The 121896-nt window shown below is 39.1% G+C and overlaps 1 protein-coding gene and 1 long non-coding RNA gene across 7 annotated transcripts; one reads left to right on the forward strand and one right to left on the reverse strand.

The window, feature by feature from the left end:
• Positions 1–31344: 31344 nt before the first annotated feature.
• Positions 31345–119395, reverse strand: LOC5574475. Of its 6 annotated transcripts, none has more exons than XM_021843929.1 (9): positions 119165–119395; positions 118533–118924; positions 54138–57386; positions 53955–54080; positions 53502–53899; positions 53254–53445; positions 49830–51027; positions 42828–43979; positions 31345–32095 (listed from the first exon to the last, which is right to left on the reverse strand). In XM_021843929.1, the coding sequence occupies exons 3-8, from the start codon at positions 57268–57270 to the stop codon at positions 42877–42879; spliced, it is 6150 nt and encodes a 2049-aa protein (XP_021699621.1). In that variant the 5' UTR covers positions 57271–57386; positions 118533–118924; positions 119165–119395; the 3' UTR covers positions 31345–32095; positions 42828–42876. The 6 variants fall into 6 exon arrangements, with proteins under 6 accessions (XP_021699621.1, XP_021699624.1, XP_021699622.1 ...); XM_021843932.1 differs by lacking the exons at positions 118533–118924; positions 119165–119395 and adding exons at positions 70938–71180; positions 71272–71445; XM_021843930.1 differs by lacking the exon at positions 118533–118924.
• On the forward strand, positions 96174–97932 carry LOC110676369. Its single transcript, XR_002500313.1, has 4 exons — positions 96174–96552; positions 96620–96838; positions 96898–96970; positions 97030–97932. It is a non-coding gene; the product is annotated as an uncharacterized LOC110676369 (long non-coding RNA).
• Positions 119396–121896: the final 2501 nt, after the last annotated feature.

A 121896-nucleotide genomic window follows, 5' to 3' on the forward strand; every position in this document is an offset into this window, starting at 1 on the left:
CTCCTTCAATCGGCTCCGAGTTGCGCTTAATTGCTGCGTTCGTAATGTTTACGGATTGAATCGCTGTGATCATGTAAGTCACTTGCAACGAAACCTTCTTGGTTGTTCCTTACAAGCATTCTATGCGCATCGCTCCTGCCTGTTTTTGAGGAATCTGATGGTAAATCAGACGTGAAAATCGTTGGTGCAGTTCTTAATTTTACCATGGATTCAGTAGTTTCTACAATAAAATTCATTTCAGTGATGGTAAAACTGAATGCACAAAATATTTGAAATAAATGCGAATTTATTCTGCACAAATCAAGTGGCGTTGTGTATTTAATTTAACCCTCTGATATAGTATTTTCAATCGCAACGCTGTTCTCAGTGAACAGTAAAAGTGCACCCTTAAAATACTTCACACAAATCTTCAACATTTCGGTGTAGGCAATTAACCCAATAAATATACCAAATCAGAAAGTTGCTAGCCGTATGTTAGTTAGAAAAATATTTTAGAAAAGTTGTAAAATACTCATGCATAATTTAGACCAAATACAACTTTTCCTGATAGTTGGTGGCAAGGATGGAAATCTAGTGATCATGACAAAATCCATGATGCCTCGCTTGTTCTTTATCCTGCGATCATAGCAACAATGATTAACTTTTTGTCGTCAAGTTATCACAACAAACTACGCTCTGCGAATATTGCATCGTGTTGCACGTGCGCAAGCGATTACCGTGATGAATCAAAATCCGGACGGGACCAATATCCGGACACTCTGGTGAAATTCAATAATTTCAATGTTAAATATCCTTTAAACATGTAAGAATATTATTCCTACGAATAATGTTAACTACTGTTGACCATTGTAACGTGAATTGACATCAAGTTAGCCTTGTAAAACAACGGTAATGACTAAAGTCAGTTTCACTCGCGTCCGTTTATTTTCAAAATTAAAGAAAACCGAAGGAATTCTACTCAATGCGCCATCGTAATTCGACAATTAATCACGCGTTTTTTATGTGCTTATTATTTGTGATACACATTCTGCAGTGATTTGTTTGTGTCTTTTTCTTGATAAATTCAATAGTTTTGATGAATTTACTGGAAATACACATAATTTAGTGCTAGAAGAAGACTGTCCGGATACTTATACGTGCGGTTTTGAATCCGGACATTGTGTTTTAAAATCAATTTCCCTAGGTTGAACAAGAAAATATTACATTATAATTGTTCCTGGAAACCTGGAAAAAGGGGTAAAAGGTTACATCACTGTGATTTTGAACAACATAAACGGAAAATGAGTGTAAATTATGTGTAAGCACTATGAGGAATAATGCACACATCACAGTATTTTTGAAGACTTCAAAAACAACGTTTTATGATGTTCCATGACCATCCAACAGAGAAAAAATATTATGTTTACAAATCTATCAATCTGTGTATCGTGATATGAAGGTATGTTTAATATTTTTTAAGTTTAATGTGAAAAACAGCTGTGATTATTTGAATGTCCGGAATTTGATGCATCGATGTCCGGATTTTGATTCATGTGTCCGGATTTGTGGACACGACATGATGTAGAATTAACTTAATTTTTACGGTATTTTCAATAAATTCATTGCAAATTACGTGAAAATTATCAAGTTCTATCCTAATAGTTATCGTCTAAAAGCAATACATAATAAAATAACGATTACCCAATTATATACAAGCATTTGATTACGCGTATCACCTTAGGCGTCCGGGTATTGATGCATCACGGTAACTGTTCGCGAATAAAAGTTTAATGATTTTGAGGATTTTTCCACTTTTACCTAATGATCTACCTCCATATATGCTGTTTGTGATTCCAGGGTGGCCACCAAATATTCATTTTGAAATTCCCGCTTTTTTCCCGGTTTTCCCGGTACAAATTTCAATATTTTCCCGTTTTTTATTGATGGGCCCAAACGTAAACAGGTGCCCCTTTGGTCGGTTTTTGAGGTGAATGTACTGAAAAAAATCGACTTCAAGCTTTTCAATGGCGTTTCAAGGAAATTTTTACAACCACTCGGAAAATAATATTATTCGTAGAAGATTGGCTTGTTTTTGGCTTTACACAATTAGTATAGACTGAAAAATTACTGAAAAGCTTAAAAGTCTATTTCCAAAACTAAGTTTCTTTCACTTATACCCTCATTTAGCTAGCCCACTGTAGACCGTGGAGTCCGAATGTATCTACGCCAGTACATGCGGGAGTGTATGGATTGGGGGAAAGGCATGGCAGAGAGGTTTGCTTTTGTGGTTAGCAGATTGCCTATGTATCAGGCGTAAGGAAAGACGTGTTATATAATGATGGACGAATGGAAGCGTTAGGGAAACGGTTTCAATTGTGTTATTCTATTCTTGGCACTTTAGATTCCGTGCAGGCCGTGCAGGCGTTAAAAAAACTCTAAATTTGTGTCAAATTTATATTATTCGTTTTCTCAACTTTTTCGGAGGAGTTTGAGAAATATTGTTCTGCACAAACACGTCGGAGCCCTTGATGAAATCAAAAGTGAAGGAATTGTTCAAATCTATCGTCTTGTTCTCAACCCAACTCGTGACATAAAAACACCATTCCATTTTTATTTATATAGATATGCCCATTTTGTGCATCTTACTACAATATTTAAAAGTATTTCAATTTATAATACAAGTTTTCAAGAACATTTGGATTTATCGATTTATTTAAAGCAACTAAACAACATTTTGAGTGCTAAAACTGTCTGCAAGAAGTTTTGAAACTCTGATTCAAAACTTCGAGTTAGATAAAAAATCAAGTCAATAGTAAGAGGAAAAAAATCATAAAATATTTCGAAACATTGCTAACCAATGAGTGAAGTGAAACAGTTCTAAGAAGTATAGTGTAGCAAAGTAGATTATTCCTACAAGAAATTGAATCATTATTGTTTAAAAGTTATTTGTGCATAGTTACACATGCACTATCATCAACCGTAACAACTTTCTACGACTAATTTTGGTGATTTTGTAGATTTAGAGCTTAAAGATCTTCATTCGAAATTATTTTCCCGGTGATCATCTTAAATTCCCGGTTTTTCCCGTCTTTTTCCCGATAGATTCAAATTCCCGTCTTTTTCCCGCTTTTCCCGTTTTTCCCGGTTCGGTGGCCACCCTTCTTCTTCTTTCTGGCATTACGTCCCCACTGGGACAGAGCCTGCTTCTCAGCTTAGTGTTCTTATGAGCACTTCCACAGTTATTAACTGAGAGCTTACTATGCCAATGACCATTTTTGCATGCGTATATCGTGTGGCAGGTACGAAGATACTCTATGCCCTGGGAAGTCGAGAAAATTTCCAACCCGAAAAGATCCTCGACCGGTGGGATTCGAACCCACGACCCTCAGCTTGGTCATGCTGAATAGCTGCGCGTTTACCGCTACGGCTATCTGGCCACCCTGCTGATTCTAAAACGATTCGGACATAGGTTGAGAGATCAATAAAAGCGCGAATGAGGCATGATTCAAGTTGATCGCTACTTGTAACAATATCTGATAAACCCTTTGTCCCATGACAAACAGTGCATCGGATACTCCATATATCTGCTCTATGCGTGCGTAATGAGGTGTTGAAATCATGCTGCTGCGAGAGTAACGGCCCTTTTGGATTATTCCAATACTGTATTGTTGATCGCGAGAGACGATTTTTTTCCATCCTTGGTTGGTGGACTTTGTGCTATATAAATTACATAACATTTTTTAGCGTGACGAAATCATGACCGTACATTTCTAGGCACACTCAGATCATTTTTTCGAAAATTTAAGGCTTGTTGATATCCAATTCGCATCCCCCAGTTCCCAACTAGCTTTCAAAAACGTCTACTTGCTAATTTCGACACCCTTAGAAGTAAACATGAAGGCTCCATCATCACATGACCAAACAAACAAAACTAAATACTGACAATGCTTTCGAAACTTTACCAAATGCCATTGTTGAAGCAAGGTGCAATACCAAAATGTAAAGTAAAATTCAAATTCGTGATTATAGACAACGATCTTTTGAACCGTCTTAATAACGTGAAGAGAAGGCAAATTCAACGCACTCGCGATCCTGCTATGAAAATTATATGGCAGAATCTGCAAAAAGCTATCAGAAAACGTTTCCCTCAAATAAAGCATAGCATAGCATAGCATAGCATAGACTGACTGTACATGTCAATGGTTGCTACTCCGTGATTGATCGGAACTGGTAATAATTGCACTGCGATCCAAATGAATAAGGGATGGGAGTTTCCGCTTACTCTCGGAGTGCAATTTTAGCAGATCTAATATTATTGATCAATAACGGCGCCGGCCAAGTCCTTACAGTCAGTTGGGATGGGGAAGGAATGTTAGGGTGTAATGATTGTTGCTTCTAGAGACCGAGAATACCTCTGCATCTCCACAATCACCACGGGAAGGGTGTTTATTAGTGAAGAAGAAAAAGATCTGGGAGTCACCTTTGGTCGGTGATGCGATCCATGGATAAGGAGGAAAAATACGATTTATACTTAAAGCTAGTTTTTAGTTTTGTCTCAAAAAGTTTTCGGTAGAAGATTTAAAATAAACGTCAACATCTATAATGTCGAACCATTCAAAAGAAGTTTTTATTAATGGCGAAAAGAGAAAAATATATGCGTACATCTTAAATTATATGGAACAGGAATAATGCCGACTCATGTAGTGACGAACCATACATAGTTTTTTTTGAAAATTACAACATTTATGCCTCAAAAAGAAATGTCTTTGGTAGAAGTTTTAAAATAAACGTCGACATTCATAATGCCAAACAATTCAAAACATATTTTAAGAAATGTCAAAAATTGTATGTTTATTAGAATTGTATAAAACAGGCATAATGCCGACACTTATTGTGACGAATTATACAAAGTTTGATTGCATATTACAAAAAAAGTAACGCTTTCATGAAAAAATGTGTTATCATAAGCATGAAACGAGCTCACCAGTTGGTAATCCATCCTCGACTGAACACGAATATCTTTTCGCACTCACACAGCGCGAACAGTAAAACTTCTCGGCGCCCCGAAAACGAACCGTCTTGCTTGGGCTTTCCAAAACACTGCCCAGCACAACACGCAAACCGAAAACCAAACTCCCGGCCTCCCGGAAACGAAGCTTCTTGTTTGGGCTTTCCAAAACACTGCCCAGCACAACACGCGAAACGAAAACCAAACTCCCGGCGTCCCGAAAACGAATCGTCTTGCTTGGGCTTTCCAAAACACTGCCCAGCACCCAGAACACGTTTCCCTCAAATAAAAAACAAAAATTTTGAATATAAAATTTCTCAATTGGACCTTGGCTCTAAGCCCTTTTGGAAATTATCCGCCAATTCCGGCGTTGGAAGATAAAAACTAATTAGGGTAAATCGGGATAATGCACCCCAACCGGGCAATATGCCCCAATTCATTTTTAAGGGATCAAGGTTTCTTTAACCCGTAAATATGATTACATATCTTAAATATCCGCGAAAAAAATATGTTCTGCATATTAGATCTTTGAGAAGTATAAACAATTACAGTGGGATTCCGTTTTTGGCAACAAAGTCGTAATTTTCAGTTGCCAAAAACGGAACCGTGCCAAAATCGGAACCCATATTTTAGATTTTATTTTTCAACTATTGGTTTTGAAAACACCATTTCATGATCCTTATGGAATCATATGGCATCGAGACTTCGGAACGGTTCACTTCGAAGCAGTTTTCCGTAGGGTTGTACTATGCTATGAATCTATAGCTCCGTTATGTTAATTGTGACAATCGTTTTACATACTTTTTTCGCCTAAAAATCATCAGTAGTTTTTTTGGAAGCTTTTTGTACACTATTAGTATAAGTGGGCCTCAAAAATCGTATAAGTGACCTGTATTCAAAAACTAGACATTTTCTTAAAACTGTGTAAGAATACGAAAAAAAAAAAATAAATGTATTACTGCGTTCTTACAAAGACGTATTTACAAAACAAAAACGCTGAGTATTGCAAAACGGCATATATTTTTCTTTAATTTTATGAACATTGAAAATCAGTGTAACTTTTAGACTTCAGCAGAAAATTTTACAAAAGTCAATAAGTTTAGAATTGGTCCTTTAATATTTGTTTTTCGATAAAGTAAAGCATTTAATAATGAATGATTGACTGTCGTCAAAAGGGCAAACATAAAAAAACTTAAACATGAGGTGATCCATAAATGTGGCTTGTAATTTTGTAGAATATAATTTTTACTTTATATGAGTTATAATTGAGCTTGATATATGTTTAACATTTACCTAATGAGATCAACAAAAATTTACAGGACCCCGCTATGAACCCTCAATAGCCTGATAGAAATATTCAGGTGCACGTAAGGAATCTATAGGAAAACGCTAGGATTCTGAAGCATCTTGCTAGGAATTCGTAGGGTTCGTAGCTGCGGTGTTGCTGAAAATTCTCAAGTCTCCGATGAAAATTTTCAAACTTTATTATTATTGGGCTACCACTAGCACTCCTCAAATTCCAGAAATACTCAAAATATCACTAGTAATCCACATTATCCCGCTAGAAAATTAGAGGACGCCCTAGCAACCTTAAGAGTTCATTAGACATCTCCAGATTCTAGACACAATCCCCAATTACCAATTATACATTCTCAGGATCCCCCCAGAAACTCTCAGTGTCCACTATGAGTCTACAGATATCCTCAAAAATCCGTTAAAAATTTCTAAGAAGTCCATTAAGAACCGAGAATCCCCAAAGGATTCTCATAAACTCAGCTCGTAAAACATATTTGGATTATATTCAAATCCGTATCCTTGATTAAAAATCTTGTATAATATTCTGGATCGTCTCTTAACAAATCTAGCGTCTTACAGAATCTCTAACAAAGAAGGAACGCAGCTATAAAAACTTGACGCAGAGAGATCAATATACCTACCAATATCACAGACAAAAAGTTAAACACTGTCAATCGTTTTTGTCGCACGCTTCAATGTAATATCAATGAGAATAATGTATAGTTTGGACTGTGCTCGTATTTGTCATGGCGCCGGTGGAATTCTTGAAAACATAATAAAGAATGTAGTAAAATATGCATTCTTTTCATGGATTATATATTTATACTTCTTCAATTCTCTAGAATAACGCAATTTATTTGATGAATTTTCTTAAGAGTTATGATATACGACATTTTTCTGTATTTATATCTATTAGCGCGGCATGTTTGTACATACGCAATATATGTAAATCCATAATAACAAAAAACATTGAGACACAATTTATGATTGTAACTCTGTGTGAGTCATAGAATTTTTGTTCCTCTTATGTCGGTGCTTGTGCTCAAACAAGCTGTTCCAAATAAAAGTGTATTTTAGAGTATCGCCTACTGGCAGACCCAAGTGGGCTGGTCACTCAGTATTAATGCCTAAGAAAAAAAATTGGTCTCCAGTTGCGATACTAGTGGAGATTTTTATCCTTATGAAACGTTACAAATGCATGACCAATGACCAACCCGAAGTTGTTATTCAAATGACTAAACCAACAGACACGAAAATATCTACAAAAATTTACAAATTTTAATGGTATTCAAAAATGTTGCCAAAAACGGATCCATTTTGTTGCCAAAATCGGGGGGTGCCAAAAATGGAGCATGCCAAAAACGGAGCATGCCAAAAACGGAATCCCACTGTAATAGAAATTCCAAAAATATCGAAAATCAGCTTTTTGACATAAAATTTTGCATATGATAAGCAAGCATCGTTGTAAATGAAGCCCATTGAGGGACACAAAAGTGAAAGAATTGTTCAAAACGATCGTTTCGCTCTTTTTTTTCTAACTCGTGACATACAAACACCATTTCTTTTTCATTTATATGTATAGATAGAGAGCCGGATCCTATTCTTAGTACTTTTAATTCACTTCGGCAGTGGGGTTTTTTGAAAGCGACTGAGCCAATTTTTGGCCACAATATGCGTCGTATTGATATGCTTCTTATTGCAAAGTTTCAGACAATTCCGCCTAGAAAAACCCCTATGCCAAAGTGAATCATGGATGTGCCCAAGAAGCTCTGCACCTCATGCCCCTTTTGAGCATCTTACATTCTTATTTAAAAGTATTTCAGTTCCTAATCTATCGATATTAAAAAAAAGAAGTTCACTAAAGCAAATAGCTTTAAGGTATGAATGAAAGCCACATATGTTGAAGCATGTATCTCATCTTACTTATTCAATTTTTAGTTGATTAGATAATTTGTGATACATTTAAATAAAGTATTGTTGTCAAGAATATTAATTTATTACTCACTAACTAAATAAATTATGAATCTAATGTGTATGAGTGCTTAAACATTCTGCGAGAATTTGTGAAACTTTGATTCAAAACTTTGAGTCAGATAACTTAGGGAAAAATTCAAGCCCTGATAATAAAAGAAAAAAAAATCATAACATCCCAAGTAACCATGGAGCATTATATCATTGCTGATATATAGCAGCTGCATTGCCGTAAGCCTACCATTAAAGTAGTTTATATTATATCTTTAGTTAAGACTTTCGGTATTTACGAGCAATCTAAAACACGTTAAGTTTAGTCTTCAGTCTGACAACGAATGATCATTTATTTCACCTATTCCTTTATACAGAGTTAACCTCAGCCCAATCCTACAATTCACTCTCGTCATTCTCTCAACTCTCACACCCTATAATAATCTCTTCGCCTGATTGGTGTTGTCCGATTTTACCTCTTATCCGTTGGTCGCTACAACTCCTTATCTCTTCAAGAGAACTGTATCTCATATTGAAATCTAATTAACTATTTCAGAACGTATAATTCATTAATTTTTATAACAATAGTAAGTCCTTCAGAACGCATTAAATGCAATGTTTATCACATATTATAATTCACTACTTGTATAATAATTCATTTAAAATTAAATTAACTCGAACAATTATTTCAATTGATAACTGTGTATACATTCTTTTCTGAAATCATCATGCTTTCTCTTCTTTGATTTTCTTTTCGATTTTCTAATTCCAATATTTTCTCTTTCATAAACATCTCCGATCGCGTGGGATCCTTCCTCCCCCGCAAAAATGAATGAATCGGCAGCGAAACCGTAAAAATCAGAACTTGAATCTGAATCAACGTCCTCAATATCGTCTCGTTTCCGTTTGTTGCCTTGTAAAACATTGTTGCTATTGGATCGCATACACTGTCTATTACTGCTACTGCTGTTATTGTCACACGATGACCATAAAATGCTGATGCTTTGCTGTGGTTGATACACATGATCTTCGTTTTCCTCTCCTTGAAAAACCAAAAGTTTGGAGGTTTTTCGGCGAGAAACAGGCAAAGTTTTAAACTGGCGTTTGTGCGCCAAAACAACTTTACTGCCAATAGTCACCTGCAAAATATTTGAAGAAAGTCGTTTTAGAAATGTGGCAGGTATCCAACTTTTAGCATCGGATTTGTTAATATTTTTATAATATATCAGGTCTCCTTTTTTAAGGTTGGTGAAATTGTCAGGTGATTCATCCTGACTTTTGTTTTTACGTTCTTGTATATCATCATTTGATTTCGTCAAGTTATGTTTAAAACCGTGTTTTGGGTTTAACAAGTCCAATAATATTTTGGGTTTGTACGAGAGTAACCGCTCAGATGGAAATTTGTTGTTTTCTCCGAGGCAAGTATTCCTGTAGTTAATAAGGAAAAGCGAAATTTGTTCTTCTATATTTAAACACTTAACTTCAGGATCTATCAAAAATTTCTTGAATACTGCCTTCACAAGACGAACAATTCTCTCCGCATGCCCATTACTTTCCGGATGGTATGGTGGGCTTTTTAAAACTTTTACTCCTTGCTTTTCAAAGAAATTGATAAAAATACCTGAATTAAAAGATGGACCACCATCAGTTACCATCACGTCAGGCAGTCCATAACGCGCAAAAATGCCAAGGAAGACTCTTATCACTTTTTCATGATCTGTACCTTGTCTCATGTAATCAATTTCGATCCATTTTGTGAAACTGTCTACCACAACCAAAAATGTTTTTCTATCAAAATGGAAAAAATCGGCGGAAAGCGACTGAACGGTTTGGTGGTTGGGAACCACTCAGAGTACGGAGGTTTCTTTGAAAGGGGAGTGGTTTCATTACATATTCTACAAAATTTAACAAAATCTTCCAGATCTCTGTTCATTTCGAACCAATACACTGTTCTTCGGGCCAATTGTTTAATTTTACTTATTCCTGCATGATTCATGTGTAGCATCTTCATTACCTGCTGTTTCATGGAGTCCGGAATAACAACCCGATCTTGAAATAAAATACACCCATCAATTTCTTCCAGATCTTGATGATGGGAATACACGTCAATACAACAAATTTCTTTCAATTCGTTCCGGCCATCCATTATGTAAATACTGCAAATGTTTCACTAGGAGTTCATCTCGTTCTGTTTAACTAGCCACCTCCTTGTAATTTATAGGAAATTCCCCAGTGAAATTCAGGCAATAGCCTTATTGTCTCTCTCGATTTTCACTCACTATCGTCGAAAATCTCGACCACTCACTCTGCTCTTGAATTGCCACAATAGGCTTGTCTTCACTTATTTGTACTATATGACGCTGCTGGTAATAAATAAAAGATCGTCGAAGTCGATGAAAAAAAACTTTCTCCACACAAAAGACGCTTGAACAAAAGGTGCTTTCAAAATGGCGTCGACAGCACTCTTCTTTTCTCTATACGTTTAAACACAATTTTAGGCCAAAATCAATGTGCCACAAACCTTGCAATACAAAATTTGCATAAAAAAAACTGGCCCACTAGAATATTCAATTAAACAACTTCAAAAACTGAAAATTTGCTTAACACACCAATATTCCAAAAGGCAAGCCAAAATCTTTTGTTCTTCGCCGGCTTACCACGAGGTATTTGGTAAAATATGAATTTGCTCAAACAATTCACACCGAAATATTTTTTTTATCCACTATATCCACTGCACGCTTTCACGGTATTTTCACTAAATCATTTATTAGTTAACTTGCTTTATTTTATCCTCGCCGACAGTTATTATATCTTTAGTTAAGACTTTCGGTATTTACGAGCAATCTAAAACACGTTAAGTTTAGTCTTCAGTCTGACAACGAATGATCATTTATTTCACCTATTCCTTTATACAGAGTTAACCTCAGCCCAATCCTACAACTCACTCTCGTCATTCTCTCAACTCTCACACCCTATAATAATCTCTTCGCCTGATTGGTGTTGTCCGATTTTACCTCTTATCCGTTGGTCGCTACAGTTTAAACGCGGAAAAAGGCCCTGATATAGTCGAAATAATGCAAGAATGATTAAAAAGCAACCAAGCAATTCATAAAGTAATATTAGTGCATTGATACATTTGTAATGTAGTTTTAATGCTCTTTTGCTTGACAGCTCTTGTAATTTGTCGAAAAAGCAATGTCGCATCAATTTCAGTGTTGATAGACTCACACTCAAAATATCAATCAATACGCTCTCCCGTGAGAGCAAACTCATTAGAGATCTCCCAAGTAACCACAAGCATTATAACATTGCACGTATTCTACTGCATATCAACAACATTGATGTAACATTGCTTTTATTCGACATATTTCAAGAGTTGTCAAGCAATAAAGCATTAACTCTACATTAGAAATGTATCAATGCACTAATATCACCTTATAAATTGCACTGCTGCACTAATGTTACTTTATAAATTGCATCATTGCTTTATCGTCGTTTTTGCATTAGTGCAACTGTAAAACGGCCCTTTTCCACTTTTAAACTACTTTAATGGTAGGCTTACGGCAATGCAGCTGCTTTATATATGCAATAATATAATGCTCCATGGTTACTTGGGCTGCTTTGCAAATCTCACGCTTGAGATTTTGATGCAAAATCAACTCAATCAACTCAAACCGTAAAAAATGATCCAGTCGCAAAAACTCGTGAAACCCGAATGTTGTTGTTTACGTTAAAAAGGATTAACATAATTTTACCCGACTAACAAAAAATTATTGCCGTATGTGAGTAAACTGTGGAAATACGAGACAATGAGTTGAAAAGGTTAGCCAACTCATCCATGATTTATTGACTGCTGAGTTGCATGATTTAAAACTCACGCATGATAAATCTCAAGCGTGAGTTGTGAGAAAGAGTGATTCAGTATTGTGGATATGCAGTAGAATACGTGTAATGTTATAATGCTTGGTGTTACTTGGGATATTTCAAAACATTGTCAACCAATGAGAAAAGGGAAACATTTCTAAAAAGTATAGTGTAGCAAGGCTATACAAGAAGTTAAATAATTAATGTTTACATGTTATGTGTCCAAGTTTACAGATGCTTAATGACAATATCATCAATCATATCAACTTTCCACAACCTATTCTTGGTGGTTTGTTAACCCACCGTCGGTCGCCCTAGTGTACTGAGTACACGCACTTTGCGAAAACTCGAAAAACACGATGAAAACCCCTTCAAATTGATCCGGGTGTTGGTCCTATTCCAAGATCTACTCTTCTTCTTGCTTGTAGGGAAGAAATTTTTCGAAAAAATCAACGAAAAGTATTCGAAAACTTCGTGTTTCTAACCTAAGTTTTTACGCGTGTACTCAGTACACCAGTGCGACCGCTCGTGTAACTTTTTTTACCGGGCCCGTCACACGAGCGGTCGCATCGTGTACTGAGTACACGCGGAGCATTTTGATTATAAATCTAAAACTAGGCAAAATAGAATATTGATGTCTTCGGCAAATTTCTTCAGTTCAACTGTACCAATCGGTCAGTGGACAAATGAAACTTTGAAAACATCCTCACCTGTCACCAGTTGGCGCTAGTGAGCATGTAATTTTTCAAACTCGGATATCTCAGGATCCAGATTACCTAGAAAGATGCGGTCTTCGACAAAGTTGTTTAGTTTATTTATTTATTTATTTGACGTCAAGCATTTTGTAGACCATTCTAAATTACATTGTGTTCTTAATATCTAATATTTAGTAGGTCAAGGACTATCATATCATAGGCCATCTAACTTTAAATTCTGCCATCAGATGGCGCTAGTAAGCATGCAATATTTCAATCACGACTATCTCATGATCCCGATTTTTTAGAAATATGGTGTATTCGGCAAAGTTGTTCGATAGTTCAAGGAGTAATATGTGATGATCTATTTAATTCGGAATTCTTTCACCAGATGACACTAGTGAGTATGCCATATTTTGAACACAGATATCTCAGGATCCCGATTACTTAGAAAGTTGACGTCTTAAACAAAAGTGTTTAGTAGGTGATATGCCATGTGATAGGCCACCCAACTTGAAATTCTACTATCAGATGGCGCTTGTGAGCATGCTGTATTTTGATCGGGCAAGCTGTAAAGTAGATCAAGGACTAAACATGTGATGTGACGTTTGATTCGCAATTTTTCCACAACACGGTGTTAATGATTATTAGAGCGGTTCATAATATAAACAAGTTTGAGAATCCAATATCGCATATGTTCGTTACTATTATAGTACCATAAATTTAATGTTCTGTGGAATTTTCAGTTTTTTATGTGGTTATTAAAACGTGGCCCAAAGACGATGTTGGTTTATATGCAAATTACTATGGAGAAATTTTAAAAAATGTTCCAAACACTTCAATACTACATTGTAAGTACAAACTTATCATCACATAGTAAAAACTCATTCTTCAAACTATAATAAAGTAATTTTCTGAAGAGATAAATTCATTCCAACGGATAGGAGAAGAGATATTGATGAGTTTGTTTGCTTTTATTTAGCTTCATACGGGGTTATAGCCCTGCAAACATTAAAAAGAAATTCCCAAACAATTTAGCTCAAAAGGGATTTGTTTTTTCAGCAACATGCTTCATTAGGGTTTGAAGAATGAGTTTTCACTATGACATGATAAATTTGTACTTACAATACAGTACTAACGAGTCTGGAACATTTCTCAAAAAATTTCCATAGTAATTTCCACATAAACCTACATTGTCTTTGGGCCACCTTTAAATCACCACCGAAAAAGCTAAAAATTTTACAGAACACTATTTTTATGGTAAGGATGATAAGGAAGATGCAGGAGATTGGATTTTCAAACATATTAATATTTCTCATTTTGAAAATAAAATTAGATTAGAAAGATGGCGGCTTTGATCAAGTTATTCTGTATATCACGGGCCAACGTGTAAGGTGTAAAATGTACTCAAAATTCTTCCTCATTCAATTTAAAATACAGTGGGATGCTAGATGTACTTCCATCAGGCTACGCTAGAGGTCTCAATTCAAAGTTTTCTAATGCAGAATCTCGAGTTTCCGATCATTTGGGCTTTCTGCCGCCCATTAGACAGGCCTTTTCATGAGACAGGTCCGTGTTTCCATTCGTTTCTATCGGTGGAGGTCTGGTGTATACATCGTCATTTCCATACAAGACTGTCAAAAACCTTCCGAATTAGTTTATTTGAAACATCTCGTGAAAAGACCTTTTGCTCGATTGGAACCGCGTTTGACAGTTCTTTGATTCCAGTATTCGCGCTTCTCTATATAAACAAATTCTGTGGATAAACCCTACTTTCTTGATAATCTTAAATTTCAAGTAATGTAGTACAATACCTTGAAGTGAATGAAAGCTGAATTTAGTACTGTATCGTTTAATTCCACTAGAGTGTGTATCCTTGGACAGATACGCGTACTTTGGTTTCCATTGTAAGCCCGTCTTCAATATCATGTACGAGACTCAACGAAGACTCAACTCGGAAAGTGATTCTATAAAAAAAAATATGTTAAAATGAAAAGGAGGACGAATTTTATAAAAATTTGTTTCAAGAAAAATCTAACACAATTTGTAAAGAGAACAGAAAACGCCATATTTCTAAATACTGTCAAACCTCCATGAATCGATGTTCCATAGCTCGATATCGACTCATGAAACCACACTTGAAACAAAAACAAAAAACATGGTTACTATGATGCACCCTTCAATCAGCTTTCCAAAGAATATCTGTTCCATGACTCAATATTTCCATTAGTCGATGATCCCTTAAATATCTACTGGAAATTTGAATGTAGTTAAGATTCTGAAGTATTTACTTATGGAATTTTCATGCTGAATAGCGCCGTTTGGTAGCATAGTTTCGAATCAAACGGATTATAACATGTTAAACATACTTTAGCCTTGGACAGAATAAACAACTTTGTTGAAGACATCATTTTCATGATTATCCAATCGCGATCCTAGATATTTGGGTTGGAAATACAGTCTACTCAGTATCACCATCTAGAGGAAGAATTCCGAACCAAGTGAGGCCCATCACAAATTTGTACTTGATTTAGCGAACCGTTTATCCGAAAACTTTATTTTTTTATGTAATCGGGATCTTCAGATATAATTATTCATAAATATGCGTACTCACTAGCGCCACCTGTTGGATGATTTTTAAAACTTGAGGTCTTTCCCATTTAGGCTTCTATCTAATGAACAACTTTGCCGAATATGTAATACTTCTGAGTAATGAGGATATCCCAGGATCATTTTTTTAGGAATCAGGATCCAAAGATATCTGCGTCCTTGATCTACTAAACAGCTTTGCTGAAGACACCATCTTGCTATAATATCGCTATCCTGAGAATTTGTTTAAAATAGGGAAATCTGCAAACAGACGCCTGAGAAGGTAACTCAGGCAGTATGGGGTTGCCGCACCAACGACGACCCACTAAAACCAGCCGATGCACTGTACTTGAGCAATTCTTGTTGAATTGCTCAAGTGGTGTACAGTGCATCGATATTACCCTTGGTCTCAGACCCTTATCTCCCCGGACCCTCCTTACGGTATTTCGGTATGGTACTGCTATCCTGAGATAACCGCGATCAATATACAGCATGCTCACTAGCGCACATGCTAGACCTTGACGTACTCAATACTTTTGCCGAAGACGTCAACTTTCTAGGTAATCGGGATCCTGAGATATCTGTGTTCAAAAAATGTCATACTCACTAGCGTCATCTGGTGAAAGAATTCCGAATTAAATAGATCATCACATATTACTCCTTGAACTATCGAACAACATTGCCAAAACCACAATATTTCTAAAAAAATGGGATCATGAGATATTCGTGATTGAAATATTGCATGCTCACTAGCGCCATCTGATGGCAGAATTTAAAGTTAGATGGCCTATGATATGATAGTCCATGACCTACTAAACAACTTTGTCGAAGACCGCATCTTTCTAGGTAATCTGGATCCTGAGATATCCGAGTTTGAAAAATTTCATGCTCACTAGCGCCAACTGGTGACAGAATTCCGAAACAAACAGCCTATCACATGTTAGCCTTTGATTTACTGAACAACTTTGTCGAAGACACCATCTTGCTAAAAAATCTAGATCCTGAGATATTTGTGATCGAGATGTTGCATTGCGAAATGTCCACTTCATCGGTTCCCCCGGGACACATTCCGATGGCCACTGAAAGGTGAGGATGTTTTCAAAGTTTCATTTGTCCACTGACCGATTGGTACAGTTGAACTGAAGAAATTTGTCGAAGACATCAATATTCTATCTTGCCTAGTTTTAGATTTATAATCAAAATGCTCCGCGTGTACTCAGTACACGATGCGACCGCTCGTGTAACTTTTTTTTGAGCGACTGACGGAAGGTTAATTGTTTTTAACGTTTTGGCTGACGTGCTGTTTCGTACAACAGTTGTGATTTAGATGCACAGATATCTATCGACCACAATGTATTCCCCAAGAATCTTCTTAAAAACCACACTCGAAAGTTTTAGTTTACAGTATGGCCCTTAATAATGCGATAAAATTCACAAATGAACATAGAAGCCGCTTAATAATGAACGCACTATATCCGGTATATCTCAAAATCCAGATAATTCCGGAACTTGGAGTCTTTAGTAAAGTAGTTGTGGAGGTGGAGCGCAATCTAATGATACTGCATTTGATTCAGAATTTGACCGCTAGGAACATGAACCTTTTACTGTTGTTTTTGGTCTGGTTAATAAGATATCTGCATAACAAAAGCTTTATGCTCACTAGCGCCACCTGGTGACAAAATTTCTAACTTCATAGCTCAAATAAAGATAGCCCTTGACTTATTGAACAACTTTGCCGAAGACAGCATATTTCCAAGTGGTCAGGCTCGTGAAATATTAACAGAACAAAAGATTCATGCACACTAGCGCCGCCTGGTGGCGGAATTCCAAATCTGCAACTAAGATTACTGTTTCGCGCAACAGCAGAAAGGTTAAAAGATTAAAAATGCACGCATAAATAAACTGAATTTCCACAACAACATTTTTTTTACACGGTAAAAAATCAGCACGTTCGATTGAATAGATTGATCACTTGACTCAATTCAAAACACAAATCACCATGATTTGAAGAGTTTCTACTTTGGATTTGCTCTACTGTCTCTAGAACTAGACTCTGAAGTGAAAAGTCGTTGATTTTGAACATTATGTCTTTTGTATGAGAGCAATCATTGACAGCTTGTTGTAGAAAGTGATTGAGATCAATTCAATCCGTTTCAACAGATGCAAGTTAGTGTTGAGGTAAGACACTGGACTTGCACTCCGAAGGTTGGTGGTTCAAATCTGGGTCAGGCGGAAATGTTTATTTTAACTTTTTTTTATTTCAAATCAAAACATGCAACGTTGAATTCAAGTGCTGTTACCTTGATTTTGTAAAGATTCAACAGTAGTGCAAATCCAAGTGCGGAACTATTGATAGCATGGTGCCTATTTTTTACCGTGTAGTTTAACAGTATAGGGTAACGGTCGTATTTTGGACCCCCTAAGGATGTGATTTTAGTTTTGTGTCCCAATTAATTAACTGTCACGCTACTGTGAGAAAAAAACACCCGTAGACTACGGTGACCCCAAAACAGCGTTACACGGACTTTTCAAAAAATCATAACTTCACATATATTTGTCCAAATGCTGAAAGTTTTTCACTAACGAAAACATTGTAGTCAAACGCATATAGAAAAATAACACACATGTTCGTAGCAAGGTAGACGGTCCGTAAGGGGCTGGGCAAAGATGGTCAACCTGAGATGAAACAGCGTTACAATGGTTCAGGGCTCATATCTCAGCCATCACACAAATCAATTTTAGTTTTATTTCACCGTTAGAAACATTCAGGACCAGCACTGCATGGAAAAATAACAAACAGCGTCGTAGCAAGGTAAATGGAGAATGGGGGGCTCCCATTTGGAATGTTTACCAAACCTATAAAAAAAACATTTCTGTTCCGTTATGCAATCAATTTTTGATTTTATTTCACGATTCGATACTTCTAGTGTAGATTTTCAAAAGAAAAATACTAAACATGGTCGCAGCTAGGAAATATAGAAGTAAGGGGCTTCCATTAAAAAATTGCCATAAAACTTCAAAAAATCATAACTGTATAATGAACTAATCGATTTTTGATTTTCTTTCACCATTTGAATGCTTAAAGTTATGTCTTTCAAAGAAAAATAATATTATACATAGTCGTAGTAAGATATTAGGTTTTTGAGGGGCATTCTTTGTTTATTGTTTTTTTTTGCCTGGAAATTAAAAAATAAGGGATGACGTAGTTTTATCTCGATAAGATTGATTATAAAAGTCTTGTTAACAAATTGGTATAGAGGTTCACATTTTTGAAAACACTCTAAACTGATTTTACCCTAAAACTACAAAAAAACTTATTTTAAATCTGTTTGCCTATGGCTGAAAATTCAAAGCAATGGCATGTATTTTTTTCGATATACAATTGATTGAAGAAGACAAGTTTAGATGTTAAGTGTATAAATAGCAGTTTTTAATAACACTCAAAATTCATTTTACCTGAAAAGCTACGTAAAGTCCTGTTTCATAAACATGTTTATTTATTTATTTACATACACCGTCTTCGTTTACAACGCACAGACTGAAAAATTATATACTAACATTAATCTAAAGCTCTATTAATCTATTACTAAAAACAGTTTTAGACAAATTAAAATCAAATAACTCTGCAACATCATTGAATGAACGAAGACACACATAAAATGGATTGTTACTACCGTGGTTGGTTCTGTTGTACGGAATGACCAAAAACGGTGAGTAACGAAATCGCCGAGGAGGAACGTTTATAGGAATCTGTTCCAGTAGCTCGGGACAGTCGATATTTCCGGTCAGCAGGTCGAAAATCAGCATCCTTTGTTGATGCGTGCGCCTTGTGGATAGCGCTTCCAGCTTGATTAGTTGGCACCGGTCTGAATAGTGAGGTAGATTTACTGGATCCCTCCAAGGAAGATCCAGCAGTGCAAAACGCAAGAACTTTTTCTGTACTCGCTCGATCGTAAGTATGTGCGTAACATATTGTGGACACCAGACTGGAGCAGCGTATTCGAGAATGCTTCGCACCATTGAGCAAAACAGGGTTTTCAAAGCATAAATGTCGGTAAAGCTGTTGGCATGGCGCCGAATGAACCCGAGTGTTGAGAAGGCTTTTGCCGTTATAATGCCTATATGCTCAGTGAAACGTAGCTTGGAATCTATTGTCACGCCCAAATCGAAAATTGAATGCACTCGATCTACAGCTGTTGCACCCATTGTGTAGTTATGCTGAAATAAATTCTCGCGTCTACAGAATGAAATGATTTTGCATTTCTTACTGTTCACGTTCATGCCGTTGTTATCGCACCATATTAGCACGTTGTTGATGTCCTCCTGTAAGGCTTCGCAGTCGGCTTCGGAGAGAATGACACGAAATAATTTAAGATCATCCGCAAAAGAGAGTTTGGATGACGAAATCAAATTGCCCAAGTCGTTCACGAAGATGTTGAATAGTAGTGGTCCTAACACACTGCCTTGAGGAACACCAGATGTTATAGCGAAGGTCCGCGAGCGTACGTTGTTGACAACCACAAAAGCTTCACGATCCGTGAGATAGGAAAAAATCCATTGTGCAATCCAGGCTGGAAATCCGATGTATTTCATTTTTTCGACTATTAGAACGTGCGGAACGGTGTCGAAAGCTTTAGCAAAATCGATATAGATGGAGTCTACCTGCCGTCTTGCCGCCAGTTCCGTAGACAATCTGGTAGTGTAGCACATCAGATTCGAGGTTGTAGACCGGTGCTTCATGAAACCGTGCTGAGTGTCAGTTATGAAAGGTCGTGCTACATTGTACAAAACGTTATGCATCATTTTTTCTAAAACTTTGCTGAGACTACAAAGTATGGAAATGCCTCTGTAGTTGCTTACATTGCTACATGTTCCTGATTTGAAAATCGGAACGATGCAAGCCGTTTTCCACACAGACGGAAAGGCTCTCTCACGAATGGTACAGTTGAAGATTTTAGTAATCGGTTTGGCTAGAGATGCAGCGCAGTTCTTCAGAAGAAGAGGCGGAATGCCATCCGTGCCCGCACCCTTTTCGGGGTCAAGCTCACCTAGTGCCTCGCGTGTTTCATCAGGTACGAATTCGGTAGCTGTTAAGGTGATGTCGCAAACGTCAACGTGTGCGAAGGAGTTGTGACGTTGTACTGGCGCTACCTTATTGTATACGCTTTCAAAAAATGTAGCAAAGAGATAAGCTGCTTCTAAGTTGGAATGAGCAAAAACACCGTTGTAGTTGACGGTTGACGGAATTCCATTGCAAGTTTTTTGGTGGTTGACGAAATTCCAAAAACGTCTAGGATCTTCCTTAACGTTTGCCTGAATCCTCGAAATATAATTGCAGTATGTAGATGAAAGGAGAACTTTGTACGATGTTTCCATTTCACGAAGCGTGCTTCTGTCGTTCTCGGATCTTGTACGGAAAAATGCTTCCTTGATTTTCTAAGGCTGTTGCGAAGGTTACGGAGTTCGAGAGTCCACCACGGTTTGTTAAAAGACGAGCTTGACCTTCTTAAACGTTTTGGTACATGATCGTTGATAACGGCGTTGAGTCGGTCGTAAAACAACGGTAAAATTTCCTCCAATGGTCTATTGTCGAATTCGGAGTCCCAGTCGATGTCTGCTAGAACGTTGTTTAATTGCCGATAGTCACAGGCATGAAAATCGAATGCCCAATCTTCTTGAGCGGGCATGGCTGGATTAGCCTCCAACTCTTCAAGGAGTAAGATGTATGGAACATGGTGATTGTCCAACCGCAAAAGGGCAGAAGGAGGAAGAATCATATCTAGGGTAACCAATATATTTTGGACCCCTATATATTTTGGACCCCCTGGGCCATTTTCCAACAAATTTCCCAGTTTAAATCGAAAGACCAACTCAATTCGCATGCCATTTGGAAAGATAGGACTATTCCGCACTTGCATCAACCGTTTGTACATAGAAAATGTGTTTATTTTATCTGAAATTAATTTAATTTAATCGGTTCATTTATGCAACCGTTACAACACGTTACACACAGAAATTGAAGCCGTCAGAAATTCTTCAAATGTAAACAAAAACATTTTTCAAATTTCTGGGCCAAAAGCGTAGAATTTCATCGGTTTTCCATTGTCAATCGATAGATTAGACTATGAGCAAGCATATTATATAACCAGTGTTGTGGACTTTGTTGCCAAACGATAAAAAATGCCGGGGGTCCAAAATATATACTTTGAGGGTCCAAAATGTATTGGTGTGTCCAAAATAATGAAAAACAGTGCTTCACAATTCAATTATTTTCGACGGTTTTTGGATCCTGCATGACCGTATGGGCATTTTTATCTCGTAGAGGAAGTTTTTCTCTACATTTTGGCATGTGCTTTGACTTGATTACGTTGTGCAATTAATTAATCGGGACAAAAAACTAAAATAACTTCCTTAGGGGGTCCAAAATACGACCGTTACCCTACATGCTCTGGAAGATTTACAAAGACGAGATCGAGAAGTTTTCGATTCGTGTTTGTGAATCTGTTGACTTGACGCAATCCCATGGCGAACAACGATTCAACCAAATTTCGCTCATGTTCAGTGGACATATTTGAGGGAATGTAACCGTTCGTATCGCTATCAAGTTGCCAATGCAAATTGGGAAGATTGAAGTCCCCAATCGACATAACAACATCGAACACTGAAGCAAGATCTGTAACAATCTGCATGGCATTTGCATGAGCAGAGTAAACGTCGGGACTGGAGTTTGGCGGAATATAGATTGCTGTTATATAGAGAAACCTCTCACGCAATTTTATACGTACGGCGATTTACTCAAGGTTCTCACAATTTGGTATATGAATGGTGTCACAGGGCAGATTATTTTTGACTGCGATGAGCACACCACCACCGCGTGAATGGCGACTATTTAATTCATTGCGGTCGCATCGGAAAATCGTGTACTCAGACGTAATCTCGCGATTTTCAATACCAGCACACAACCATGTTTCCGTGAAGACTATGACATCGTAGTCACAGCTACTCAGTAACAGCCTTAGGTGAGCAATTTTGGTTCGCAGACCCCTAACGTTCTGGTAGTACAGAGCCAAATGATGATGCGTTGTTGATGCGTTAACTGGAACAATGCTGCTCGCGCCAGGTGGTTCGGTTAGCTCGTTGAAGGTGGGATGTGATGCAAAGGAGCTGGAAGCGATTGAAATTACTGGCAGCATGTTGTTCTGATCGTTCGTGTACTTGCCTGCAATTGGAGTTTGGAAGACCCCTTCTCCGCGCTCATACACAGGACCGGGATGACTGCTGGCCGCTGGCAGGATGGGCTCGACTGTGACGAGTGGATAAGGGGCTTCCGAGGGGCTAGCAGGCGTGCATCCCGGTATTGGAAATCCAGTTGAATGGTGCGGGTCGTCAACACTACGAACGAAAACATTTTCAGAGCAGATTGTGTTCCTCAACTGTAGGTACTTGCCTGATAGCACAGGCTGGAAGACCCCTTCACCCGTTCCAAACACAGGACCGGGACGTCTGATGATCGCTGGCTGCGTGGTCACGACTGTGATGGGGGGCTCCGGGGCTTCCAATGTGCTGTATATTGTGCGTCCTGGGATGTTGGCTGATACGTCGAATGTAGAAACGAAGATTTCTGATGGGCTATTGTGAAAAAGTTCTTCAGAGCGGATATTTTCTTCGAGACGAGAGTACTTGCCTGATAGCACAGGCTGGAAGACCCTTTCGCCCGTCCCAAACACAGGACCGGGACGTCTGATGATCGCTGGCTGGATGGTCAGGACTGTGATGGGGGGCTCCAGGGCTTCCAAAGTGCTTGATTCTGTGCGTCCCGGTGATGGAGAAGATTGACATTCATCGGCTGTGGCGATTTCGGAAGAAATTTGACGTTGTTCTATTGCATAGATTTCGGAAGCCGTGCAGGGATTTCGTTTTTTGAGTTTGGTTCAAAGGGCCGTATGGTAATTCCTTCTGGCCAGTACCAGCTGTCGCTGACAACACCTGAGTAAGATCTGCAAACCGATATTTTGAAGGATACAAACGAAAGTTCTTCAAGTTTTTTCCCACGAGGAATTAGCTTTGTAACTTTGACAACTGAGGGATCCGCATTAGTGATGTCACACACGTGCAGCTTGATGTCGTCTTCCGTTTGATCTGGCGTAAAAGGAGTGACATAATAACATTCGTCGTCAATTGCTTGGAGCGCGCCATTTGCAACTTTGAGAAAAGAGTTGTTAGGTTTGAGGGTTCTTCCGCTGGGCGATCTAGTGTTATTTCCGATAGAGTGGATGTTAGGACTGCTTCGACTAGGCGGGGCACATATTGTATCCGGCGGCAAGCACTTCGATACATTTGGCAAAGCTGCGGGAGTAGATGCGTTCATACGAGACGTGCTTTCCACGATTTGCACGCGTTTATTTCCTCGGACGACAAACCTATCAGGAGCCATAGCTATTGAGCTGTTCACCTCATCCAGCACTTCAAAGAAAGACGTTTCGTCACACGACCTGGACCGGTTGATTGGATCATCTACGACATCGTCGAGAGTCATTTCATCAATACTCTGAAGCAATGTTGTTTGAAGATTCGAGCAGTTTGATGATTTGGATTGGTTGCCACCATGGAGAATTTTGGTGAATTTCCTGAGATTTTCTCCGCAATTTCCGAGCCGTGTATCCATAGCGTCTGTTCGAATCAACAGTTCACGTAGAGCTTTCAGCATTATTTTATCTCGCTCGTATACGGCTGGTTCGAAATTCAGTCGGCATGATGTGCAGAACCAGAACATGTCCACTTTCGACGTCCAACAGGCGTATTGAGATTTAGACAGGCCAACGCATATAAAGTGGAAAGTCATTCCACATGATCCACTACAGGTGACCACTCTATCCGAATCCAAAGATTTTGAGCAAGCTTGGCATGATTCCATAGTGAAGCCGTGAAGTGTCGAGGAAGAATGTTACAACACTACGCACAGCAACGGTAAAATAATGATGCGCCTAAAGCGCCTACCAGTATGCAGCCCTGTTGAACTGTTATACTCGAACTTCTACTAGCTTCCTTGTTTTTCTGGCAGATGGCGCTTCGAAAAATTGACAGCGTGCTGGTGTTTTGTAATAGAAATATTAGTAGTAGAACGCTAGAAGCGCTGTTCTCACAAAACTAATTTTAATTATTATTACCTTAAATTATGGTTTTTCATTGTTTGTTCAACACCATGTCGTTGTTTTGGTTTTTATATTTAATTTGACACTTTGATTCCCGGTATTCACGCTGTCAGTTCGTGGCAAACTAGATGTTGGTAACACGAAAAGCAGCGACATTAGCATTCTTAGGTTAATGCTTCTACTTGTTTTGTAGATGTCAGTAATAATTGATCCAGTATCACGAAACACTAAACACAATAATTCACAGAACTACGACCGTGAAACGCGATGCTCACAATGAATGTCATTAACACGGACGATTCAGATGTCGTTCAATACACTTTGTTGAATATACGACACAAAACACATCGGTACGGCGACGATCAAAATGCGGACGTAAGCAAGCGACTGTTTTGACGAGCAGTGTTTCTCAACAATGTTTAATTGTAAATCGAAACTCGGCAACGGCATTTAGTTTTTTCTTCATGAAATTGATTGTAGAAGTCAAGTGAACATGTTTGAGAAGAAAGAGAAATTTTTGATAACACTCAAAATTTATTTTACCTAAGAAGCAATGAAAACCTTATTATTTTTTTATGAATCTGTTTGCTAAAAACCCAAATTTCAAAGCCATGGTTGTGTGTTCGGCATAAATTTACTTATAGATATGGAGGGATCATGTTTGAGTAAAAAAATAAACTTTTGATTACACTCAAAATATATGTTATCCCAAAACCACGAAAAAATATTTGTTGTACCTGTGTGTCTGCGGGGGAGAGGGGGTGGCTTCCTTAGCCAAGTGGTTAGAGTCCGCGGCTACAAAACAAAGCCATGCTGAAGGCTGCCAACAAAATGTTTGCAATTCGTGTCGATAATATAGTTGATTCATTAGATAGTTTTTTTTCACAAAAACTTCAGAGCAGAATATCATCAATAATGACAATATGTTTTCAAAAGATTTTTCATCATTGTCGCTGGAAATTTGCAACTCTCGTCTTCGGTAGAGAAAAAGCTCAATGGATTTTGAATAAATGTTTAGGCCTTTGGATAACGAAAAATATATTCTTTCAGTTTGGAATCTTATATTGTTATTTATAGTTAAGTAATTTTTTTCAGTTACAAATCAGGATACTTTAGCAACGGCTTCCCTAAATTGAATATATTTTTGTTTGAAATGATATTCGATGTTCCAAATATTTAGATAGTAAATACATTATTTCAAGCATTGCATAGTTTTCTTTTTTATATTGGCACGTTTAAAAAGAAAATACCTCCATTCTGAGACAAAAAAATCTGATAAGTTTGGTGTGCATCAAATAGCATGGAAGAAAAAATTTTACACTTCTTTTCTAATTATTGAAGAAGATTATGATTCTGAATTGAGAAATGCTTATGTGGAAGATAAAACCATTCCTCCCCCTTTTGATACTTTATTCCTAGCTACGACCATGACTGATGATAACTTTCAAATCTGATGTGTTCTAGGGTATGATTACTTTTTCAGACAAAACTGTTTGAATAACTGTGTATTTTTCCCTTCCCATCAATCAATCGCTTAGAGCCCAAGCAAAAATACTAATTTTTTATTTTTTTAGACATACAACATAAATCAAAACTGTTATATATGTAAGATTTTTCTCGTTACACCCCTTAAAAACCTAATTCTTAGCTTTCAAATTGTAAAAGAAAATTGAAGCTCAGTGAGTTCATTGTGAAGTTATGATTTTTGAAGTTATGGGGAAATTTTATAATGAGAGTCCCTTAACACTGTTTTCTCTAGCTACTCTAGCCATATTCATTTTTTTTAAGATCTGCACTGAAAGTGTCGAATCGTGAAACAAAATTAAAATTTTCTTGAATAACGCACCGATATATTCTTTATAGGTTTGGTGAACATTTAAAAGAGGAACCCCCCATCCACCATTTTCCTTATTACGAACATGTCGGATATTTTCCCCTGAAATACCAGCGTTTTTGATGGTGAAAGAAAAATGAAATTTTATTGTCTGAGAGCTGCAATATAACCCCTGAACCATTGCAACGCGGTTTTTTTTTTGAAGGCCTGTTTTTATACTCCCCTTAAGAAGCATTGTAATTTGCTACGACTATGTAGGATATTTTTATTAATTACTTATAATGTCAAGGTTTTGAACTATGAAAGAAATTGGAGAATGAATGCCTAGTTCAAGAGTAATGATTGTTCAAAATTTGTTGGCACCGTTTCCTGACAGCTAAACAGTTTCTTAGGTAAAATAAATGTTGAGTGTAGTAAAAAAACTGTATTGCTTCTTAAACATGTTTGCTTGACTTCTAAAATCAATTTAATGTTGAGAAAAAACGACATGCTGTCATTTTGAATATTGATTTTAAAATATATACGTTTATGAAATATAGTTTACCTATTTTCTTGGGTAAAATAAGTTTTGCGTGTAATACAAAAATTCTATTTCTGCTCAAACATGTTAACCTAATTTCTATAAGCAAATTAATTCGGAAAAGCTACATGCCATCGAATTGAATTTGCATTTATAGACAAACAAGCACATAGAATAGGGTTTTTCGTAGTTTCTTAGGTAAGATAAATTTTGAGTGTTATCAGAAAATTTATATTTCTCCTCAAACATGTTTTTTCCTTCTATAAGCTGTATCATGCCGGAAATAATATTTGTTATTGCTTTGCATTTTGATTTACAGGTAAAAAGGCTAATGAACTAGGGTTTTAGCAAATTCTTGGATAAAATAAATTTTAAGTGTAATCAAAAACTTCTATTATTATTCAAACATCTTAACTTGACTTCTACAATTGATTTACTGTCAAAAAAAAAAATGCAAGTAATTGTTTTAATTTTAAGATACAGGCAAATAGAACAAAAAAATATTTTATGTTCTTTTTAGTTAAAATTAATTTTGAGTGTTTTCAAAAATGTACACCTCTATTCTAATTTTTAACTAGATTTCTACAATAAATCTTTGGAAGATAAAGCTATGTCATTCCTTTGATTTTTGATTCATAGATTCATTTTGATTTATAGGCTAACGGAAACACGAAGGAAGTATGCCCCTTAAAAACCTAACATCTTGCTACGGCTATGAATAATATTATTTTTCTCTCAAATACACAACTCTAAGCATTCAAATGGTGAAAGAAAATCAAAAATCGGTTAGTTCATTAAAGAGTTATGATTTTTTGAAGTTAAAGGGCTCATTTTTAATAAGTGCCCCTTAACACTGTTTTCCCTAGCTACGACCATGTTTAATATTTTTGCTTTGTAGGTCTACATTAGAAGTGTTGAATCGTGAAACAAAATCAAAAATTGATTGCAAAGCGGCGCCGAAATATTTTTTTATAGGTTTGGTAAACATATCAAATGGAAGCCCCCCATTCTCAATTTCTCTTGCTACGACTATGTCTGATATTTTTTCTCAAAAGGCTAGTCTTGGAAGTTCCCAACGGTGAAATAAAATTAAAATTCATTTGTCTGATGGCTGAGATATGAGCTCTTAACCATTGTAACGCTGTTTTTTTAAGAGGACATACTTTTACAGCCCCCTTAAAACTCTTTGGTCCTTGCTACGACTATGTAGAATAATTTTATTTATTAGTTGAATAGTCAAGCTTTACTACTGTGAAAGAAAATTGAAAATCGAATCATTAGCTTCAGAGTAATGGCTGTTCAAAAATCTGTGTAACGCTATTTTTTAGCACCGTATCCTGACAGTTAATTGCACAGCGTAACCAAGTCAAAGAACATGTTAAACTGTAGAGAAAAACTTCCTCTATGAGATAAAAATACCCAAACGGTCACGTAGGATCCAAAAAACGTCGAAAATAATTGAAGCACTGTTTTTTATTATTTTGGACACACCAATACATTTTGGACCCTCAAAGTAGGTATATATTTTGGACCCCCGGCATTTTTTTTATCGTTTGGCGACAAAGTCCATGACACTGGATGTATAATATACTTGCCCATAGTCTAATCAATCGATCGGCAATGGAAAACCGAAGAAATTCTACGCTTTTTGTCCAGAAATTTAAAAAAAGTTTTTGATTACATTTGAAAAATTTCTGACGGCTTCAATTTCTGTGTGTAACGTGTTGTAACGGTTGCATGTATGCACCGATTAAATTAAATTAATTTCAGATAAAATAAACACATTTTCTTTGTACAAACGGTTGATGCAAGTGCGGAATAGTCCAATCTTTCCAAATGGCATGCAAATTGAGTTGGTCTTTCGATTTAAGCTGGGAAATTTGCAGGAAAATGGCCAAGAGGGTCCAAAATATATTGGTTACCCTATGTTCGAGAAACACCATTCATATATTGGAAATATTCCAACCTGAAACATTTATTCGCACCTTTTACATAGAGCATCATTCCGAGCAATGCCGCTCCGCTGATCAATGGGAACCCGTTTTACGGTAATTGTTTTAGTTAGGCTTTTCTCTATATTTTCTTGTACTAAAAACATGAAATTTAAATTATCATAAATTCTTATTTATTAGACCATTTTTCTTCTGATTTTTCTGACATGCTACATTGTCCGTCAGCAATTTCAAGCCATACAATCATACTCGATAAATAGATATTTCAACAATCTCGGTAGAACGGAAAGTAAATTCAAACGTATCACAAAATAAATGAACAGAGATTTTGTTCTCATGAACGTAAATCACATTTTGAATCGGTTTCCTAAGAATCTTAAACGATTATTAAGCGATAACTACGATATAGTTTTTACACGAAAAAAAGAAAAAAATATGTCCGACGGTTTTTTTAAGATAATTGCTATCACTCATAAATTCAACTTTTTTCTGGGACGATTCATCACTAAACCGATACCTTTCGGGTCTGTGTAATAGCTTTACATACTTGTTGCTTTGTTTGTACAAATGACTAGAGCTCTATTTACGAGCGAATTAAACAGCTGTCTATTGGTTAGTGTTTTATAGTGCTGCTGCATTTTTTTTATATATTTGTGTTAGCTGCCTACGATTGGAAATGTTGAATTTATAGAGTGTAAAAATATATTTATAGCGATTGGTTCGTATAAATTCAAAAAACTAAGTATCGCTTGTAAGTGTAACGAAAACTACAGCAGTGTAAGAAATAGGTGTATATTTGGAGGGAATGTGCTGTCGTTTTATATAATCCTAAATAATAAGCGTGTGAAAAAAAATCTCTGGGAGAATTGCAAAGTGCGGACAAACATAATTTAACTGTATGATACATTGGGATGAGCGAAAATTATTAGATCAAGGTGGTAAATGCAGGAAAACACCAAGCATTAATTACATTCGTCCAATTTCCAATCACTTTTCACTTATAGCACTGTACCGTACTGTTGAAGATAAAACGCTAAACATGAACACGGTGTAATTTGATTACAATTCAACACAAGTGAGATTCAAACCGAGAGTAAACGTAAAACAGTTCCCAAACGGAAAACCTATACAAAACACACATATACACACATTAAGCGCCGCTTATAAGAAGTGCTTTCCCGGATCATCGTCTATCTCTAAAAGCAAAATGATGAACTATCTAGTAATCGACTTTGAATACCTACCAGGTTCTGAACCATCGACTGTGAAAGACTATGAGAACGGCTTTCCTGAAAAAGATAGCCTGAAGCAAAGATGTAAGATGGAGCCTTCCATGACTCACGTATAACTTTTGGAGAGAAGAGGAAGTCTCAGATTGTGCGACGAACTATGTCGTGAACCGCGGAATGGCGGCACAGCTATGTAGTAAGTACACTGGCCCAATACCAGAGAACGTGCATTTCGAGCGAAGAATCCTTCATTCAAGTATAATTTAGGAAACGTTAGTTATATAGTGATTGGGAAGCAGACGCAGCGAGAGAACGTGCATTTCGAGCGAAGAATCCTTCATTCAAGTATAATTTAGGAAACGTTAGTTATATAGTGATTGGGAAGCAGACGCAGCGAGTTACTCGGTGAGTCGGGGTCCAGCTAAGCTGATGGTCATGAGTTCGAATCTCGCCTCGTAGAGGCTTCTTTCCGTAAAAGAAATTTTCTCGATTTTCCAGGGCATAAGAAAGCTCGTTCGCAGGTAATAACTGTGGAAGTATTCATAAGAACACTAAACTGAAAAGCAGGCTCTGTTCTAATAGGGACGTAACGCCAAAAAGAAGAAGAGGAAGTGAATCACAGAATCTGTACGTTGAGATTGATGAGCAAGTACGTCAGCTACTGCCTGATCATGTAAGCGTCAACTTAGCATATGGATGAAGAGTTCTAAAGAGCCTAACGAAGGCCTACGGAGTGTGCCTAAAATAAGATGTCACGGCGACGGCGTAAATGCGATGCTCGGGAAAAGATAGATAGACGAGCTGTTAGGAAGAATCAAAGTGTCTGAAGATGTCAATAGCTGGTGAGACCCTATCAACGAAGCTGTGACCATAACAGCGCTGGATGTGGTAGGCACTGGTCAACGAAGAGGTTTTCTAAACGTCCGGGGCAACTGGAGATGTATCGCCTAAGACCGACGAAGATGGAACTCTACAATACGCTCTTTATTGGCGTCATGCTGTAGCCCTCAAGGTACAAGTACAAGGTGTGATATGTCGTTACTAGATAATTTATCAATTCCATGATTAGCCAAAATTATGTGCCTATCAGTGAGTGCATTCAACACGGCAATAGTACAGTCAACACACGAATAAAATCTACCATTCTCAACACATCTCAAAAGCATTTCGCACATAATGCAAACATTATTAATAGTAGTAGCAAAAGTTATTTCTCGTTAGGAGGTGGTTTCTTTTACATGCGATTGGATTTGTTTGTTTTGTCTCGATTGGTTAGCTGTTGCTGTATAGGTAGTCGTATGAGATAATCAACTACAATAAGTATACGAATATCCGAACTAAAAGCTATACGTTTGAGAGAATTGTTCCTCTTTACAATATTATTGCCGATGTTAAGTACTTTTTGAGAAGCATTTGCATTTTTTGTATGTAGTGCTGTCGTGGAAACTGCTCTACGTGAAGCAACTATTCATCTTATTCAAGACGCGTGTAACTCGAAAGATAGTACTGCTCAATTTTTATAGCTCAGGTCCACTTATCGTATCAAGTCCAACTACATCCGACGAATGCCGGGTTTTTAATGTCTCTCAAAAATACTGCTCAAATATACCTCAATCACAGTCATATCGGCGTTTCTTCTCTCCTCTCATTTGTTTGTAGTAGCAAATACTTAAAAGGAATCCTGCCGATTGTCTCTTACAGAAGAACACAAATATATTCTGATATAAATAAATGACTAGATTAGATGTGATGAAGCACATGTCAGTTTTGCCTGAACAATTAAATTATCTGATTTAAGTGTATTTTTTTTCTTATTTTCAATTGTCCAGTCCAAATTAAACGATCTTCTTTATCACTTTTCACTTTTGATTGATTATAGAATAATTTAATTGTGGTCGATATTTATGTATTGATGACAATAAGCTTTTTATCCGGTAGCTTAACGCACCGTACTTACCTTACGAAGAGTGTATGAAGAATTCACAAAATTTGCAGCCCCGTTGTAGTTTCACAATCTGCAATAAAAGACGTTAATTACAGATGTTATTCAGCAATGCGTGCAGTATCATACACGCCCACTCCCACCCGAATTTAAAAAAAAATATGTATGGATAGGCATCTAATTTTTAACCAATCAAATAAAATTACGAACATAACCCCAAATGTCTTACCATAGATTTTTTTTTCATCTACTTTTCGTTTTCATATGATTTAAATCGCGCAAAAAAAATCTGAATCATCTATGAAAACTAAAGCAATCCCCCTGCAAGATGGCCACCCGTGACAAGATGAGCACCCCTGAGACTATTCTAATGAATTCTATTGAAATAACGTCATACACTGTTTAGTTGAGGTTCATCCAACTACTTTCTTTGATAGAAGTTTTTAGAAATAATAAGGGTCTTTCTTAGCCGACTAGTTAGAGTCCGCGGCTACAAACCAATGCCGAATGGCCCCTGCTACACGATAGCAAAGAAAGCTCTCAGTTAACCCGTATACTGCCCATAAACGCATAATTGTCCCATGTGAATAGGAAATCCAGCAAACATGGGACTGACATGCGTTTATGGGCAGTATAGGCCTGAGTGAAAGCAAAAATACTAAAAGCCTCACCGCTCATCGAATACTAAACGGATTTAAATAATATTTTGTCAGTATACTGGCCCACATACCGTTTTGTCTCAAATTCCGAACAGACTCATATTCCGAATACTCGGTTTTTGTACGGCGATTTGGTTGAAATGTTTCGCTGAAATATGTCATCAAATTACAAGGGAATGGCAGTCAATTGCAATTCCATTTCAACGTCTTCCAATCTATTTTATACCTCTGGAGTAGTGATAATTCTCTCACTCTCTGGTTCGAGACCAGTAGAACTAGCTCAGACACATTTATTTGCGAAATTATTCTTTTGAATGCGATTTATTCGTGCTGTTCGGAATTTGAATCAATGTGTTCGGAATATGAGACAGAATGAACAGTGTATTGAACACAGTGTTCGGCATTTGAGTCAAAATGTTGTTTCATACTTTTATGTAAAAACAATACTAAACAAGCTAAAATAAACAATTTTATCGGCACACACAACAGCTAACAGTTAGACTTTGCCAAAAAATTGAAATTTTCACAAATATCAGCTGTTCGGGGGGAATTTTCACGTGGTTCGGACTTGCGATACTTGATGGTCGGAAAGAACTAAAGTCGGACGCGTCTGCTCGGTACAAGATTTATTTTACTACTGATTCGACTGACAATGTTTCTTGATATGAAAGGTAACGCAAATTCTGTTAATGTATTTCTCTACACTGAAACCAAATGGACTGTATTTTTATTTCTACGCAATCATACACCCCCCGTTGGGTCGATAGATTCAACATCTGGAAACAGACAGATTCTAGTCACTGCCCGTTTATACTCGCTGCTCGCTGTTCTGACGGTGACCACTCTCACCACCTTATCCTCGCCTGGATGTGTAGCAGTGATGCGGCCCAACTTCCACTGCTGGGGTGGAACGTTTTCTTCTCGCAGTAACACTAATGCTCCTACTTTGATGTCCAATACACCGTCTTTCCATTTTTGGCGTGTTTGCAGCGTATGAAGATAGTCCGCGGACCACCTCTTCCAAAAATGATCTCTCATGTACTGCACATGCTGCCATCTTGACAACTTACCAATCTTCTCCTGGTCATACGAAGGCTCCGGAATCGCTTGACCACTACGCCCGATTAGGAAATGAGATGGAGTTAAAGCCTGGAAATCATTGGGGTCGTCTGATAAGGGGCACATTGGACGCGAATTCATGATTGCTTCCGCTTCGGACAGAAACGTCGTCATCTCTTCATACGTCAATCTCGTCTCTCCAACAACTCGCTTCAGCATGTGCTTCATTGCCTTGACTCCGGCCTCCCAAATACCGCCGAAGTGGGGACTTCGTGGCGGAATGAAATGCCAAGTGATGCCCTTTGTGGTACAGAACTCGGCTAACTTGTCTTTGTGCAGTTGACTCTGGAAAAGCTCACGTAGTTCAGCTAGCTCATTAGCAGCCCCGGTAAACGTAGTAGCATTATCCGAGAAAAGGTCAGATGGGATGCCACGCCGACTGGTAAACCTTTTTAACGCTGCCAAGAACGTCTCTGACCGCAAATCTGTGCATAGCTCTAAATGTACTGCCTTTACAGCCATACACACGAACACAGCTGCGTACGCTTTTACGAATTTCGGTTTCTTGCCGCTCTCCCTGAGAATGAATGGTCCAGCAAAATCTACACCGGTCGAAGCGAAGACTGGGGCAGGTGTAACGCGGTAACTTGGCAGCTGACCCATGAATTGGTTCAACTGCTGGGGCTTGTGCTTGTAACATCTAAAACATCGGCTGGTGATTCGCTTGACAGTTGTCTTCACCTTGATCGGCCAGTATTGCTGCCGAATGATCGAAATCAATGCGTTCTGTCCAACGTGAAGGTTCTTCTCATGAAAATAGCGGACCAGCAGCTCGACTACCGGATGTCGTTCCGGAAGCAGCAACTGGTGTTTGCCCTCGTATGGAATATTTGAATACTTCAGTCGTCCACCAACTCGAAGGAGGCCTTTGTCGTCAACGAAGGGTGCCAGGCCTGAAAGGTCGTTCCGCTTTTTGTCTGTGGACTGCAAGTACTTAAATTCCTCCTTGAATGCTTCCTGTTGAACGATCTTGAAGATAGTTTGAGCAGCCCTGGACAATTCGCTAGCTGTGATGGGATTGCTGACAGGGTTTCTCTTCTTCGTACGGGTTATTTCAACAAATCTCCAAACATATGCCCAGGCACGTTGCAATCGGTTGAAGTTGCTGACTCGATTCCAGTTGTTACACGATTTTGTCACGGTTGTAGCAAGCACACATTTCGAACTTCGCAGCTCTGGTAGCTCATCATCTGCCAGTACAGGAACGGCTTCATCCTCTATTTCTCCATGCTGCCATTGCTCTGGCGCGGCTCTCCACCAAAGTTCTTCTTCGATCAACTGCTCTGGATACAATCCCCGAGACAGCACATCCGCAGGATTGTTCTCGGATCTAACGTAGTCCCATTTGTAGTTCTGAGTTAGTTCGACGATGGTAGCCACTCGATTGCACACAAACTCATTCAACAGCGCTGGTGACTTTTTTAGCCAACTCAAACAAATCATTGAATCGGAATATAGCGTTACACTGTCGAACTTCACCTTCAAGGATTCAATCGCCTTCTGCACCAACTGTGCCAACACTAATGCGCCACACAATTCAAGTCTAGGTATAGTGATCGGCTTTAGAGGTGCAACTCGAGATTTGCTACACACTAATTGTATGTTGATAGTGCCATCGTTGAGTTCGCTTCGAACGTACAAAACCGCACCATATGCACGTTTCGAGGCATCGCAATATCCAAGTAACTCGATCTTCACAGCATTTCCGGGAATGACACACCTTTTCTTCCTTATTTGTCGTACTGCAACCAACTGTTCACGGAAAGCTAGCCACAGCTGCATCTGATCATCTGGCAACTCATCGTTCCAATCTAGCTTCAAACGCCACAACTCTTGCATTATCAGCTTCGCAGTTGTCACCACCGGTCCCAGGAATCCCAACGGATCAAAAAGCTTGCTGATTTCCGAAAGCACAATCCTTTTCGTTGGTCTAGCTTCATTGTACGCCGGGAGTGGCACGTTGAACACGAAGTAGTCATAGCTTGGATTCCAAATCAGTCCTAATGTCTTGATGGTGTCATTGATCTAGGACATCTCGAAGTCTACCTGCTTTTCCTGCAACTCTGGTGGGATTAACTGTAGAACTTCTGCGCTGTTTGAGCAAAATTTATGCACGCCAAATCCACCGCGGCTCAACATGTTGGTCAACTGCGAGTAGGTCTCCTTAACATCTGCAGCTGATTTGCCACCAGTGATGAAATCGTCTACGTAACTATCCTCCTTGACAACACGAGCTGCCAATGGAAAGGCGTCAGCTTCGTCCGTAGCCAGTTGTGTCAGTGCCTTAGTTGCCAGGTAGGGAGCGCTTGAACAGCCGTATGTGACTGTTTTTAATTCGAAGGTAGTCATTTCGTTCGCATCGTTTAACCACACAATTCGCTGGTACACTCTATCATCAGGGTGTATTTGTACCTGCATGTACATCTTAGGTACATCCGCTGTCAAAACAACCTGGTGCGTACAGAATCGTAGCATGATAGTGACTAAATCACTCTGAACTGTGGGCCCTATTAGCTGAGTGTCGTTGAGGGATACTCCTGTAGAAGACGCCGCAGAAGCATCGAACACTACTCGCACTTTCGTAGTCGAGCTCGAGTCCTTATAGACCGCGTGATGCGGTATAAAGTATCCATGTTCCGGGTTGTCGCTTACCTCCTGCATATGGCCGAGGGTCTCATATTCCTTCATGAATTGCTTATAGGCCTCTTGTTTGCTTGGATTTTTGGCAAGACTGACCATCAGCCTTCCAAATCGACGTTTTGCGTTCTCGTATGAGTCGCCCAGTTGACTCTTCAGATCGTTGAACGGCAGTCTGACCACGTACCTACCATTGATGTTGTGTGTGTGTGTCTCTGCAAAGTGCTGCTCTACAGCACGCTCTGTTGCAGTCATCTTACTGACGAAGTATCCCGTATCCAATTCCCAGAACTTGGAGAGGGTGCGATTGACATCTTCGTGGGTGGTGTTCAGCTGACATATTCGTTTCTGGCTAGCCTGTTGCTGAGATTTTGCAGGACCACTTACGACCCACCCGAATACTGTTTCAGCCAGAATCGGGAAGTCGGCTCCAATCTTGAGACGCCCTTTCTTCAGAACATCGTAGTACAGCTCAGCACCGATAATCACATCTACATCGTCCGGCACGTTGCATGCCGGGTCTGCCAGCTCTATGCCAGCAGGGAGTGGCCAGCTTTGAGTTTCTACCTTACCTGTTGGCAACTCGGTGATGGACGGCGTAACTATGAAGTCCAGAATTGCAGAAAATTCACCATCTCGAGATGACACCTTCGTTTGAACGACCTTGTTGGCTGTTGTCTCCATTCCATTTAGACCGCAGATAGAAATCGGCGGGTTGATCACCAAAAGCTGCATGTTCAACTTCTTGGCCAATCTTTCCGTGATGATGTTGGAGCAGCAATCCAGTAACGCTCTACAGGTTGTTGTTGTATTACCGGAACCAAACACTACGATCTTTGCTGTAGACAGAAAAATCTGCTTCGGAGCTGCTCGCGTTTGTGTACAGCAGCTGACTGTGCGCTGCTCTGCTGCAGGCGATAACTCTTCCTTCTTCTCTGCTTCCACTTGATTCTTCGGCTGAGTAGCCTCAACTTTCTTCTTGGGATCTTCTGAGCGCTCGTTGTGGAGGAGGCTGTGGTGATGCTTAGCGCAGGCCTTGCAATGCTGATCCGATGAGCAGTCCACTGCGCGATGCCCTGGACGCAGGCAGTTGAAGCACAGGCCCATACGCTTGACCTTATCGAAACGCTCTGCTACAGAAAGCTTCTTGAAATCTACTTGTAGATGATGTGGGGATTGGAGCAACAAGGACATGCTTCTTTTGGTGATCAACCCGCCGATTTCTATCTGCGGTCTAAATGGAATGGAGACAACAGCCAACAAGGTCGTTCAAACGAAGGAACAGATGGCCTAAGTTTTGGAGAAATCTCTGGTGAAATTCTTGTTGGATTTCCTGGAGTTGTTACAGTAAGCATTTCAAAAGCATGTTTTTTGAAAAATTCCTGAAGGAAATTTTGAGGAAAATTCTGAGGAATTTAAAATGATGATTTCCCGGAACACTATCTAAACAAGTCGAAGATAAAAATCCATGGAGAATTTCGGAGAAATTTTTGGAAGAGCACCTGAAAGAAGTTCTGGAGTAATTCAAGGAGGATATTCTAGAAGAATCTCTTGTGGACTGTTCCGTGACCCTTCAAAGAAATTTTTGTGACAATCTGTTTAAGAATTTTTGTATCTATCTTTAGTTGAGATATTAAAGGAACATTTGATTTTCTTAAGGAATACTTGGGAAAATCTTCAAAGGAGTTCCTGGTGATACATTTTACTTGCCCAAAGTATGGAGTAACTTTTTTTTTTCGGTAGCGATAGGGGTAGTACTGGCACTCTCAATCTGCCCTAAGCTCCTTCCCAGCATTTGCTTTTATAAGCCTCTATTGCGTTCATCACACAGACGTTCCTAAGCAATGTTGCTCAAATGGTCACTGTGTACCCTAGCAGCAATCAGCCCTTGCCGTAGTTTTGCAGTCTAGTAGTCCAGACTACTATCAAACTATGATAAGGCCTGAAATGCTACTAGAGTGGTTAAAGTGAAGAACAAAATAGTTTTATTAAAAGGTCCTCATTTCCCATTTCATTTCATCACTCACTATCGTCACTTTTTTTTTCGACACTATCACGTATATCACCGATTATCACTCATCAACTTTCGTAATACACTTCAGATAAACTTTCCATTATATCACTTTTCACATCACACCATTTTCATATAAGGGGCCGTCCATAAATGACGTAGCATTTTTTCACTGGTTTTTTACACCCCCCTCCCCCCTCGTAGCATTTCGTCACAAATGATGATACCCCCCCTTGGAAAATACGTAGCATTACAAGCACCCCCCTCTACATTTTTTAATTTGTTTTCCTTAGCAATTGGGTAAAAAAAATGAATTCAAAAGTTCAATACAGATTTTGATATTAATTACTGATTGAAACGTAAGGATAATCTAACGAATAAATGTTTGATTTGGAGTAGCACTCAAAAGTAATTTGGAAAACAGTTTTTTAATGAACTTTTTCCTGTTTAAGTTGTTGGCTAAATTATATTACTTTTGCTGTTGTTACCATGAAGAATTAGTTTACAGCTGAAAATATAAAAAAAAAACGAAAAATCTTTGATTGGATTGATGAAGCTAACAGTAACGAGTTAGGGCACAATAGATTTTATAACATGCTGGAAAGAAATTAAGTTGTATTAGAGGATTGTTTTTTAATTATTCGTTGTTGGGAAATAGATACCAATGAAAATGATCAAGATGAGCTATGTTTGATTTGAAATGGATATTCTTCATTATTATCTAAATACAAATTCATTTAGCCATCAGGTGCCAGATGTGGAAAAGATTACACTTGTAATATTTGGAATGTTCAGATGATTTTAGCGATTATTGTACAAGTTATTCAACTTTATTGATATTTCAGCTTAACTTCATTATCGTTCCCCATACTGAAATAATCCTACACAACTTATAACGAAACAATTAAATACTAGAAATAATCTTTTTTCAAATTACCAAGTTATTAAGAAAATTGAATGATAGAACAATTTCGATAACACGAATCTGTTGTCCAGACATTTCCATCAAGTTTTATTCAGGCTATTCCATCAAGAGCATTAATATATCAAAACAAATCGATGAGTTGATTGGGTGGAGATCTTCTGCAACATTGAGAGCATAATTCACGGAATGAATATCTTGTTTTAATGTAATATTTGCCAAAACGAACATATATTTTTTTAAAGAAATAAACTCTAACAAAAAATATGAATAAAACAAAATCAATGTTTTCCAAGTCGTTGAAACCTTGATTTTTAATTAATTTATTTATCTTATAATTTATTTATTTATGAATTAATTTATTATTACATGAATATAGAGTAAGGTGGGGCAAAAGTTCGACCTTAGTGGTATAATCAATGTTTCCAGGAAAACAATAGCAGTTTAAACAAAACAAATACCATACAGTGAACCTTCAACATATTGGCTATAATTTTGCTGAACAAACTTGTGTCCAAATATTTACCCATTTTCAGTTATAACAGTTTCAAAATTTGTTGTCTTATTCGAACTTTTGCCCCACCGGTGGGGCAAGAGTTCGAATCTAGTGTGGGGCAAAAGTTCGCTGGCTGAAATACTAAATATCGATCCTTTTATGACAGGCATACTTTACACCAGCCGTAAACTTAAGTTTGCCGAAAAATACACACTAAATTTTCATCAAAAAATTGCCCAAAACCGGGTTAATTGTAATATACTCAAAAACAGCAGTTTTACGCAAAACTAAGTGGAAATGTAAAATTTTGGTGACAGTTTTCACACGATCAGACAAATTTATCTAAATTTGAAGATAATCTGTGGATTTTAGGCAATTTGAAAATTTTTCCGTGATTTTATACATGGGTCGAACTTTTGCCCCGCTGATTCGAACTTTTACCCCACTATGGGCCAAAAATTGTTTTCAAACATTTATGCAAAATCTAATACACGTCAAAGCAACCTTATGATAGGTTTAGAAACGCCCTTGCATAAAATATTGAAAAAGATATTATCTTCAATTGGTTCCATGCAACGAAAGTTTGACCAAAAATTACAATATTCACGTCGAAAAACAACAAATAGTCATAACTTTTCCAAATCTAAATCGATTTTTATGATATTTGGAGTGAAAGTCTCTTACTTGAATAGCATTCGAACCACAATGACATTTATAAGATTTCTTTTGAATTGAGCTAGAAATCTTAAAAAGAAACTCTTACCCCACTCGAACTTTTGCCCCACTTTACTCTAATGTTTACATAATTATAAAGCATAAACAAAATCTGTTTGATTGCACTACAGAAAATTTAAAATTTCTTACATTTTTTTTCAATCTTTTCATATGAATGTTTTGCAGGTGAATCATCATTTTAGAACCCAACTTTATAAGTCAAACAATGAAAACAGAAAATTGATAAAAAAAAATAATTGTATGCCATTTTTTTCAGCGCCTCTCATTTTACCGACGTGATTCGAAATGCTACGTCCACTAGCTAGGACCCCTCCCTCCCCCTCGTCACACATCGTCACAAATTCGTGAAGCCCCCCTCCCCCCTTAAAAGCTACGTCATTTATGGACGACCCCTAAATTTATTGTTATTACCATTTACCATCTGTTACCGTTACTAAGTAATTAAAAGATATTCAATTTAAATGTATCATTATTTTTGTTGCTGTAGAGTCATTACTATTCAAACTACGATTTAGCACTATGATCAAGAAAGTTACAGTAAAAAAAATCACTTCGATCCATTCTTCTGCACTTGCTGTCATTATTAACACTTTTATCATGCACGTTTGAAAAACTAGGCAATAAAGTTTATATTCAGAGAAATGATTGCACAATGTATTATGGCCATTATTAAATTAGTAGAGTTCACATCACTATTTTTAACAAAACTATCAGAATCACTTCCACTTTCATTTTCAAATTTTCATCACCATAGATATTATTATAAAATCACTATTAGCACCTTCACAATCATAAATTTAATAACGACGAGTGTAACGCACAGTTTCACCAAACACCCATCCTTGTGTTGCATTATAAAACGAATGATCACACGTTGGCTTCGAAACTTAACCACCATTGCTGATTAGTACAAAGGATGCTACAGATCGTGTAAACGAACTGAACCATCAACAACCAGCACTGGTTTATAAGTAACTAATGAGCCCTGGCGGTCCCTCCGTTCGAAGAGGACCTGATAATATGCCTAAACATATTAACAGATCCTCCGCCTGAATGCAGCCGTTTCATGATAAATCATGAACCGTTGGAGGTGTGCCACAGTATTGGGAAGGTGATATGTTTCACAGACGGGTATTATTAAGGTGCACCTTCTACTTTGGCACCGTCAAACCCTGTGATCGTGGCCAGGGAGTTCCTGGTGATACATTTTACTTGCCCAAAGTATGGAGTAGCTACAAAAAAAAAAACGCCATAAATACCTCCAGGGATTATTCTATGAATTTTTATAGGAAAACCTCCAGAAATACCAGGAATTTCTACAAAGGTACTCTAAGATTTTTAAAAGGTTCTCTTAGAATTTTATTCAGAGGTTACTTTAGTAACTTCTACAGTGATTCCTTTATGTTTTTTAACTTGTCTCGTTTTTATATATATCTGTGGATTGCTAACGAGACTTTCTTATCGAGACTTTCAGCCGGTGGCTGGTTCGTCTCCTAGGATCAGATTTGCTCATAATCTCTTCTGTGTCAGTCACAGTAGTACTTGCAGGGGTATAAAGGCGAGTTTGATGTTATGTATTTATGAATTTGTACTTAACTATCTGAAGTCCATCAAGTGTTTTTTTTTCTTCTGTGCATCTTTAATGCAGGATGTAGATAACTATTTAGTCAGTTTAGTTATAGGATGGAGCAAATTGAGCAGGCCCCAAAATATAAAATAACTACAGAAATGCAGAAATCTTCTGAACTAACGATTCCTGTAATTTTCTCTAACGTTTTAGAAGTTCTAAAAGACTTTCGATTAACTAAAGAGCAATTGTACTCTCAGACATTACTAGGCAGCATTAAATTATTCGCCTTAGAAACGTTTAACGTTTATAATATTTTCTTCTTCTTCTTCTTGGTATTGCTTCTCAGTTTAGTGTTCTTATGAGCACTTCCACATTTATTAACTGAAAGCCTTCTTTGCCAAAGTTGCCATTTTCGCATTCGTATATCGTGTGGCAGATACTCTATGTTCAGGGAAAGATCGTGGACCGGCCGGGATTCGAACCCAGACACCTTCAGCATGGCTTTGCTTTGTAGCCGCGGACTCTAACCACTCGGCTAAAATAGGCTCCAATACTACCTTACTTCCACTGAAATTGAAGATGGTGCTGATTTACCATTTTGAAATAAGAGCTGAAAATAAAAACTTTTCCGTCCAGAACATACATTATCTACTCACCTGCTTATCACACGCTGCCAAGTAGAGACATCCACCTTCTGCTATCACTTTATTCCACTATCTGTAGCACCACGGGGTTATCCGAGGCCTCCATACAGAACGTATTTGACCGTTCGAGTTTTGACTCCACTCGCAGTGGTTGGTTGTTCTCTGCACTGCTATTGCTGGAGTCAGAAGAAGAAGAGGTGTAGGCATCCCCGTGTAAATTGTTTCCGACGAATATTGGCACGGGCGCTGCTACCGGCGCCGGTACCATCACGGCAGTCACATTCTTAGCGCCTCTAAGGCCTCCGCTGTTACTGCTATTGCTGTTTGAACGATTGACCATCGACGAAGATTTTCGAGACTGCGGACCACCAGCAATCGGGATATAGCTATTTTTGGCATGGGGTTTTGATTCATTTGCCTGTTTGGCAGTCGGAATCGAATCCGATTTCAATTTAGCCGTTTTACGAAGATGAAGCGTAGTGTTGAACACTTTTCGCGTACCGGAAATGTGAGCGGTGATTGAGGCGGTAGAGCCGGACTTTGTGATGTCGCTGGCTGCTGATTTGTCCCTGGAGAGAAGGCTTGGCGAAGAGGCAGCAGACTTGTTGCTGGAGTTTGTTGAGTTGGATTTCGTGTCGTTCGATCGACGGGCAAGTATTTCTCGCGAGCGCTGCGACAGGAAACTTTTCTTCACAAACGACGATGAAGAAGTGGAACTAACGCTCGCAGATGAAGCTGTGCGATTGATTCCCGAATGGGATGAAGGAGCTGGTTTGTTCGGTCCTAGTCTGGAACTGCTTGGACCACTTGGCTTGAGATTGCTTTTGATTTGTGTTGTGGTTTTGTTGGCCGCTAGAGAGTCAACTGATTTGGGGCCGTTGGTTCGATCTTTGAATATCATCGGGTTGGATTTGGAGTATGTCTGTTGAGGTTTCTCGAGATTCGTTTCCTTGGTCTTGAAGTACTCTTGGTAGATGAGGGATTCGTGAGACAGTGTACTGTTAGTTTTGAGAGAGTTAGATTTCAACGATTCGGCCAGTGAATCGATGGACACGTCCATCTCATTGATGGTTGGACGAGCTTTGAAACTTTTAGCGTTTTTAGCCGGTGAAGAGAGACTGTCCAGAGAAATGTTTGAATCGTGGCCATGTTTGGTGATGTTACCTGTAAGACAAGAATGTGTTGTTATTTCAACATTAATTTAGTGTATTTAACTATTTTAACGTAGCCGTCATTGATAACTATATGAAAAATATACTTTTAAAGACTCTCTTGTTTTATATGTAGAAGATCATGCTTGTTGTACAACTTGCGTAAATTACGTAAAATTTGTCTTTTCTTTATGTTGGGAGCGGCTGATCATCGTCCAAGTTCAAGTGAGGGGCTAAACTAAACTATAAACTACAGTCATCCGAAAATTTTAGGTGTCAGCTTAGAGGTAACAATACCATTTACTAGAGCTGCGGCAACACACACGTGCCGGAACAGCTTTCATAGTGATGAACACGTTCGGAAAGAGATCGGACAAAGAAGGAATGTGCAAGTTGGGGATCAAAGGCAAGTTCTTCAACTTTACCATAATTGAAGTGTAAAGCCTGCAAAAATCTTTTAAGGAGTCCCAGACGACCGAGCGGCGTGCTGGAAGTGGAAGCCAATCGAAGACAGCTGACCCTGTGAAGGCCCGGAAGGTGTTGGATTATTGAAAGCGTAATCCGAACATTTCGATTCACGACGCGGCTTTGAAGGCCAAGTGTTCCGCCTGATTCGTTTAGCAAACCATGAAACTGGTTGAAGCTCATGAATTATGAGCTGGGCTTCGTGTATTCAAGGTCCGGAAGATACCGAACCGGCGTGATCAACAAAATACGGCGGCCAAATCCCGCGCGAGGAAGCTGTATCAAGAGTGGTTAACGAAATCGAAATGTGTGGTTATGGATGACGAAACCTACATCAAGGTAGACGCAAAGCAGATACCGGGGCTGGAGTTCTACGTTGCCAAATCACGGTTTAATGTTCCGGAAGACATAAGGAAGAAAAAAATGGACACATTCGCCAACACATACTTGCTCTGGCAGGCCATATGCCAATGCGGTAAACTGAGTAAACCGTACATTACAACGGAAACCATCAACAGCGAAATTTACCGCCCGAGTGCTTCCAGAAGCGTCTTTTGCCCTTCGGGCGGTCTCACGGAGGCTAGACATTATTTTGACCGGATCTGGCATCATATCATAACGCGCAATCGACGTTGGATTGATACAGAGACAATAACGTTGTTTTTGTACCAAAAACCACCAACCCCCCAAATTCACCAGAAATTCGTTCGGTGGATAGATGATGGGCTATAATGAAGGCCATAGTTTGAAAATCGTCCAAGGTGTTTCAAAAAGATCTGGAATTGAAGAAAGCATGGATGAAAGTGATCAAAAAGATTGGCTCCACCTTTGCACAAAATGTAATGAGGGGTCTAATGGGAAAGGTGCGGGAAAGGATATTGAATAAAGTAATTAAGCCGAAACATAATCCACATGTATCAGTTCATTCCCTGAAGGTTTCAAGAAAATCCGACTTAAAATAAATTTTTGACGAACACTTTTGTCTGGTGCATTTTTTTTTTGAGTACAGGCCTTAGACGGGAACAACAGACCAGCCTCTTTGGAAAAAGCGGAGTGCGAAGACATGGAACAGCTGTACCGGTCTCCAGAAACGTGAAAGTTCTACCAGTAGCTCAACGCTAGGATGCAAGTCGAGGTGTGCATGGATAAGGGTGGGAGCTTATTGATTGACGAACGTGAAGTGATGGAAAGGTGGAAGCAGCTTTCAATGAACATCTGAATGGTTCCAAGAGCACAGGCAATAGGAGTTAAGCCAACGAAGGAAATGTCTACGTCAATACTGCGGGCAATGAGTAAGGAGAGGTAAGGATGGTATCGGAGCTGAACTGTTCAAGATGGGCCAAGAGAAGTTGGCGATTTGTCTGCATCGACTGACAGCCATAGAAATACAACAGCTAACGAAGAAGAGGAATGAGGGGTAGTATGCCCCGTCTACAATAAAGGTGACAAATCGGATTGATTACCATTATATATGCGGCCTACAAAATATTCTCCCAAATCACCTTCCGTCTCTTGTAGTATACGTCTGTCTGTCACCTGTAGTTTCCGAGTTTTCGGGAAGCCGATTTCGTTGATCCTGAGATGAACTAGCCCAGGGCTAAAAATCTCGTTCATTAAGATAAAAAAGCTCGACAGAGCGTGTTTTTTACAAAACTGAAAATTTTATCCAAAACTTCAGGATTCTTTTGTGAACGTTGTTTATCTCATAGATGTGGATTAGTTGGAGATGAGGATCCTTATTATGGATCAAAACTACTTATATTATGGACCAGAACACTATGAAAGCAATTTGTCTGCAAGTTAAACGAATGGTGTGTTAGTAAAAGCATAAATTTTGGCGTTTCTTTCGGACTCGTCTGATCGTTGATTCAGAACTGTGGTATAATTTCCAATGCCCCACAGGTATCAATCTACGCTTCTAGGAATATGGTTGACATTTTATTTCCTACGGACGGATTACGTAATAGCAATTCTATTTGATGAGATAGTCTCCTTTTAAATCAACTCTGATCCATATCTGTGTACTATCCATAACTGTGGAGCGACTGTATGATTTTCAACAGATCTAGGAAATTTGTTTGCTTCGCGGATGATATGGACATTGCCAACCAAACATTTGAAAATTCTGACTGGTGGTAAATGTTTCAAAGACAAAGTAGGGTAACCAATATATTTTGGACCCCCTGGGCCGTTTTCCTATAAAATTCTCAGTTTGAATCAAAAGATCATTTTAATTCGCAAGTCATTTGGAAAAATAGAACAATTTGGCACTTGCATGAACCGTTTGTACATGGATAATGTTTTTATTTTACCTAATATTAATAAAATTCAAGCCCTCAGGATTTTTTCAAATGTAATGTGTGGTATTCACCTGAAACGCAAAGCGCTCAAGTGAAATTTATCTTTTTTTTACCAAAATAAGCTGATCCAGTATGAGCGAAGTGTCACTTTTACTTGCGGAATAATAGAGCGGCAAAGTGCGGAAAAGTGATAGCTCCATTTGATTTGTACGGCAGGCGTTACCGAAGTTATGCAATTTCGGTAGCGGAATCATTCTTTGTTCTATACTTTTGCACAGTACATAATCAAAAACTATTTTGTACGATTTTTTTCCATTAGCGTGCTATTTCGGTCCTCAAATCCATTATTGAAATTCGTGAGAATAAGTAGGGGAACCTGTTCTAATTCGGACCCTGTTCTAATTCGGACCATCAAGCAATTCTCACTACTGCCACTACTGTAAAGATCGTGTGTACCGTTTTTCTAATCATTGTATGGCTAGGATCTAACACAATAAATTTGACGGCTTTCAGTTATTTCGTTTCGGTTTTATATTAGTTTGTTGTTTTGAATCTCTCTAGTGTACAGTCGGTTAGCATTATTTCCAAGCTTCTGTAAACGCCATTAATTCTCCAATCTTTCTGTGTTATTTTATAATCGAGTCCCCCAAGCCTAAGCTCTTATCTGACCATATGGTTCTGATATGCCTATGCACTGTCTGTGCTCAACTAGCTCGAAAATCATAAAATGCGTGTTGGTCCAATCCGGACTTTTTGATATGGTTTAATACGGACCTCTTGATTTTAAACGAGCACTCGGTCTATTTCAACAGCTCCACCCCGTGAAAGTTTTCTCGACTTGGTAGAAAGTCATAGAAGTTATAATATTGATCGGTGGAGCCTTTGTTTCTGTTTCGGTCAAGAAAATGTATTCAAAAAAATCTAAAAAATGCGACAGATCACCAGAAAAATAAAGGAATCAATAAATCAGCTACTTGAAAAGCATCTACAGCCAAATTGTAAACAAAATAGTTTGACAATACGATAAAAAAAAGGTTTACGTGTGCTGAAAACAACACAGTCAATTTTCCCTTACCCGATATTCTTTGTGTTTGTTCCCTAGCTTGAAAGAATGGGCAGTCCCTTCAATATAGCGTACTACGACTCCTAGGTATGCCTTCTTTATATCTATATCTCATATACACTATGATCCGTTCAAAATTGAGTTATGGTGAGTTGACTGTACTGACCCAGTATTGAACCAGCTTCGGGTTTCACCCACGTTTTTTTAAATAAAATCACATTTTAACTTGAGCTAGTTCTGTGTTGAATTTAATTGAAATTTGTCACGAAATAATAATTTTTATGCTTGCGCTTACAGAAGAAGTTCGAAAAGCTTTTATACCAAACATATCGGAGTTATATTGTATTACTACCATAGCAAAAAACGATAAAATAAAGGGTATCAGGTATCAGAAGACCGGCCCCAAAGGCACGTTCCCCACCAGTTGGGAGATTTGTGCCATCGCCATATTTGAGCCTATTTCATTATCTACTTGATGGGAAAGGGAAGGGAAAGATGGGAGGAAATAGGAGTGGGGTCCCTTGAAGAGGGAAGATCGCATAAGCGAAATGAGAGCATGTAGCTCCATACCACAATGGGTTCGAACAGCGCCCTAAAAAGGGCACTGCAAAACGCATGAACGTAAAGAGAGCCTATAGCTCATTACCACAGCGGGTTAAGAATTTCCTGAAGATTCAGGCTTCTGAATTCAGTTTCACCAACTAATTGGAATCGCATTTGCGCAAAAACTGGACAGTTACATATCAGGTGATACGATGTTCCATAATCGGAGTCACAACTATCACACACAAATGAGTCAGCACGCTGAATGTTTGCCATGTGATAGTTAAGTCGGCAGTGGCCTGTCAACGCTCTGACCAAGAGACTGCAATTCTGCTTTAACAGATTTGTTAAATACTTCGCCACCCTTGGAGATGGCTCAGTAATGTACTCGCGCGGCACGATAGTATATAAGAGTCGCGGATCGCGTGTTTAGTGTTAGTAGTGTTTGATCCTTTGGTCGCGTTGCTTGCTCTTGCAGGAACATGGGGCTCGATTTGGGACAGGGTTGGTACAATTCGGACCTTTTGGAGAATTTTGCTCAATTCGAACACACACATACATCAAAAACTCAACATGCAACACTCAATTATGGACCAATGCACGAGCTCACTAATTTGACGTTTGAGCGGTGCCGTATTCACTCGTTTCCATGGTTCCATAAATAACACGGCTCCGCTCAAACGTCAAACAATGAACCCGTACATTGGACCATTATCGCCTTCAGGAATGTGTCACACCGCAAGGTGACACTCTCACCCGACCTTTATCAGACACACACTACCGTGCCGTATCACACAAACTATTCATTCCCACATGCATTCAAAGCATCCATCCGTTTCATTCCACAATGATTCAATAAAACCATCCAACTTTCACTGTATAGTACAAAATTACCATTTTCGCTGCAATCTTCACAAAGATAATTCCGGAACAAATCAAAAAGTCATCGGAATGCAAAGGCAACATCTGTCAACCTATTCTGGGTGGGTAGAGTACGAAGATTGTCACTCACTGCAGTGAGAAAGCATGCTTTCTCACATGCTCACAACACCTGCTTTTTACACGGTCACGCACACAAACACAATACATGAAAAGATACTCCCTTGATTTCGGCGATCCGGTAGCCATATTTTTCGTCACTGTTTCACAATTTTCCATCCACAATTTCTTCTATTATCTATCACAATTTCACTTCAAACCTTCACACTTTTCAATAAACTTCGATTACTTAAACTAAGGAACATGAAGAAATATTTTTTCAAGGCAAAAACATCAAGAAATTTACTAGAAACAACAGACATCTATATTCAACGTTATCACATCAGCGTGGGTCCTCCCTCCTTTCTATCCAGAATTGCACCATGATCCCCAATCAGCAGAAACGAGTTAATCACACAGTACCTATATATGAGAAGTTTTTTTTCGACATGCTGAGCTACGATGATAATTTGACACGAAAAATTCAAACGATGACACTAAAATTAAATCTTACCTAATGGCCCCTTTTTACGACCGGTCGCCGGGCTAGAGGTGCGCGTTGAACTGCCACTCGACGAGAGATTCTGAACCTGCAGATTGCTCGTATTTTTGGGCTTTTTCGGTTCCAAATAGCGCGGTTTCACGTTGCTCAGCTTGTTCTTCAAGTTATTCAGAGGTTCTGGCTTAACGACCTTCGCTCCCATATCCTCCGACTGTGAGCGTTTATGATTGGAGAGGTTGTTTTTGCTGAGGAGCCCCACCTTGATGGGTGCCTTTGTTGGTTTCGGTTCTGCAGGAACATTGCTTTTGGAAGCCGTCTTGGATAGTTTGCCGTTTTCATTGATTTGGAGGTCGACTCGAATGTTGTTTCGCTCGTTTATGTCGTGAGATTTTGTAGATCTATGATTGTTGATAACGTTGTTCAAATCGTTGTGATGGACAACTGTTTGTGTGTGCTGCGTAGTGGTCTTGTTGTTCACATTGTGACTTTGATTTTCGTACGATCGCTTAGTGTGAGCCTGAATGGCCAGTCGAACTTGTCGCAGATCGTTGGTTCGGGAATGAATTGACGACGACGAGCTTGTTTGGGAGGAATACGAGTACCTCGACCGGGATTTACGATCCTCAGTCGGTTCCATCAGACACGCTAGTTTCTGTATCTTGTTCCTCAATTCGATGTCCATTCGTTGCCAAGAATTGACTCGCATTGCTCGGGCGCACTGTCTGATTAAACACTGCTCAACTGCCGAGAGAATCGCATTCACCATCCCAACGAACTCATCACACCAATCCATCTCTTCCTCTTCTCGGGTATAATCGATCTCATGTTTTTTCTTGTCATAGACATTTAAAATATTAACATTGCTGTCATTTGATGATGGTGTCGTTGTCATTGTCAGTACTTTGGCTTGCAACAGTTTATGCAATCTTGTGGCACGGGGATAGCTCTTGCAAGCTTGGTCGGGGCTCAAACTTGTCGCTGCTCGAAGCAGTATAGGTTCCACGTGCGAAATGGCCCAACTGTAGTTTTGACCCAGCGAGAGGAAACTATCGCTAGCCAACAAAGAAGCGAAGTGATCCTGAATATAATCATAGGAAGCATCCAAGATATCCCGAACCACATTCTCCACTTCGACGGACCACTTGTAAGGATGGAGAACGGTAAGCAGTTGCTCGCTATCCAGGATCGCATTCAGCACAGATTCGGATGTCTGAAAATGTACGAGAAAATATCTGTAAAGTTCAATAATCTCAATTTTGATATGCAAAGTCACATATCTAAAATATCTTCTTCTTTCCCAAAGAAAAGGGGTCTACCACAAAAGGCCGAATCACAAAAGGCCGAATCACATAAGGCCGAATCACAAAAGGCCGAAAGCACAGAAGGCCGAAACATACAAAAGGCCGAATCACAGAAGGCCGAATCACAGAAGGCCGAATCACAGAAGGCCGAATCACAGAAGGCCGAATCACAGAAGGCCGAATCACAGAAGGCCGAATCACAAAAGGCCGAATCACAAAAGGCCGAATCACAAAAGGCCGAATCACAAAAGGCCGAATCACAAAAGGCCGAATCACAAAAGGCCGAATCACAAAAGGCCGAATCACAAAAGGCCGAATCACAAAAGGCCGAATCACAGAAGGCCGAATCACAAAAGGCCGAATCACGGAAGGTCGGAATTTTAAAATAAATTTTAGTGAAAGTCACAAACATTCAGCACATTTTTCTACAATATTATGGACATTTTTACAGTAGGGTTAGCGGGACAAGACGCACAAGTTACATTACTAGCTGAATAAGAGTGTATGGTTAGTGTTTTTTGGGTGTGTCAACTGGTCTATTCTTAGCTGACTCACCCAAAATAAATTCTATAATAATTGAAGCTTAAGTAGTCGCGCTGTTGTATTTTGTACAACATAAGTGTAAAAACCTCGCGAAAACTGGAAGGGTATACAGTGCCTGTTCGATTTTGGCAACATGTCAAAAATTTTCATGTTGCCAAAATTGAACCGTTCCAAAATTTAATAATTGTTTTTATTAAAACTTGTATCACCGTAATAATGACCACAAATTAAATTTCTTCTTCTTCTTCTTCTTCTTGGCATTACGTCCTCACAGGGACAAAGCCTGCTTCTCAGCTTAGTGTTCAATGAGCAATTCCACAGTTGTTAACTGAGAGCTTTCTTTGCCAAAGTTGCCATTTTCGCATTCGTATATCGTGTGGCAGGTACGATGATACTTTATGCCCAGAGAAGTCAAGGAAATTTCCATTACGAAAAGATCCTGGACCGACCGGGAATCGAACCCAGATACCTTCAGCATGGCTTTGCTTTGTAGCCGCGGACTCTAACCACTCGGCTAAGGAAGGCCCCACAAATTAAATTTACCTATTTTGAATATGGTAAACTTAGTATTCTTATGATCATTTAAACACTTGTTATACCCTATCTCAGCAATCATTCTCCTACTTGTTGCGTAAAAGACTATGTTGGCATTATACCGGGCAAACGCTTGCTGTCCGAACTCGCTGTCGCTCGTCGGACCTAAAAATGGAAAAACATCCTCTGTTTGCATTATACCGGGCAAACGCCTGGATTTGCTATTTGCATGACACCGAATAGATGCTATACACAACCATCGGATATCGGAGACTTCGGCGGCCTTCTGCCGCCTCAGTTCCTCTATCCTCAATGTGGCTTCGCCGCATGTAAGTTTCGCACTGTTTACTGACATGACTGCATTTAACAAAGCATGGATTTGTTCTTTTCATATCCAAGCTTTATTTTGTGATTTGGCTTTTTGTGATTCGGCCTTGTGTGATTCGGCCTTTTGTGATTCGGCCTTTTGTTATTCGGCCTTTTGTGATTCGGCCTTTTGTGATTCGGCCTTTTGTGATTCGGCCTTTTGTGATTCGGCCTTCTGTGCATTCGGCCTTTTGTGGTAGGCTAGAAGGTATTAGGCCTTTTGGGATTCGGCCTTCTGTGATTCGGCCTTTTGTGATTCGGCCTTCTGTGATAATCCCAAGAAAAGAGCCTGTTTTAAGCTTAGTATTCTAACGAGCACTTCCAAAGTTATTGAAAACAGAGAGCTCTTTTTGTCAATTGACAAATTTTGGACAAAGCTCAACAGAACCATTTCGAAATTGACTTAATTTGCTTCGCCATGTAAAAAATATCGGAGCTTCTCGCATAAGGTCAATTGTGATAATTACCTTTGCCTACAGTATACTTTAATATGTCGATTTGAAAGGAATGGGCTGTAGTTTATATATTTAATTTATTTAAACTTTTTTTTATAGTGAGCGGAGTACTGGAATATGCGCGGGTACTGATGCTTGGTTGCTTTTTACTAACGGTTGTTAAAGTACTTTTTCAGTCAAAGTTGGAAACACATAGAGCCAAGTAATATATCGTTTAGAACAAAACGAAACACTTACCAGATGGGCAACGATCTGCTGTCTACAGCGATTAACAACATCCACGGGTAGCTGAGAGAACTGCTTATTTGACCATATTTTCACATAGTGCCGGCATACCCATTTCAAACATTTCCTATATAAATCATCCAGGCCGTGGTTCAACGTTACCGGTAGAACTTGAAGTACCCCATCTGTACATCCAGAACAAGGCTGAAATGTGACACGGTGAGTCAAGTATTACCAATAGATACAATTGCGATTTCTACCTTGTGGAAATTGTGACAGTAGTTGGTTCGAAGCGCATATGCCGTAACTTCCTTAAGTCCTTCCAGGCCAAGTAGATCCGACAGTGCTGCCAGCTCCATCAAGCTGATACCCTCTGGTGGATGCGATGCTCCGGAATAGATATGACATAACGCAAAATGCACCGCCGCATACGAGTAGCCGGGTAAGCTTATCACATTACCAGCGTTTTGCACCCATCCACCTGCTAGAATTGCGGCGAAGTACTGACAACGCGACCGCAGGATACACTTGTGGGCGCGCATTTTCTTTGACTCGGCTTCGATGGTCACATCGGTAGCAATTTCCTGGAGGAACATCTTTAGCAGGTCCTCACCTAACCGACGAGGCTGGCGACTAGAGATAGACTCATCGATGGATTCTGAAACAGTTGGGTGTCAATTGAGGGAGAGATACATTTAGGGATATAAGATTACCAATTCCAGAACGACTAGATGTAATACTAGAGGTACACGAAAAGTCCGACGTGATGAACTCATTGAGTTCGGATCCCCGGGGGCCAGAGTTCATACCAACATCGGACGGCAAGCTGTTGCTGAAAGCTACAAAAAAGTTGATGATACATTGGTGTTCAAATTTGACTAAGAAGCAATACATACCTTTCGAAAGGTGGGGAAACAACCGACTGAGACTCCTAGAATTCTCCACCGAAGAGAACAAGTTCATGAAGTTGTTTCCCGTAGATCGTGACATATTCCACGAGTGCCGTTCCATGGAAGCCGTGCCGTTAGCATAGTAGTTGTGTTGCTGCTGCTTTTGTTGTTGCTGTTGAGTCTGATGGGAGGGTCCGATTGTGTTGTATTTGTGGGTGTCACCAAACAAGCGAGCCACGCGATTCGAACCAGCCGAGTTTGACATATATCCGGTGCTAGCAGATGATCCGTTACCATTGCTGGAAGAATGGAGTTCGAACTTAGCTGGTGCCACCGGGGGTTTGTCCATGTCCGACAGTTTCACAAACGAAGTGCTCTGGGACTCAACGTTCTCCGAAACAGTCTCCAACAGTTGCTTTTGCTTCTCGATGGTCGCATGAAGCGTTTCCATCGTGTGCTGTGCCTTACGGTTGTTACCGTTTGCAATATGCTTTGGGGAGCTTTCGACAGCCTCGACAATGGTCTCCATTTGTTTGCCAATCGAATGGGGTAACTTGATTTCCTGAACTTGTTGGGGACTTTTGGGGTCCTCCGGAAGAATGGCGTTTGGTTCATCTGCTGGGTTGTTCTGGAATGTTACATCGTCCGTATCGGTAGTCGTGGAAACAGGAGAAGTATCCTCATTGGAAGATAGGATTCCATCAGTAACGGATCCTTGGCTGCTTTTGTCGAAAGTCTCGTTGATTTTCACATCCTTTCTTTTCTTTTTCACTGAAGCCGTCATTTCTGGAGCCCCTGTTGCAGCGTTGTCCTTAGGAGAAACTTTTGACTCGTTGCTGGAATGTGCCGAGTTGGACGACACGGAATGATTGGAGTACGTACTCAACTCTGACTTTGAACAGGTAAAATCTTCGAATGGCGAAACCGACGAATCAATCGACATACTTGATGTTTTAGAAAGAAGTGGGATCTTATCCAAGATATTCATTATGCCCTTATCGCTGGTAACACTAGTCGATCGTTGATACTCCCTATTCATAATCCGTCGCTCGTGGAATGTTCCCTCAGTGGTGGTGGGGTTCCAAGAATGGCGCTTAGATTCATTTTTGGACATAGATGAGGGATTGCTTCTCCGTACAATAGGTGAAGAATCTGATTCAATGAACATGTAACAGTTTTTCTTTTCATCAGTTCCCAAATTTGCCGGCCTAACCGGTCCTTGCCCGATAGGACTTTCTTCTTTAGTAGGCCCAACCGTGGAAGCTGCCGAAAATCGGCGAGGAGCTGAGGATGGTTTCGGTGCTGCTTCGTTTCCGATATCGATGAACATAGAAAACATGTTCTTCTTGGCATCCTTTTCGACAGATTCTGCTCGTGAACTATTGCAGCTAGAAGCAGATTTCACAGGTGGTGTTCCAGGTTTGGTTAGCTTTGGAGTGTTGCTTCTTGAACTATCTCCATCCGAGAGGTCTATATAAAAACCGGTTGATTTCTTCATCAAATCATGATGCGCTTTGTTCTGCGGCTTATTGTTAGCCACAATGGACTTTTCTTCTTCCGGTGTCTTTATGCTGCCAAAATCGACAAAGAAACCCAATCCGCTGCGGTTATGCTCTATAGATGAAATTGCAGCCGACTTTTCGTCATCAGGACAGTTTTTCAAATCCACGACCCATGATTTGGCAGAACTACTCAACTTTCTGACACGTTCCTCTGGTTTATAGTTTTCTTCGAAGCTGATTCCACCAGATACAATTGGACATGTGTCGGTTCGCCGCCGAATTGCCGGGCTTTCACACAGCTTCGGAGTGAAGTCTTCGATTGAAGCTCCACCGGAAACTATTGGAGCCGACTCGTCATGTTTCTGGATTCTTTTAGGTATTTTGATCGGCGTTGAATGGGATTCTCTGTCCACTGAACTTTCCCGACTTTCTTCTAATAAACGATGAGCCATTGATGGAATGCTGACAGCTGAGTTCACATGAACTATCGAATTGAATGGTGTATCAGGATAATGAGAATTTTCCTGGTCCGTAGAATGAGCTACCCTTGAAGAATAGTCTGCAGAACCGGAGTTATATCCACTAGTGTTGATACCACCAGTTGTCATAAACCGAGAACTATTGTCCAACGCGAGTGAACTATATTCGTAATTCGGCTCACTGCTAGACGAATAAACGCTAGGTAGTGACATATCACTAAAGTTCTCGTCAGGGAACTGTAGATTAGGCTCCAACGAATGCCCAGAATACTGCTGTATAGAGTTTTGGAACAAAAATGTTCCCTGCTTTCTCTCAGATTCCTGTCTAGCGATGGCTTCCTCAGTACAATCAACGGAATCGCGTTCTTTTATGTGCAACTTATTTGTAAGAAAATCATTATCCGGAAGAGAGGAATATTGGTCTTTGACGTCTAAATGCGCCGGGCCGTTTGAACTTTTCAATTTCTCATCATCGCTCAGGATAGCCGATAGAGAAATGGTAGCCTTTTCTTCTTGCAAACTACTGTCCACGAATGATGGAAAGGTAACCTCATCCTCGTCAAACAAAGATGAAGCATCGATGAAGCAAGCTTTTGATGTTCCGGGTTTACTTTGCGCTAAGGAAGGAATTTCCACAGGATCCGTATTATCGAACGATTCTCCAGTCACAGGTTTCGATGGAGAAAACGTTTCCCACGAATTATTTTCTGACGAAACCGAGTTGGACTTCATGATCAGGATTTCTTCGTTTTGTCGCTGTTTTTCTTCCTTAGTCGAAGATCTAGCTAGTTCAAACTTTCGTCGCTGTTGCAACAAATCTTCTTCAGCTTCCTGTATTTCATAGTCTTCCTCCTCATCGCGGTCCCGATCTTCATCTATTTCCTGACCCTCACCACTTCCGACCATCGCCGCGACGGCAGCATTAGTTGCACGAGTAATTTTCACCACATTGCTCCACATTTCATCGTTAGACTCTGGCGAATGGCAATCAACTATTTCGTACGTTGATGTCGAATCTGTCGAGAATCTGTTTGACTCTGCGGCTCTGGTTGATTCGACGAAATTTTCCTCCTGCGGCGTTGTTTCTTGTTCTCGTGGTTCATCTCCATCTTCCACGTTTAACATCGAGGAAGTGCGAAGATATGGTGAATCCTCCATTGGCTATCTGCTCTTAGGCTAACGAAAAGTGCATAACGTGACCATAACTAGCGCTTTTGAGATCGGTTATTATCATCTAAGATTTGTAATTAATGTTGTTCGTAGGCATCTTAAGTCTGTAAAGAGAAAAAGAAACATTTTTCATTGTTGCAAACGTTTCAAGTACGTAGGTGTTTGACGTGTCATTGGTAATCGCAAAAAATAATGTTATCACTTTATTGTCTACAAAGTTATAAAAGGCATGGACAGTGTCCGACCACTATCACTGTCTAAGACTGAAGGTATCAGAGCGCCCCAAGGAAAGTCGCCTGAATTGCTACAATTGATAAATCGATGTACTCTTCTCCCGTTACGCCACGAGTTTATGACCTGAGTAGAGGAATACGAGAGATGAATGAGGTTTAGGAAACTGAGACTAGCCCGCCATAAGAATGAGATAATGGTAGGCGATGGAAACATGGAGGCCAGCGCAAATTTTGAGATATTGGCTGTTGAAAATGCAAAATGTGACTATATCAGCCTACGTGCATGCAAGTTTGCCAGCTTGTAAAGCAATTTATTTGCCTAATTTGCCACAGAATTCACATTAAGTTTGATGTGTATAACAACACTTATCAGCAAAATTCATAATACTTTTGATGCTCAAAAGTAATTTGGGTGTTTTAGAAAAGTATTGTATTTTGCCATATAAGAGAAACGAAGAGTTTTGTATGGAAACTGCAAGCATGTTAAAAAAAATCGATTTAATCTAAATTTTATCGTGCAATCTCAACTAAATGATATCTGAAATGAAAGTGAAGTCCTATTTTGCATGCTTGCTGGATAAAATCACAAAAAAAAGAGATAAATCATGTAATAAATTTCATGTAAACATCAATTAAACCAGTGTTTTATACAACTTTGGCGACCTGTAGCTAAAAGTTGTGACATGCAGAGACATTTCTGTAGTGCTGTAGTCTTAGGTGCATGAGCTTCATTGCTTATAAGCGCATGGGCGCGCTGTACATTGTGAGACCTTATTTGGTGCGCCTCATTTTTCTTGACATTTGTCTCAATGCGGTCTCATGCGCTCCGTCACATGTGCTGTTTAATATTCAGCGCATCAATTGAAGAGATTTACAAAAGTTTTCAACGAGGATCGTAATTGTAACTCTTGTATCGCGAGTCCTCAACCGTATCATGTATACAATCTAGACACCTGCATAATGAGGCGAAAATAGTTGTAGAGGTTCTTCGTTACTAAGCATTTGTATCACAATTTGGATACCGATGGCGAGCCGTAGCGCCGAGCAGCGCATGAGACGAGTCTCCCCGAGAGCACATCACCTAGCGCGCGCTTTTAGAATTTTGTGAGCTCCCGTCTAGCGCAGCACACTAGGATTCCGATGAGCTGAGAGACGGTTTGGTTGGAAACTCGTCAGTACATTCATGTGCTCCTGAGAAATATGTAACTCTAGGCAGAATTCGTCAAAAAGGTCGCAAATTTCTTCAGGGTTATCGCCAACAGTTCCATCGAACTGCATTACAGAAGGGAAGTTGTAGATTCAAGTTTGATTTTTATGTAATTGAAGAAGTTCTTCGGACAAGACTTTATCTCAAGTTCTATTTTTAAGTTATATTACTCAAATGCATTGACGATCGCTAAATTTAGTTGATCACATATATTCAAATATTTTTCTAATTATCCATCGCTATTGTGTTTTTTTTTTTAGTTTTTGTGCGCTTTTTGTTCGCGATTTTTAACATTTTTTGTGTTCCTGTCAAACCAGATAGGAAGTTTTGTATTTCTGTGACGACCCTTGATTTTTATTGGAATGTCTTGGGAAATTATTTCAGAGATAATATTACAACATTTCTTTCATTCCTAAAAATTGTTTGTTAATTTATATTGTTGATTCTTCGTCTAATGAATTTATAATTTGGTGAACGATATTTAAAAACTTCTACGCATTTGTAGACTTTGGGTCTGTGCTGTTCGAAAAATAAATAATATTCGATTGCTGTGTGAAAAGCTTCATTTTCCATAATGGTTTTAATGACTCGGTTTAACAGAAATCTTCGTGAATGTTTGTTAAAAGAAAGTCCTAATAGCAGTTCTGTTGATGTCTAATTTCATTTATTTAGATTGCAATTTCATCAAAAATAAGCTGTAGCGTTTCGTTATCTCCAACATCTGGCTTCAAGAAGCCTTCCTTAACCGGATGGTTAGAGTCCCGGCTACAAAGCAAAGTCATGCCGAATGTGTCTGGGTTCGTTTCCCGGTCGGTCCAGGATATTTTCGTAATGTAAATTTCGTTGACTTTCCTGAGCATAGAGTAAATCGTACCGGCCACACGATACGAATGCGAAAATGGCAACTTTGGTAAAGAAAGCTCTCAGTTAATAACTGTGGAAGTGCTCATAAGAACATTACGCTGAGAAGCAGGCTCTGTCCCAGTGAGGATGTAATTCCAAGAGGAAGAAGAAGTCTGGCAAGCAGTTCGAACATCGGGCAGCCAGCTTTAAAGACTCGGACAGATCCGAGTTGTGTAGGAAGTGTGAGGATCAAAGCTATATTGGAAAAGGTTGCCCGTAACAAATCTGTGAACCAGACGAAGGTTTCGAACAGTTTCTGCATATTTCAATATACATTCAACAACGTCGATACTCAGTAGGATCCGTCATCGTTGATTTCTTCTTTGTGTGAATGTTTTTTGACAATTCGTGCAATAATCTGATAGAGCGTACATTCAGTTTTTCAATTACTCTTACTACACCGAATCTCATCCAAATACTGATATTTGCTGGCAGCAAACTCAATTTCGCCTGTGAAAATAAGCATTTTGATCGAAATACCCCACAAAACAATCCGCCAATTGCAAAAGCTGAACTTTTTTCTTAAAAACATCCATGATTCATCAACTAAAGGCATCACATTGCCGTTTTCTTACACCAATAATATAAAATTCAGTCGAGATTTTTTATATTCAATTTTCAATTCAGTGCGTCTAGGTGAAATTGAATATTGAAATGACACCAAACTGAATGTGTGGGTAAAACTGAATGAGTGCGTGTGTTGCAAACACTCCTTTTCTCGTCGCATTCGCTCTCATAGAAAGGTAGGCTTCGTGCTAGCTGAGTTTGTTTTTGTTCGTTTTCGCATTGATCGGGAATCATTCGGCTGAATTTTTACGACACTAAGTTTCGAATGTTCTGCGTATGGGAACAGAGGTGATACAGCTTGGTGTTCCATACAAGAGTTGATTGTCAGCTTAAACAAAGAATTCGTGATCATTTACGTTTGCAGCTCCTACGTACGCATTATGGGCAAAAAATCAAAATTTTGCGACAAAATTTAATTTTCGTTAGTTTATTATTTACACTATTAAAATTTTTAACGCATTGTTTTCGCTGTACATTACGTATGAAAAAACCATGAAATTATCATATAGTCATAGAGAAATTGACCAAAATGGATAAAATCAATATGAATTACATATTTGTAGATGCTTTGCTGTTTTAAAAGGTAACAAATTTAAATTGTTTGAAGCGTTTCAATCAAATTCACTTTCAAAACATTATGGTCAGAAATACTTTAGCTGTAATGGAGGTCATCAAGGCATCCGGTTCACACCAGCTTTCGGACTCCGTTATATTATTACATGCAGGACATTCTTATATGAGAAAAACGACTTTCTGCTCAGGTCTCGTATTGATTTCAAATTCAATTAAATCAAGCAGAATTCCTAATGTCTCATTTGCTTTAAACGAAATTAGATACATTCATGCACAATTTAATAGTTCATATGTTTAAACTACTTACATTCTCTCGACAACTACACACATAAGTTGCCAATATTTCTTGCAGCAATCCAAAAGGATTCGATTTTTTTAAATTTTCTTCGATGATGATATTCAACCTCGCCAATTGATGCTGTATTTATATTTTTATTGTCTTTTATTTTTAATACCGTTTTTTCGGTATTCCAACGTAACAAAGAAGGATAGTACAGATGGTTGCTTATTTTTTTATAATCTATTGGGAAATATCTATTTACTCTTAGTAAATCATCACATTAAAAAACAAGCAGGTTTTCGATGTTTCTTCATGATCCTCAAAACTTTTGAAAAATGTTATAACACCGATTTAATCCTAGTTATAAAATGCTCAGCAGTGTTGGCATGATTCATTTTAGAAAATTTCTACTAAATGCCTATTTTAAATTCAACTCATTGCGTTTCATACAACGACATTATCAGCCGTTTCATATTCAAAAGTCTGTCATCTGTCATCTCCTGGAGGTTGTGCATAATCCTCGCATAAATATTGGGAGGCTCAAATAGGTTCTTCTGTTATAGCCATGGAAAATTTGCTTAACGACTGGATATTATAGCTGGTAAACAATATGCTTTCGGCCGTTTCAGTTTTAGAGAGCAGCAAGAACAGTATTGCTTCACTATCCGACGGTTTCGGTAATTTATTTTACCTTTTTCAAGGATTCTAAAAAAAAATTTGTTTTGAAATTAGTTACGATTTACATTATTTTGACCCACCCTGTTACTTACAGAAACTACGTTCTCTTGTGTGTATATGGTAGTGCCCTACATACGATAGTCCATACATAATATTGTAATGGCACCCGCTTTGGCTATTGGGGAAATACAACATTTCAAAAATTAATCAACTTATTGACATTAATCTACTCACTGCATGTGTGACAATAATTTTGTGTTTCACTGTATCGTGGGAGGCTTTTGCTATAAACTTGGACGCTTTTAAATTTTCGCTTTATGCTACAATCGCACTGCTTTTTGCCTACGCTTTTAATACGTGACAGCTTCTTCGCTGATTTCAAGCGTGTGCTAGAATAAGGGCGTAAGTCGCATGATCGATTTCTCTTCATCGTTCCGCTCTTATGTAAATAAAGGTGACAAGATGCAAGTTTGTCAGCATTTTTTCACCTCAGGACGCAAGAATGCATCGCTGCCCAGCGGTTTGAAGTGAAAAAAATATTTACAGAAGAGAGGATCGATGAAGAGAAATCGATCATGCGACTTACGCCCTTATTCTAGCACACGCTTGATTTTTGTGTTTGTGTTAGTAGTATAACATTATGGGGTATCTGTTATTGTGTGTCATTTCTATTTTGTGTTTTGTTTATATTCCTCACTTCGCACAATATTCCTGCGTAAATTGCGTGTAATCCTTCGGTGTCTGTTCTTCTGTTTATACAATTCGTGTTGTTCGCTATATGACACATCTCAATAAATTGAAGTGTGTGGGTGTTTTCGCTCTTATCTATTATTTTAGCTTTTTTCAGATCAAATCGATGTTGTTTTGTTATGCTGTGGTTCATCAAAGCCGTACGATCACCGAGAGCGGAGATTTGTTGATCTTCTACTTTGATACCTCGTTCCAGCAGATTTTCCATCGTATTATAATGTGTTTGATGTCCTTGTAATCTTGTTTTTAGGCCGTTGGTTGTCATTCCAACGTACATAGCTTCACAGTTGCTGCACGGGATAGCGTAGATGACATTAGTTTGTTGATCTTGCGGAACTGGATCTTTTACTTTCGTGAAGTATTCCCTGACCAATCGAACATTGTATTTTGCGAGTCGTATGTTGCTGTAATCTCGCTTTAGAATCCTTAAAAAAGGTAAAATAAATTACCGAAACCGTCGGTCAGTGAAGCAATACTGTTCTTGCTGCTCTCTAAGACTGAAACGGCCGAAAACATCTTGTTTACCAGTTATAGCCATGTTTCATGTAATAATTCAACCGATTCCCAGATTTCTGAATGTCAGCTAGCTCATGAACGGACCCTTTCTAAAAAGTAGATGATTATGGCTGCTTTCGTTGTTTTTAAACCAATAAAACTCATGTAATTGATTGATTGTATTAACAGCAGCAAATTCTAAAATATAGGGTTGAAAATCAACAAAATTATCGCATGTACTTGAATCGGTCTATCTCGGCCATCCGCAAATATATGCAAAAACTTTAGGCAGCACATGGATGAGTGGAGTGTAGGCTTCCACCTTAAACTGATTGCAAGCCGCATACATTGGAAAACTTTAAATTTTAAGGTGAACTAGTAAAATAATAGTAAATAGTATGGGTACATTGTAAAAAAATTTAAAGTAATGTTATTATCAGACATGTAAAATATACTTAGTTTGCTTTCCAAAAATGTACTTTCAATAATTTTTCTAGCCATTTTTCCGGCTGTTTTGGCACTTCAGAATTTAATCATCAATGTTAAATTCCTTTTGTCGATCAGCCTAGATAGCCGCGTAGTGTCGGTAGCGGTTGTTTCAATTGGCTAAGAATTAACACTACGCAGTGCCTGTTCCGGTGGTAAAAGTTCACCTCACAGGTAACCCATAATTCATGCGGCTTTAAGCTTTCTGTGCCTAAGAATGAATGGTTAGTGGGGTCTAAATAAAACCTAACCGTAAACGGAGGCTGTGGAGTACCAGGGCGCCCTCTACAGTATTATGTCCTTCCTGTGCTATCCGGAGTAATGGTGCAGGTGACCTTGTGTTTCTCCGAGATAATCGGCCGCCCTTATTCAGTCTCAAACCGAAGGCTAAATAAGGGTGGGATTATTAATGCATTGTAATTTAGTTTAAGTTTTCACCTTTATGGTTTCGCATTATGCGTTTTACACAGTGTATTCTGTGCTTTTCGACTTTGGCGACTTTTAAGAGATACCGATCTGATTTTTTCGCTGCTGGTCTTTTTCGTGCTGAGATTGCAAAAAGCTTAATGCAGCCTAGTTTGGGTAGTGGCTACGGTTAGGTTAGCTCAGATCAATCTTCAGCATAAAATATCAGCAACGATCAATCTTCGTAATTATTCAATATTTCCTTCCACTTTGAAGTCACACTCTGGAATTAATCAATACATAGAAGGATTGCCTACAACAAACTCGAATTCTAAAAATTATAGCAGAGCAGATATAGGCGATGATAGAGTGATGCTTGTAAAAGTACATTTCCGCGATGGCATCGCGTTACGAAATGCAAGTGCTTTACCATATATCTAGTGGTAAGTTTCAAAATGAATGGCACAACACCAAGTATATTTGTACATTTTATATAATGCATATGATCTTATATAACGATATGATCTCCAGAGCTAATCGGCAGCTCGGGTTTATGTTTAAAATAGCTGACGAGTTTCACGACCCTCTGTGTTTACGAACTCTGTATTGTGCACTTGTTCGGTCTATTCTGGAATCGAATGCTATTGTATGGTGCCCGTATCAATCAACATGGATCTCTAGGATCGAAGCTGTTCAACGAAAGTTTGTGAGATACGCCCTACGTAGCCTTCCATGGCATGATCCTACGAATCTGCCAAGGTACGAAGACCGCTGCAGATTGCTAGGTATCGAGACGCTTGAGCAAAGAAGGAATAATTCACAGGCTGTATTCATTGCAAAAATCTTGTTAGGAGAGTTGGACTCTCCTGAAATACTGAACCGCATCAATATATATGCTCCAACGCGGGTGCTACGACAACGTGGTTTCCTAATATTGGAATCCAGAAACACAGGCTATGGCTCACATGATCCTATAAGATTTATGGCAGCAACGTTTAACGGAGTGTACGAGTTGTTCGACTTCAACGCTTCTGCTGAACGTTTCAAACGAAGGCTTCGGGAAATGAACCGTTAACGAAACACCGAAAAACTCATCAAATTACAATGTTTTTATTCTTTTTATAGCACAAAACTGATTATTGTTAGAATTTAAGAACTATTTGTTTGTTGTACTGTAAGTTATTTGTTCTTAGTTTTATGTTGTATTTGTATTTTTTCTCTTTAAAAGCTGTGGGGTTTTTATGCCTATTTGAGCAAGTCAAACGATGTGGCCAGCTCAAATAGGCTTTTCCCTGCCAGGCTTCATAAGGACTTTACGTCCGATGAAGGTTAGAAACAAACAAATAAATAAATAACACCTGTTTAATAACTTGATCATAGGGTATACTTCCGAGAACAGGCCTCATTTGATAATGAAAGTCGGTTCCTCGTGATGTCGCGTTACGCTGGAATGTGTCTTCTACGTGGCACTTTAAATGATGGTCCTTACATGTCCCGTTATGTTCAGGAAGTTGATGGAAAAACGCCTGCCAGGCATACGTATGATCCAAAATCAAAATCAAAGATTTTGCCGCCTCCAAGAACATGGTCATTCGCAGCACCTATTTCCAGCACAGCCTCCCGTATCGATACACCTGGAGATCACCACTGCAGACGGAATCACAAATCGACCACGTTTTGATCGATGGACGGCACTTCTCCGATATTACCGACGTCAGAACCTATCGTGGCGCTAACATTGACTCTGATCACTATCTAGTGATGGTGAAACTGCGCTAAAAACTATCCGTCATCAACAATGTACGGTATCGACGACACCCGCCTCGGTATAACCTAGCGCGACTGGCCCAACCGAACGTCGCCGCCGCATACGCGCAGCATCTCGAGGTAGCGTTGCCGGAAGAGGGCGAGCTTGACGAAGCCCCTCTTGAGGACTGCTGGAGCAACATAAAAGCAACCATCAACAACGCAGCCGAGAGCATCGTCGGGTACGTGGAAAGGAGGACATGTAACGATTGGTTCGACGAAGAATGCAGGCAGGTTTTGGAGGAGAAGAATGCAGCGCGGGCTGCAATGCTGCAGCAAGGAACGCGACAAAACGTGGAGCGATATAAAAGAAAACGAAAGCAGCAAACCCGCCTATTCCGGGACAAAAAGCGCCGCCTGGAAGAAGCGGAATGTGAAGAAATGGAACAGCTGCATCGTTCATAAGAAACGCGAAAGTTCTACGAGAAGCTTAACGCATCCCGAAAAGGCTTCGTCCCGCGAGCCGAAATGTGTAGCGATAAGGACGGAAGCATCTTGACGGACGGACGTGAGGTGATTGAAAGGTGGAAGCAGCACTACGATGAACACCTGAATGGCACGGAGAACACGGGCGCCGAGGGTCACGACAGCGGAGGAAGTGACTACGTCAGCACGGCGGATGAAGGAAACCAACCTGCCCCTACATTGAGGGAAGTTAAGGATGCCATCAACCAGCTCAAGAATAACAAGGCCGCTGTTAAGGATGGTATTGGAGCTGAATTCATCAAAATGGGCCCGGAGAGGTTGGCCGCCTGTCTGCACCGGCTGATTGTCAGAATCTGCGAAACGGAACAGCTGCCAGAGGAGTGGAAGCAAGGGGTCATATGCCCCATCTACAAGAAGGGCGACAAACTGGAATGTGAAAACTATCGTGCGATCACTATCCTGGATGCCACCTACAAAGTGCTATCCCAGATTATCTTCCGTCGTCTATCACCAATAACAAATGAGTTTGTGGGAAGTTATTAAGCGTGTTTCATCAACGGCCGCTCGACAACGGACCAAATCTTCACTGTACGGCAAATCTTCCAGAAATGCCGTGAATACCAAGTCCCAACGCATCACTTGTTCATCGATTTCAAAGCGGCTTATGATAGCATCGAACGCGGAGAGCTATGTAAAATCATGAACGAATACAGCTTTCCCGGGAAGCTCACAAGAATTATAAGAGCAACGATGGACGGTGTGCAGAATAGCGTGAAGATTTCGGGCGAACATTCCAGTTCGTTCGAATCCCGCCGGGGACTTCGACAGGGTGATGGACTTTCGTGCCTGCTGTTCAACATCGCGCTAGAAGGTGTCATGCGGAGAGCCGGGTTTAATAACCGAGGTACGATTTTCACAAAAGCCAGCCAATTTGTTTGCTTCGCGGATGATATGGATATTGTCGGCAGAACATTTGGAACGGTGTCAGACCTGTACACCCGCCTGAAACGTGAAGCGACAAAAGTCGGCCTGGTGAATCCGTCAAAAACAAAGTACATGCTGATAGGCGGAACCAAGCGCGACAGAGCCCGCCTGGGAAGCAGTGTTACGATAGACGGGGATACTTTTGAGGTGGTTGATGATTTCGTCTACCTCGGATCCTTGTTAACGGCTGATAACAACGTTAGTCGTGAAATACGGAGACGCATCATCAGTAGAAGTTGCGCCTACTATGGCTCCAGAAGAAGCTGCGGTCGAGAAAGATTCACCCCCGCACCAAATGTACCATGTACAAAACGCTTATAAGACCGGTGGTCCTCTATGGACATGAAGCATGGACCATGCTGGAAGAGGACGTGCAAGCACTTGGAGTGTTCGAACGAAGGGTGCTTAGGACGATCTTTGGCGGAGTGCAGGAGAACGGTGTGAGGCGGCGGAGAATGAATCACGAGCTCGCTAGGCTCTACGGCGAATCCAGTATCCAGAAGGTTGCGAAAGCCGGAAGGGTGCGCTGGGCAGGGCATGTTGCAAGACTACCGGACAACAATCCTGCAAAGATGGTGTTCGCGTCGAATCCGGTTGGCACAAGAAGGCGGGGAGCACAGCGTGCGAGGCTTGATCAGGTGCAACAAGATCTGGAGAACGTGGGCCAAAATCGAAGTTGAAGAGACACAGCCATAGACCGAGTAAATTGGCGTAACATCGTTAACGAGGTTTTATCAAATTAATTGATGTAACCAGGGTTGGGAAGAAATCTGAAATTCACTCTACAGTAGCTAAACAAAGCCAATCACAGTCAGCGAAGCCAGTGAAACTCACGCCCATCGCTGCTGTTGGCAAAATGCCTTGAAAATAGCAAAACATCCGTTGCTAAGGGCAATCCAAAATTACTGTAGAAAAATGTTCTATTTCCCGCTGCATTTCCCGCATTTAGAGCCTTCAATGACACTAATGATTTAGAAAATTCGTGTACCCAACAGAGGCTACTTGATGAGATTCACGTCACCGGATGAACTTCAAACACTATTTTTATAGTTTATTATAACTATTTTCATTAGTTACTCTTATTTATTATGAAGTAAAATGTTTATTATTTAGCATGATGCAATAAAAGTAGCGAGTTATTAAGTGAAAAAACGTTTAAATATGCGAAAAATAGAGATGTGTCTTGCTTCGAAATCCGGACACTATTATTAGGTTGCTTCAAATTCCGGACATTTTTGCTTCGAATTCCGGACATTTGCTTGTGGCTGAATATTTGCATATTTTGTATAAAATTCAACCCAACGACACTAAATTTCATGATTTTAAACAGTTTACTAAACGTAATCACAAAAATCTTCAGTCGAGAAGATCACTGAAGGTGCAAAGAAATCAAAGGAAATTTTCACTTAATTGCTCCACTCACCTCATGCTAGCGCCTGGATCCACAATACAATGTACCACCTGTAATTTGATCCATGGTATGTAATGCTGTTCATTAAACTCACCAAAAACGAAGATAACACACATTTTTCCTCTGTAATGTTCAAAATTAACTGAGCATTGGTTATCTAGATCCCAATAATCTGGATTAAGTTCAGTTTTCATTTGATTCTCGTATGCGTCCGGATTTCGAGTCAGTCCAATAATTTGCTCTCAAATCGGGACATCGAGAATTTATCTGAATAATCGTTAATTAGAGCACTTTAAAGCTATTTTCACTTAACAGCAATTGGGCACAATGGTTAATTTTTCATTTGAAACATGTTCTAACACCAAACACTGTTTTAAATTTGAAATAACACGTATCTTTCTTTAACGGCAACTGTAGGGTTCAGTTCAACGAACACTAAAAAGTGTAGAGTATTGATACGCATTTTTTTTTAGTTTTGTTTTTAATATATTTCAGCCTACTGCGATACATTAACTTCTAAAACGTACAATTAAACTTAAAAAATTGTTTTGTACATAAAAATTACATAAAACTTTGAATTTATATTGTTAAAAATGTAAAAATAGCCGCAGTGTCCGGCTTTCGAAGCGTCCGGCAATTCGAAGCAAAGCGGTACTGTACTGGGAGAGCCACGTGATTTTCGCGAAAATTCAAGCCTACTACTATTACCATTCCCAGCACTGGATGGCACACCAACTAAATAAATAATAACGTATGATCCAAAGCTGGTACTAGGTTACTAGAGCCAGGGAATCTATCCGAGGATCCTGGATCATGAAGACTTGCTTACTGTACCTACTTCTGACGGTGTATGGACGACATCATCCAATTCACTTTGAGTTTTAACGGAAATGATTTTTTTTAAACTCGATTGGAATTTAATTAATTCCAGTGTTCTCATCAGAATCCTAAAGATTTTTACAATCTCAAAAAATCCTATAGTAATCCCAAAGGTTTAAACTAGGACTTTCAGCGGAATGCTAAACATGAACATTAAATTTGTTTTCGCAATTTCTCACCGTAATAGGCTGTTTTTCATCACGCCAATCTGTCATGAAACGGCCTACTTTTCTGCATTGAAGTATGCAGTGCGGGAATAGACATTACATAACTGAAACCAGTACTGTAATGATTCATTACGCAACGCTTTTCATTACGCAACTGTTATGAGTTGTGTAGTGAATCATAACACAACTTTTTTACAGAAATTGTAAAACAATGGTGAATGCATTCCGATATAATTTCTGACACCCTCTCTTTTTGGCGTAACGTTCTCAGCTTGAAGAGCTTGTTTTAATGAGTACTTCCACAGTGTCTAACTTAGAGCTTATATTTACTTGAATTTGATCAGAAAACTTAAATTTATGTACACGTTTCAACGAAGTGTCACAAACTTGAGTATGATTTGCACAAAATCGAGCTCTCCTGACCCAACACATCAGGCGTGAAATTTTAACACATGTTGAAATATCTGTTCTTGGGACGATTTCATTCTATTTTTTGCAAAATATTTAATACATAAAGAACCTTTGCAAATTAAAATCTTTGTGCGTCGTGAAGTTTAAGAAAATTAAACAGAAATCAGCACAAAACCGTTTTTCAGCATGTGTGAAAAAGCACACATGGTGTGTTGGTCCTGAAAAGCCCAATTTTGTGTGACTTTATTTTAAAGAGTATGCTCCAAAGTGTGGGATTGCGACAAAACTACGATTTTTTACTGATATAAAAAATAAAACATTTTTACTGTAATATATCCATACGAATAGTTTTCTGACAATTTTTCAGTAAGTTTTAATGTCTTTCTAATTTCAAATTATTCGAAACTTTGCATATAAGAGGAGATTGAACTTCAATGGCAGATCAACATGGGAATTTTATGCAAATAGGCTTAGTAGACGTACAAACACGATTTTATTTAAGATGAATATGTCGGAATCGAAACATGGCTGTTACAATGGTCAGCTTGTCCCCCTACTCACGATTTCAAAGGTACTAATCTGCAGAAATATTGAACGAACAACGTATTATACAACAGTATTGATACATTATTGAAGTTGGATTCCAAGTTTCACCTTAATGCAAAAAGACCGGAAAATTGTGGTGAGTGGAATGTAAATGACAGCGCTTTGTCATTTCTTTATTTTTCAGATTATTATTCATTATTATTGTATCTTTTTCCCGAACCGTCTTCTGAATCATTCAGATTATTTTGTGTTGTGACCAATTTGACCTCCTGAATTATTCATCCACCAATTTCATCAGAGGATCAAAACTTGTTTTATATTTCGCGAAGCAGTTTGATTCACTCTATTCGTTAGTACATATTTATAATTTCTTGCTTTCAGCATAGGTTTATACAATTGTACTCAAAGCTGTTTTAATGTTTAACAATACATTTGTACGATTACCTACCTATAGCAACTCGTGGTCTGTTATACGAAGGGAACCCAATCGATGCGCAAACTCGTGTTTCTCACATATTTTGTAAGATATCACAAGTCACTTCATCATCACTGACTGTGCATATGTTTCCTATTTACCAATCAACCACCCTCGCTTGTTGTTGCATTCACATTACACAACCATATTTGTCACTATCCTACGGTAGTTCCATTATAGGAGATGTCATCGCGTCGTCACGGACATATAAGAACGCTATTGAAAACAATAATCACAATATATCCACCGCCTGCCGGCAAATGAAAACTGATGACACCATGACACAGTTTTTAAAAGTCGTAATTACAGTTGGTCAATTGTGTTCAGATTTCACTGCGGGGGGAAATTTTCGGCGCGACAACGACCAACCACAATATCAATCTTCGAAACACATCAAATTTAACCACACATATCAAAGCCCCCCTTAAGCTGGTTGGTTGATCGTTGCTTCTGATACGATGATCGCGAACGTACTAATAGACGTAAGCCATAGTTCAACGCCGGGTCCAATACTTTTCCGCACTGGTGAAGTTTGGTACAGGCTAAATCTGAATGCCTTAATAATTTCTAGGATGTACAGTTTATGCGAAAAAATAATAATATATCATATTTGTTGTATTTGACTCTGATGGTCGTCTTGGCCCATACGAGTGGCACACCTGCCCCGTACCTCGTTAAAAAACCTCAGAACCTGGAGAAGCCTGAAAGTATTTCAGAAGGAATTCTCGACGAATCCCATAAGAAATCCCTCGAGAACCTGTGGAATAGTCGTTTTTAAGTCTGTGAAGGACTCAACCAAATTTTTACACTGCACTTATGGTGAAACACCTTAGAGCCCAGAACATCGAAGGCACAAATTTCACAAATCAAGTATCAAACTACAGTGATATATTATTTCATATTTGAACAAAAGCAAAAAGCTTTAAATAGGAAGATTGGTTTCGATGATGCAATACCTCTTAAGTTTAGCGTCATTGAAGTCGTGTGTATTGACACAAGTCGGCCATTTATTTTTATTTATTTAATTTATTTACTTATTTCGTCAATCATTTGTAGACTACATAGTTACATAGTTTCTTATATTCTAAGATTTCCTAGTGAGTTAAAATATGATTTCAATTTGGTCCGGGGCATACTTAGATCAATCATTTCACAGTGCTCATTATAAACAGACATCATTTGGTTTAGAGGACTAAATTTAGGGTAGTTTGTACGATAACGAACTAAAGTAAACAAATTTCTGTGACGCAATTGTCGATTAGGAGCATAAAAGTTTAATTTGGATAATAGCTCAGTTGAGTCAATACGTTGTGAAACGATACCGTTAACAAATGCGACCATGGCATATTCCCGTCGCTGTCTGAATGTTTATCAACATGCATCGTGCTTTATATGACGGAAGAGGAAATACAGTCCATCCTAATTTGCGGAATGTGTATAGTAAAAACTGCTTTTGAATCGACTATATTCGTTCTTCATGTGACTTCAAATATGGGGACCGGACAACACTACAATACTCTAATATGGATCTCACATAAGCAACATAAAGGGTTTTGATCGTATAAGGGTCTTGAAAATGATATCCAAAACGTTTTATGAAGTTAAGCATATTGCCCGCTTTATGAGTTATTGTGTTGTAATGTTCAACGAACGTTAATGAATCCAAAATTACTCCTAGATCTCTAATTTTATCACATTTTTTAACATGTTGGTTTCCTAACCTTATTATTAAATTCGGAGTGTTTCGATTTCTGCTATAAGTTATTAGATTACATTTTTCAACATTCAACTTCAATAAACTTTTAAAACACCAGGTATTAAATAGAAGTATTTAATTATGAAATGTTTCATAATCGTCATCTTTCATGATTTCTAAAAACAATTTCATATCATCCGCATATATAAGAATCCGTAGTTTTTTAAGAATAAAAGATACGTCGTTAACATATAAAATAAAAAGGAGAGGTCCTAAGTGGGAGCCTTGAGGAACACCTGATGTGACTTGAATTAGTTTGGATTTTTTGTCATTAAATCTTACTATTTGCTGCCGGTCAGTAAGATATGATTCAATTTATTTGAGAAGCTTTTTCTCGATACCTATTTTACTCAGTTTGAAAATTAACATTGAAATGTCAAGTCTATCAAATGCTTTACTGAAATCAGTGTAGAGAGCCTCTACGTGGTTACCTTTATCCATTGCCATTAGGGAATAATCAACAAACTCCAGGAGGTTTGTAGTAGTTGAACGGCCTTTAAAGAAGCCATGTTGTGAATTAGTTATTCTGTGTTTAATTTGACCAAAAATAAATTTGTTAATAATTGATTCGAACAGTTTTGGAAAGCATGAAATGATGGCAATCCCACGATAGTTCCTGATATCAGATTTTTTGCCTGATTTGTAAATAGGTACCAAGAAAGACTTTTTCCATTTCTTTGGAAATTCACCAGATTCAAGTGACATATTGAAGAGCCAGAATAGTGGAGTTGTAAGTTCTACCGCTAATTTTTTTATAAATACTGGTGGGATTCCATCTGGTCCTGATCCTTTTGTAGCATCTAAATTATTCAAACCTGTCGTCTTGAACATCAATTTGATTTACTCCAACATTCCTTGAAATCTCTGGAAGGTATGAAAAATATCCAAAATCACGATCATTATCAGAGAAGTTCGTGTAAGTTTCTTGAAAAAAAAAAGTTGCAAAAAGGTTACAAATATCTTCTGAGTTATTTCCTTCTTTGTCGTCTAATGTCATTTTTGATGGGAAATTGTTTGAATTACTCTTTGATTTGACATAGTTGAAGAAATTCTTTGGACATGACTTGACTTCATTTTCGGTTTTTATGTTATACACCCGATTCTGTTTTTGCACGGGGGATGCGTACCGTGCAAAAAAAGTTTTCAGTTCAAAATTTCAAAAACCGTGTAAAAAAGTAACACCAGTTCTCGACGTTTCATGCAAAAATAAGGTTTTGGCGTAAAAAATGTATGGAAACTTTTTTTGCACGGCCGTGTTAAAAAAAATCCGTGCAAAAACAGAATCGGGTGTAATCTGTAAGTGCATTAGAAATAGTAAATTTTAGTTGATCACACATACTCAGATACTTTTCTAAATTTGATTGACTATTATGTGCTTTGTAGGTTTTGTGTGCTTTTTGTTTCCTATTTTTCAAATTTATGATTTGCTTATTGAACCAGACTGGATTTTTTAAGCCAAAACCTCGTCTTTTACGTTTGAGTGGAACTTCCTCCTGAATTACTTCCGACAATGTTTTGTAGAAGTTTTGTACGGCACTTTCAATATTTACTTCTTCTTTCAGATTGGATTGCTAGTTTACTCTATTTATTTTATACCTGATATTGTCATAATTAGCCATATTGTAATCAAAAACATACTCATAACTGCAGTCGTTGGGATTAAGGTTACTGTGTACAAATATGGAATATTCGATCGCTGTGTGGAACGCTTCATGTTTCCATAACGGAGAAACAGATTCCACAACACAAAAATCCTCACATATATTCGTTAGAAGTAAATCTAAGAAACAATTCTGTTGGTTTTTTCCATGACTAATTTGGTTGAGTCCTAGAAATGCAATTTTCTCAAATATAAATTGTAATGTTTCATTTTCACCAACAACTGCTCTCATTATCATAATCTGGAATAAAATCTACATTTCATTGATTGAAGTCACCATAAATATGAATTTTATATTCAGGAGGAAAGTATGAAACGGTTTCTTCGGCTGCTTTAAAGAACACTTCATACGTCGACTTAGTAGCTCGATCAGGAGGAAAGTAAACTGATGCGAATATATAAGTCTCTGGTGATGGAATGAGCTCAGAATTGAATTTTGAGGAAATTACGACTAGAACTCCACCACCTGACTTCCTTTGGGTTGAAAATAAATCCCGATCATTCCTAAATACATTATAATTGCTACCAAAAATTTATTCGTTATTAATGCTATCGTTCCAACTTGTTTCAGTGTCCAAAATAACTGAAAACAAGGAGCTCAATATATTTTTACTAATTATACTCATTTTTGATGCGCTACTCATGCGATTGAAATTCTGGCAATATACCAGAATTTCAGTAGAACGATTTTCTGAAGAAATTTATGGTAGTTCGTCATTCTTAAAACTATTTTCTATATCTATTGAAACGTTACCAGCTTCGTCATGGTCTGCCTCTGTAGAGTGCGTCAGGTCGGACGAAAACACGAATGTTCACAGGAACACGACGAACAATGCTGAGAAAAAGAGTTTCTCAGAGCGGGCCCGAGAGTCCAATTTGGGGAAGAAGAGGAGCTTGTTTGAGGAAACTGGTGATCCACCGGGTACGGGTTTAGTGTTTCTCCTCGTTGAAACTTGATACCTCGTTGATTTGCAGTAGAGTGACCAGAGAATTTTACCTTCGCTACTGCCAAAAGATCCTTATCCGGGGGAAGAAAGCTAGTTGCTGCTTGTTGACTATTGCATTTGTTGTTATTGTTGTAGTTGTGATAGCTACATGTGGGTTTGCTGCTGTGACGGCCATCTTTGGATTCCCAGATGTTTCATGTGAACTTATCTCTAATAAATTTTTGATGCGCAATTTATTTCATATCAATATATTATTTAGCATACATTTGTTTTGATCACTTCAGGTATGTTTTGATTAACCATTATTTCTGTACTAACGGTAGAAAAATATGATATGACTTTATCCTTTTTCTTTCTAGAATTACGTTCCAACTGGCACAGAGCCTACTTCTCAGCTTATGAGCACTTTCACAATTATAAACTGAGAGCTTTCTTTATTGTGTGCCAGGTACGAAGCTACATTATGCCTTGGGAAGTCGAGAAAATTTGCTTTACGAAAAGCTGGTGGGATTCAAATCCAAAACTCTCAGCATAGTCGTGCTAAATAGCTGCGCGTGTACTGAGCCCCATCATAATCAGTGAATTAATTTTCATATTTGGTTTTTAAACTATTTTCACTACGTGTTCAGATTGTATAAGTCCATTTGTCAAAGTGATGCGCACAGATTTAACGCTTCCACCTATAATTCTTAATATACTTCACCCACGCATACCGTACACATTTACAGTGCTCCACGTGCACGTTCTCTTCAAGTTCAACGTTGAAACCATCATCGAACACCCCTTTTTGCCATCCCATTCCCTCAAATCGCGCGCATTGGAGTCTCTCCAACGCTGCAGACAAGTTCAATTGAATCAATCGACCACCACAATTAATTCCGTGGTTGAAGCTCTATGCCGGATTGGACGGCGGAATCGAACACTATTTGGTGTGTGAATTCACATGCCCATAAAATAATAATCTCCATCAAACATATACCTAGAGGTAGACATACAAAACGTAATGATACCACAAAATTTGGCAGCACCAATCACGCTGCGCTATAACTGCGGCGATGAATGCGCTGAAATCAATGGATAAATGGATGATTGTCAATATCACTGATATATGTGTGGGAGATACATGTAGTGCTTCGGTTTTAAAACGCTGATGAATCAGTATAACATTCAATATTTTAACTGGGAAAACATATACGACCAGATCAACGCAGTTCAATAATGGACATGGACCCGCCACATAACCCAAAAAGGTGCTAGACATGAACGATATTTCATTATTAACATCGTTATCTTCGAAAACTCAAAGATAACTTTTTTACAAATCTAAAACTAACAAAATGAGAATTTGTGCAAATATTACACTGTAGTTATTATGGCGTACTTAATGAGCTGTTTAGACACTCCTTCTACTTTTTTCTGGCGACACGTCCCAACTCGGACAGAGCCTACTCCTCAGCCAGCTAAGGGGCCGTCCATAAATGACGTAGCATTTTTTCACTGATTTTGTACACCCCCCTCCCCCCTCGTAGCATTTCGTCACAAATGCTGATACTCCCCTTTGAAAAATACGTAGCATATCAAGGAATTCAGAAGTTCAATACAAAATTTGATATTAATTACTGACTAAAATGTAAGGATAATCTAATCTAACAGTTTGATATACAGTAGCGCTCAAAAGTAATTTGGAAAACCAGTTTCAAATAAACATATTTCCTGTTACATAATTTTGGTGTCCAGTTTCATATAGGCACAATGACAAACATGTTTACTATAGAAAATGTGAAAACAAAAAAAACAGGATTGGATTGATGAAGCTCGTTCTGTTGAGTTAGGGTACAATATATTTTTTAGTTTATTGAACAGAAATTTTGTTATTAGAGGATTGTTTTTTTTTATTCTTTGTTAGGAAATAGATTTCAATGAAAATGAACAATGAAGCGTCCTGTATTTTGCCTAGCTTCTCTACTAGAAAAGGGTTGGCTCAAAGCTTTGAGCTTTGCTACCAACACAGGCAAAATACAGGAGGCTTCAATGTGCTCATATACTGACGGCAATCAACCGAACGGTTCTATCGATCGATGACTGATATTGGGAATTAACACGCAGTCAGAGATGGTTTGTCTCTATCATGTGTGCTCTTCCCCCCCGTCACCATATGATCTTGTTAGAACTGCATTTCTTATTAGCCAAATTTTTCATACATAGGAGAAGGTATCGACCGTGATTGTTTTATTTTATTGCTTTATGGCTATAGCGGTCATGCGACTCAAAGCTAAAGGGAGTCTATAGAAGCAAATGATGGAAACGAATAGGTGCATAGGCGTCGCAAGGGAGCGACAAGATTGAAAATCTTCTTTATAGTTCAAATTCAAATCCATTTAGCACTTAGTGGCCAAATATAGAAATGATTGCACTTGAAATATTTAGAATGTTTTGAAAATTTTAGCGATTATTATGCAAATCAATAATCTCTATTAATATTTCAACTGAACTTCATTATCGTTCCTCATACTAAAACAAACTTACACAACCTAAAATGAAACAGTTAAATAATAAAAAAATCTTCAAATTACCGAAATATCAATCAAATTGAACGATAGAGCAATTTCGATAACACTCGTATCTGTTGTCCTCATTAATATTCGGGCTATTCCATCAAGAGCCAAAACAAATCGATAAGTTGATTGAGTGGAGATCTCCTGCAACATTGAATGAATAATACATGGAATAAATATCTTGGTAATAAATCTTCGAGCTGTTTAGTAGAATATCTATAAGTAGATGAAAAAAACCGAATTTAGTACTATACCATTTAATTCCACTACAGTTTGTATCCTTTGACAGATACGCGTATTTCGACCTCAACTGTAAGGCCGTCTTCAGTGTCGTGTACTAGACTCGACTTGAAGAAAACCATCGTATGCACACATTATATATTAACACTAAGTATAAACGTATTTACCTTCTTCTTCTTCTTTCTGGCGTTACGTCCCCACTGGGACAAAGCCTGCTTCTCAGCTTAGTGTTCTTATGAGCACTTCCACAGTTATTAACTGAGAGCTTTCTTTGCCGATTGACCATTTTTGCATGTGTATATCGTGTGGCAGGTACAATGATACTCTATGCCCTGGGATGTCGAGAAAATTTCCAATCCGAAAAGATCCTCGACCGGTGGGATTCGAACCCACGACCCTCAGCTTGGTCTTGCTGAATAGCTGCGCGTTTACCGCTACGGCTATCTGGGCCCCACATGGTTAAGAATAATATTTGTGTGATTTAAAAATAAAACCATGGCCAGTTTTACGCAAACCGATATTTTTCGGAACCTTTCCAAAGAATCTTAGTGCGTACACCGGCATTCAAATTTGAAAAGATTCTTGTTTCTAGGAAAATTATCAAATTTTATGAAACTTTACATCACACAAAAATATAAGCAACACAAAAATGTGTTTTAAACATAAATATTGTTCATTTTATAAAGTGGACACAAGGGCGCTTCAAAATTTAAAAAAGTTTGAAAATCCAATCTCCCATATCTTCCTTATCATCCATACCATTAAAATAGCGTTCTGTGAATTTTTCAGCTTTCTAGGTGGTCCAAAGACAAGTAGGTTTATATGTAAATTACTATGGTAAAATTTTGAAATATGTTACAAACACGTTAGTACTGGAATGTGAGTACAAAATTTTCATCCCATAGTAAAAACTCATTCTTCATACCACAATAAAGATATTAGCTGAAGAGAGAAATTCAATCTGACGGATAGAAGAGGAGATATTCTTGAGTTTGTTTGCTACTATTTAGCTTAACCCTCTAATACCCAAATTTTTATTTTCGATTTGAATATTATTTTTCGTTATCTAAAATCGTTCTAAACACGTTCTGGGCAATTATTTATTTTTATTCGCAAATTTTTGAATTTTGGTTTTTGATTTTTATAATTTTTATTTTTGAACATCCCTAACTTTTTTCATTTTTTGTGGTACTTTCAAATATATTACATTTTTAATTTTTTTTCGGAGCGTATTTTATTTTCCGTGTAACTAACGGAAAAACAGGTTTGAAATTATTTTGATACCACCTGGCTCTTCTTTTGTGATAGGTCGATCGTATAAAAATATAAAAGGTACGATTTTTTATATTACACGTTAAATTAACCCCGGGCATTTATAGGTTATATAAGAATACAATTTTTCAAACAATTTTTAAAAATACAAAAAAGTTTCAAAAGTCGTAAAAAACTTTTCTTATATGCGTGTTATGAGTTAAGGTTTAAGCCAAAAAAAAAAAATTTTTTGATTTCCGAGCTACGCAAAAATACACAAAATTCCAAAGTGTACCCCGTCTAAAGGCGGGGTTGGGTATTAGAGGGTTAATATGAGTTTTTAGCCCTGCAAACATCTACAAAATTCCCAAATAAAAATTGTTCAAAACTGTTTTTTTTTTCAGAAACATCCTTTATTAAGGTTTGAAGAATGAGTTTTCAATAGTGGATAATAAGTTTGTACTTATATTATAGTACTAGCGTATTTGGAGCATTTCTCAATATTTCTCCATAGTATTTTCCAAATGAACCTACTTTGTCTTTGGGCCACCTTTAAATCACCACCGAAAAAGCTTAAAATTTCAGGATGGTATAGAACATATGGGAGATTGATGGGAGTTTTTGATACCGTCTCCCAACATCCACGGACTATGCAAACATTATCAACATTACCGTTAAAAACCCGATTTTCGAAACGACCAATAACCGCTTTTTCCAAATCATTCATTGGCCCTAGCTTAAAATAGCCAATGATCGGATCGTTCTACTCTTGGCTTACAATAGAAAAAAATCGCAAACTGTAATTGATCTTAGCATGGTGAGAGGTCAGGGGGCCTTCCTTAGCCGAGTGGTTATATTCCGCGGCTACAAAGCAAAGCCATGCTGAAGGTGTCTGGGTTCAATTCCCGGTCGGTCCAGGATTTTTTCGTAATGGAAATTTCCTTGACTTCTTTGGGCATAAAGTATCATCGTACCTGCCACACGATATACGAATGCGAAAATGGCAACTTTGGCAAAGAAAGCTCTCAGTTCATACCTGTGGAAGTGTTCATAAGAACACTACGCTGAGAAGCAGGCTCTGTCCCAGTGAGGACGTTAATGCCAAGAAGAAGAAGAAGAAGAATGGTGAGAGGTCAATGACTCTATCTTACTCATTCGTTGAAATCTAACAGGGCGTAGCCTTGGGCCAAGTCATGCTAACAAAATTCAAGTTGGCCTATAAAAAAGGCTAATACCTTGTTGTAAATAAAAAATGGGCCAAGTATTCAAACTCATCGTTTTTTCCACATTTTTGACAGTTCTCTTAATAATTATTAACGATGGATGGTCACCAAATCACCCCCCTCCCCCTTTGCCCCACTTTTTGTATGAGTCCTCTGTAAATTTTGTAAGGCTTGTTACGCTTGGCTTGACCACCTTCCTACCTTACAGCGTGACATAATTTGTTCATTACCCATTTCTCCCGGTTTTTTCGGCACAGTTTCCAGAAATGTCCCGATTTTAGTTTTGCTGATTCTAAACTTTCAATTTTTTCTTCAAATTGAATGAAATAAAAACACACATCTAGAAGCGTATACCTCTATATTATTTACTCAATATTCAATCGGTTTGCTGAATTAAACGTTTATAAATCAACAATTAATACTTGTTTATAATTATGAATCGTGGTTTACGGCTAACCAGCCGAGTGGAACTTTAACAACTACCGAAAAGCTAAACATTACATATACTTTGCAATTGGATTAAAATGGACAAATTGATGTGAAGTTTTGCAAAAAAGTTACACGTCTTCTCAGTGAGAATCGAACTCATGATTCCCTGATCTCTAGTTAGGGCGCGTTACTCCTACGCCATGAGGGGACTCATGGACGCAGAAGTTAACCTGAATTCGATTTAGCTCAATAATCACGTGTCATAGGTCATAGGTTTGTCAATTTTGTCAGCCCTTCGATGAATTTTAGGCTGACAAAATGGGGAACCTGACAAAATCGGGTCATTTTGTTTTGTTCCTGTTTTTCAAATTATGACGTGTTACATGGTTACATGGACTTTTAAGAGGGCGATGGACATGGGCGTAGCCAGTTTTTTGTATCAGGGACTCCCCCCTCCCTTATATTGGTAATATCGATGTTTAACTTTTAATAAAAGGCATTTCCATTGCCCCCTCTGGCTACGCCCATGCGTGCATGACACCAAACATCATCATCATTTCTTATGTGAACGTGGTAAACATGACGATAACAATTTTATGACAAATTTAAAATAGGCTGACTAAATCGGGTCAAAAAGCTGACAAAATAGGGGGCAGACAAAATCGGGGGCTGACAAAATCGGATCAGTACTGTATTCACGTTCTGACGGTATGATTTGGTGAGAGTACCATAAATACAAAGCAATAATTCATAAAACTAACACGATCAGAGGAACGGACATGGCCGTTCCTCAGGATGTTTTTTAATGTCCTCCAAATTTTCAGTTGTCTACTGGTTCACGTCGTTCTTCCAGTAGGAGCTTAAATGAAGAAAATGACACACATACATATGGTTTATGGAGACATCATTTCCATATATATTTTAGCTTTATAACACTGATGGTAATGGCACTGTTTCTCTCCTTCAACAATCTGTATCAATAACTCTGCTCATTACCTAGAATGATCAGAGAATTCGTATAAAATAGAAAAATTAAAGTTTATCAATATCAATTTGCAATCAGAACTGCATATTTTTGACATTGCTTTTTCAACAAGAAAAGAAATCAACTTCAAAAGCACACTTAGATCAAACCATAAAAATTATATTGTAGGCAAGAAATGTCAGAAAGGGGTGATTCAAAGTTTATAGCAAGCCAGCGTAAAAACTGGATAAACTGCATCATTATAATTTTCAAATCATTCTAATGAAAGTTACTGACTTAAATTCGCAAATGCTGTATTGCAAAACATTCAAACAGAACGATTTTCTACAAAACATTCAAACAGAACGATTTTTTCCGTCTTTTCCCCGTGGATTGAAATTCTCGCGTTTTCCCGTTATTTCTCTGCTCGGTTGCCACTCTGCTGTTAACGTGTAGTAATAGTAAATCACATTGATTGATTTGAATACTGCGAAATATGAATTGAAAATGTGGTGAACAATAAGCACATCGAATATTCTCAGAATCAACGATCTGAAGAGCGGCCCTTTTCAATTGTTACGCGAGATATCTTTATTATTTATAAACAAGAACGTTATTAGTTTTCTGTGCAAAGTTCTACAATGTTATGAAATATAAGATTTGACAAAATGCTTCTGGATGAAGAACTAAAGTTTTTTGTTCAAAAACACGTTAGAAAAGCTGTTCTTCAAAGAAAAACATTACTTAACTTGAATAAAAAAAATCCTTACTTTTATGTACAAATGACATGTTCGTATACTGAACTATTGTTCTGAAGGCAGAAAATACCATTCTTCTACTCCCAACAAATAAGTAAAGTCAAAAGCGTGTTCAAAATTGGTTTAGATTACTAAAGAAACTATATTTGTATATTAGAGAGAGCTGAATCGTGAGTTTTAACCAGTGCTGGGAATGGTAATAGTAGTAGGCTTGAATTTTCGCGAAAATCACGTGGCTCTCTCAGTACAGTAGTTCAAAAACGTGAACCTCATCAAGTAGCCTATGTTGGGTGCACGAATTTTCTAAATCATGAGTGTCATTGAAGGCTCTAAATGCGGGAAATGCAGCGGGAAATAGAACATTTTTCTACAGTAATTCTGGGTTGCCCTTAGCAACGGGTGTTTTGCTATTTTCAAGGCATTTTGCCTACAGCAGCGATGGGCGTGAGTTTCACTGGCTTTGCTGACTGTGATTGGGCTTTGCTTGGCTACTGTAGAGTGAATTTCAGATTTTTTCCCAACCCTGGTTTTAACCCCATTCTAAAGTGTAAATTTCACCCTTTATGGTCGTTTTATTAAAAAATTTCATACTTAAAAAACACGTAATAAATTTCATATTAACCGATCTACGACAATTTGTGAACGTTTTTCTCCAAATATTTCAATTGGTTATTTCATTTCCTTACAGTAGTGTTGCCAATTTTTATGATTTGTATTGAGCTTCAAGGGGTCTTCTGAATATAAAGCAATTTTCTTTATTGAGCTATAGGTGGAGACTAAATAATCAACACTATGAAGGCGCAAGTTATTTTTCATGTAAAGACTATATTAGTACTTCCATCATGACGTACTTTAAATCTAAAAATGCTATTCATTTCAGTTCCTCCAAATTAAAATTAGTTTTCTCTAAAAAAATATGGTAAAAATTGTAATTATGATATCTGAAAAAATGTTGCTCCAAGAACAACTGATTTTTTAAGAGGCTTCTTATTCATGGTGCTTTTGAAGAACAAGCCGTTTTTTGAAATAAAATATAAAGGTTATCGAATTATTCAGCCATTTTCTAATATTCATTGATTTTGATAACCTTCAAAAATCGACCGTTCTAAACGTTGTTCCTTATTCGCGTGAAATTCAATTAGATTGGAGGCTTTTTTATTATCACAACATCGTACAATATTTGTCGAACGATGTACAGAAAACCGATTTCGATTTCATTGATAAATTAAGAACATATAGCATGCACAACGAGTAAACTTTATAAAATGAACAGTCCCCAACCTCTGGAATACCCCCGGTATTCAGTGGTCAATGGTCAAGGAGTTACTTGAAACGACACCAAATTTGCCGTCGAATGCTTCCAGATGCATCTAATTTCACTAATTTTCAAACAAAAGGTTTATGAACATTCGAATTAAGACAAAATTTTGCCTAACCCCCGTAGGCGTAAGTGCCACTGATGTTTTCAGCTCATTTTCATTATTTGAACAATGAATGATTTGAGATTTTTCCACACAGTTAGTTTAAGGTTAGAACATACGCCCTATTCGTATCAAATCACGGTATTTGCCGTCATACGCTGAATAATGTAGTTACCATGCAAACATGGACATAGTAACTATAACAGACTTTTCGTTTTAGCATTGTTTGTACCGATTTTCAGAAAAATCAATTCAATTTAATATCTTTCTTCTAAATTGGTCATTGGATACAATACCTTTTTAAGTTTATCGACTATTGACACACCAATTCTAGAATATTTTGGTTGTTAGAAACTTTAAAGTTGTGCATGCTTTAATATCAGTTAATCAGTATAGGGTACAGAACCAATTGGGCACTTCCATGATTCACTTTGGCATGGAGGTTTTTTCTCGGCCGAATTGTCTGAAAATTTGCAGTAAGAAACGTTTTTGTATATTGTGGCCAAATATGATCTCTGTAACTTTCAAAAAACCCCACTGCCCAAGTAAATCAAAAGTTCCAAAAATAGGATCCGGCTCCCTATGTAACTGTTTCATATAAAAATATAATACCGTTGCATATCAGCCTACTTTTAATCAAAAGAATGAAAAACATAAATGCCTATTTTTCTCTAACAGTTGCAATGCATTTTTTTTTTTAATTTCTTTATTAGCATCATTCCAAACATTACATTCATTTCTTATATCTAGGTCTTCTTCTTCTTTCTGGCGTTACGTCCCAACTGGGACAAAGGTTGCTTCTCAGATTAGTGTTCTTATGAGCACTTCCACAGTTATTAACTGAGAGCTTTCTTTGCTGATTGACCATTTTTGCATGTGTATATCGCGTGTGGCAGGTACGAAGATACTCTATGCCCTGGGAATCGAGAAAATTTCCTTATTCCCTCGACCAGCGGGATTCGAACCCACGACCCTCAGCATGGTCATGCTGAATAGCTGAGCGTTTACCGCTACGGCTATCTGGGCCCCTATATCTAGGAGTTCTGTGTTATTACAACACTATCATCCTAATTTGGTAAAACAAATTTAAGATTTAAATAACATTTTGTTAACAACATATCACATTTCATTTGCCGTAGCAGTTCAGATTTGTTACAGGTGAGTTGATTTCACCTGCTTATAAGAGAAAAAAAAAGTTTTTAATATACTTAACCTAACTTAACCTAAACATATAACGCATTAATCGTGGCAATAGAAGATTGTAACGATTTTTGCCTGAAATTATTAATTATTTTATTTGACATTTGTTCCAATGTTTCAACATTGGATATTCTATGTAACTCATTGGTACTATACCAGGGAGGAAGCTTCAGAATCATTTTCAAAATTTTATTTTGAATTCTCTGCAGAGCTTTCTTCCTGGTATTACAACAGCTAGTCCATATTGGTACAGCATACAACATGGCTGGCCTGAAAATTTGTTTGAATATCAAAAGCTTGTTCTTAAGACAAAGTTTTGATTTTCTATTAATAAGGGGATAGAGACATTTTACATATTTATTACATTTGGCTTGAATGCCCTCAATGTGATTTTTGAAATTTTAATTCTTATCTAGCATGAGCCCTAGATACTTAACTTCATCTGACCAATTTATTGGAATCCCTCTCATCGTGATAACATGTCTACTTGAAGGTTTCAAATAAAGAGCTTTTGGTTTATGTGGGAATATTATTAGTTGAGTTTTGGAAGCATTAGGAGAAACCTTCCATTTTTGCAAGTATGAAGAAAAAATATCCAAACTTTTTTGCAATCGACTACAGATGACACGCAAGCTTCGTCCTTTGGCGGAGAGGCCTGTGTCATCCGCAAACAAAGATTTTTGACATCCCTAAGGTAACTCAGGTAAGTCAGATGTGAAAATATTGTATAATATTGGTCCCAAAATGCTGCCTTGGGGAACACCAGCTCTTACAGGAAGTCTTTCAGATCTGGAGTTCTGATAATTAACCTGAAGTGTACGATTGTTACAGATAAACTTTGAATTATTCTAACAATGTATGTTGGAAAATTAAAGTTTTTTTAATTTTACAATCAAACCTTCATGCCAAACACTGTCGAATGCTTTTTCTATGTCTAGAAGAGCAAGACCAGTAGAATAGCCTTCAGATTTGTTGGAACGGATCAAATTTGTTACACGTAAAAGTTGATGAGTGGTCGAATGTCCATGGCGGAATCCGAACTGTTCATTGGCAAAAATTGAATTTTCGTTGATGTGGGCCATCATTCTGTTCAAAATAACCTTTTCAAAGCAAACTGATTGGACGATAACTAGAAGCTTCTGCAGGATTTTTGTCTGGTTTTAAAATTGGAACCACCTTAGCATTTTTCCATTTGTCAGGAAAATATGCTAATTGAAAACATTTGTTAAATATATCAACTAAAAATGATAAGCTACTTTCTGGAAGCTTCTTGATGAGGATGTAGAAAATTCCATCATCGCCAGGAGCTTTCATATTTTTGAATTTTTTAATAATAGTTCTCACTTCTTCCAAATCAGTCTCCCAGGCATTTTCGAAAACGTTCTCTTGATTGAGAATATTTTCGAAGTCCTGAGTAACTTGATTTTCAATTGGACTAGTAAGTCCTAAATTAAAATTGTGCGCACTTTCAAACTGCATAGCAAGTTTTTGAGATTTTTCACAATTTACTAACTAATTTGTTTTCCTCTTTCAATGCCGGTATTGGCTTCTGAGGTTTTTTCAAAATTTTTGATATTTTCCAAAAGGGCTTAGAGCTAGGGTCCAATTGAGAAATCTTATTTTCAAAATTTTTGTTTCTTAATTGAGCAAAACGTTTCTTGATTTCTTTCTGCAAATCCTGCCATATAATTTTCATAGCAGGATCACGAGTGCGTTGAAATTGCCTTCTCCTCACGTTTTTAAGACGGATCAAGAGTTTAAGATCATCGTCTATAATCACGGATTCAAATTTTACTTCACATTTTGGAATTGCAATGCTCCTGGCGTCAACAATGGAATTTGTTAAAGTTTCAAGAGCATTGTCAATATTGTTCCGTACGGAACGTGCGGAAAAAGCGCAAACGACAATTCGTTTACACACCCAATCCGAATGTAGCGAAACACTCACTGAATAGAGCCTCCAGCGTGACCCAGCCTAGCTACGTCACTGAGATCGCGAGTTACCTCGATTGATGTGAGTTCCACCCGTGAGTGCCCGTGAGAGATTCCCGCCATCATTGTCATCGTCAACGAGGTACTCACTGGCACTCACCACAACAGTAACGAAACGATGAGTGCAGACGCGTCGCGGATGTTCCACGCGCGTCTGGAACACGTGTATGGTGAGAGCGCGAACATTCTGGGATGCGTGCGCGTGCATATAAATACGCGACCGTTCCGCCAGTGAGATCAGTATCGTTTTAACCTTCGCGCGCGTGTAATCGAGTGAGTAATAGTAAAAGTGAATTAACAGTGCAAGTATAGAGTAAAAAGTGAAAGTGCAGAGTGTAATAAAGTAGTGTAGTGATATCAGTAGTGGTGTTATCCTTTCATTCCGAAATCCAACCCACGATATACAGTCCACCCCGACCCGACCGGAGTTGGTCACGGTGAACAGCGCCAATCATAGTGGTCCTTCGAACCGGATCCAGTGCCGCCCCCGCCTTTGGAAAGGATTCAACACCACCGCTACTCGACACGTTTGCGTGGCGCTTCAGCCAGAACGTGTACCGCCCAAGGATTTGATCAGTCACTACCGTCGCCGCCGCTTGTGAATTGCTGCATACCGACCACCTACCGCCTAGGGAGTACTCTGCACCGCCGTTTCGACCCGACACTCGCTACTAGTGATTCTTCCGACCAAAATTCGACATGTCGCAAGGACGCTCACCGAAGACCAAGTCGGCTGCTAAGTCAGCAGCTGAAACTCCCAAGCAGAAACATAATCGAGACGCTGAGCAACACGCTTCCAACTGGGAAATCACCGCCGATAACAAAACGCTGAAAGAACTATCATCGCTGTCCCGCCAACGTGACCAAGTGAGCCTAAAGCTTACACGAGTGCACAGGGCACTTGCCGCCGGTTCAGAACCAGCTCAGCCTGCCACAGTTGAAGACGTTCCTGAAAAGAGTGGACGATGCGTACGCCGAGTTCAGCGCCGTGCACACTAAGTTGGTTGCCATAATCCCAAATGAGGCCTTTCGCCAGCAGGAGGAGATCTACACCGCTTTTGAGGAACGATACGACTACGCTCGCACGGCCATAGAAGAACTTATTCTGGAACACGAACCGAACACCAACAAGACTCCAACAACGCAACCGCAAGTGATAGTGCAACAGCAACCATTGAAGGCTCCAATCCCTACCTTCGATGGGTCTTACGCCAACTGGCCGAAATTCAAGGCCATCTTCCAGGACTTGATGGCCAACTCAGGAGATTCGGACGCCATCAAGTTGTACCATCTCGACAAGGCACTTGTTGGTGACGCGGCTGGAGTTTTAGATGCGAAAGTGATCAGCGAAGGAAACTACCAGCAAGCATGGGCCATCCTCACCGAGCGCTACGAAAACAAAAGGATCATTGTGGAGACACACATCCGTGGTCTGTTCGATGTGAAGCCTATGACATCCGGATCATCCAAGGAATTGCGACGCCTACTCGACGAGTGCACCAACCACGTGGAGAGCCTGAAGTACCTTGAACAGGACTTTCAGGGTATTTCCGATTTGTTCCTCGTCCACATCGTGTCATCCGCAATGGATCAACCGACCAGGATGGCGTGGGAAACCACGCAGAAGAAAGGTGAGCTACCAAACTATGCGCAGACCATCTCGTTCCTGCAGACAAGATGTCAGATGCTGGAGAATTGTGAAGTTGCATTCCAGCAAACCCGCTCCGAGACTCAACCGATCCCGAATACAACAGGCCCAGTATCATCGAAAGCAACCGACGTGAAGGATTACACCGCTTCAACCGAGCCGAAGAAGGATAGTTGCGATTTCTGCCAGGGACCACATCGCAACTATCAATGCAACGTAATAAGTGTTATGCCGTTCGACCAAAGGATAGAGAAGGTGCGAGCATCTGGCGTCTGCTTCAATTGTCTCCGCAAAGGACATAGCGCCAGAGACTGCTATTCGACAAAATCGTGCCAAAAGTGCCAAAGACGACATCACACACAGCTCCACAACGAGGAAGTAGAGCTTAAACCAAAACCCAGTGTGTCCCTTCCAGCACAGGAACCCGAGCAGAAGAAAATAACTAATGAATACCAAATTGAGGTATTCCATACCAGATAATTTTCCAATACTTACAACCTGAATGAGGTATGAATGAGCCCTGCATAAGAGGTAAAATACCTCAAATAATACCTTCTGCATATTCTACAAATACCAAGCTGATACTTATATCAGGTATTGTAATACCTAAATAATACTTGATGGATTTTCATATAAAAGTGAAATTTTTCAATACTTTTGAACTATACCCGAGGAGGAAAGAATAACTCACCAATAACTTATGCATACCATATTTTGGTATCATACCAGAATTAGGTATTGTTCAGTTATCAATACCTCATTTTGGTATTATAATGGTATTTGAAAAAAATGTTTAAAACAATTAAAAATACTTCATTTTGGTATTCGACAGCTATTGAGGACTGCTGGAGGTATTGAACTATAGTTCAAAAGTATTGAAAAATTTCACTTTTATATGAAAATCCATCAAGTATTATTTAGGTATTACAATACCTGATATAAGTATCAGCTTGGTATTTGTAGAATATGCAGAAGGTATTATTTGAGGTATTTTACCTCTTATGCAGGGCTCATTCATACCTCATTCAGGTTGTAAGTATTGGAAATTATCTGGTATGGAATACCTCAATTTGGTATTCATTAGTTATTTTTCTGCTCGGTAGTTCAATACCTCCAGCAGTCCTCAATAGCTGTCGAATACCAAAATGAAGTATTTTTAATTGTTTTAAACATTTTTTTCAAATACCATTATAATACCAAAATGAGGTATTGATAACTGAACAATACCTAATTCTGGTATGATACCAAAATATGGTATGCATAAGTTATTGGTGAGTTATTCTTTCCTCCTCGGGTTGCGAACCGTCTTGGATGTACGAAACGACAAGTCAATATCCCGATCAGAGGAATCCACGATGTGAGGACCGTCGCATACGACAAAGTAACGATCAAATTCCGATCCCGTGTTTCCAAGTTTAAAGCCCAGGTACAGTGCCTCGTAACACCAAACGTGACCGGAGTCATTCCTGCTACGAAAATCGACGTTTCGTCCTAGAGTATCCCCTCTGGTGTTCAACTCGCTGATCCAGAGTTCCACAAGCCAGAGAAGATCGACATGCTTCTCGGTGCAGAATTATTCTTGCAGCTGCTACGACCTGGTTACATCAAACTCAACGACGATTTTCCAGAGCTTCGCGAAACCACTCTAGGATGGGTGGTAGCCGGAGTGTTCCGAGAGAAACCCGTTGCCAGCAAGACTCAGCATTCGTTAGTCGCATCGATAGACGACACCGAGGAGACTCCACAACGATCGAACATCAAAGAGGTAGCAAATCCGAACCCGTTACCCAAGCAGATATATAAGCAATGCGGAAGAGTGGAAACAACGCCGAAAAATACGAAGCGAATGGAACACCCAGAATCAACGAAACCTTCCTCCTGCAAGACGCCATCTTCCGACCTTCAAGTTTGTCCTACAACACTTCGGGTACCCGACGCAAGCCTGAAGACAACCACGCTAGCAATACGCCAACGAGCCACCATTGGTACTGCCAATCAACCAACAAGATCGAGGAGAACGACAGGATTTCGCCCTGGATTGAACGTGCAGAAATACACCACGAACATCGCCGACCAGGAGGTTGGACGCTGACACGAGAGGCAGGGATTGAATCCTGAGAAAATTGAGAGAATCTTCACGTATCGCTCTCTTAACTACTCATAACATGCCTGCACATTATGAGAGCACTGTTTATCGTATACTGCTACAAGTTTGATCAGATTGGGGGATAGTAGTGCATGATAAAACGCTCTAAAATGCTCCAAGCCTGGGGGACACTGTTGTATTGGCAGTTCGTGATTGTTTTTCGTGCAGTAAAGAAAACACTATCGCCCAACGGTAAACAAGGCGAGAAAATGGATTTTTATCGCTCTCTCATTGGGGGCTCCGCTCGCTGCTTCCATTTATGCAGACTTGTTACACTTGCGATACATGACGATCGTGGGTCGCAAACAGATGGCATGTTTTTCTTTGCTTGCTTTGATCATGCTTCATTCTCAAATGAGAAGCAGTTCCTTGCACGCCTGCACGAGAGTATGCTGACGGCGCATTCGAATGGACTCTGCTACGACGAGAAGCCATTCCGCGCAGGCAACGGAGTCCCACGATCACCGGGAAGAAAACCTGATTGAAACTTGTGTCACGAGGGGGTCTGTTCCGTACGGAACGTGCGGAAAAAGCGCAAAGACAATTCGTTTACACACCCAATCCGAATTGTCGCGGAAACACTCACCTGAATAGAGCCTCCAGCGTGACCCAGCCTAGCTACGTCACTGAGATCGCGAGTTACCTCGATTGATGTGAGTTCCACCCGTGAGTGCCCGTGAGAGATTTCCGCCATCATTGTCATCGTCAACGAGGTACTCACTGGCACTCACCACTGTTGTGGTACTGTTGTAACGAAACGATGAGTGCAGACGCGTCGCGAAAGTTCCACGTGCGTCTAGAACACGTGTATGGTGAGAGCGCGAACATTCTGGGATGCGTGTGCGTGCATATAAATACGCGACCGTTCCGCCAGTGAGATCAGTATCGTTTTAACCTTCGCGCGCGTGTAATCGAGTGAGTAATAGTAAAAGTGAATTAACAGTGCAAGTATAGAGTAAAAAGTGAAAGAGTGTAATAAAGTAGTGTAGTGATATCAGTAGTGGTGTTATCCTTTCATTCCGAAATCCAACCCACGATATACAGTCCACCCCGACCCGACCGGAGTTGGCCACGGTGAACAGCGCCAATCAAATATCAAGCTTTGTTTGTAAGAGAATATTAACATCAAGATTAGAGTCAATAAATGTTTCATATATATTCCAGTCGGCTCGAAAATAATTGAAAGTGGAGCTGATAGGATTGAGAATCGCTTCTTGGGATATTTGAAATGTAACAGGGACATGATCAGAATCAAAATCAGCATGAGTAATCAGTTGGCTACAAAGATGACTAGAGTCAGTTAAGACCAAATCAATCGTAGATGGATTTCTAGAAGAGAAAAAACATGTAGGGCTATCAGGGTATTGAATTGAGAAATATCCTGAAGAGCACTCATGAAATAAAATTCTGCCGTTGGAATTACTTTGAGAATTATTCCATGACCGATGTTTGGCATTGAAGTCACCAATGACAAAAAATTTTGACTTATTGCGAGTCAATTTTTGCAAGTCAGTTTTGAGCAAATTAACTTGCTGTCCAGAGCATTGAAAAGGCAAATAGGCAGCTATGAAAGTATATTTACCAAACTGTGTTTCAACAGAAACACCTAAAGTTTCAAAAACTTTAGTTTCAAATGACGAAAACAGTTGATGTTTTATACGCCTATGAATGATGATTGCAACTCCCCCACATGCACCATCAAGTCGATCATTACGATAAACAAAAAAGTTAGGATCTCTTTTGAGTTTAGATCCAGGTTTTAAATACGTTTCGGTAATAACTGCTATATGCACGTTATTAACCGTAAGAAAATTAAACAGCTCGTCCTCTTTACCATTCAGAGAACGAGCATTCCAATTTAAAATATTTAAATTATTATTTGGATCCATTAGAAAAACGTAATCCAATAACAATTTGATTTGTAAATTTTACACCAACTTGGACTGCTTCAGTCATAGTGGTAAGTTGCAATGCATTGACGCGCCCTTCTTATAACAAACCATCTCGTGGAAAGCTGAATAAGTTATGCAATTCACATTATAATATTCGTTGGCTTATACTGTTGGAAGGAGCTTCTCTTTTTCCCGCGGGTTTCGCGTAAGTGTCTCTGCTTACGGGTCCGCCTGTTTTGGCGGTATTATGAATACAAATTAGTAATGAAAATTGACCTTGGTATCCAGTGGAATCGCATGCAGAGCAACACTCAAGCTAGGATGGTGGCTATCTACATACATACTTTTCTAACCAACGAAACAGTACTGAGAAAGGCTACTATTCAGCACTGTTTCATAACGGTACTGTTTTCTTTTTGTTTCAGTACTGTTTTTTTTTTTTTTTTTTGAGTTGGCAAATGAAAATCTTAATGCATCCGTTGAATTGCTCTGGATTTCTTTTTTTTTTCTATCTTTATTAACGAGATTTTTAGTCCTGGGCTAGTTTCTTAGCTTTTGAACTGTAAAATAAATTTCAAATCTTTTCCGAGAAAGATAAAAGAACTACTTTGATGGGGACGGACCTGGTGTAGTGGTTAGAACACACGCCTCTTACGCCGAGGACCTGGGATCGAATCCCATCCCCGAGATAGTCACTAAAAATTTCAGTGACGACTTCCTTCGGAAAGGAAGTAAAGCCGTTGGTCCCGAGATGAACTAGCCCAGGGCTAAAAATCGCGTTAATAAAGATAAAAAAAAATACTTTGGTACCCTCATTATAAATTCGGCAACAGTAGAGCCACTTTCATCTGTAATAGCAATTCCATTTAGCCACTCAGCCAGTCGAACAATGTCCTGGAAAGGAAAGGGTCAGAGTCATTTTTGTTCCACGCCCAATTCACTTTACTAAACGGCTCATCCGATCTACAAATAATGAGTAAATATAATAACAATGAATGTGTCAGCAGTGCCGTCGCGAGCTGTTTTTACTAGCTTCATGAACAACTATTTATGGATAACGACCCGCCTTCGAAAGCATGTGTTTCGAATAAATTAGCGAGATGCTCCACCATAACCCGGTTCAAATCAAACAAAACAGAAACCGCTCCGGGCAGCACACGTCACTTCACTTTCTCGAATCTAGTTTACTAGGAATAGGTCTGTCGGACAGTTTTTATTGTTAATGTTGTTTAGATGGAAACCGAAGCGTATAGAAATTCAATATTTAGGCACTAATTTACATTCAATAGGCGTTTTTGGCATACAAAGTGAATGCACTTTTGATCCAGTCGAAAATAACCGAACAACAATTTGGAAGCGACACATGACAGGCATACTTAAGTTTGCTAATTCGGTTGGATCAATCATATAAACAAAAATTCCTTCCGCTCACCGCTGTGACCAACGACAACTTAAGCATCTTCAATTAAGTTTTAACAAAAAGCGACACCAATCGACGAAACCTGTTTTACCGAGCCACTACCCTTTTTGCACCCTGGTGGTGGCTTTTCCGTCGGTCGATTGTTAAACATTAGATGCAGACTAATCCACTTATGGTGGTGACCGTGCCATACAACAACCCTGCAAATTATGCGGGAAAAGGAAATGCGACAAATATTTGAGACATTACTGGTAACCTTAATTATATATTGGATCAGGTTGCCTTATTTTGTGCGAACGTTTTTCAGGAATCGTTGTCGAGTAAATACAGTTCAAAATTTTCGGATGGAAACGGAATAAGTAGTCAAATTTCAGAAGAAAAATAAATACGCGTAGAAAACACGGAAAGGCACACGCAAGATCTATCAAAAGTTCAATTGATCCAGCAAAAGATTCACATCACGAGAAAAAATGTGTATAACTAGGAACGAATATTTGGTGATCGAAAAGTGAAAAAAAATACTTCGACGAACACCAGAACGGCGCTCAGAATGATTAGAATCAAGACCGCGGAGTTAAGCTCAACAGTTTAAGAGTAACCAAGAAACTGGTAAGCATGGAATCAAGCTGTACTCAAAAATATGAGCCCGGTAGAATTGGGCATTTTCTTCTGCATCGACTGGTAGCCAGAATTTGGCATAATACTAAGAAGAAGAGAGGTCACAAAGTGAGAGCTTCCAATCAATCATTATCTTCAACTTGAGAACTTCTAAACAATCATTAAATAGTTTTCTGTTTCCCGAAATGTTTTTATAGAAATACCCATCTATATCTAAATTATGACCCAGATAGCCGTAGCGGTAGTGGTCCTCCGGAAATCTAGGGGGTTGGTGTCAGGCTCTGCAAGCCAACCGTAAAAACACATCAGCACAGGAACGTCAACGAGAGAATACGGACCGGAACAATCGGCAAAAACCACAGCGACGAAAAAGGACTAGCGATTGGAAACTCGGTATGTGGAACTGCAACTTATTGGAAGTACTCGCATACTCTCCGATGTACTGAAGACCCGCGGTTTCGACATCGTAGCGCTGCAGGAGGTGTGCTGGACAGGAGCATTGGTGCGAACGTTTAGAGGTAATCATACCATCTACCAGAGCTGCGGCAACACACGCGAGCTGGGAACAGCTTTCATAGTGATCTTCGTACCTGCCACACGATATACGCATGCAAAAATGGTCATTGGCATAGTAAGCTCTCAGTAAATAACTGTGGAAGTGCTCATAAGAATACTAAGCTGAGAAGCAGGCTTTGTCTTAGTGGGGACGTAACGCCAGAAAGAAGAAGAAGAAGCCCACACTCCGGAAGCACTGATGATGACAAGGCCGCATTTTATGCGCAGCTCGAACGCGAATACGACCGCTGCCCACGCCACGACGTCAAAATCATCATAGGAGATTTGAACGCTCAGGTTGGCCAGGAGGAGGAGTTCAGACCGACGATTGGAAAGTTCAGCGCCCACCGGGTGACGAACGAGAACGGCCTACGACTGATTGATTTTGCCGCCTCCAAGAATATGGCCATTCGTAGCACCTATTTCCAGCACAGCCTCCCGTATCGGTACACCTGGAGATCATCTCAGCAGACAGAATCGCAAATCGACCACGTTTTGATCGATGGACGACACTTCTCCGACATAACCGACGTCAGAACCTATCGTGGCGCTAACATTGACTCCGACCACTTGTTACATCATTGAGATTATGTCGATGAAATGCGCCCAAATTTTCTCGGTGTGTAAAGATTAATACCAATAAAGCAGCTGAAATGTTTCAAAATACCTACCAGCAAAATCTCTCTCGTCGCCTTTCATCACGTTCAAGGTTACACATACTGAAGCCTTGACCATCGAAACTCATCACAGGCTACGAACAATGCAGCCCCATTGTACCGCTATCGAAGCCGGCGTGCGGTCGCATGAGCAATGTTCCAAAAGTTTACCAAAAAGTGCATGCTCCGAAGTGAACTAAGTGTTCAATAGTGCGATTAAACACTCCGTTATCGGTGAGAACGTCAAATACTTGCAGGTAAATCCCAAGTATGAGCTCTAATAGATTAAAATGACCTCTAACAACCACCTGTATCTGCAAATAGCATCCAACAGTTTGGCCCTGATCCACGTGCTCAAGAGGGATCTAATTCTACTAAAGCGAACAATAGAGGTAATTCAAACAATGTTTGCCAAGCTACCCATCCCTAATTGTGCTCTACTAGGTGTCATTGCATGATCGACGAGTTATCAGACGCCAGGTGGATGGTTCAAAATCCGGTTTACCGTAGATTATCCCAGAGCACGGACACTGCCAATAATAGGTAACCAATCACTTGCGTCAGCATAGAGCACTAGTTTATACTTGCATGTGGTCTTTCAGCAGCATCAAATTCGACCTGGACCGTTTTGTGGCAGAAGTCCCACTCAAGACAGCATAAAAAGGCCTTCATCAGGTAAAACGACCCATCAATGCAATTTCCTATCGATGGGCTAACGCCAATCGCCTCATCAGAGGGCCTTTTATTTGCAGGCTCAAATAGGCACTGCACTCCACGCGACGTTCTCATCGCTCAGCACCCCAGCTACCTGCACGCTTTCCGTCAGCCGGTCAAATTCTGGGAGGAAGGTCCTACACGAGCGCCAGTCGAGAGAGATCATGACCAAATTGCATCAAAGGTGCATCCACCTGCGACAACATTGAGCAGGCAGCGCGACAACCCGCACGTACAACTTGTTGCACCCCTGGTGCGACTGGGACGTGCTACATTCTCGAGCTCTCAACAACGGTGTGACAAGCCACGGTGGCCGTATCACCAACAGTTGTAGCGCGACAGCCGCGGTGCAGCAAAGTGCAACGCAGCGATCGGGTGAAGGCCTTCCTGGTCGTGTAGCACCCGGTGGTGTGCGACGAAGCCAACGTGGAGCAGAATGCATCGATGGTAGCAGCACGGGGCCCCCAACGATACTGTTAGTGAGTAGCAATGAGAACCTAGCATAAGTTTGAAACATTGTACCGGTAGATCGAAGGTTTGCGAAAATAGAAGTATGAGATGTTAAATGTTACGTTCCATGGTAGCTCTAATTTCTACCTTGCCTTTATCTTTTGATTGAGTCATTTTTTTTGGTTCCATCGGCGCTAGTGCACTATGCAAACAGTGGCTAGCCGGCCTTATCCGTCAATCTGAACCAAGAGTTTTATTAGAAGGTGCACCGACGCCGGGAGGACCACTTTCTGTTTGTAGTGCTGTTGGTCATATATTCCATTGAGGCACTACCCGAGTTTTAAAGCGTTATATCCTTCTCGAAGCTTTTTCCCTCGGGAGTTGGCAAACACAATAAGGGAAAATTGTTACACACTACCTGGTGATGGTGAAACTGCGCCCAAAACTATCCGTCATCAATGATGTACGGTACCGACGCCCGCCCCGGTACAATCTCGAGCGGCTGAAACAACCGGATGTCGCCAATGCGTACGCGCAGCATCTTGAGGCAGCGTTGCCGGATGAGGGCGAGCTCGATAGGGCCTCTCTTGAGGACTGCTGGAGGACAGTCAAAGCAGCCATTAACGACGCTGCCGAAAGCATTGTTGGATATGTGAAACGGAGCTCAAGAAACGATTGGATCGACGATGAATGCCAGGAGGTTTCAGAGGAGAATAATGCAGCGCGGGCTGCAATGCTGCAGCATGGTACGCGGCAAAACGTGGAACGATACAGACTGAAGCGGAAACAGCAGCCCCGCCTATTCCGGAACAAAAAGCGCCGCCTGAAGGAGGTGGAATGCCAAGAGATGGAGTTGCTGTACCGTTCTCAAGAAACGCGGAAGTTCTATCAGAAGCTCAACACATCCCGCAAAGGCTTCGTGCCGCGAGCTGAGATGTGCCGGGATAAGGATGGGAGCTTCTTGACGGACGGACGCGAGGTGATCGAAAGGTGGAAGCAGCACTACGATGAACACCTGAATGGCACAGAGAACACAGGCATAGAAAGTCATGACAACGAAGGCGATGGCTACGTCAGCACAGCGGACAGCGGAAACCAACCAGCTCCCACGATGGGGGAAGTTAGGGATGCCATTCAACAGCTCAAGAACAACAAGGCCGCTGGCAAGGATGGTTTCGGAGCCGAACTCATCAAGATGGGCCCGGACAGGTTGGCATCGGCTGATAGTCAGAATGTGGGAAACGGAACACTTACCGGAGGAGTGGAAGCAAGGCGTTATATGCCCTATCTACAAAAAGGACGACAAACTGGAGTGTGAAAATTATCGTGCAATCACCATCCTAAACACCGCCTACAAAGTGCTATCCCAGATTCTCTTCCGTCGTCTATCACCTATAGCAAACGAGTTCGTGGGAAGTTATCAAGCAGGTTTCATCGACGGCCGCTCGACAACGGACCAGATCTTTTCTGTGCGGCAAATCCTCCAGAAATGCCGTGAGTACCAGGTCCCTACGCACCATTTGTTCATCGATTTCAAGGCGGCATACGATAGTATCGACCGCGTAGAGCTATGGAAAATCATGGACGAGAACAGCTTTCCCGGGAAGCTCACAAGATTGATCAGAGCAACGATGGACGGTGTGCAAAACTGCGTGAAGATCTCGGGCGAACACTCCAGTTCATTCGAGTCTCGGCGGGGACTACGACAGGGCGATGGACTTTCGTGCCTGTTGTTCAATATTGCGCTTGAAGGTGTTATGCGGAAAGCCGGACTTAACAGTCGAGGCACGATTTTCACGAAATCCGGACAATTTGTTTGCTTCGCGGACGACATGGATATTATTGGGAGAGAATTTGAAACGTTGGCAGATTTGTTCACCCGCCTAAAACGCGAAGCAACAAGAGTCGGGCTAATGGTGAATGCGTCGAAAACAAAGTACATGCTGGTTGGCGGAACTGAGCGCGACAGGACCCGCCTAGGCAGCAGTGTTACGATAGACGGAGATACCTTCGAGGTGGTGGACGAGTTCGTCTACCTCGGATCCTTGTTGACGGCTGACAACAATGTTAGTCGGGAAATACGAAGACGCATCATCAGCGGAAGTCGTGCCTATTATGGGCTCCAGAAGAAACTGTGATCAAGAAAGATTCACCCCCGCACCAAATGTACCATATACAAAACGCTCATAAGACCGGTAGTCCTCTACGGGCATGAGGCGTGGACTATGCTCGAGAAGGACTTGCATGCTCTTGGGGTTTTCGAACGCCGAGTGCTAAGGACGATCTTCGGCGGCGTACAGGAGAATGGCGTGTGGCGGCGAAGGATGAACCACGAGCTCGCTCAACTCTACGGCGAACCCAGTATCGTGAATGTAGCTTAAGCTGGAAGGATACGCTGGGCAGGGCATGTTGCAAGAATGCCGGACAACAACCCTGTAAAGATGGTGTTCGCTACGAATCCGGTCGGAACAAGAAGGCGTGGGGCGCAGCGAGCTAGGTGGATTGACCTGGTGCACCAGGACCTGGAGAGTGTGGGTCACAGTCGAGGATGGAGAGAAGCGGCCATGAACCGAGTAAATTGGCGAATTATTGTTGGCGAGGCTTTATCAAGATAATTGATGTAAAGCCAAATAAGTAAGTAAGTAAGCCGTAGTGGTAAACGTACAGCTATTCAGCAAGACCCAGCTAAGGGTCGTGGGTTCGAATCCCATCGGTCGGGAATCTTTTCGTAATGGAAAGTTTCTAGACTTCCCGGGTCATAGAGTATCTTCGTACCTGCCACACGATATAGAGTAAAGTGAGGCAAAAGTTCGAGTGGGGTAAGAGTTTCTTTTTAAGATTTCTAGCTCAATTCAAAACAAATCTTATAAATGTCATTGTGGTTCGAATGCTATTCAAGTAAGAGACTTTCAATCCAAATGTTATAAAAATCGATTGAGATTTGGAAAAGTTATGGCTGTTTGTTGTTTTTCGACGTGAATATTGTAATTTTTGGTCATACTTTCGTTGCATGGAACCAATTAAAGATAAAATCTTTTTCAATATTTTATGTAAGGGCGTTTCTGAGCCTATCATAAGGTTGGTTTGAAGTGTATGAGATTTTGCATAAATGCTTGAAAACAATTTTTGGCCCATAGTGGGGCAAAAGTTCGAATCAGCGGGGCAAAAGTTCGACCCATGTATAAACTCACGGAAAAATTTGCAAATTGTCTAAAATCCACATATTATCTTCAAATTTTGTAATATTTGTCTGATCGTGTGAAAACTGTCACCAGAATTTTACATTTCCACTTAGTTTTGCGAAAAACTGCTATTTTTGAGTGTATTACAATTAACCCGGTTTTGGGCAATATTTTGATGAAAATTTAGTGTGTATTTTTCGGAAAACTTAAGTTAACGGCTGGTGTAAAGTATGCCTGTCATAAAAGGATCGATATTTTGTGTGTTTAGCCAGCGAACTTTTGCCCCACACTAGATTCGAACTCTTGCCCCACCGGTGGGGCAAAAGTTCGAATAAGACAATCAATTTTGAAACTGTTATAACTAAAAATGGGTAAATATTTTGACACAAGTTTGTTCAGCAAAATTATAGCCAATATGTTGAAGGTTCACTGTATGGTATTTGTTTTGTTTTAACTGCTATTGTTTTCCTGGAAACTTTGATTATACCACTAAGGTCGAACTTTTGCCCCACCTTACTCTACACATGCAAAAATGGTTAATTGGCAAAGAAAGCCCTCAGTTAATAACTGTGGAAGTGCAAAGGGCAATCATTCATTGATGTGGAAGTGCTCATAAGAACTAAACATAAGCTGTGTAACTTCCTCTGTTACTCCCGCTCAATACACATAACCCTCACCCAATTATCAGGGTCAGCTCATTCACGCTGAAGATGGGCAGAATTTTCGAAATTTAGGAGCAAATCGTAGGTCAGTACTTCCCAAACTTTTTTGACTTTCGCCCCCTCGAGAGCAATGTAGTTTTGGAATCGCCCCCCTGATATGTTTTTGAAATATTTGTATTAGACGCTCTACGCTCTACTAAAACTCATATTAAAATTATATTATCCTAAGTAATCAAAGATGGTTAAGTTGATACCTTTACTGATGTAAAAATGTGGTTTAAACACGACGCTGTACAAAACAAAATAAATTCCCAGGTACTGCAGTACATAGCTGTATTTGAGAATACTCTTTCAAATTGTTTACGAAAAAGTGCTGATTTCGATAGAAATTTCGAACGATGTCCACCCCACAGATGTGGATCAGAGGGAGAGGAGGATTTCTATTGTGGATCAAATCGACTCATATTATGGATCAAAACACTATAACAGCAATTTATCTGCCAGATAATCGAATGGTGTGCTCGTGAAAGCATACGTTTTGGCGTTTGTTTCGGAATAGTCTTATCTTTGATTCAAAACTGTGGTATGGTTTTCAATGCCCACAGTTATGAATTAATGCTTCAGGGAATACGATTGACATTTTATTTCCTACAGACGAAAAAAATATGCTCAAGTATATTATAATTGATTACGATGCTGTACATATTTATGTTTCACGTAGGTGAAATGTGTTGTGCGTAATTGCAACTCTATCTGACGAGATATTCCCGTTTCAATCCAACTCTGATCCATATCTGTGTGCCATCCATAACTGTGGGATGACTGTAAGTGTATTACATGCTACTGACCCACCGCACTAAATAAATTTGGCTGACTTTCTTAATTTCGAAACTTATTAATTTGTTTGATTAAATATTTTTTTTTTTTGGAAATTGTAAATACAAATTTTAGGAATTTTGTGAAATACATAATTGAAAATTTTAAAAAACTTAAAAAAGAACATTGGTCAATCAAAAAAAACTTTCCATTGCCTAGTTAACTGCAATGTAAGAACGTTTTTCGTTGAATTTTTTTTTTTCTTTGACCACTAACTATATGACGGAATTTCAAAAAAAATGCATCAGTGTAAACCTTTTGAGAAACAATTGAATTGTATAACTATTAGTTTTGCATCTGATTAACCCTACAAATGACCATTTTCGGGTCCCGGGACGCCTCAAACTTATGATAAAGTGGCCAATTTGTATCTGAACAACTGTGCCAAGTTTATGGGAACACATTTTAGTGCACAATTATGTTTGATTTCTACTTTTCGACAATTGAAACGGTTTAGTATCCAACAAATCTACAGTTGGTTCTTCCGGGCATTACGTCCGAAAGGCCACATCCGGTATATTTTAAACAGTGCAAAACTCGTCATTCATAATGTTGAATATCAGATCTTAATGATTTATGCAAATTAAAATGATTGTTATTGCAAATAAACAGAGGTAAATTGACATGTCCCACAAAATAGCCCTTTTTTACCCGACTTGACCCACCGGAATGGCCACAGGAATATTTCCGAGTTCCTCTGGCCACTTCCAGAAACTACATATGTGGGCCACTGGCTGACAAAAAATCATTTGAATCCGTTAAGAATTCACTGAGCGGTGAGGGTTTCAGTATTTTTGCTTTCACTCAGGCCTATACGGGTTAAATAGTTTGTGCTATAAGTAACAAATTTTGTCGAAAACTTTTCCTGTGAGGACCTGCCAATAATCATAACACTAGCTGTCCAATTCTAAAGCTCTTTTATAAATAAAACATCAATTTATTAAATTCAGATACTTGAACAAATATCTAAAAATGTTTAATAGTTAAATTAAATTGATCACTTTAACACTTCAGTCGTCGCGCTGTTGTATTTTGTACAACACTGTTGAAAAAACCTCGCTTTTCGTTCACAACAGCAACGAGGTGGTTCTGACGGTGGCAAACCGCGCGACGACTGAAAGGTTAAGAACACTGTCAAACCACCTCTGACTACGAACATATAATGTTTTGAGGAAATTTCAGTTGCCAATTCAAAACTCATAGCGAGTTTTAAAACTTATGGTTAAGAAAACTGGATGCTTTACAAACATATTTTGTGTTTGATTTTAAAAGAAAACAAACAGAGGGTTTAGATGTGGAATCTTCAGATTATTAGAGTATGGTCTCCTATTGAATTAAGTCTCTTCTTCAAATGAATCTTAGTTTCCAGTTTCTCCCACTTTCGCCCCCTTTCTAGCATTTTCGCCCCTCATGACGGGGTTGGTGGTCTGATGGCTACCGCTTCTGCTTCATATGCAGAAGGTCATGGGTTCAATCCCAGGCCCGTCCCTTTCCTCGTACTTTGTAGTTGTATATCTCTCACTTGCTTCTATCTTCCATTCTAAATATATCACACTCAAACTATTCGTTCATAGCAAACGCTAGAACCAGAGACGGACAAGAAACCGTTTCCCTAACGCTTCCTACTTCCACGCGAACGCCTTTCTTACGCCTGATATATAGGCAGTCTGCTAACAACAAAAGCAAACCTTTCTGCCATGCCTTTCCCGCAATCCATACACTCCCGCATGAACTGACGTGGATGCAGTGGAATATACGGTCTACGTGGGAGTCAGTTCAATGCATCATCAATTCCTCCCCCTTCCCCTCATTGGTCTGCATTCTGACGTGGCAGGTGCCATTGTTGCCTAAAAATAGAAGATCACCAGCACTTATACACTGAGGATGCCTGTTAGTCCCAAGCAGTCATTCGGTTGGTTGTGTAAGTGCAGCTGATCTGGCGATACTGGAGTGCATCCACGGGCGGCCAATCAAGCTCAAGCTTTCTAGCATTTTCGCCCCTCAAATTCCATTTTACAAATTTTCGCCCTCCTGAACCTGAAAATCGCTCCCAGGGGGGCGAATTCGCCCACTTTGGGAATTACTATCTAGAGATGGTCGGGTCTCGGGTTTCCAAACCCGAAACCCGACCCGAACCCGAACCCGACGGGTTCGGGTCGGGTTCGGGTTTGAAAATTTTTATTTTTTCGGGTTCGGGTTCGGGTCGGGTTTGAAGGCTAAAAAAATATCGGGCACGGGTCGGGTTCGGGCTTGAAAAAAGTCGGGTTTAGTCGGGTTTGAGTCGGGTTTGGTGAGAATCGTTCACAAAGTAACAACACAAAGCTTTCCTATGCTTCAGAAACGATGAATTTATCATCTTTTCGAACTCGGGTTCTATTCGGGTTTTTCTTAGAAAACTTTTTCGGGTTTCGGGTCGGGTTCGGGTTTGAACAGCGAAAATTTTTCGGGTTCGGGTCGGGTCCGGGTTTGCTTTTCAATTTTTGTCTCGGGTTCGGGTCGGGTCCGGGTTTGAAAGAATAAAATAAGTCGGGTACGGGTCGGGTTCGGGTTTGAAAAATGTGAAACCCGACCATCTCTATTACTATCGTAGGTGAATCACTCACAAAAGTGAATCGAATCTTATGATCGATTCAGTGTCTCATTTGAAAACAGCATTCCGATTTATGAACCTAGAATATGACAATTTTTAAATGAGAACACACTTCCTATAACTAAATACTTCAATTACTCATACATGTCTAGTGTATTTGACAGTGTTACGTATAATAGAAAAAAAACTTTACATGGTAATTTTTGAGCTAACCATCCATGAGTCACCCATCTCTAAATTACGCCGAGGAAAACTCACAGGAAGAGGACAATTGAAAAAGAACTATTAACGTTGCGCTGACGTTTTATTTGTTTTTGTCCTAACGTTCCTAACTGCCCTATTTAAGGTCCTACCTTACGAGTTTATGTGGGTGTCAGTGATATAGATTTCGATAACCCAATATTAGAAATCCCTCTAAATTAACTTCAAGATGATACAACCTTTCAGCACAAAATGTGTGCCTTAAAGTAACGGGCAAAAAACTCCATACTTTGCCATGGGTTCCCAGAACCAACAAACTAATGACATCATCAGGTTTTTGATGGCGAGAAAGATAGCCTTAACTATCTTATATAGGTGCCAACAACGTGTTGTACATATATGTATGTGAACTGTCCAGCATTAAGTTGATGCTGCAATGATGCTAACAAACATCGCAAGTAAATCGGATGAACGCTGTTTTGGCGAGGGTGACTCGCTATTTCCACTAAATAAGATGAAACGGGGGCCCACATAGCCGTAGCGATAAACGCGCAGCTATTCAGCATGACCATGCTGAGGGTCGTGGGTTCGAATCCCGCTGGTCGAGGATCTTTTCGTGAAGGAAATTTTCTCGATTCCCAGGGCATAGAGTATCTTCGTACCTGCCACACGATTATACACATGCAAAAATGGTCAATCGGCAAAGAAAGCTCTCAGTTAATAACTGTGGAAGTGCTCCTAAGAACACTAATCTGAGAAGCAGGCTTTGTCCCAGTTGGGACGTAACACCAGATAGTAGAAGAAGAAGAAGAAGATGAAACGGTCAGCTCTTCGAGAGTTTACCACACACACCACATATATTCAAGGTGCTGCCGTCGAACCATCAAGGAGGGAGCTAAATATATTCGAGAGGAAAAGATTCAACGATGCGTTCAAATAAAAACACATTGCTACCTTATTACCGGTGTGAAAAGGCGAGATCGTTAGTATCAATTTTCGTTGCTCGTTGGCTAATCTGTCGAACACATTGTGGGTGAAGGTTGAATCGTGCCTGTCGCTGAGGGGTATTTGGCTTTTTTTCACAGGAAATAGTGAAACCGACTTCAGTCCAACCAAAAATTTGTAGAATGGCTGAATTAATTTATACTTATATAAAGGAAAAGTGATCCACCCTGGACTCAAGGCTAGCAGTGGTGAAAAACAGGACTATTCATAGAGTAAAGTGGGGCAAAAGTTCGAGTGGGGTAAAAGTTTCTTTTTAAGATTTCTAGCTCAATTTAAAACAAATCTTATAAATAAGAGACTTTCAATCCAAATATCATAAAAATCGATTGAGATTTGGAAAAGTTATGGCTATTTGTTGTTTTTCGACGTAAATATTGTAATTTTTGGTCAAACTTTCGTTGCATTGAACCAATTGAAGATAAAATCTTTTTCAATATTTTATGTAAGGGCGTTTCTAGGCCCATCATAAGGTTGCTTTGAGGTGTATTAGTTTTTGCATAAATGCTTGAAAACAATTTTTGGCCCATAGTGGGGCAAAAGTTTTAATCAGCGGGGCAAAAGTTCGACCCATGTATAAACTCACGGAAAAATGTGCAAATTGCCCAAAATCCACATATTTTCTTCAAATTTAGTTGAATTTGTCTGATCGTGTGAAAATTGTCACCAAAATTTTACAGTTCCACTTAGTTTTGCGAAAAACTGCTATTATTGAGTATATTACAATTAACCCGGTTTTGGGCAATTTTTCGATGAAAATTTAGTGTGTATTTTTCGTCAAACTTAAGTTTACTGCTGGTGTAAAGTATGCCTGTCATAAAAGGATCGATATTTTGTGTTTTAGTCAGCAAAATTTTGCCCCACACTAGATTCGAACTCTTGCCCCACCGGTGGGGCAAAAGTTCGAATAAGACAATCAATTTTGAAACTGTTATAACTAGAAATGGGTAAATATATTGGCACAAGTTTGTTCAGCAAAATTATAGCCAATATGTTGAAGGTTCACTGTACGGTATTTGTTTTGTTTTAACTGCTATTGTTTTCCTGGAAACTTTGATTATACCACTAAGGTCGAACTTTTGCCCCACCTTACTCCACTGTTAACAACAGCATATCTGAAACAATAGGTAACGACAAACCACTGTTTTGAATTTCATGTAGGATTTTTTTGCTTAGTGTCAGGAGCCGCATTGCTGCTTTTGGCCAAATTTACATGTATTCCTTAGTCTCGTCTCCTACCTGGAAAGTACTTCCCGAACCAGGTTCCGGCTTTCATCCTATGCTATAGAATAAACCAAATATTGATTTGTTACTAGTACAAAAATGACTAAACACTCTCGTTAAATATTGGGTTTCGTTACTAAACATGTAAAAATGGTGCATAGATAACCCTTATTTCCAGGGATTGAATCCTGAGAAAATTGAGAGAATCTTTCATGTATCGCTCTCCGTAACTTTCATAATATGCTGCACATTATGAGAGACTGTATATCGTTAACTTTGATCAAATTGGGGGGATAGCAGTACATGATAAAAACTCCTCTGAACAGGCTTCATACCTGGGGAACATTATTGCTATCGGAAGTTCGGAGATTGTTTATCGTGCCAGCACAGCCGTTGCATTGCCTCGTGGCGCCCTTGGCGAACCGCCATTGGAGCGTTCCTTATTCAAACCTCAATTTTTGCATTGTATAAGTTAACGTGGAAGATTTTGGAAAAACTTTAAACTTTAACTTTAATGCTGTCAATTTCGAACAACTGAAAGCAAGAAAACAAGTACCGTAAAACGGGGTAACTTTGATAGTTTTTTCGAAGATAACTTGCATATTTGTGCATGCTGTTTCAAAGAATTATAATTTATATTTTTATAACAACTACTGGCATCCTAGCTATCGATTGCAGTTGATAGATTTCCAAAAGATTTAATTTGAATGGATACATAATTTTTCGTATAATCGAAAGTCGGTTTTCTGTTTTGGGGTTACTTTGATAATTGAACTAAATTGAGTGAATTACGTAACATTTATAGGGCATTGCATACAGATGTTTATCGTTATACGGAAATTCCTGACTTAGATTACAAAAATGGTCCCAGTTTTTGAAAATGCTTTTCGCTAAGAGATTTGAGACCATATTCAAGTTCTAACTAGGCTGTCAAAGATAAGTGACTAACTATTCAAAACTACATCAAATAGTGATCGTAAAACAGATTGTTTGTAAGCGTTTCGAAAATGCTAAAATCGTATCAATTTTTAATGTTCGTATATAAAGCCTCAAATGAATTCGATTCAAATGAAAACAGCTCTTACATGAAATGTCATACTAGTATTCTTTAGTTTTTCATTCATTCATTCATTAATTTTGTTTAATCGATTAACAGAAATTATGATATTTCGTTTAGTATGTGGTGGGTAACGCACTATCAAAGTTATCCGCATTATCAAAGATACCCCTACAAATGTGATTTTAGTGCTAAAAATCATGTCTAAAACAAAAAATCTGGAGATGTCATTTCGGGGTGAAATTGGTCACTTTTGAATACGATTATTGTTAGTTTTGAAAAGTACTCTACATATTAGATTTTTGGTTCCTAAGTCCAAAATTGGAAAGTCAATAACGGCGCCGGCCACGTCCTTACGGTTACCGGGGAAGGGAAGGAATGTTAGTTAGACAACCATAGTTACTAGAGATCGAAGAATCATCTGCATCTCCAAAGTTGCCATGAGTTGGGTATTGAATTAGTGGGATATAAGGTAAAGAGCTGGGAGTCACCTCTAGTTGGTGAAAATTTTCAGAGTGACACCATGCCCAAATCTTTGTTTAAAACTAAAAGTTAATGAATGTCTACCAATACCACACCGAACTTGATTCTGAAATTTTCCATTATTTTCATAGAAATGAACATTCATTAACACAAAACATTAACATGAAGAACTTCACAACGCACAATTCAACAACAGTTAAGACAAACAACGTAAATTTATTACAGGTTTCTATGGCATTGCGAGAAATAAATCGTGTGATATGATGATCAATTTCACCCCAATTTACGGTATTTCTTTTTTTCTAAATTTTTCATCGAAATTTTCAAAAAGTTTCATTCAATTATTGGTAAAACTTCTAAAAAAGACATACAGTGGTCACAGTATTATGGGTCACCTTGTCACAATTATTAGTCACTCTGTTTTGCATGCAATTCAAAAGGAAATGACCCATAATAGTGGGTGACCCATAATAGTGTGACCACTGTACGAAATGTTGAGTTTTTTTTTTTTTTTTTTTTTTTTTGAAGAAAACTATCTGATAGTTCGGAAGCTTTCAAGGTTCAAAAATGCAGGGAACTGCTTAATATGTTGAATGAAATGTTTGATATTTCCTTAAATAATTAAGAATTTGTTGAATATTCTTGCTTTGAATCATACAATAACAAAGTTGTGTAAGAATTTACGTAATCAATGAGAGGAATATTTATTTTTAAACAATATTTATCAAATTATTTTTTTCCAATCAAATTTTGCCAAGAATGTCTAATATCTTTATTACGAATAACAGATTAGCTAGTTTAGTCACTAGTCAATAAAAAAATTCTTGAAATTTTTACGAAGAGTTTGTACGGTTTGAAGGATTTTTTATGAAAAAACAACAACATTTTTGTTAATTCAAATCATTTTAAGGTGATTATAAAACGAAGCCAAACTTTGAATTTTCAAGTGCACAAGACGAGAGTATCTCATAACAGTTCGCGTTGAAAACCAATCAACTTGCTTGCTTGCTGGTGGTGACCAATGGGATAGATTTTTTATGCGGAGCGCTGTTTGGTTCTCGAGTCTTGTGCTCTTGAAAATTTGAGGTGTGGCTTCGTTCTATAATCACCTTAAGTTAGCCCTTATTTGCAAGATTAAGGATATTACTAATAATATGCTAATTACTAATAATACTATTGAAAATGTTACTTTTTTTTTTTTTTTTTTTTTTTTTTTTGTATGTTGCTAGCCGTACAGTGAATACTGTCCAAAGCTCTAAACTAGACTTTAGATAGAAAAGAGGACGTAATCCTTCTGAAGCAGTTCACCAGACGTGCACGGAAAGATGGCTTCCAAGAAGACACTGTTGCGATCTGTCTCAGAAGGTTACGGTAGAAGGTGGAAAACGTTCTTTTCACACTATCACTTCACTTGATAACTATTAGATTACTTCATAGCACTATTCACTGGTATTGATATCACTATCTTTATTATCAATTGAATTTCTACTAACAGCGTCACCATTATCTGTACCAATTTTGTTATTAACATCACATCTATAACCCAGCCGCAACACAACACTACTGCTCTATCAGGTTTAAAGTATAAAACTTCTCATTACAAAATAATCACTGTAATAAATAAATCATATCAACACTCAATATCATTATCTTCATTAAAATAAAAGTAAGGTTTTTGTTGCTTATATCACTAATATTCATAATATCACCAACTATCATCACTCGAATAATCACCATCTTTGTAGCTTACTACTATTAACCACACAAACTTATTCGACACAATAACGTCATCTCACTATATTATTACATTATCACTATTTTCAAAACCATCAACGAGATTATTCACATATCTTCTTAAGGTGATCTCGTCGAGGGGCTGAAGGCCGCAATAATAATGAGAACAATGTCCTGCAATAATGAAGCGCATCGCACAGCAATCACAAGCGCAGATTATACTAATCACTTACACTAGGCTACCTCCGAGTACGCGTCTAAGATAACACTCCTTAATCAGATTTATTTTAGAATGGAATTAATGGAATAGTATATGTGCTTACCTTTTCAGTGTTGGGGGTGTTAGTGATTATTTCCTACTCACTTATATCCTAGTTTTTTCTCATGAGTTACTATTCCTATTTGCGGTTACGGGTACCTATAAATAGAGATAGCGATTAGTCACAAGTTTTTTAGTCTGACGGCATTCGTTTGACCAGCACAAAACTTCTTTCATAACGCATATGTTCCATGCTTCAATTTGAACACTTTATCAGTTTTTATAATATATTCAATGCTATGATGAAAAACTTAATCCTGAAATGACGCTAGCTGACGAGAAGAGAGTGTTATAATTAGTAATTAGTAAATAGCGATATTATTGGTATAAGAAACGGATTTAATAAGATTCTGCTGTATCCTTGTACGGCCATGCGTGTTCCTGTTCAGCGCGATTTCTTCAATGTTAGGAGGTTTTGATGCACATTAAAACAAATAAAATAATGCTCCGGATGAGTGTCTGGAAGTATAAATAAAATGCGTATAGAAAAAACAAACAAGGGCCGCTTCATCATAGACCACGTAAAGTATCAGTTCACGGCGATGGTAATCAATAGTGTTCATTAGAAAACACTTTTGATTATTATCACCATTGGCACCACTAGTGTGCATCTTTCTCTTCAGAGTAAAGATACATTTAAGCCCCGAGACCTGACAGCAATCAAGCTGATCACAAGGTTGTGCCTTTGCCCAGGGATAATACTATTGAAAATGTTACTGATAATAAACTATCTTAATTTGGATCAAAATTTTCATAACTATTTCATGCTATTTTTTTCCAAAAAAAAACACCATTCAGTAATACCAAAGAATCCTGCCTCAAGTGCCTATTATTTTTAATAGAATTCATACTTTGAAATATCTGTTCAAGATTCGTTGTGGAAATTATGTCTTGAGTTGTGTGAGAATCCTAGAAATAATTTCGTAGAATCCTACTGTTTTAACTGTCTGTTAGTAGAATCTACACAATCGTTTTACGTGTGTTTTATAGGTATTAATTTTTATAATAATTTGTACCACCGGCATCATACATAAACTGATTTACAATTGTTGTGGAGTACTATTTTCGTAATATGCAATGGTTTTTTTTATTAAATATGAGAATTTCTCTCGGGAATTTGCAATTTACGAATCATTGTTCTGGCACGGTAAATGGCTGGGCATGGCGTACCATTGGTACCTCGCGTACCTAGATCCCTTTGTGAACCCCCTAGGGGGTCCGCGAAACCATTGAACAACGCGTAACAATTCAAAAGGGCCAATCCTCAGATCGTTGATTCAAAGAAAATTGAATATTTTTCACCACATTTTCAATTCCTATTTCTCAGTATTCAATTCAGTATATATGATTTCTTGCTCGTTAATTGACGATTTACTAATACTATACGTTAATAATTGATTTTATTCTGCAAACTGCCAAAAATGTGGAAAAATTTATGAGTTGCATGGCCCATTTTCAATGTTCAAGTAGTAATTGGCCTATTTAAAAAAAATTGTTAGAGTACCGTGGCTCAAAGCTAGCCTCTTTTGGTTTTCAACGAGTGACAGTTTGCGAAATTTACCAATTGTAGGCCCTCTTGATGGAGAGAGATCCCATAATTGGCCGTTTTAATCAGGGGACCAATGAATGATTTGAAAAAAGCGGATATTGACCGTTTTGAAAATCGGGTTTATAACGGTAAATTTAATGATTATGTTTGCATAATTTGTGGGTGTTAGAAAATACTATCAAAGCCCGAATTCGTTTACCATTTGATCATTGGTCCTTTAGAATTGTAACGCGAGAAATGTGATGAACCTTTAATCCATTTTGGTTTCAAGAGAAAATTATCACTGGGTTGCAAATTTTTGATCAGTGAAATACTTTTAAACTACAACTTATTTTATTTCATTCAACTGTGAAAGTACTGGGAAATACCTTGAATGTGATCCTGTTAGTTAAGGACTGCAATTCAGTTATAATTACTCAACGCACATCCATGCAAATACTATCTAGTGCGATCTTGAAAATTCAAAACTATGATAATTTCTCGAGGTATCCATTGGAAAAATATAGAATATTTGCAGCTTAATCCTTAGGTTATTTGCGTAGATTTTTTTTAGATTTGCTGAGTTCATATTTGACCACAATATTGTTCTCAAGCACTTCTTATTGACAATTTCAGACAATTCGGACGAAAAAAATCCTCCGGTTAAAGTGGATCCTGGTAGTGCTAATGTACTATATTTCATTCTGAACCATCCATAAATGCGGCTTACTTTTGTGTTTCAGAAAATGGGATGGCGCAAAACCCAAGTGGTTTATCCTAATTGCCCTGCATGAATTGTTAATTTTTATCAAAATCCCTGCTGGTCGCATTATTGGAAAAATACTAATAAACTACTTAACTTAAGATCCGTTATGGATTACAGACATGGTTTGTAAGAGTGCATGTACTGTACATCAGAAAACACTTCAATAGTCGCATTATGTAAAATGTACAACACTGTTAAGAAAACATCGCTTTTCGTTCACAGCAACAGCGTGGTGCTTCTGGTGATGGTCAACCGTGTGACGACCGGAAGGGTAAATCATTTAAGGAGATTCGGTATTTCCATAAACATTGGTTTTAAGAACATTCATCTTTAGGGGTACGTGGGACGTTTTTAAAGCTTCAAAGGGGGTCGCGTTTTCGAAAAGGTTGAGAACCACTGATTTAGGGGGAATGGTCCTCCAGAAATCTAGGGATTTGGTGTCAGGCCCTGAAAGCCAGCTGAAAAAAAAAATCAAGCAACGAATAATCAACAAGAGAATACGAACCGGGACAGCGAAGAGTACAGCGACGTAAAGGGACTAGCGATTGGAAGCTCGGTACGTGGAACTGCAAATCTCTCAACTTCATCGGGAGCACACGCATACTTGTCGACGTGTTGAAGGACCGAGGATTCGGCATCGTAGCGTTGCAGGAAATGCGTTGGAAGGGATCAATGGTGCGAACGTTTAGAGGTAACCATACCATCTACCAGAGCTGCGGCAACACACATGAGCTGGGAATAGCTTTTATAGTGACGGGTGATATGCAGAGGCGCGTGATCGGGTGATATGCGATCAATGAGAGAATGTGCAAGTTGAGGCTCAAAGGCCGGTACTTCAACTTTCAAGCATAATAAACGTACACACTCAATCACGATTTTCTTGTTCGGTAATTTTTAATACTGGGTACGAATTGTAAATCATAAAAAATACCGCACTTTCAGCTTTTTGATTGAAAATTTCTGATGTTCAGTAATAATTTTTACTTTTTACTGAACTACGGTAGCTGTCAGACCCAATTTTGCAACATTACCGAACAGGCCGAAAAGTCAGTAAAAACAATTACCGACTATTCAGTAGTTGATGTTTTTTACTGACTTGTCGTTAAAATCAAATCAAAACAAACTGATGCGCATGCGAGCAAGTGTCAAATCAGAATCTCTTGCTGTAAAATCGTCCGGCGCCGGGAGACACGGCTATGGCAACCAAACGTTTCCTGCACCTATTTTGCGCTTTCTCGTGGTAAGTAGTCGAAATTTAGTGAGAAATTCAACCATTTTAAGCAACCAAAAAGGCTCAGGACGATTTAACTGCTTACGTTGGTAAATTCGGTTGGTTTCCATACAAGAGGTAATTTCATCTGCATCATTGAGTTTGCCTCTTGTATGCAAACCAATCAAATAATGATTTTGTCACACATTTTTCGATTACTTCCACTGAGATATGAGCATACCGTAGATGTTGATTCGCACGAAAAATGTATGTCGATGTCCATATGCCGATTGGGTTTTAATTTGTATTGATTTCTGAAAAAAAAAAACAGTATCCGGAGAAGCAAAGTATGAAGCATGGGAAACTGGAAAGCCAGTCAAAACGCTCTACAATTTTACTGAATAAGTCAGTATTTTCCATCAATCAAAACATATTTTGATTTACTGGGTTTTTTCGGTAATCGTAAAAATTACCGAAAAAACCGTAGTTCCAAAACCCAGTAAAATTTTACTGGGGTCGGTAATCTGAATTGGCTGTGTACACAGCTCTCATTCCGGAAGGGTGAGCTGGATGAAGCCCCTCTTGAGGACTTCTGGAGAACAGTGAAGGCAGCCATTAACAATGCAGCTGAGAGCAACGTCGGATACGTGGGACGGAGTCGACGGAACGTTTGGTTCGACGAGGAATGTAGGCAGATTCTGGAGGAGAAGAATGCAGCGCGGGCGGTCATGCTGCAGCAAAGGACCCGGCAGAACGTGGAACGTTAGACGGAAACAGCAGACCCGCCTCTTTTTGGAAAAAAAAACGCATGCGGGGGGAGACGGAGTGCGAGGAGATGGAACAGCTGTGCCGGTCCCAAGAAACACGTAAATTCTATCAAAAGCTCAACGCATCCCGCAATGGCTTCGTGCCGCGAGCCGAGATGTGCAGGGATAAGGATAGGAGCATTTTAACGGACGAGCGTGAGGTGATCGAAAGGTGGAAGCAGCACTTCGACAAACATCTGAATGGCACCGAGAACACAGGCAATGCCTTCGTCAGTATTGCGGGTGATGGAAACCAACCAGCCTTTGGGAGAGGCTGAGGATGCTATTCACCAGCTCAAGAACAATAAAGCTGCTGGTAAGGATGGTATCGGAGCTGAACTCATAAAGATGGACCCGGAGAGGCTGGCCATTTGTCTGCACTGGCTGATAGGCACAATCTGTGAAACAGAATAGCTACCGTAATTTCGGGTGAAATTGATCACTTTTCACTGTTTTCCATGTCTGTTTTCTATGATGTTGCCAATTCCAAACAACTTAATGCAGGAAAACAAGTACGACGGTGAGCCTCATTGGTTTATATACTCAAATTTTCATACTGTTGTGATTTTAGTGCTGAAAATCGTCTCTAAAATAAAAAATCAACCTGTCAAAACAATTATTGTTAGTTTGGAAAACAACTTTATTTATTTAATTTGGGCCTCCTGAATCAAAATATGCTTGCCAAATTCTTAACAATGCCAACTTTATGGAAATAATAAACAATTAATTTTCAACAATACCGCAGAAAACGCCTAAATGTAGGCAATTTCCGAAGGAATCTTCTGATATCTATAAACAATTCAATTATTACAACAAAATGAACAAATTTGACGAATTCTGATGATAAAATTCGTTTTGGGAATATATTTTAAGCATCCTTACAAAATTTTCAGGTTGACACCATGTCCAAATCCTTGTTTAAAACTATAAGTTTATTGATGTCTGACAATACCACACAGAACACGATTTTTGAATTTTCTATTATTTTCATAGAAATAAACATTCCTTAACACAAAAAACTTCACAACATGTAATTCGACAATAGTTAAGACAAACAACGTTCATTAACATAGGTTGCATTTATTTCTATGCTCTATTAAAGGGAAATAAAATCGTGTGACACGGTGATCAATTTCACCCTACTGATCAATTTCACCCGAATTTACGGTACCGGAGGAGTGGAAGGAAGGGGTAATATGCCCCATCTAGCGATCCCGATTCTAAATGCGGCCTACAAAGTATTTTGACAGATCGTCTTCCGTCGTCTGTCACCTGTTTCAAACGAGTTCGTGGGAAGTTATCAAGCCGGCTTCGTTAACGACCGATCGACAACGGACCAGATCTTTTTTTTTTCTTTGTATTTGTCGTTCAGAGAGGCTAAGACCAGGTTTGGTGCATCTCGCCTGACCAGATCTTTACTGTACGGCAAATCCTCCAAAAATGTAGTGAATACCAGGTCGCAACGCATCACCTTTTCATCGATTTCAAAGCGGCATACGATAGTATCGACCGCGTAGAGTTATGGAAAATCATGGACGAGAACAGCATTCCCGGGAAGCACACGAGGCTGATAAAAGTGGCGATGGAAGGTGTGCAAAATTGTGTGAAGGTTTCAGGCGAACACTCCAGTCAAGGTGATGGACTTTCGTGCCTTTTATTCAATATTGCGCTAGACGGTGTTATGCGAAGAGCCGAGATCCAGTCAATTTGTTAGCTACGTGGATGATATGGACATTGTTGGTCGAACATTTGAAAAGGTGGCAGACCTGTACATCCGCCTAAAAACGCGAGGCAGTAAAAGTTGGACTGGTGGTGGATGCGATTAAGACAAAGTACATGCTACCTGGTGGGGCCGAGCGCGACAGGACTCGCCTAGGTAGCAGTGTTACAATAGACGGGGATACGTTCGAGGTGGTTCGAGTTCGTCTACCTTGGATCCTTGCTGAAGGCTGACAATAACCTTAGCCGTAAAATACGGAGGAAAGTCTGTCCTCCAGAAGAAGCTGTGGTTAAAAAAGATTCACGCTAGCACCAATTGTACAAAAGGCTCATAAGGCCGGTAGTCCTCTATGGGCATGAAACATGGACGATGCTCGAGGAGGACCTGCAAGCACTTGGAGTTTTCAAACGTCGGGTGCTTAGGACGATATTCGGCGGTGTGCAGGAAAACAGTGTGTGGCGGCGAAGGATGAACCACGAGCTCGCCAAACTCAACGGCGAACCCAGTATCCAGAAGGTGGCCAATGCTGGAAGGATACGATAGGCAGGACATGTTGCAAGAAAGCAACCCTGCAAAGATGATGTTCGCTTCGGATCCGGTTGGCACAAGAAGGCGTGGAGCATAGCAAGCGAGATGGGCGAGTCAAGTGCGTATCGATTTGGCGAGCGTGGGGCAGAACCGAGGATGGAGAGATGCGGCCACAAACCGAGTATTGTGGCGTGAAATTGTTGATTCAGTGTTATCTGTTTAAGTGTTATCTAAATAAATGAATGAATGATATGGAGCACATGATATCAAAAATAACAATATGTTTGTGCTAAATACATTCCGTATCATTGTATCTTCAACTTTTTAGAAGAATATCCTCTTGAAAAACTTTTCCTAAAAGAGCTATGACGTAAGGTTCCACTTACCCCGGATTCTTACTTGTCCCGGGCTACCTTGGCTGAAAATATTTCCAAGTTAAGTAAAACATCACAGGAAACTGTAAAACAAACGATAGCTGCAGCCCTCAGTTATTATACCAAGTGCAAAAATGCATATTTACAAACATTTGATACAATTTGTTTTAAATTAGCAATGTGAAATATATTTCATGTTGAACAGGTGCTTGGTTTGGGCATGCGACGCCTCTGGCCTTGATGAATTTCTACAAAAATCTCTGAGAGAATTCCTATTATAATATTGCCGATAAAATTTTCTTGATAAATTGCTAAGATAACAGAAAAAAAATACAATCTCTGAATAATGTCCTGCAAGACGTTTTGAAGAAATTCTTTCATAAAATTCGGACAGAATCTCTGAAAAACACTATCGATGAATGATCGGAGCAATAACTGTAATATTTGTAGTATTAACTGGTGTCGAATCTTGTACTGTAGGTTTAATTTAATTTTAAAATAAAGGTTTTGATAGCGGCGCAGCCGAAAATTTTTTGATTGATAGGATTTTTCTGTCACAAAAATAACATATTGTACCATGTACTACTGCTTCACTATAATTTTCCTGAGTGTAGCCAAAATTCTCTTAGAATTACAGGTTTTTTTTCAGGTAGTAGACACCCTGTGTATGATACTAAATGCGAGATTTGATAGATTTTCACCAGCTTGATGTACCCTGTACGAATATAAATTTGAGTCACTGTAAGTGTTTAATAATGTTTATGTCAAAGGAATCTACAACAAAAAATAAAGAATTTCACAAAAGACTTACCAAATCGTTGACAAAATTAGACAAAATCCCGTGCGACATTAATTCGAAGCTTGAACCGATCAATATCTATAATACCATTCCATAGCTATGAAGATATCCATTAGAATGCGATGCACTGGGATTGGTATTCTTTTGTTTGCAGTAGAATCTGGAATCCGGTCTGATCAGATGAACGACGCAATAATTATCTGCCGGCAGTATCGATTCCAGCACAATCAGGAAAAACTACCGTAAACTCAATGATTCCACCGTTAAAAGGGAAATCCTCCTGACGGGTCTTTGCCTGGTGAGATTTCACTTTTCTCTTGCCAACTCTTCCAAGTCGCGTATATTTTGATTTAATTTTTATTGCCAGCAGCAGCGCTACGCACTCACACTCCCACCAGCCGAATCTTTATACACATTGGGGTTCATTCAAATATTACGTAACGCAAAATTCGCCAATTTTAGACCCCCTCCCTCCCCCACGTAACAGCTTTTGTATGGAAAATTTTAGATTTTTGTATGGACCGTAGCACTATGCTAGACCCCCTCCCTCCCCCTGTTGCGTTACGTAATATTTGAACGATCCCTTGGAAGCAGCAGAAGAGATGCCAATGACACAATCAGAAGGAAAATCCGGAGCACAAAACCTTTTTTTCCGGGCGTATTAATCTGCGATTCCAAGGAGCACCAGAGGAAATAACAGCACCAGCGAAACTATTACTTCCCAATTCTAGAACTCCACGCGCTATCAGTTCAATAACTTTGAGATTAACACTGGATTATTTTCCGGAACAACGAACGGCTGAGAGATAATTTTTACTCCGCACGACGACGACGAAAGCTAGAAATCGATTATTTGGAATGGAAAAACTTTGACGGATTGCGTCTCGGGCATGCAACAAACACGCAAGGACGGGTTGTCAAACTCTCGAGAAAACATTCAGCTCAGTATACACTCGTACGCAAGGGAATTTGGGTGGTGAGGTGAAAAGTCGAATGATCAAAAGTCGACAAAGAAACACAACTGTACACATCCAATTTATCCAATTTTGGACTTAGTTTTTCCAGCTAAATTATTTATTAGTAAACCAAGGGGACTGACACGGCTGTCATCCTGCATACATTTCGACTCTTCCTCACATCGTTTTGGTACTTCGAGTTTTGGTACCCACTTTCTGGTCGGTTTGCCCTAACCTTGCTCCCGATCTTCGAGTATACACCTCATACGCTGCTAGTGCTAGATTCTGGCAATTAAACATATCGCATTGAATCGTCGTATTTGATGACGCTTTTCATTAGTGCATCATTTTGTTTAATGTTTTACGCATCATCGAGGTATAATTGATGTCTCCTACCCATAAAAACATATGTTTTGTCCCTCCAAAAATAGAACACTGGACGCCATGTTGAATTGATGTTGGGTTGGTAAATATTGGGTCATGCCACCCCTCTGGGTGAACCGCAGTAGTTGTGCATCTAGCACTATATTGAATTCCGATTTCCGATCTTCAACTTCCGCTGCTGTTTCTATTCGTTAAACATTCATACGCAACGTCAAAATTCGAGTAGGTTTGGATCGGAGTCTATAAATGGAGAGTTGCGCGAAGACTGAAACCAAGTCTACCTATTGAACTGTCAAATTTATTTATTTTTATTTATTTATTTATTCATCCAACTGACAATATATATGTCTTATTGAACGTATGCTTATCTAATACAGTCGACTCTCCACATCTCGATGTTCTTTATCTCGATATCTCTCCCTATGTCGAAAATTTCTTAAGTCCCTTCATGCTGCATACAATTTCGCTCTCCACATCTCGATATCTCGATCTATATCTCCGTATCTCGATGTGTTTCTGTCAATCTTTCATTCCCAATTTTCTCGCTGTATGTTGATATGATCAATATCAAAGGTTACTAGACCCAATTTTTGTTGGAATCGAGGTAGTGTCGCACCTCAGGTAGAAGAATCGTCGGATGAGAAGCATGCGTCGTTGTAGGTAAAAGTGTAGAAGATTTGTTGTGAGGTATAATATTTGTGTAGGATGTTGAATTGTAAAAAATAGATACCTGGTTTGAATAAAGAGAGTTGCAGCTGCTGGTTGAGGCATCAGTCAGTTAGCTGCCCAGTTGAAGGAGACATCTACTGTATTGTATTTCTTTATGATTTGCAATCGGATGTGGACGGGCTAGCCTCGCTAGGATCTGCGTGGTCTTAGCGGACTAGCCTTTCAACAATTTTTGGGGTTCAAACCAAATTAGGAACGTGCAATGATGTCTGATTGTTTATTATTTTCTTGATAACGGAGTGTTTTTCAATCTAGTATTCATTAAAAATTTGTTCTTTGTCTCGATCTCTCCCTATCTCGATGGTCCCTTCGATATCGAGATGTGGAGAGGCGACTGTACACATGTTGGAAACAAAAACAGATCTCAATTTAAAACATAGCGCAAACAAACATGAATTATTATATTTTAAGGCCGCACGGGACGTCATCATAATCACCCTATCCATTTCAAAAAGCAAATCCCAAGAACCACTCCATATATCGATGCAAAATTGTATCACTAAAATTCTATATATGTAGTGTACAACCCAATACATTTTCAGCTTCATCGGTTTACTCAAAATCGAGTTTAGCTACCACAAAGTTTTGATGATAATTGTTAGAGTGAGACAAAAGATTGGAAAAATAGCATGGTCTCCCGTGTCGCCTTAAGGCTCCCAATAGCAGGATTCGCCACGAATAAATTCTCTAAACAATAGTCCAACTGGCCAGGTAGACTCCTTGAGTGCCATATCCTTGCTGCTCCAATCAATGCCGACTTTAAATTATACGTAGCGTAGGGTATCGTAGCTGCTCCATCGAGGAATAATCCCGAGAACATCGGGTGTGTCATTTAGATGCAGACAGTCAGAAACCATTTCTTCAATTGCTTCAACACCCAGGTAACCAACAAGCACTGTTATAAGCGGTATATGAGCCATTTAATTGATTTTCAGTGCCTACTAGCTTCATAAAACATTTTCGAATGCTTATAGGCACTGTGACCCTCAGGCACTGTTATTGGCCGTATATGAGTATATAACGCTTTATGTTAGTGCTTGTAAGCCCTGTGCCAATAAGCCGTACACAAAGACCGTCAATGCTTCTAAACGGCCTAGTGCCTTGACGTTTATCAACCATAACAAAACTGAATCTGGATTACGACGTTGAAAGAGATTTCATATCCCGCTTGCACCTATGAAAAAGATCGTACGCACATGTCAACATGCGATAGAATGAAGCGCAACACATCTCTCCGCCTCTTTTTCTCTCACCGCAGAGAATAAAGCGAATAAAGCAATGTATCAGGGGACCTTGGATGTCTCGAA

The sequence above is a fragment of the Aedes aegypti genome, chromosome 2 (assembly GCF_002204515.2).
Source record: "Aedes aegypti strain LVP_AGWG chromosome 2, AaegL5.0 Primary Assembly, whole genome shotgun sequence".
NCBI lineage: Eukaryota > Metazoa > Arthropoda > Insecta > Diptera > Culicidae > Aedes > Aedes aegypti.

Excerpts from the sequence above, each read along its gene's own strand:
- LOC5574475 (XM_021843930.1), bottom strand. The coding sequence starts at position 57,270 with ATGGAGGATTCACCATATCTTCGCACTTCCTCGATGTTAAACGTGGAA. Across the intron at positions 53,900-53,954 it reads ATCTAGTCGTTCTGGAATTG|AATCCATCGATGAGTCTATC; the intron begins GTAATCTTATAT and ends CAACTGTTTCAG. Across the intron at positions 43,980-49,829 it reads TCGTAAAAAGGGGCCATTAG|GTAACATCACCAAACATGGC; the intron begins GTAAGATTTAAT and ends CTTGTCTTACAG.